The sequence below is a fragment of the Martes martes genome (genome assembly GCF_963455335.1).
Source record: "Martes martes genome assembly, chromosome: 3".
In the NCBI taxonomy this organism is placed as follows: domain Eukaryota; kingdom Metazoa; phylum Chordata; class Mammalia; order Carnivora; family Mustelidae; genus Martes; species Martes martes.
In genome coordinates, this window is record NC_137890.1 from 94071944 (window position 1) to 94203948 (window position 132005).

General features: G+C 48.1%; 2 protein-coding genes across 2 annotated transcripts; one reads left to right on the forward strand and one right to left on the reverse strand.

The window, feature by feature from the left end:
• Positions 1-13410: 13410 nt before the first annotated feature.
• SCTR (secretin receptor) lies at positions 13411-84802 on the forward strand. Its single transcript, XM_080799483.1, has 13 exons — positions 13411-13518; positions 34736-34856; positions 49953-50060; positions 56357-56460; positions 63108-63205; positions 64168-64300; positions 66408-66561; positions 73173-73233; positions 74465-74534; positions 77757-77848; positions 79056-79182; positions 83142-83183; positions 84296-84802. The coding sequence occupies exons 1-13, from the start codon at positions 13450-13452 to the stop codon at positions 84464-84466; spliced, it is 1350 nt and encodes a 449-aa protein (XP_080655609.1). The 5' UTR covers positions 13411-13449; the 3' UTR covers positions 84467-84802.
• Positions 84803-86663: 1861 nt separating this feature from the next.
• TMEM37 (transmembrane protein 37) lies at positions 86664-92724 on the reverse strand. Its single transcript, XM_080798810.1, has 2 exons — positions 92613-92724; positions 86664-87529 (listed from the first exon to the last, which is right to left on the reverse strand). Exons 1-2 carry the CDS (start codon positions 92631-92633, stop codon positions 86957-86959), a joined length of 594 nt encoding a protein of 197 aa, XP_080654936.1. The 5' UTR covers positions 92634-92724; the 3' UTR covers positions 86664-86956.
• Positions 92725-132005: the final 39281 nt, after the last annotated feature.

The window sequence follows — 132005 nt, forward strand, 5'->3', positions numbered from 1 at the left end:
CCTATATGTTGCTAAATTCTCTCTCTCTTTTTTTTTAAGATTTATTTATTTATTTTGAGAGAGAGAGAGTATGTGCACACATGGCAGCAGGGCTGAGGGGTGGAAGGAGAGAGAGAATATTGATCTCGTGACACTGAGATCATGACCTGAGCTGAAGCCAAAAGTTGGACTTTTAACGAGGAGCCCCTTGGGCACCCACCAGATTCGTATTTGTCTTTTAGTAGTACATTACACATACATAAGCCATTATGTGTATGCTTGCATTTATAAGAAGTTCACCCCCTGTTTAAAAGCCCAAATAAGGATGTCTGGGTGGTTCAGTCAGTTAAGTGTCTAACTCTTGATTTTAGCTCAGGTCATGATCTCAGGGTCATAAGACTGAGCCCCATGTTGGGCCCCATGCTCAGCAGGAAGTCTGCCTGAGATTCTCTCTCTCTCCCTCTGCCGCTCTCCCACCTTTGAAATAAGTAAATAATTCTTAAAAAATAAGTAAATAAAAATAAAAGCCCCAATAGCTCACCCTTCTTTCCTTTTTTCTTCCACTTAGAAATATATCTGGATAATCATTCCATATTTGTGCATGAAGTATCTCCTCATTCTTTTTTTTTTTTTAAAGATTTTGTTTTATTTTTTAAAGTAATCTCTACACCCAACATGGGGCTTGAACTTAACAACCTTGAGATCAAGAGTCACATGATCTACTGATTGAGCCAGCCAGGCACCCCCTTCCTCATTGTTTTTTTCTAGCTGCAGAAATTCTATAACTCTGTAATCAGTTTGCTATTATTGAATATTGAGGTTGTTCCTGATCTTCTGCTATATAAACAATGTTGTAATGATTTATATAAGTGCATGTGCCATTTCTATAAACTTGTACATACCTTCATTCATAGGCATGTCAGTATATCTATAGGAAAAGTCCCCAGAGTAGAAGTGTTAGGTCAGAGGGTCTGTGCATTTGTAATATTGATTAACTATTGAGGTTGCCCTCAATGGCCTTTGTCTTAATATTACTCCTACTTATAATGTATCAAAGGGTTGGTTTCCTTACGACCTCACTACCAGAATATATTATAAAACCTTTATGTTTTTGTCAGTCCAGTGGGTGAAAAGTAGTATTTCAGTATGGTTTTGTTTTGTAGCTCTCTAATGATAAGTAAAACTGAGTATGCTTTCATATGTTTACAAGACATTTATTTATTTATTTATTTATTTTTAAGATTTTATTTATTTTTTTGACAGAGATCACAAGCAGGCAGAGAGGCAGGCAGAGAGAGAGAGAGGAGGAAGCAGGCTCCCTGCTGAGCAGAGAGCCCGATGCGGGGCTCGATCCCAGGACCCTGAGATCATGACCTGAGCCGAAGGCAGAGGCTTAACCCACTGAGCCACCCAGGCGCCCCATTTACAAGACATTTATGTTGCCTATTCTGTAATTTCATGTCCTTTACTCATTTCCCATACGGTTCTTGATTTTTTTCTTATTGAATCACTGGAGCTCTTTGTATATTACAGACTTTCTATATTACAGTCTTTTGTTGCAAAAAGTTTCCCTAGCTTGTCATTTGACTTTTCTCTTAATGGTTTTTGTCTTTTAGGATTTTAAAGAAATTTTATGTTGTATTCATTGTGTATTGCTCCATAAAAAAGTACCTAAAACTTAGTGACTTAGAACTATAATCCTTTACTCTTTCATGGTTTTTGTGGGAAGGGAATTCAGACAGGGCACAGCAGAGACGGCTTGTAGACCCAAAAGCTGGGAGGTGGACTTGTCTGAAGGCATCATTTGGTGGTTGATGCTAAAGCTGTCCGCTGGGGACCTAGATGAGTCTCTAGGCCAAAATACACACACGTGGCCTGGACTTTCTCCCAAAATGGTCACTAGATCCAAAGACAAATGTTCCAGGAGAGAGTCAGGCATAAGCTAGCTTTATGACCTAGCCTTAAAAGTTGTGCAGGACCACTTCCAACCTCATTCTATTGGTTGAGGCCATTCACAGATCCACTCAGGTATGGACATCTGGGTTGCTCAATTGGTTAAGCATCCAACTCTTGATCTCAGCTCAGGTCTTGATCTCAGGGTTGGAGTGGCCTGCCCTTGGCCCCTGCATAGACTTGTAGGGGCAGACCACTCCAAGATGGACCACTCTGGCATGAAAATTATTTTGATTTAAAAAGCAGACAATCAATACCCAGCAGATCTAGGAAAAGCTCTTTATCTTTCCCCCTACTCCCTGAGAAGAATGTAGATAGAGGAACTGGTCCAGGAAGGGAGCTATCACCATAGAAAACTACATTATACTATGAACTAGGTATGGCACGCAGGGAGGGACCCAGCAAGGCCTGTTTGATCAAAGTCCTCTAGGTCCCCTTGTTTTTGAGGGGCCCCGCAAACATTTGTTTACCAAGCATTTACTCTTTTTCATCTTCCTGTGAATTGCTTTTTTTCCCTTTGAAGTCCCTGACCCCTACCCACCCTTCTGAGTTCAGAATGACATATATAACTTATTTCACCTGTTTTAGGAATTTCTTGTCTGTGTGGATTCCCCCAAATACATGATATTAAATTTGACTTTCTCCCGTTCATCTGTCTCGTGTCCACTAGATTCTTAGTCCAGATAGAAGGACTTCGACAGGCAGAGTAAATTCTTCCTCCCCAGCAGACTCCACCTCTCAATGGAGAAGTGTCAGTATCTTAAGGGAGTACCACATTCTCTGTTCTCTGGCACTGACTATGCATGGGAGGGGATAGAACTGCTGTAGCCATCTTGCTATCAGCCTGAGCTTATTCAACTCAAGGGAAGACTGCGTCAAGAGACCCACGTGCAAACAGAACCTGAACCACACAAGAGTCCACCTTGAACTATGCTGTCTCTGGACTCTCAGTCACGTGAGCCACTCTTCATCCCTATCACTACTTCAGCCAATTTGAGCTGGTTTGTCCGTTACCTGGAGCCAAATGCATCTGAAGTTGTATATACAGGCCATTTAATTGCACTGTTTTTTTTTTTCAACCTTGTGATAATGCTGAAAGATGAATATTATTTGCCCCATTACACAGAAGAGGGTATTAGCCCTGGAGGGCTTAGGTAACTGCCCAAGGTCGAATGGCAAATTGATGCCTAAGTCAGGATTTGAATCCAGGTTTGTTTGCTGCCAGCATTCTTTTCTGTATGCCAAGCCAAACTGCCTAATCAGGCAGAAATGTGGGGGCCTCTGGGAGATCGGGATACACCTGATCTTTCTTTGTTCCCTCCAGTGAAGATAAGGCCTTGGGAACACTGGCAACATTGTCTTTCAGGTATGGTTTTATTTGCTCTCCTTTATTTGATCTGTCTTAATGATAATATTTCATATAAATATTTAAAAGGATGCTGACAAATGGAGGAGGAAAATAAGAAAAGTAAAGGAAAAACTGCTTTCCTGAGAGAGACGGCCCACATTTCCAGAGTGTAAACAGTGAGCCTGGACCATGAAAACCTCATTAAAATGTCAGTGTTATACCTTTGTACTTCAGCACTGAATAGGAAATCATGCTTGCCCCATTATTTATGGCTCATCAATAATACATTAGCTGGGTTCCAGAAAAGCTCACATTCAAGAGAGGACAGACCTCTTTGTTTGGTTTATTGAGCAGCTGAAGGGGCAGAGCAAGTTCATTTCATTGGTGTGGTCATTTGGTGAAGGCCTTAAACCCGGAGACCCAGGGACAGCCAATTCCTTATTCCCAATGCTGTCCTCATCCCCTATCCCCAAATCAGTCCTTCTGCTCAAAAGTCACTTTCCCTGGAGAAGCCTTCCTTATGTGTATGCCAGGGGACATTGTTACAGGTGACAGAAATGGATTTAAGTGACAGAAACAGATTACAAGTGACAGAATGAATTCAAAAGTAAAAAAGTTAAAATTGTGTCTTTCTACCTACCTATCTTCTATCAAGGGAGGCTTCAGTCACAGCTGCATCCAGGTGCCAGAGATGGTGTTATGATCTTGTCTTTCTTAGTCTCTTGTTCTCCACTCCATGTTGGTTTCATTCTCAACCAGGACTCTTCATGATGTGGGAGGGCTGCCATCTTGCTGCTAGCTTAGTATAATGCTCATGCATAGGTTTTAGTGGTGCCACTCTTATTGGCATAGCATCAGTCATGTGCCCGTTCAGGGATGGGCACTGTGCTAGCTGGCAGTGAGGCCTCTCCTCGCCGTGGTCTGAGTCATGTGCTCACCCTGGGGTTGCTGTTGGTAAAAGCCTCACCCAAGCCACAAGTTCTGAGAGTAGGGGAGGGGAAGGGAGATCCTTGTACCAGAAGATGGGGGGAATGGAGGCTGGCCAGACACACCAACAGATGTCTATTAGATCGAAACTTATAAAATTATCGATATTGAAATATATTTTACCTATGAGAAGGGTGACCTCATACATTAACCCTCAAGTTTGGGTCTGGTCCCTCGGTACAGGATCCCATAGAATGTATCATAGTTTACAATCTCGTCCACCATACATTCCGTAGTTGCTCACTTCAGCCCGCCAAGTGGTCTGTTAACTATGGGGTTACATAAACTTCAGAAGCCTTGACCACCAGCCTCCATCATCTTGCTGGGCCTCCTGGAAGGAGTTGTAATTAAAGTACCCCAGGATTTGTGCAAGGGGCTGAGATCGCCACAGGCAATTGCCCTAGGCTTCCATCAATCTGGCAGGGCCACCAGAACAGAATAGGTACTCAATGAATATTCATTGAATGACTGTGCTTAATTAGTTCTCTAACAAGTGTTTATTGCTCCTGGAAAAATGCAAAAAACTGATTTCATGTTGGAGAAGTAATTTAAAATAAAATCTCTAGTCAAGCAGGTGAATCTTCGCCACCAAAGGAAGGAAAGAATGACTCGGTTTTATTATTAAACGTTAAACCAGCCTGAGATGTACATCATTGACAAACCACAAAAGAGATGGCAAAGACAAATAGAAATCTCACCATTTTATAGAGCCAGGCACACGCAATCCCTTACACACACAAGTTAATTGTCTTTACCCAAAGGGAAAATAAGACTTCTCCTATCTTTTTGACAAGCAGGAAATTACAATTTGGAGCCAAGTGTCTGTGCTAACCTCCCACAGTGACAGAGAACTGGGGCATCCTTGAGCCTTGGTATCTACTTTCACAGACAGAGATCCACTGCCTTCAAGAAAACCATTCCCAGATTCAAAACTGGTAATAGGTTCATTTCACTTTTAAAAACATTTACATACATCTCAAAGAGACGGAGGTGATTTCTAATTACCAGTTTTCTAAAGGCAATGCTAAAAAAGAAGGAAGAGGAGAAAAGATCTCTTTCCCTTCAGGCACCAGGGATTTTTCAAATTTAGCTTTTGTGGGATTGTATTGCAGGGGAAGAAAAATTTTTTACCCCTACCCTTCAGAGTTCAATGGCTGAAGCTTGAAAATCAATCTGATAGAAGACAGGTTAACAAAAGCGAAAGCAGTTGTAATGACCTGCTGATCCACTGGAATTTCACGAGGAAATGAAATTTGGGGAGGTGGTCGGATGATTGAAGTATAGATACTATTTTAAACAAACTATTTAAACAAAGGAACGGGAGGTTTGGGGGCTTCTGGGCTGGGGAAGAAAGTTATGGGAAGGGGAGGGGGAAAATGTATGATAAATAAGGTTTGTCTTGTTATGCGGGTGTCTCTCAGGTGATAGGCGTTGTCTTGGGGCATAACTCTTTTCCAGGTACAGACTTTTTTTTTAGCAAGTGAAAATTTCCTTTATAAATGTAAATTTTCTTTACAAAAAGGCATATTTATACTTTATCATTAGGCAATCGGAAAGTGGTTGGGGAAAGAGCTTTTCCTGTGACTGCTAGTTCTCAACAGCTTTTTGACTCAAAATAATCCTTACACCAAAATGGCATATTTGGGGTCACACGTTCTGGTACCCTTCAGAGTTCTGCCTTACTGGGATGATAAGAATATCTATATGAAACCAATGGAGAACAAGTTACCCTGGAACCAAATAGAGGATCTTCCATCCTCAGGGTAATTTCTAAATTATTGTCATGAAAAGGTGAACTTCTTGCGTTTGGGGTGTTCATAACTTAGGTTTGTATGTCCCACTCTACATGCAGGGGTAATGGGAGAAAAGGATTAGAATCAAGACCTAGATAGAAAGTCATCAAAATCAAAGAGATGGGGCACTCGAGTGGTTCAGTCGGTTAAGTGTCTGACTCTTGATTTCAGCTCAGGTCATTGTCTCAAGATCCTGGAATCGAGCCCTGGATTGGGCTCCACAATCACAGGGAGTCTGCTTGAGATTCTCTTGTTCCCTCTGTCCCCCACTCCCACTCCCTCTCTAACTGGTAAATAAATCTTTAAAAAAAGAGAGAGACAGAGAGATGGCCCCTCTCCATCACTCATGGGGGTTAAAATGAAGTTTAGAGAGTGTATACTTTGGTATTTCCCCCCAGTGGTCAAAATGATATTTATGGTTTCACACGCTCTTCCAGAATCTTTTCATTCTCTCATCAGGAGGTTGAGTCTATGCTGCCTTCCCTTGATCTGGGCAGGCTTTTGTGATTGTCTGGATGTCAGTGAACCCTCTTGCTCAACTATAGACCCCAACAGTTATAACCAGAAATAGTCAAGACCCCTTAACTCAGCTCTAACTTAAAACCATTGTGCTTATTTCTTATCGCACTTTCTTGAGGCATTGACAAGACATTTTGCAATAACTGGAATATTTCAACTACCAGAGCAAAAAAGCCCTCATAGCAATGGAATACTTAGAAGACCACATCCCACACTACCCCTTCCCCACCATGATTGTGGGTTGAACACATATCAACCCTCACCTATGACCACTGCTCTCTGCCAGCTCTGTTGCACACCCCCCCCCACCAAGCTCTCTCTGTTAGACTCTAGATGTCCATCTTGATGTGGAGAACAAAGGCAAAAGAATAGTAGATAAAATTAAATTTCCTTATAACCCGCAGCCCATGGACAAATACTTGAGACAGGCAGAGTAGGACCTTCCTCCAGAAACTCCCAACCGTCTTAATGTTAATACCTTGCTACAGGAAAACAACCTTAGCTTGACAATAGCCAGGCCTCCAGGATCCTGTAAAGTCTTCTTTCACATATGAAAGTCCTTTTGGAAACTTCCTTTGTCTCCCAACTTAAAAGCTTATAATCAGTTGCTCCTTAAAATCCCAGAGCAGCTCTTTCTGATCACGGGTTCTGTCCCTGTGCTATAATAAAACCACTTTTTTACACTGAAAACATCTCAAGGATTCTTTCTTGACAGTTTGCTCCCGTACTCAAACATCAAATTCCATCACATCTTGTGGGCTGGGAAGATCGGTTGTTAAGAATTAAGCAAGCCACCTCCCTGCGCTGCAGGCACTCAAAATAAATTTCTCCCTTTCTCTTTTCCAAACCCTCGTCTCTTGAGTTATTGGCTCCTCTTGCACATAAGTTTACCTTAGTTGGTTGAGCAGCAGTGTGGGCAAACTCAGCCAGGAGCTCTCTCCTTTCAATCAATTTGTCCATCCATCTTATGATCTCCCCTAGCCGCGTCAGCTCCCCCCACACCCTGACCCAACCAGTTGGCAGTGGAGCCTGCCAGGGATCACCAGTTCTTTTTCTGAGTTAGTGACTGTGATAGATTGGCAATGTAGGCAATACAAAGCAAGAGAAGCAGCCTGGGGGATTTCCAGGGCTGGGTCATCAATCACAACATCAATCACAACACAAGTTTCCTGCTCGATCTTGGGATGCACACCTTTGGAATCATGAGCCTCTAGGAAGCTGCCTGTCATTGAGACCAGGTGGAGAAAGCACACAGAGACAGCAGGGTACACCTGAGGAGCCCCCGCTGCTCCAGCCCCAGCCATGTGACCGAGTGCATCTCAAGGTAACTCTGGTCCTAGCCAGTCTGACTGTAACCTTGGGAGAGATTTAATTTTTTTTTTTTAAGATTTATTGATTTATTTGAGAGGGGATGAAGGAAGGGGCAGAGGCAGAGGGAGAGAGAGTCCTAAGGAGACTTCCCGCTGAGCACGCAGCCCTACTGGGGCTCAATCCCATGACCCTGAGATCTAAACCTGAGCCAGAATCAAGACTCACTAGGCTGCTTGCTGCTTTACCAACTGAGCCCCCCAGGTGCCCCTGGGAGACACTTTGAATAAGCACTGTCTGGCTGAGGGAAGTCAACCCCCAGAGCTGTGAAACGATAATAAATACTTGCTGTGGTTTTCCATCACTAAAGTTGGGGGTGATGCATGGGGGACAGAAACAATTCAGGGCTGGGGACTAGAAGACCGGAGTTCCGGTACCAGCAAGGCAACCTCCCAAATGTGGGATTTTGAGCTACAGCCTCATCATATCTCAGTGTCTTCATCTGTTCAATGGGTATAATATTTCCAAGTGGGGTTATTCTCCTTTTGCCTCCTCCCTCCCAAACCCATTTTCTCCCTTCTCCATCCGACAGGTAAACTGTTTGGATAGTTCCTCTCTCTCATCTCTCTGCCTTGTCTCTGACATTGGGTTGTGTTCAACCAATGAAAGACATAGCCAGGAGGTCAGTGGACAGGAGAAGGGAGGTGGGGGTATTTATGGTACCACCTGACCCCTCATCAGGGCCATAGCCTGGACAGTGGCTGCTTCCCTTTATGGTTAAGTTCCGACGGTGACTCCAGGAAAGCTCTTGACAACTTTTGGGACATTGCTTTCTCTCCTCGCCCCTTGTTAAGGAAAACATTATTCTGACACTTGCTAAAATGGTAAGGAAGACTTTATTCAAGACTGTTACTATGAGGGTATTGCAACAGTGAAGAAAAACCCAGCTCAGCTTGCAACACAACAAGGACAAGTGGAGATTTATGGCCAAGGAGCAGGGCGATGGGGACAGGGGACAGAAAATCATTAAGAGGAGACATCAAAGGGCACCTGGGTGGCTCAGTGAGTTAAGGCCTCTGCCTTCGACCCAGGTCATGATCTCAAGGTCCTGGGATCAAGCCCTGCATCAAGCTCTCTGCTCAGCGGGGAGCCTGCTTCCTCCTCTCTCTCTCTGTCTCTCTCTGCCTGCCTCTCTGTCTACTTGTGATCTGTCTGTCAAATAAATAAATAAAAATCTTTTAAAAATAAATAACTAAATAAAAAGAGGAGACATCAAGGGTGGGAGATTCTTGCTAGCAGGACTTAGCAGGATTCTTGCTGAAGGCAGGCCAGGATTGAGACACCAGAGGTGGGAGATGAGGAACTTAATCAGAAATCAAGGATGGTCATCTATCAAGAGATGGAAGGGGGAAAAAAAAATAGAGTTGGAGGGATTCTCACTAAGCTGAGGATGGTGGGACTCTTGCTGAGACTGGGCTGGGCAGGCCAGAGACAGAGGGGTCCTGGCCTAGAAGAGAAGAGGGCTCTGAGGAGTTGAGCTCAAGTTTTATCAAGGAAAGAGTTTTTGCCATCCTTTTCAGGTTCGTCATTGCTAGTCCCTGGCACCTCACTGTCCCTTGTTTGTTCCCTTAACCTTGCCCACACCACCGCACCTCAATGATTCTTTCATTAAACACTCTTCAGTGAAACCACTGTGCAAAGTGTTCTCCCTCTCCTGCCAGGCCATGGCTGCTGGTCCCGCCACCCCCATAGGGCTGTTTTAAGGGTCAAATAAGATGATGCGTACCAAAACACTTTGGAAGCCGGAGGGTAATAAAGTCATCTTCATAATGGAAAGGAACCCTAGTACAGTGCAAAAGATAAAGGCAGAGGCTTTGCACTCAGTCCTGGGTTCGAATCCTGCCCCTGCCCCCTTGTTAGCTGTGTTATTGGAGGGAGTACTTATCTTCCCTAAGCCGTGAGTTCCCATCTCATTGATCAAGGAAAGTAAACATCGCTCATACAGTCCTGGAGGACTAGCTATGGTAACACACTCTAAATGCCTAAAAGGTTCTCCAGCTAGCACCTGGCAGGTGCTAACTACCTTGTTAATTCCCTCCCTCTTTCCTTCCACCCCTGTTATGAAACTGTTTTCTCAGATAGATTTTCTAACGCCACTAACTGCATCGGTGGCTTGTAAATGGGCTTCTCATGAAGCACTTCAGACCCTTTTCTCAACGCTCTGAGAGGCAGAGCCTCCCATGTAAGGAAGAATGACTTGCCACAGGCCAGAATTTATTAAATTGTCCAGAACAAATGTGGTTCTGCTATTTCACCGGAGATCATGAGGCTCCGGTATAGAGCACAGATTCCATTTTTGTATTGTTTTCTTGACATTTCTCCCCATCAAAAAAGCAATACACACAGTGGTTACAGAAAATATTTGAGCAACATGAAGTCTATACAGTAAAAATGGCAAGTCCTCATGGCACGCGTTTCTGATGTACATTTAGGGAGCAACAACATTCTTTCCAGCCTGAGTCTTGAACCATTTAAGAAATAAGCTCAATGGGTTAAGCCCCTGCCTTCAGCTCAGGTCATGATCTCAGGGTCCTGGGATGGAGCCCCACATCAGGCTCTCTGCTCAGCAGGGAGCCTGCTTCCCCCACCCCCGCCTGCCTCTCTGCCTACTTGTGATCTCTGTCTGTCAAATAAATAAATAAAATCTTAAAAAAAAAAAAGAAATAAGCTTAAGACAGATGAGGTCAAATATCACTTTCATGAGCGATGAAGCTGATCTTGGAGTATGCGTTTATACCTGTGGGCAAGCGGGTTTTCTGAAATCGAACTGCAGAATTACTTAGACCACCTTGTCATTGGTGATACTGGATGAACATAGGCAGAGTCTTGACCAGCTGTGACAGCCTGGAGAGGACGATCCACCTATAGGCTTTCTGCAGGTGGGGGAGCTATCAAAGGAAGGGTCTGGGCAGGATGCAGAACCTCATGCCAGTTCTTACCCCAAATGCATGAGTCACATAGAGCTCTCCCCACCTCTGCACGTGTGTGTGTGTGTGTGATAGGGGGAGGCCCTGAATGAGGGGGTACAGAAACATCAGGAGGGTTATACTAATGGCTGCCCTCAGGGAGGAAGGAAACATCAAGGGTGGGGCAATGTGTTCCCCTTCCACACACATTATCTCCTATTCTCCACTACCATACTCGTGCTTCCACAAACAACCTTGCACATAGTGCCCTGAGTCTTTGGGTGAGTATTTCCGCAGCAGAAGTTCTTACAAAGGAGTTCATGTTCATATATACTTTAGGCTGATATATCCTGGGCATTGACTGTGGACTTGAGAGCTGAAAGCAATTTTCCCCCCTTCTATTTTTGCTACGATCTGCCAACTTTACCTTATCAATAGCCTCTTCAGGCAAGGAAGGCTGCTAAGGGCTAGAATATGTTGCTTTGAGAGTAAATTAGCTTTAAAAAATAATAATATTGGGGTGCCTGGGTGGCTCAGTGGGTTGAAGCCTCTGTCTTCGGCTCAGGTCATGGTTTCAGGGTCCTGGGATCGAGCCCCACATCAGGCTCTCTTCTTGGCGGGGAGCCTGCTTCTCTGCCTACTTGTGATCTCTCTCTCTCTCTCTGTGTCAAATAAATAAATAAAGTCTTTAAAAAATAATGATAGTATTAATAAAATAAAATAAAGGGCAGATTAGGCATCTGACCAAAGGTCAGGCAGAGAAAATCAGGGTATCAGGGTTAGCCAGGCTTTCCCATTTGACCTGAGTTCCGGGGACCCAGAAGCATCAGTGACCTTCCTGCACCCTCAGTGCCCTTCTCTGTCAAACAGGCATAATATCCCTAAGGGGCTTGGGGGGAACTCAAGTGGCTGATGTGTACTTAAAGTGTTGGGTCCCCAATGTTGGGTCCCCCAATAATGGGTCCATGATTAAAGGAGTGAGACTGATATAAAGCGAAGGTCAAGCAAAGCTTTATTTTGTGCCAAGCATCAAGAATCAAACCGAACGTTCGGGGCTGCACCTCTTACAAGAGAGGGCGACCTCTCTCTGGTTCACAGGCTAACTTTTATAGAGCAAAGGCCATGTGGTTGGGCCTGGCCACACACAGGTGGCCAATGAAATTGTAACACACAGAGAAAGCTGCACAGTCATGTTAGGTCACACATAAGTGACCGACTGAATTACAATTTACCCTATAGTAGACATTTGAACCAGCCTATCACCTTGGTCAGAATTGGCACCCAAAAGGTGCCCAAAGGGCGGGGCCCATATGCCTTGGTAGCTAGGAGACAGTATGAGGCCCCCACTGATTGAATACCTCCACCTGGCCTGACCCACCCTTGTATTTGGACTTTGTTACCTGGGACTGGATTCCCTGACTGGTTTTTAAGTAAGTTACCCTGGGGGAGGGGGGCAGGGTTAATTTAAGTTTTACAGCATAAACAACAAAATGGCAGTTCAACCAGGGTGGGGCCACTCTGGCTAAATAGGCCCTTACAAAAGTGTGGGGAGAAAGGTCAAGATGGAAGACCCAAGAGGAAAGGAATGGGCACAAAAACAGAAAAAGAAAAAATGGGGTCTGTAAGAGCCATTTAAGGGTACCTTGTACTGAAAGGCTAAAAGCCAGCCTCCAAGTCATCTGGCACTCAGAGTAGGGAGACCTGCCTGAGGACACCAGGAACACAAAGCCTCCAGGGGTTCATCTTCAGTGCAGCCCCCTAAAATGCCTGGGTGTCCCACAGGATCCGCCTGGGTCTCACCTGATCATTCACACCGCCTTGTGCGATGGCACGCATGGGAATGAAAATTTTCTAGAATGAGCGGTATGACTTTAATAATGAAACACAAAATGAAAATTGGAGATGGAGTGCCACGTCGCTGTGCCACCCGATAGATGCCAAGGCATTTACGGAGCACCCGCTATGTCTACAGGGCACTGGCACAACCTTCTTTTAACCCGAATGTGGGTATCAATGGATGCGAGACTCGAAAAGGTGTCATCCGTCGCTCATCCGCGGGCAGCCAGGGTGCGGCAGAGCTGCCCCGGAACTTAGCGCCCTTTCCGGACTCCGGGGTGTTGCAGCGTTGAAGCTAAGGCAGCGTGCCCTCTCCTGGTCCCCTCCGCCCCCGGGCTGAGCCTGCGGGAGCCGGCCGCGGCCCCCTGCGCCCGCCCTCCTCCTCCTCCTCCTCCTCCTCCTCCTCCTCCTCCTCCTCCTCCTCCTCCTCCTCCTCCTCCTCCTCCTCCTCCTCCTCCTCCTCCTCCTCCTCCCCTGCGCTCCTGGCGCGCCAGCCCCCTGCCAGTCGGGGCTGGGTGGAGGAGCGCCGGCAGCGCAGCGCGTCCTTATCGATGGGTTGGGCGGCTTAGCGCGCGGCCACCTCTTCCGAGGAGGAGTAGTCCTGGGGCTCACCGCGGGTCGGGTGACCCACCCATGGCTCCTCCGGACGCAGCGACCGGCCGGGGCGCGGGACCCCGCGGAGGGCGCTGAGCTCCAAGGCCGCTGGGTGCGCACAGGTGGGTGGCCGTCGAGGCGCCCCTCGGGGAGCACGCCGGGCATCATGCGTCCCCGCTTGCTGCTGTGGCCGCCGCCACCGCTGCTGCTACTGCTGGCCTGCGCTGCGCACACGGTGAGTACCTATCCCCTCCGCGGGTCCCACGCGAGGTGGGCGTGGGGGAGTCCCCAGATCTTCCGCCGAGCAGGGGGAACTCTTACACCCCGTTGCACCCCCAGGATCATCTCTATCAGCTCCTTGCCAGATAGCCTCGCCCCCAGAGTAAAAACAGCAAGTGCGTAGGGCAAAGGGAGCCCTAAGATAAACTTCTCTCCCTTCCACGCCATCCCTTCCTTCAGGCTGTGCCTCGAAGGGAACACTGGAGACGCCCCGGGCAGAGCCCATTGTGCGCTGGGCACTCTGCCTCAATTATTTCATGGAAACCTCCTGATCGGCTGTCCAGGTTGATATTGTCACCCCCTCTCTTTATGAACTAGGAAACAGAGACTCTAAGAGACCAAAAAATCTTGCCCTAGGGACAGTTGATTGGAACTCAGGTCTGTCGGTCCCAAAGCCTTGACATTTTCTTTCTCTCTCTCTCATACACACACACACACACACACACACACACACACACAGGCTCTGGCTGGAACATCTCGGGTCCGTTTGCAGCTCCCTCCCTCCCCTTTGGGATTTGGCTCCCTAATGTCTGAATGTCTGGGGGGTCCAGGGAGGAGCTGGAAAAGAAGGGAAAGGCAGTGGGGGTGGCTTGTTTTCCTTTCCCACTGGAACTCCTTGGAATCCAGGGCCTCTCCCACTGGGATTTGTGAATGAGTGGCTGCACCCAGACAGTCAGGATGGAAGGAATGGGGAGGGAGTGGTGGTGTGGGAAGTGTGTGTGTGGGGGGGATGCAGATTCCAGAACCACTTCTTCCCACCAGCATTCAAACTGGCCCTCAAGGCCTCTGTCCCAAGAACTCCCCAGGAAAAGTGCTTGGGGACCCAATTCAGAGTCTCCAATCTCTGTCCTGGGTGAGTCCTTCCTGGTGTCCAATGACCTTGCCTTCCTGTAGTCCTCTCCTGGTTGATTATAAGAAAAATGTTCCCTCCCAGAGCTAATGGGAGTGTTGACACTCACAGCTTGGTGACGTTCTAGCAGTCGTAGTTAGGAAAAATAGAATTTAGGACCCTTGTTCCCAGGTCCCTTGTAACCCTGGAGGCTCTTCTCATCAATGGCAGGGCCTAGTGGTTGGAAGGTGCTAGAACAATAGTACCCACTCACTAATCTGAACTCCCAGTGTGGGGAAATGCCACCCAGGACACTGGGGACAGTTCAAAGCCTCCGGGTATGTTGTTATTCAGTGCCCAGGGATGGGAGAGCTAATAGTTTCCTCCTTATCACCTTCCCCCCTCCTTCCTAATTAAGTATTTGCAGTAACCCTGAGGTTGTCAGAAGAAATCACCAGTTGGCTTGGCCTCAGGACTGATATTGTACCTACATTTTTAGTCTCAGGGGGGACCCCAGGTTATGTCAATAATAAGCAGGGGGGGGGCGCCTGGGTGGCTCAGTGGGTTAAAGCCTCTGCCTTCAGCTCAGGTCATGATCCCAGGGTCCTGGGATAGAGCCCCACATCGGGATCTCAGCTCTGCCGGGAGCCTGCTTCCTTCTTTCTCTGCCTGCCTCTCTGCCTACTTGTGATCTCTGTCTGTCCAATAAATAAAAAATAAATAAATAATATTAAAAAAATAATAATAAGCAGAGGCGGAAATGAGAGCTTTCACTTGGTGTGAGTCTTCAGTTTGCCTTGGAAGGCTGCTTCATGATCCTCTGGTTCAATTCCCTTGTTTTACAGATGAGCAGACTGAGACCCACAGAGAAAAGAGAGCTGCCCTGAACCAGCAAGTTAGCAGTGGAGCTGGGGCTAGAACCCAGATCTCTTGATCCTGGTCACCCAGGGCACTCTCCCTTACGTCCTTGGTCTTTACATGTCATTTTCATACACTCATGTCCTGCCTTGTATTATCACAAGATGGTTTTCCTGTGTCTAAGTCTCCGTCTTCTGGGTATTTTATGGGCTTATCCAGACCTGAGTTCTTATACTTCTTGGCAAGAACTCTTTTAATAAATAAGAATGGAACTGACCTACTTTGGTTGGAGTATTTCCCAGCCTTTGAAACCCTGCTTACCTTCTGTTTCTTTGACTCGAACATTTGATTTGGAGATTTAAGGACATTTGAACAATTTTTTATTCATTCGTTTCCCCCATTGAATGAGGTTATAGGCATCTTCCTAATGAGGCATCGTTAGGCCAAATTGCTTATTACTGCTACCCAGCCTACCCCCTTGCCTTTCCACACAGTGAAGTGTCAGGAAGGTCACTTGTAAATGGAAACCAGAAAGTGACTATGGCTGAAGGGGCCAGTTTTCTGAGCCCTCCATAGGTAATGTGGACCACACCTCCCTTTGCTATCCCACCCCCATGAATCTCATGAGGACCTTTAATTGGAACAAGATCAAGATTATTCACCAGCACGTCTGTCCCCCTCCTGCTCCCCAGTACACACACTTTGAGATGTTGTCTCATTCATCCTCTCTCCCTAGAGCCTGTCACAGTGTAAGGAGGAGCTCAGTGAGCGTGTGTTGGTTGAGTGAATGAAAGAAATGATGACATCCAAAAGGAGTGTCCTAAACTGGGGCACTTCCATATAGTGCCAAGTAATAAACAAGGACATCTTGAAGGCACGTTGCTTAGAAAATTGTACATAAGTGTATCAAGCCAATGCAAAACAGTCACTCAAGGTAGGGCTTTTTAAAATCCATGGTAGCTGGCAAACCACCAGCTTGATAACCTTAGTGAGTTAAATGGGGTGGAGAGGGCTGCCTTTTCCTTCAAGTGAGGTTTCTTAACTTTGACACGGTAACCCCGGATATTAAATCTGGGCTTTCAGCAAGGGGTGCCAGGAAGGGAGCTCGGCCCTCCCTCAGCATAGAGAAATCCATAGGGAAGAAATAATGGGGACACAGAAGAGAGAGGGGAATCACAGATTTCTTTGTCATGGGGGACTTTCCCATGAATTGTGTGCCATCTATCACCATCCCTGGTCTTTGCCCACTAGAAGCCAGGAGCACCTCTCCATGTTGTGCCCACAGAAAAATGTCTCTAAACGTTGCCTGATGTCATCTGGGGAGCAGAGAGGGCAGAACTCCCCTGGTCAAGAGCCACTGCCTTAGAGCTTGTCCTGTGTCAGGGGAAAGGCACAAGCAGAACTAACAATAGCGGTTTATTGCATGTGGGATTCAGGACCATGAGTTTGGTGACAGGGAATCGGAGCCAAGATACCCGATGAACACCCACTTGCAGACAAAATGGCTTGTGCAACAATGGGCTTGATCTTCTCCAGCCTCCTTCTCGCTCTGCCTCCTCTCTCTGTCCTCTCTCAGTGGGTGGCTCAGAGACAGAAAAAGTCCTGGCTTGGGGGAACAGCCCATGGTGCTCCTGCTTCCAGGGGCTGACAAGCTCTGTGACAACCGGAAGCAGAATTTCAGGAAGACCGGCAAGGGTCCCCTGAGGAACTGGCTATGGACAACTCTTCAGAGGAGGCTCTCTGGGATTTTTTAAAAAAGAATTTATTTATTTATTTGGCAGAGGTAGAGCGAGCACACAAACAGGGGGAACCGCAGGCAGAGGAAGAGGGAGAAGCAGGCTCCCCTCTGAGTGGAGAGCCTGACGCGGGTCTTGATCCCAGGACCCTGGGATCATGACCTGAGTCAAAAGCAGACACTTAACCCACTGAGCCACCCAGGCGCCCCTGGGATTTTTTATATCCCTGAAAAATCACCTTCTCTTTTTCTGGGAAAATATTTGTGGATTTCTTTTGGAATTGTTCCTATCTCTAAGATAAATGTGAATGATGAGGATGATGATAAGGACTTCCTTTATCCAGCACTCCCCTCACCAGATACTCAGCCAAGTCCTTGCCTGAAGCATCCGACTTTATTCTCATAACCCTCATTGTGCAGAAGAAGCAGCGGAGGCTCAGAGAAGTGAAGCCATTAGTCAGGGCCACCCGCCCAGACGCCCAGATGTGGTGTGAGGACCCAACTCTGGTGATTCCTAACCAGCACCGGCAACTCCCAGAAAGAGGCCTATGCTGGTTTCTGTCCCCAAGGGGCTGTCACAAAATTCTCTCCCAATTCACTCTCAAAGTGACATTCATCTCTGTTTAATTTATCAATTTATAAAACACAAAAATGAATTACACCAGCATTTTATTAAAGGGGCCAGAGATGAGCTTGGGGTCACAAAATCAATCAACCAGGTGGTACACTTCCCAGACTCTTTAGGGAGCTTCTTCTCTTAGCTTTGACATGATCTTTCAGTGGTCCCATGGAGCCCATCTCTCTCCACCTGGTCCCCATTATCCCCGCCCTATAGCTTCCTCTAGCCGGCTGCAGGGAGGAGGGGGGGTGGAGCTCTCTTCCTGGCACCCGTCTTTGAAAGCCCAGACTTCATAACCAGGGTGAGAGCAACACCACCACAGTGGCGCTCTCCAGTGTCCCCAGACTTGCTCCTCACTTCCCTGCCTTTATTTAGCAAGCCGAGGTTTCTCCCCACTGACCTTCACTCAGGCATTGGGACAACCTGCAGCCCAAGGTAAAACCCACAACACTCAGATCCTATCTACTTGCTTACATTACAAACAGGGCTGCTCAGCCTTCCTGTGGACTCCAGAAAATAATAATATCCTGAGGCCCAGTCAGCCTCAACATTCCGTGTCCAGAAGGTTCCAAGGGGCATTTGGGGAAGGGACATCTCTGCTTGCCTATGTCCTGAAGTCCCAGCTTCAGGATGCTGCCAGCATTCCCAAGTTTTCCCGTCTTTTCTAGAATCCCCTGGATGTCCGACATCAATCCCTCACTGGTGGGCTCTCCCTGATATCTATGTTCCTGACCTCACCAACTCCTCTTTCATTTTCAATAGACAAGCTTGTCTCTTATTTCCTGAGAGTCAGAGAATGAACTTCCTCCGACCAACAAACATCTGGCTCTTAAAGACGTGTCTAAATTGTACCCTCCTGGGACATCTGGGCTGCTCAGTCTTAACCTGTCTGCCTTCAGCTCAGATCATGATCCCAGGGTCCTGGGATCGAGCCCCGCATTGGGCTCTCTGCTCGGCAGGGAGCCTGTTTCTCCCCCTTCCTCTGCTGTTCCCCCTGCTTGTGCTCTCTTTCTCTAAAATAAATAAGTAAAATCTTAAAAAAAAAAGAAAAATTGTACCCTCCTGTTCCCTTCCTTCCCATCTGTGTCACTCAGCTCTGGCTACCGTAACAAAGTACCACAGACTAGGAGGCTCAAACAACAGACACTTATTTTCTCACAGTTGTAGAGGCTGGATGTCCCAGATCGAGGGCCGGCAGAGTTGGTTTTGGTGAGGGCTTTCTTCCTGTTTTGTCCTCACCTGACGTCTACTCTGAGCGGGTGCAGAGAGACAGAGTGTGTGCTCTCCTTTGTCTCTTCTTATAAGGACACTAATCCTGTCAGATCAGGGGCCCATTCTTATGACTCTGTTTAAACTTCCTTACCACCCTCCAGGCCCAATCTACAAATACAGCCACATGGGGGATAGGGTTTCAACATAGGAATTTGGGGAGTCGGGGTGGGGCACAGACATTCAGTCCCTAGCATCATCCGAGTGGAAGAGAGGCACTTCTCTGGCTAGTCTGGCCAGTCCCTGCACCTGTGCTCTCAATCCTTCCACCCCAATCCACAAGGATTCCTGTCCTGAGAGGACACAGCCAAGCCATTGTGCCCAATCTTTACCATTTTCCACTAACTGCCTTTCCCCACCAGCTGGTCAACTTGCCCAGGTCTGTCCAGCCCAGGTGGTGCACTCTGGGCCTCCCGGCCGCAGTTCCATCTCTGCCCCTGATGGCCAGCTTCTTGGAAGAAGCATCCATGATGCCTGCCTCCACCTCCTCTGATTTCTCAGCCCACCGCCACCCACCCCCACCCCACCACACCCTGAAATCCGTCTCCTGTGTGACTTTCATTTTGCTGTCTTCATTATACCCTTTTCTGCCCTGGTCCAACCTAAAGGGACCACACGATTTATGAGAGAGATGGGAGGTTGTAAGTCATGATGCCGAGACTGCAGGCATACACCTGACAGTCTTGGGCAAAGTGGGCACGAGACCCTGGCGTCTCGAGACATCTGGTGTGGGACCCTCCTTTCCACTCCTCACTCTCTTGGCTTCTGCTCTTTACGGGTTTGCAGTCGCCACTTGCACTCTGTCTTCTCGGTCCTGGAAGGATCTCCTGCCCAGGCTTGTCCTCGCTGTCCTCACTCTTACCGTGTGATCTCCCTCAGCAGTCCTACCCTGTCATAAATCCAGCCTTCCAGACTCATCTTACCCCAGCTTCCGAGACCTCTTCTCTTTTCCTTGTTTTTCCTGTTCTTGAAACTAGGGAGGCACCCAAACCAGCCTCATCACACTGTCCTCTGCCCTCCCCCTGACATTCAATCCACTGCCCACTGCTGGAGAATCTGCTTGCCCACTGTCACATCCAGGCCCTTTTCTTTATGGGATGTTCTGGTACTGCTGTTCTGGGTCAAGTGATTCTCACTTCTTCCCAAAGTGCTGGAGTCACCTCCTGGAGGGTTGGTCCCCTGCCTCCACTTTTGGTCCATTGCCATCTGGCCGCTGCCTTCCTTGTGTACTTCAATAGTTGGCCTCTCTGGACCCCTCAGGCCAGGAGCTTCAAGAGCAGGAACTATGTCCCATCTACCTTCATGTCCCCAGGGATGAATCAATTGCTGGGTATAGAGTAAGTGCTCAATAAATATTTGATGAAATTTTGCCTTTTGAGCTGGTTTTTTGACAATGTGTTTCCTCTTCTCGGTTCTCACTGTCTACACTAGCTAGTTATCACAGCTCCTTTTATTTCCCCCTGGAACAGTTTCTTTCCAGTCTAAGTTGGTAGGCAAGTAATTATATCATAAAGTGTGACTGGCAGAGTGACGTTGATTTTCTTCACCTTCTTCAGCATTCAAAAGATTTTTACTTTATCTCTTCCCAGATTTTACCTTTTCAGGTTCAAGAGTCCAGAGTTAAACTAGCAGAACTGTCTCTTGACATCTTTCTTTTCTCATTTTGCGTAATTATTCTCTTGTTCTGCAGTCTGAAGCTTTCTGAAGGGTAGAATATAGCTGCCCCATAGAGTACCTGCTTTAGGAATGGGAGAGATTGACCCTACTCCCCCTTACAATACCAAATATCCAAGAGAGGCGAGCACATTGTCCCAACCTGGTTTTTCTCCAAAGGTCTGATCATTGAGATGAGACCTCACAGCATACTTCAGGGCAAAGGGGTCTTCTCAGAGAGGAATTGTTGGCTAACAGGTTGAGCAGACACTTCAAAATATGTCTACCATCTGAAAAGAAAATCCCCCAAAGAAAGGGATGGTGGGCTAATCACAGAATTATGAAGCAACAGGTATGAACTTGGACACTGTAGGGACTACCTGTAGTGTAGTGTAATGAACTTGGTTGAGTGGACAGACGACCAGGGGACCAAGGTCAATGCTGAAGTATCAAAGAGTGATACTTGTACAGAGACACTACTAGATAACAGTCTTAGAAAGTTTACAACTTAAGTGCCTTACTTAAAAAGAATTACTGTAGGTTATGCTTAGCAAAGGCAAAACTGAGTCTAAAATATGGGATACAGGGGTATCTGGCTGGCTTGGGTCAGTAGAGCATGTCACTCTTGATCTGAGGGTTATAAGTTCAAGACCCACATTGGGTATGGAGTCTACTTAAAAAAATTATGATAAAATAAAATAAAATATGGGATACAAAAAAGTGGAATTTTTCCAGGATGGCCAGGAACAGTTCCACAGTTCTGAAACAGAGAGGTTTTAGTCCAAAAAGTCAAAGGACTCCTTGAAGTCAGTTCCAGAAAGCTCCTTGGCAGAGCTGCTCTATTCAGAACCGTGGAGTCCAACCATGCTCTGCAATTGATAAGGTGAAGGCCTATGAATTTTGTGATTAACAAGAAAGAAGAGAGCTAATTGAAAATTCCAGCAAAAGACAAAGGTATATGAAAAATTTCATGACGCGAGTATTCCTTTTAAAGTTTGACATGATTGCAGCAATATTTTTAAAACTCCAGATGTAAAGATGGCCAGGACTCAAAATTGGAAACTGAAGAGGAAAAGTCCTGTAATGTGTGTTTTTGTGTGGTTAATTACAATAATAAAGAAAAATACCATTTAGCCAAGTTCTTTTTTCTTACACTCCCTTAGGGAATTTAGGAGGAATACATATCTTTAAGTGTACTTTTGTCCGAGGTGCCTTTTTTAATACCAAGCAGCATCCTGTTCTTGGTACCAACGATTTTGGGACTTTCTGCTCAAAATATTTCACTTATGGTGCTACATATATGCAGTTTTTCCTCACATTGACAGCCAATTCTCCAACCCTGCAGACACTAGCTGAGTGTTCTAAAATTCAGTTCAGTTCTGGGGCACCTGGGTGGCTCAGTGGATCAAGCATTTGTCTTTGGCTCAGGTCATGATTCCACAGTCCCTGGGTTGAGTCCTGGCATGGCATCCCCAGATTGGGATTGAAGCCTGATGTTGGTGGGAAGTCTGCTTCTCCCTCTCCCTCTGTGCCTTCCCTAGCTCATGTGCTCTCTCTCTCAAATAAATAAATAAAGACTTTTTTAAAAAATCAAATTCAAGTTAGTTCTGACTCTACCCACCTGGAATCAGCAGAGACCCCGTGGGTTAAGGACACAGTCCACAAGACTGCTCCTACTTAAGACGCTGAATCACGAGCCTGGGTCACCCATACTTCTGGCTGATCAGCTGTACGTTGAGGGTTCCCATGACCTCCTCCTTCGGTAATTTGCTAGAAAGGCTCACAGAACTCAGGAAAGTATTTTATTTGCCATTACTGGTTTATTATAAAGGCCACAGCTCAGGGACAGCCAAGTGGAAGAGATGCAGAGGGTGGCGAAGGGGGAACATGGACTCTCCAAACCCTCTTGTGTAGGATATTTATGTAGGTTTCATGACAGGGGCATGATTGACGAAATCACTGACCATTGGTGACTTACTCAATCTTTGCCCTCTCTCCCATCTCCTGTGGTCAGAAGGGCAGCTGGAAGTTCCAATCTCTCACCACATGGTTGGTCTTTCTGGTAACCAGCCCCCATACTGCAGGTATCTAGGGCCCCCAGCCGCCAGTCATCTTATCAGCATATACAAAGTCACTCCTCACTTTGGAGATCTCAAGGGTCTTAGAGGCTCTTGTATTAGGAACTGAGGTGTAAGAGCCAATATTATAACAAAAGATGCTTCTCTCACCCCTAATGTTGAGGAAATTGCAAGGGTTTTAGGAGCACTATGCCAGGAACCAGAGATGAACACCAAATATACATTTCTATTATATTTGAGTGTTACATTAGGATGTGTAAATGTCATTAGGTCAGTTTCAAATGACAAATTAACCTCAGGTGTTTATCTACTCTGTCCCTGGGAGCATCCTCAATGTGCTAGTAAAGGAATCACAAAGGTATAAACCCACAAAGTCAAAGGGAACAAGACGAGACAACAATGAAGCAGAGATAAATCTTGGGGAATGTACAGCGAATGAAGTAGGGGTAGCAGTGATGGGGGGAAACACCAACCTGTATACATGCGGCGGGAAGAGGGGGATTGATGACCAGTGGTCCCATTGGCCTGCAGAGCCCTGGAAAGGCTCCAAGCATGGAGGAGAAATATAGATCCCAACTGTGGGGACCCGCTCAGCCTGATTATTTATTGTACAGCAAAGGCCACGAACTGTTCATGCTCACCGTGGTTCTAAGGATCCCATTAGTGCTTCAGTCTTAACTATGGCATTGAGCACAGCACAGGCACCATAGCCAGTGGGGTTGTGATGGTAGCTACACTGGAGGAGAGCTCAGCATTAATGTATAGATTTGTGGAATCCTTATGTTGTGCATCTGAAACTAATGTAGTGATGTGTGTCAACCATACTTCAATCATTTACATGCACACATATATGTTATATATATTATATACATATATATCACATACGATAATATGTGTGGGTATCTATGTATATATGTATATACATATGGCACTGAGGAAGTCCTCCAATGTGAAAGCAAATGGAAGGAAAAGAAGAAATATCCACCATGCAGAGAGGAGAAAAAGGTCACATGATTACAGTTAATGTCCTGAAATACAGTCCTTTAAAAAGGATGCCAGATCTAGGGGCACCGGGGTGGCTCAGGTGGTTAAGTGTCTGACTCTTGACTTCAGCTCAGGTCACGATCTTGGGGTCCTGGGATTCAGCCCCGCATCAGTCTCCACGCTCAGTAGGGAGTTTGCCTGAGTCTGTCTCCCTTTCTCTTTCTCCCTCCCCTTGCTCGTGCTCTCTCTCTCTTAAAAAAATAAATAAATCTAACTTTAACTAAAAAAAAAAAAAAAAAAAAAAAAGGATGCCGGATCTAAGAAGAAAGAATGTGGGAAAGAGGGTGTTAGAGAAAAGGAATCACCAGAGAATAAGAAAGGTTGTGTGGAAATTAAGTGTATGATGATAAAACATTTATTAGGAAACTCAACAGGTGATGTTAAGAAAGTACCTCAGAAAAAGAACATCTGACACAAGGGTAGAAGAGTAGAGAAAGGTGAAAAGATTAGACGGTCCATCTGGGTTGTCCACTATTCAAATAATATGAATTCTAGGAAGACGGAATAGAGACGATGAAGGGAGGAACTAATAAAATAAATCACATAACATTTTAAAAATTCCCAGACACGAAGAACACAAATCTTCAAATAGAAAAATGTCCCCTGAGTATCTAACCAATGAATAAAAAAAGAAGCATTTCCGCAAGGAATTTAAAAGCACCTAAAAACAAGAAAAATCCTGAGTATTTCTACAGAGAAAACAGAAGTCACGTACAAAAGGCTTTGAAGCCCAATTGGATTTCTTACCGATATTGGAAGAGAGAAAGAGAAATGCCTTCAAAACCTGGAAGGAAATTTCTTTTCAACTCAGAATTCTCTGCCAAATTTGATTAATTATCAGATTAATAAAAGCTTGTTCATTCCTGCCGAGATTTTGAAGTTTATCTCCCACACACGCTTTCGTAGGAAGTAACTAGAGACTGTGCTTCTGCAAAACAAGGAAGCAAAGCAAGGAAAAAGATGTGAAATCTATGAAAGTGAAGACTAGTTAGAAGAGCAGGGGAGGGCGCCTGGGTGGCTTAGCGGGTTAGGCCTCTGCCTTCGGCTCAGGTCATGATCTCAGGGTCGTGGGATGGAGCCCCGCATCGGGCTCTCTGCTTAGCGGGGAGCCTGCTTCCCCCTCTCTCTCTGCCTGCCTCTCTGCCTACTTGTGATCTCTCTCTCTCTCTGTGTCAAATAAATAAATAAAATCTTAAAAAAAAAAAAAAAAAGAAGAGTGGAGGAGAGGGTACCCTAAACCACAGCCAGGCATCAGGCCCAGATTGGAGCGAGAGGAACGAGGGCCGGCAGAGAGGTCCCTAGAGGTAAAACAAATACAACTCTTGATAGATGTCTCTTGAAGCAGTCAGAGCACTTGGAAAAATTAGCCATATGTACAGAGAACACTAATCAAATGAAAAAAACAAAGTAATTATTGACCTCAGGAAAAACAAAATGTACGAGAAGAGACATAATCATTTTACATGGCTAGACTTAGCGGTGAATGATATATCACAGTCAAAACAAGACATTATAAATATAGACCATTCCTTTAACTAAAAATTAAATCAAATATTAAAATTCAAATTAAATATACATATAAATATATATTAAAAACTAAATATATGGGGGACAGAAGTGTATGTGGGAAGATTTAAAAACATCTAAATCTTTGTCTTCCATAACAGAGAGTTTTAAATAGTGTCTCTGATGAACAAACCAAGAAGTAGCAGTCTAAGAATATAATTTTAAAATATGGAGGGTTCCTGGCTGGCTCAGTCAGAGAAGCATGCGACTCTTGATCTTGGGGTCATGAGTTTGAGCCCCATGCTGGGTGCAGAGATTACTTTAAGAAAATCTTAAAAACAATATGGAGATAAAAACCAAATGAACTGCTAAAAAGAGTTGAAAATGGTTGCCTCTGGAAAGTAGGTAAAGGTTAGGGAAGGAAACTGCTATTTTTCATGACAAACTCCTTGGCTCTAGTACAAGTAAAAGATAGAAAAAACACATATACACAAATCTGAACTTTTTAACTGTTTAAAGGTATCTTTTGAGGACTAGTAGCTCTTGTTTTGAGGACAATGTTAGCAGTTCTTTCATCTTCATTTGTTTCTCCCTGATTTCTATTTATTTATTTATAAAGATTTTGTTTCTTTATTTTAGAAAGGGACAGCGAGACCACGGAGGGGAAGGGCAGAGAGAGAGGGACAGAGCATGCCAAGCAGACTCCGTGCCCGACTTTGGGCTCCATCTCAGAACCCTGAGATCATGACCTGAGCCAAAACAAAGAGTTGGACACGTAAATGACTGAGCCACCCAGGTGCCCCTCTCCTGTGAATTTTAAGTAAAATTATGTTTAATAATCATATAGAAATATGCATATAAATACACATGCAGCTTCTCCTTCCCTTCTCTAGGTTAATTTAGATCATAAGGGGGCTTGTTTTCCATTTATTCTCCCTCCAGTGCCTCTACTGGGTGGTTGCTCCATTGAACACAGTCCTCTCAGCCTCTCCCAGCAACCCCAAAAAAAGACCCCTTTTCTCTTCTTTTTTTCTTTTTAAAAGATTTTATTTATTTATTTGTCAGAAAGAGAGAGAGCACAAGCAGACAGAGTGGCAGGCAGAGGCAGAGAGAAGCAGGCTTCCTGCTGAGCAAGGAGTCCGATGCGGGGCTTGATCCCAGGATCCTGGGATCATGATTGGAGCCAAAGGCAGCCGCTTAACTGACTGAGCCACCCAGGGGTTCCCCGAGGGCCCCTTTTCTTAACTGCAGTTCACCATCTGGAGCCATGGGCTCAGTCCTTTCAGCAGAATGCTGCTGCTGGCATGCCACTACAACACAGAATTATTTTGGTTTATTACATTTTAATGAAAGGATCGGGGTAAAAGAAATGTGGAATGAGTCACTTCACACCCACCAGGATGGCTGTTACTAAAACAAAATACAAAAATAGGGGCTCCTGTTTGGCTCAGTCGGTAGAACGTGTGACTCTTGATTTCAGGGTCCTGAGTTCGAGCCCCACATTGAGTGTAGAACCTACTTTAAAAACATATGAAATAAAACAGGGGTACCTGGGTGGCAGGGCTGGTTAAAACCTCTGACTCTTGATTTCAGTTCAGGTCATGATCTCAAGGTCATGAGACCAAGCTCCATGTTGGGCTCTGCAATCAGCGTGGAGTCTGCTTCAGATTCTTTCCCTTCCCTCTTCCTGTCCTTCTGCTCCTCCTCTCTCTCATTAAATAAATAAATAAATAAAGTCTTTTAAAAAATATAAAGTAAAACAAAAAAATAACAAGGATTGATGAGGATGTGGAGAAAACGGAACCCCTGTGTATTGCTAGTGGTAATGTAAAATGGTGCAGCTATTGTGGAAAACCCATTGGTGTTTCCTAAAAAAGTAAACATAGAATTGCCATGTGATCCAGCAGCTCTGTCTCTGGTTATCCACCCACAAGAATCAAAAGCAGGGACTCAGATATTTGCACACCCATGTTCATGGCAGCATTATTTACAATAGCCAAGAGGTGGAAGAGAAGTGAGTGTCCATCAGCAGAGGAATGGAAGAACAAGACATGGTGTATACACCCGATGGAATATTGTTCAGCCTGACAAAGGAATGCTATTCTGATAGATGCTACAACGTGGATGAATCTTGAAAACACAGTAAGGGAAGTCAACCAGACATGGAACACATACCATGATTCCACTTACATGAAATACCTTCAATAAACAAATTTGTAGAGTCAGAAAGTAGACCAGAGGTCATCATGGAAGGAGGGAAATGGGTAGTTATTGCTTAATGGGTACAGAGCTCCCGGTGCGATATTGAAAAAGTTCGGGAAATAGTGACGATGGTTGCACAACGTTGTCAATGTATTTAATGCCACTGAACTATACACTTAAATGCAGCTAAAGCACTAAATTTTAAGTTATGTATATTCTACTACAATTTAAAAAAAGGAAACATAGGGTAAGAAGAAAAAGTTTAACTGTCCTCTGATTATTATTTTTTCTGTAGTCCAAGGGGAAAACACCAAGGAAGCTGAACTTTTCTTGGAGAGATATTCCCAGCGCAGGTGTCCTCTCATTTCTAACCTTCCTCCATTTTTTCAAGAGTCCTCTCTGCAGGAGTGACTCTTTCTTGAATCCCACAGTGCAAATCGCCACCTCTTAGGGGGGAACTTCACTCCCTAAATGGCACACTTCACTCCCTAAATGCTGCCCTAGAATCTCTTTCCTACCCTGTGTCAGTCAGCTATGCTGCCTAACAATCACAAACATCTCAGTAGTATACAGCAATAGGTATTTATTTCCCTTTTTGTTTGCAAGGGAGCTAAGGTTTGATTGATCCAGCTGGCTTGGCTCCAGCCCCCAGGGTTAGGTTCAAGTCTGCTGCATGTGTATTATTCATTCTTCCAAGACCAGCAGGATACCCCAGGTGGCAGAAAGACAAGAGAGCAAGCATATCTGTGCAAACATATTTCAAGCTTCTCTTCATATCACATCTACCTAGCATGCTAGTTAGTGGCCAGTCACATGGCCAAGCCCACTCAAGGAAGTATACTCTATCTGCCATGAGGTCATACGTATAAACTCCCATAGGGAATTGAGACCAATGATTCTAATTAGGATAATGCCTCTTTCCTTGTCCTTGGCAGTAAATCTCCAAAGTCTATTATGAGTTATGTTGTCTGTATTAATACGAAAAGGATGCTGTGGCATGTGGAAGTTCACCAGTGCAGTCCAGGATGGATTTTGTCCTCTGAATCTGGCAGGGGAGTCAAGACTGAAGTGTTGCCCTCCTCCCCATGATTGAATATGGTTCATCACCGTATCCACACATGAAAGAGGGAAGCATGTTCCTTTCCTTTTAAGGGCGTAAGATAGCATTTGCACACGTGTCTTTTGCTCTAATCCATTGCTAGAACCTAGTCACGTGGGCACGCATTAGTTGCAGAGAAATTGGAAACTCTAGTCTCCAGATGGGCAACCATATGCCCAGTTAAATTCTGATTGCAGTGGAGGAAGGGAAGAATAATTATTAAGGAGACAAAGAGCAGTCTCTGCCAGAGAGGTTATAGCTGGAGGTAGGAATGGGAATGGAGACATGGAATGAAGTGTCTACCTTCCTCTATATTTACATATTGTTTTTAAAATTTCCTGTAATTTTCATAATACTTTCATGTATTCTCTTCAGGGTTTCCTCTGAAAATACGGTACATTGTATATCCTTACAATCATACTATGTATACAACTTTGTGTCATGCTCTTCTCGTTTAATATCTTGGTGTCAACATCAGTAGTCTATACTGCTGAATAGTCTTCTGAATTATCATGGCTGAAACTATCACATTGAATGTAATTTCAAGATTATAGTATTATAGGGGTGCCTGAGTGGCTCAGTTGGCTAAACGTCTGCCTTCAGCTCAAGTCATGATGTCAGGGTCCTGGGATTGAGCCCTGCATTGGGCTCTCTGCTCAGTGGGGAGTCTGTGTCTCCCTCTGCCTCTCTCCCTGGCTTATGCTCTCTCTCTCTTGCTCACTCTCTCTCTCTCTCCCAAATAAATAAAATCTTTAAAAAAAAGATTATAGTATTATATATCATGTTGAATGTTAGTTGAGTGTTCCCTTGGGTATTTAAATTGTCTCTTTTCAAGATTTATACTTTTAATTTTGAGATACTCATAGACCATAAGAAATAATAAGAAAGACTCCCCCCTCCATAGCCTTTGTCAATTTCTCCCAGTGACAAAATCTTACAAAACTACAGGTAGTATGGTATTACAACCCCAACATTGACACTGATACAGTCAAGGTACAGAACATTTCTATGACCCGAGGGATCTTTCACAGTGCCCTGTTACAGTCACAGCCACTTCCCTCCCACTCCTACCCATTCCTTAATTTTGATAACCGCTAATCTGCTGTTTATATAACTTTGTCATTTCAAGAGTTACATAGACAGAATCTTACAGTATGGTATGCAACCTTTTGGGATTGGCTTTTTTTCCCTTTTTTTTTTTTTTTAAAGATTTTATTTATTTATCTGACAGAGATCACAAGTAGGCAGAGAGGCAGGCAGAGAGAGAGGGGGAAGCAGGCTCCCTGCTGAGCAGAGAGCTCGATGCAGGGTTCAATCCCAGGACCCCAAGACGATGCCCTGAGCTGAAGGAAGAGGCCCAACCCACTGTGCCCCCTAGGTGCCCAAGGATTGGCTTTTTTCATTCAGCGTACTTCCTTGGAGATTCACCTAGGTTGGCCCATGTATCAATAGTTTGTTCCTTTTTATTGCTGAGTGGAGTTTCATACTATGGTTTCACCATCATTTGTTTAATTATTCACCACTGGAAGACATCTGGATTGTTTCAGTCTGGGGCTGTTATGAATAAAGCTGCTGTAAATAAATATTCATGTACAGATTTTTGCATGAATATAAGTTTTCATTTCCCTGGGATAAAGGCCTAGGAGTGCAATGGCTGGGTCATATAAAGGTTGCATATCTAGCTTTCATAAAAATACTGCCAACCTGTTTTCCAGAGTGGCTATATCATTTTACATTCCCATTAGCAATGTATGCATGATCTAATTTCTCTACAACCTCGCCAACATCTGTTGTTACTATTTTTTAAATTTTAGCTATTATGATAGATGTATAGTGATAACACATTGTGGTTTCAACTTGCGTTCACTTAATAGCTAATAATTTTGAAAACCATTTCATGTGCTTATTTACCATTTGTATGTTGTCTGTGAAATGTCTCTTCATGTCTTTTACCTATGTTCTAACTAGATTTTTTGTTTGTTTACTGTTGAGTTTTGAATGTTTTTATAAATTCTAGATACCTGTCCTTTCTTGAGTATGTGACTGCAAATATTTTCTCCCAGTCTGTAACTCGTCCTTTCATCCTCTTAATATGGTTTTTCATGAAGCAGAAGTGTTTTTAATTTTTAATGAAGTCCGGTTTATTCATTTTTCCTTTTATGGGATTGTGCTTCTGCTGTCCTGGATAACCCTGAAAGTCTGTTCGTTCTTTCTTTCTTTCTTTCTTTAAAAATTTTTTTAAATTTTACTTTTTACTGAAGCTCCAACATGGAGCTTGAACTCACAACCCTAAGATCAAAAGTCATATGCTCTGCCGACTGAGTCAGCCAGGTGCCTCGAAGTTTGTTCATTTTTATTTTTGGTTTATTCTCTGTGTTGTTCAGATGGAGAGATTTGTACTGTCCTGTCTTCTAGCTCAGTGACTCTTTCCTCTGTATGTCCCCCCATGCCACCACCATTCTGCTGAGCCCTTCCACTGAGCTTTTTACCTCAGTTATTGTCTTTTTCAGTTGTAATATTTACATTTGATTTTTTTATATCTTCTACTTCTTTGCTGAGACTTTCTCTTTGGCTGAGGTTTATATCTCTACATTTGTTTCAAGTATACTTCTAATGGCTCACTGAAGCATTTTTATGATGGCTGCTTTACCGTCTTCATTAAATTGTTTCAGATCCCTGTCACTTCAGTGTTGGCATCAGTGGATCACCTCTTTTCATTCAGTTTGACATTTTCCTGGTTCTTTTTTTTTTTTTTTTTTTGACAGAGATCACAAGTAGGCAGAGAGGCAGGCAGAGAGAGAGGCGGAAGCAGGCTCCCCACTGAGCAGAGAACCTGATGCGGGGCTCAATCCCAGGACCTTGGGATCATGACCTGAGCTGAAGGCAAAGGCTTTAACCCACTGAGCCACCCAGGCGCCCCTGACATTTTCCTTGTTCTTAATATGATGAGTGATCTTTGACTGAAAGCAGGACATTTTGTATTGCTGTTAGATTGCATCTTATTTAAACCTGTCTTAGTTGGTTTTTCCCGATGGGGGAAGGGGGTGGGTGCTGCCCCATTTCTGCCAGGTGTAAGTAGACTTCCAGCTTCCCCACTCTGCCTTACTGGACACTAGCAAGGAAGAGAGGATCTTCCCTTACTGCTGAGTGAGGGGTGGGAATATCAGCTCCCTACATGATCTTATAACACAGCAGTGGTTGGGGTCTCATCACCACTGGTGGTGGTGAAAATTGTGAGTGCCCACTAGGCCCCCCTCTGTGTTTAGAGAAACTTCTTTTAGCCATTCTTTTAGGGTAGGGTGCTGCAATGAATTCTTTTAGTTTTTCTTATCCTTTAAGAATGTCTTGATTTGGGACACCTGGGAGGCTCAGTCCTTAAGTGGCTGCCTTCTGCTCAGGTCATGATCTCGGAGTCCTGGGATTGAGCCCTGCATCGGGCTCCTTGCTCAGTGGGAAGCCTGCTTCTCCCTCTCCCACTCCTCCTGCTTTTGTTCCCTCTCTTGCTATGTTTATCTCTGTCCAACAAATAAAATCTTTTAAATTAAAAAAAAAAAAAGAATGTCTCGATTTCCCTTTCAATTTTGAAGATATCTTTTACTGATTATAAGATTCTGGGTTGACCATTCTTTTCGTTCAGCACCTGAGACAGCACCCCACTGGGGAGATGGAGGTGCACCTTATTACTTCTGGATTAGGGTGGAAGTCCAGTCTCTACTAACATCATGGGCTGGGGGGACCTTTGTTAGCACACAGCAGGGATGAATTTTCAGCTCCCTACTTGGCCATCTCTGCCACCACCTTGGCAGGGAGGTTGGGCACCGATGTCACAGCCCAGGGAAGGCAGAAGTCCTGGCTCCCCAGCTGACCACAGTTTTTTCTGTGGTGTTTGGCTGTTGTAGGGCAGTTGTTGTTTATATATTTTCTGTCTTGCTACCTTCCCTTTTTCCTGGTCCTTGGCTTGAGAGAGCAGGCTTTTACTGGGGGATTTTTTGGTCTGCCTCTGGCTGCATTTTCTTATTGCTAACTTATTCAGCTTTAGTAATGGGATATACAAAGAGAAAAGAAACTTCAGGGAACTCACCACTTCCTTGAGTCAGGAGGTCTTTAGCCACTTTGCGTTCTTTCCACCTTCCAGAATCTTTTTATGCTTGTTTTGTATATGATGTCCAGGATTTCTTGTTGTACTTAACGGGAGTAATAGGGAAAAGGTACATGTGCTACATCTTCCTGAAAGCTGAAGTTTATCTCTTTGTTTCCACTAAATGTAAAGCTGCAAGAGAATCCTTCTATATAAAGCTTTTCCCATAAGGGATGGGTTCCTAGAAGTAAAGTCAGTTGGCCAAAGGGTATGAACATTTTTGTGACACTTAATATATGATGACATTTAAAAGATTGTACCTGCTCACACTACCTCCAGCAGTCGCTCACATTTTTAAGGGTAATGTTAGTTTCAAAGTGGCACTGAACAGAATGTGTGCCTACTTGAGATCCTTGGTGAACTAAAGGCAGCCTGCCAACCTGTAGGTGGATTTTTCCACTGAAACTCTTTTATTGCCTCTGCCAAAAAGCCAGAGGCTACTGGTGATGATGAGCTTCAGCAAGGACTGGGCAGAGCCCCACAAGGGGACAAGAGCACGAGTATATGGAGCTGCCTGCTGGTTCTCCTAACAATGACTGTTTTTTTAGGGAAGCCACTTGTTTCAATGTAAGAGTCTCAATATAAGAGTCATCAAAGCAATGTGATGAAGTCATTTGCTATGTTGTCAGGTGTGAGATGGAAATGTAGGGGAGATGACTGGGGAAGGAATGAGCACAGTATGATTTTAATGCTGGGTGGGCACAGGTGTTCCTGTGATAGCTTTGTTGCAGATGATCACAGGCTCTGGGCCAGGGGATGTGATGTGTGTGTTTCATGAGCATCACAGACCCAGTCGCTTGGTATCAGGGAGTAGCTGGAGAAGAGCATTTGCTGACAGCTGATAGATACTTTTATTTATTTATTTTTTTCCTGAGAGAGAGTACCAAGAAGGGGTAGGGGATAGGGCAGAGGGGGTGAGAATCTGATGCAGATTCCAAGCTCAGCACAGATTCTGACAAAGGGCTCCATCTCATGACCCTGAGATCATGAACTGAGCCAAAATAAAAAGTTAGATGCTTAACCTACTGAGCCACCCAGGCACCCTGCAGATAGATACTTTCTGACTGCATTAGTGAAGAGTGTGGAAGACCCAAAATAAGAGATAATCAGATAATTTATGTTTGTCTTTGGAATCATTGGAAGACAGTGCTACCTTAGCTGCCCTTCTCTGGCCAGATCTTTTGTTGATTTGTGCCATTTTGGAGCATAGCCTTGTCCCCAGGGACTTCTCTCCCTGCTCCATTATGTTGACATTTCCATCTGCAAAGCATTGGTGCAAGGTCGACAGGAGCATATAAAAGCTGGCCCCTGACCTCTTGGAAGGCTGGTCTCTGAAATCAGGACCCCTAGGTGTCGGCCTTTGGTCACATGCCCTAACCATAATGGGTTTCAGTTGCCTTTCCTGGGTCTCTTTACAGAGTTATTTTGAGGATTAAATAAGGTAATAATGCATGTGAGAAGACTCCTATATTAAAATTCTATACTCTGTAGAAAGTAAAGTAGGAGTCTAATTCATTGATCTTTTCAGTTGGTCTTTTGTTCATTCATTCATTCATTTACCCAATCACTCACATATTTATCAAGTGTCAGGCATGAATAAAAGAAGCGAGCCATGCTCTGGAAATCTACTCTAGGAAGAGCTAGGAAGCCAGGACTGTGTGCTAACCTTTCCTGTCCAACTCCTCTGTCCATCGCTGTTTGCCTGGGGTGGCCATAGACGCTCTTCTAGGGAACTGGGAGATAGTCAAGCATAGCTTTCAAAGACCTTCAAACCAAAACCAAACTTGCCAAACCTGAGAAATAAACAGTGTTGGAACAAATGAAGTCCTACAGACTAATAATGGTAAGGTGCCCAGAAAGCAAGTAACTCACTGGGCTCAGGACTCTTGGGAAACCTAAGAGCAAGATTTGCAGTGGACAAGCTACATTGTGTTCGAGTGTCCTGGCTGTCCCAGTCCTGGTCTGAATTCTCTTCCAGGAGTGGCTGCCTCCACCTCGCTGTGAGGAGCTCCTTCCTGGCATGGATTTTGCTTTCCTCATTTTGAATCCCCACTGTTTGGCCCCATTCTCGTGCACAGAAAGTCTTTTTGTGGTACACAGTAGTTAGGGGCCCTGATGAGCAATCTGGGTTTTGGATTTGCAGGTGGGTGCCCTCCCTGGATTGTGTGATGTGATGCGGGTGCTGCAAGAGGAACAGGACCAGTGCCTACAGGAACTCTCTGAAGATAATCCAGGAGACCTGGGCACAGAGCAGCCAGCCCCAGGTATGTGACCCACATTAGTCCATGCTTGGACTAGACCCACTAATCCCACTAGGGTAAGGGAGACTGGGCTGGTTGGGGATGGAGGGAGCTAGACTAGCTGTATTCATTCAGATAATCACCTAAGGGGTTGGAGAGGGCCTGGAATGATCCCATTGAGCAGTTGACACATACCCAAAAAGCCAGATTATCACCATTCACTGTTCCTCGGGGCTCGTGGATATAGTCTGTGTTTTTAAGGCAGTGTACCTCTTATCCATTCTCTGGCCTCCTCTGCCAGTTTGATGAGTGAGGTAGTCACAGAGTCAACGAGGAGTCAGAAAAACCTGGGGTCCAATGTTGGCTTCCACTCACTGGCTGTGTAACCACGGACAAGTTATTTAACCTGCTGAGACTCGGGTTCTTGATCTACATAATGGAGGTGATAATATCTACTTTGGGATTATAATGATGAAATGATAAAGTGTGTTAAGTACTGTTTAATTCTTAAATATTATTTATTTAAACATTATTATTAATCATTTAAAATAACATTAATTTGATATTTAAATGTTAATTTTATTTCTATGCTGCTTTTTAACTTCCCCCACCTAAGGATAAGGAGGCATGTAACATGAAGAAAAGAATCCATTACAGGTATTCAAACAAAGACTTGTACACATGTATTCACAGTGCCCCTAGTCTCAATAGCCAAGAGGCAGAAACAACCCAAGTGTCCATCAGCTGATGAATGGGTAAGGAAATGTAGTCTATACACACAATGGAACATTACTCAGTCTTAAAAATAAATGAAGTACTGATACATGCTACAACATGGATAAATCTTGAAAACATGTTAAGTGATGAAAGCTAGTTACAAAAGGCCGTGAATGGTATGATTCCATTTATATGAGATGTCCAGAACAGGCAAATCCATACAGACAGAAATTAGGTGGGAAGCCCCCAGGGGGCAAGAGGAGAGGGAATGGGGAGTAATTCTTAGCAGTTCCCTTTTGGTGTGGTGAAAATATCTTAGATCCAGATAGAGGTGATGGTTGCATGATACTCTGTACCAAATTCCACTGAATCATACACTTCAGAATGGATAATGGCTAATTATATGTTATTTGAATTTTTAAATAGACTTTATTTTTTAGAACCATTTGCTGTAAAATGGAGCAGAAAGTGTAGAGTACCCATATACTCTCTCCTCCCTACCCAAACACGACTTCCCCCACGAACCTCCTCTAACAGAGTGATACACTTGTTATAATTGATGAACCTACATTGATCAACATTACCACTCAAAGTCATGGTTTACATTATGATTCGCTCTTGGTGTGCAGTCTGTGGGTTTTGACAAATGTATAATGACATGTGTCCACCATTATAGTATTGGACAGAGTAGTTTCTGTGCCCTAGAAATCCTCTGTGTGCTACCTATTCATCCCTCTCTCTCCCCAAACCCTGGGCAGTTGCAGGATTATATGGTAATTCTATTCTTAATTTTTAATTTTTTCAGGGTCTGGCGTACTGTTTTTTTCCAGAGTGATTTTCCTATTTTGCATTCTCACCAGCAGTGCATATGAGTTCCAATTTCTCCACATCTTCACCAACAGTTGCTATTTTATTGTTTGTTTGTTTGTTTGTTTTTTATAGTAGTCATCCAAATGAGTGTTAGGTGATAACTCATTGCGGTTTTGATTGCATTTCACTGATAATGAGTGACGTTGAGCATCTTTTCATGTACTTGTTGGTCATTTGTATGTCTTCTTTGGAGAAATGTCTATTGAAGTCTTTTGCCCATTTAAAAATAGGGTTGTTTGGGATTTTTCCTGTTGAATTTAGGAGTTCTTTGTATATTCTGGGTCTTACCCCCTTTTCACCTCTATGATTTGTAAATAATCCCTCCTCTTATATAGGTTGCTTTTTCATTCTGTTAATTGTTTCCTTTGATGAACAGAAGTTTCTGAGTTTGATAAAGTGCAATTCATCTATTTTTTACTTTTGTTTTCTGTGCTTTTGATGTCATCTCCAATAAATCATTGCTAAATTGAATCTCACAAAGCTCTTCCCATATATTTTATCCTAAGATTTTTATAATTTTAGCTCTTACATTTAGGTCCTTGGTCCATTTTGAATTCCTTTTTGTTTATGGTGTCCATCTTCATTTTTTCATATGTGGATATCCAGTTTTTTCAATACCACAGGTTGAAAACCTTTTTTCCATTGAATGATTTTGACACCTTTGTCAAAAATCATTTAACCATATATATGAGGGTTTATTTCTGAGTTCTCTATTCTATTCCATTGGGCTATATGCCTTTCTGCCAGCGCCACACTGTTTTGGTTACTGTAGTTTTGTAGTAAGTTTGAAATCAGAAAGCATGAGACTTCCTACTTTGTTCTTTCAAGACTGATTTGGCTATTTCCAGGTTTCTTGAGATTCCACATGAATTTTAGGAAGGATTTTTCCATTTCTGCAAATAATGCTATTGGGATTTTGATAAGGGTTGCATTGAATCTATAGGTTGCTTTGCATAGTATCAACATCTTAACAATATTAAGTCATCTGATCCATGAACACAACACGTCTTTCCTTTTATTTGTGTCTTTAATTTCTTTTAGCAACATTTTTTCATTTTTAGCATTCAAGTCTTTAACTTCATTGGTTGGGTCTGTTCCTGAGTGTTTTGTTTTCCTATGCTATTGTAAATTGATTCATTTCTCTTTTCTTTTTTCTTTTTTTAAAATTTAATTTATTTATTGGAGAGTGAGAGGGAGCACACAAGCAGGGGGAGTGGTAGAGGGAGAGGGAGAAGCAGGCTCCCTGTTGAGCAGAGAGCCAGACATGGGGCTTGATACCAGAACCCCAAGATCATGACCAGAGCCGAAGGCAGACTCCCAACCACCAAGCTACCCAGGCACTCCTTGATTCGTTTCTTAATTTCCTTTTCAGGTTGTTTCTCATTAGTGTAAAGGAATACAACTAATTTTTGTGTGTTGACTTTGTATCTATCCTGCAACTTTGCTGAGACCATGTATTAGCTCAACAGGTGGTTGGTTTTTTTTTTTTTAATATTTAGGATTTTCTACATATAAGAGTATGTTGTCTGTGAACAGAGATCATTTTACATCTTCCTTTCCGATTTGGATGCCTTTTGTTTCCTTTTTTTGTCTAATGGCTATGACTAGGACTTCCAGGACTACTTTGTACACACGTGGTGATAGCAGCCATCCTTGCCTTGTTCTTCATCTTACATGAAAACCTTTCTGTCTTTTACCAGAGAGTATAATATTCACTGTGGGCTTTTCACATATGGCTTTTATTATGTTGAGGTAGTTTCCTTCTATTCCTAGTTTGTTAGGTGTTTTTATCATGAGATGTACCGAACCTTGTCACATGCGTTTTCTTCGTCAGTTGAAATGATCATATGGTTTTTGTTCTCCGTTCCTGAATGTCGTATATTACACTGACTGATTTTCATATGTTGAGCCATCCTCACCTTGCAGGAATAGATTTCATTCTGTCATAGTGTATAGTCCTTTTAATGGATTATGCTGTTCAATTCAAATTTCCTGGTATTTTGTTTAAGATTTTTGCATTATTGTTCATCAGGAATATTGGTCTGTAGTTTTCTTATCTTGTCTTTGTCTGACTTCGGTAACAAGTTAATGAGAGCCTCCTGGAATGATTTTGAAGTTGTTCCCTTTTTTCTCCTTTTTGGAAGTGTTTGAGGAGGATTGGTGTTCATTCTTCTCTAAATGTTTGGCAGAATTCATCAGCAAAGCCATCTGGACTTTTCTTTGTTAGGAAATGGAAATTTTTTCATTACTGACTCAATCTCTTTACTGGCTAGAGGTCTGCTCAGATTTTCTAGCTGTTCCTGCTTGTCTCGGTAGGTTGTGTGTTTATAGGAACTTAACAATTTCATCTAGTTTATGCGGTTTACTGGGGTACAGGCCATACATACCTTTTTGCAAAAGTCTTCCCTCTACATCATGGCCTTTGTTCTTGAAATTCTTGATCTGTGGGTTATCCAATTTCCTTTTTTTTTTTTTTAAGATTTTTATTCATTTATTTGGGAGAGGGAACACAAGCAGGGGGAGTGGGAGAGGGAGAAGCAGGCTTCCCGCTGAGCAGGGAACCCAACGTGGGGCTTGATCCCAGGACCATGGCATCACGACCTGAGTCAAAGGCAGAGGCTCAACAACTGAGCCACCCAGGCATCCTGGTCATCCAGCTTCTCACAGTGCCTCATGGCCGGGTCGGGGACTCCTTCCCCTGTCCAGCACCAGGTGACACAGACACTCTCTAGAACTAGGCTGTGCCCCAGCAGCTCTGCCTGCTACACAATACTTTTTCCTTCCTCTCACCTCCTCTGCCTCAGCCTCCTTCTCCTCTCTCCGCCTTTCCCACGTCACCTTCACAGGGCACCTGACTACTGGTGGCAATGACTGTGGAATGTGCTGTGAACTGAAAGGGAAGGCAGCCTCCATCTCTGTTATGCGAATTTTACCTCAATGTTTAAAAAGAAAGAGGAAGAGGAGGGGAGAGGAGGAGAGGGGCCCAGGCAGACTGGGGATGCCTGGGTGACTCAATCACTTAAGCATCTGACTCTTGATTTTGGCTCAGGCCATGATCTCAGGGCTGTGAGATCAAGTCTCTCATTGAGCTATGTAAGGGCTCCATGCTTAGCAGAGGATCTGTTTAACATTCTCTCTTCCTCTCCCTCTGCACCTCCCCTCCTCCACCCTGCTTGCTCTCTCTGTCTCAAAATAAAATAAAAATAAGTAAATAAATTAGACAGACTGTGTGACCTTGAACAAGTTATTTAACGTCTCTGGGCCTCCATTTCCAAATGTTTTTTATAAAGTTGATGTGAAATTACAAGCGTTCATTCACAAAATATAGCACTTACTGTTATGAGGTGGGAATGATGAGAACAAAGGATACAATGGTGAGAAAAAAGGACCACAGACTCCTCTCTAATCACCGAGGGATGTATTTTTCCACATGCAGCAGAAGCTTGCTAGGCTAGCTTCATCAAATAGGAGTTGGGTTTTTTTTTGTTTTTTTTTGTTTTTTGTTTTTGTTTTTTTTGTTTTTTTTGCATGCTACAGAAACTCAGAACTGGTGCAAAGTTCCAGGGTGTCACCAGGTCCCAGATTCCTTCTGTCTTTCTGCTTAGTGTGTGCTGTTTGCCTCATGGTCATAAAAAGGCTGCCTTACCTTCAGGCGGGAGGGAAGAGTACCTGTTTCTGGCAGGAAGAAGAGTTACCAGAAGAAAGGGTGAGATGTACTGGGAAGTCTGGAAGGTGGGTTGGAGAAAGACGGAGGGACATTCTGAGATGCCCACTGGAAAGCTAGTGGTCCAGGCAATAGATAATGGTCATCTGGGCTCTTGGAAGCAGGAACTGGGAGGAGGATTCAAATGCAAGCAGCTAATTTGGCAGCTACCCCAGGAACCGCCAGTGGAGGACTGTGGGGAGCTGAGGCAGAGAAGGGAAGGAGGCCCCTAAACACGGCGTTATCACTATGCACAATGGTATTCTTTTCATTTAGTTCTCTATTTTTTGCATTCAGAACAGCTAGAACTTTAACAGATGCTTGGTAACCACTGCTCAAGTGAAGACGGTTTTCCATTGTTTCCCAAGGGGCTCAAGTTGGCAGCGTTTGCCACCCTGCTGGATACAGAGGGATGGGGAGAACAGGATAAAGAAGGGGTGTAATGCCTTCCAAACAGGGCAAGCGATTAGAAGCCTGTCGAATGGCGCTAGCCGGCCATTCACGCTGGGGCAGATGGGCTGCATTATTGCTTGTAGTCCCGTGGGGCCACGTTAGGAACCAGCTCAGGACACACGCCTGGGGGACAGGGGGGACAGAGGAACTGGGATATTTACCCACCAACTCCCCATCAGTCGGAACCTGGGCTGCTTCTGGGGGCGGGGAGCATTGATTCCCCTGCCCTCCCAGCCTGCTGTCCTTGGGGGGAAAGTGGGCTCCAGTGGCTGGAGAAAGCCTTCAGACAACGGGATTCAGGGGCTCACAATTTGCTCACAATTTGCAAATGAGGTTGAGGTGTGCAGAAAAGATAAAGACCAAGGAGATACGAGCAAGGTCTGCTCCTGAGGGTAAGTGGAGGTGGAGAGGAGTGGACACATGAAAGACAGGTCTGGATGGTAACACAGGCAAGAAGTGATGATGAACAGCCTTGGCAGCAGGGTGCGAGGGTGGGTGTCCAGAATGACTCCTGAGTGTCCCACCTGCGCCATCAGGAAGATGGGGCCAAGGAAGGCCAGGTATTCTGGGGGGAGGAGAGACAAAGATCAGGAGGTGAATGTCAGCCATGCAGAGCTGCGACTAAAGAGGAGAGCTCAGGGCTGGGGAACGCCTCTGTACAGGTGACAGAGGGGTCCAGGTCACACAAGGTGAGGGGGTGAGAGGGGAGAAGAGGTGGCCAGGCACCGGCCTCAAGGTCCCCAGCACACATAGTTAGGAGGAGCCAAAGGCAGGAGGAAAATCGGGGAGTGCTGGGCAGTGGGGACAAACAGTCGGATGTTGCAACGTGCTTTAGCTCATTCACTGATCTGTTGCACTAGGGGCAGGGACCAGATAACCTTCTCCCACAGTCAAGCATTTCCTTCCTCTCTGCTGGCTTTAAAGCTGCTCCTAGGAAGGCAGATTGTGGTCTTGCGGTGCTCACTGGGGGGCGCCATTGTGCCCGAGCCTCCTGCTTCCCCGAGCCCTCCTGCTACCCCAGACACTGTGTCTGGAACCGGAGAGAACAAGGTACCCACAAGGCCAGACCTTGGTGCTGCAGAGCTGGCAGCTGGCCTCTGCCTGCATGTCCCCCAAGAAATGCCTGAAATTCCAGTGACGGGCCATGGGTCTTTCATTCAGCCCTGAAAACTTCAGCTCTTACTAAAAAGAAAGGGACGCTTATTTTAGAAGAATGAGCATGTGGTGTGTTTGAAATGTCCCCGTGCTCTTCAGTGGTTCCAGGATGTAGTCCAGCGCCTGGCTTGGCCCTCATCCATGCCTTTATCTCAAACATTTCCCTTTGGCTCAACCACACTGTTTATAGTTTCCTGAAGATGGCACTTTCTCTGTGCCTCTAGGCCTTTGCACATGCTGATCCCTCTGTTACAACACCATTCCCTCTTCCTCACTCTGCCAAGCGTTCTGCTTTTTAGGCTCTTCTAGGAATGATTTCCTTAATGCCCACAGCTCTGGTACAGCTGACCGCTGCCATGGAAGGGTAGGCTCTGCTTGGGCCCTCCATCCGCCTACATGCTCAGCCGTGCCCCGGGAGACTCCTCAATCTATGAACTGCTAGCCAGGCGTCCTATGGATGCCGACCTCCCCTTCACAGGGCTTGGGGTGGTTGTGAGTGTGCCCAAGCCCAGGTTCTGGGCTGACTGATCTGGAGCCGGGGCTGGTCATCCTTTTTCCTTAAGGCTCCCACGTGGTCCTGATTGTGCACCCAGGTTTGAGAAAGCTCATGAGAGACTCTCACCCTGGTTCTGCCTCTAACCCCCATGGGAAGCCGTGGGGAAGGCCCTGAGCCCACCCCATCTTCCGGAGAGGGCCTGGGAGTTAGTATGGGAAGAGGGCTGTGCTGGGTTTGGAGTATTTAACAATGTTTGGCAAGGCCTGGGCAGGTGAGTGAGAAGGAGGCCAGGCTCCTCCCACACCCCCCCTACTTCTCCCCCTCCCGCCACTACACAGGGCTCAGCCTCTTGGATCTGTTTGGCACGTTGGCCTTCCACAATTTTCATTTAGGAAAGGGCATCTGTTGCTTTGAAAGCCTAATCTAAAAGCCCTAGAGGCAGATGTCCGAGTACCCAGCGGGCTGGAAAAGTCTTCAGGCGCGCTCTGCCGAGCGCTTGAAAACACAGAGCAGAGCATCCATCCCAGGGTTTGGAATGAATGTGTGCCCCAGGTCGAGGAACAACTTCCTCCGAGATGGAGGGAGAAGAGAAACAGTGAAGGGGGCAAGCTCTTGGAGCGGTTGTCCACATCAGAACCAGGCCGGCCAAGGGCTGGGGTTAGGCCGCCTGCAGGCTGGCCTGGGGCCCTGCTCTCGAGACTGCCCAGGTCCCTGGGCCACCCAGGCCTATGGGCCTACAGGACCTCTGGCCCTAACAAGGATCTATTCTGGCGCCTAAAGCGGGAGGGGCCAGTGGGACTCTTGGCTAGGGGCGCGGGGTTAATGGTTAAGCTGTCCAGTCCTCCCCGGGGGAGGAGGTTAATGTTTGATCCCCAGACGAGTCACAGGAAATGCCACTCTCAGAGCTGTCACCGAGCCCAGCACACTTATCACAAATAAAAAATTAACTCTTCAGCTATTCCGGGTTAGGTGGCCAAGGCCTTCCCAGCATTTTGTGGGAACATTTCAGGGTCACCCTAATAGCTGTGTGGACTGCTCTACCAGGCTATTTATTGCTCTGTTTACAGAAGCTGATTATCCCCCCCCACCCAAAGCTGCCTGGTGGAAGGGCTTTGGCTCTCTGTAGGGAAGAATATTCCAGAGAGTCGGTGTCAGGAAAGGTGTGGGCTCTGCAATCACAAAGACATGTGCATTCCTCTGTCTCTTAGGGGCTGTGTGACCTCGAGCAAGACACTAATCGTCTCTGGGCCGTAGTATCCTTGCATTCCACGCCCTTTCTCTTCTTGACTCTGCTAGCTGGTTGCCCAGTCCTGAAGAACATGGGCAGCAGGGAACAGGCTGATTTTTTTGACAGGAGGGCTGGGGGGAAAGGGGGAAGGGGTGAATGAGATGAAATTCACATAGTAACTTGACCATTGTAGAGAGAACAATTCAGTGTCATTCCGGACATTCACAGCCCTGTGCAGCCAGCACCCCTCCAGTTCCAAAACATTTTCATCACCCCAAAAGAAAACCCCATACCCAATAAGTAATCACTCCTCCTTGCCCCCCTCTCCTGCCCCGGCAACCACGATTCTGCTTTCTTTCTCTCTGGGTTCACTGACCCTGGATTTCTAAGCAGAATCTTACAGTAGGTGGCCTGTGTCTGCCCTCTTCCACTGGGCAGGTTTCCGAGGTTCATTTACGTCGTAGCCTGCACCAGTATTTCAGACATGCTGGCTTTTCACACAATGTTTTCTAAAATTTGTTTTAATTTTTTTTTAAGATTTTATTTATTGGACAGGGTCCTGGGATGGAGCCCTGCATCAGGCTCCCTGCCATGCAATGTTTTCTAGCAAACATTCCCAGCTCCCCCTTTTCTGGATTCCCTCTGGCTCCACCCCCAGCACCTGACACGCCCACCTTGCCCACAGCTCACCACCCCCCAGCTTCTTTCCTGGGCACAAGGGATCTTGGCTCATTTTTCAAAAACAAGTAACTTGGGGTGCCTGGGTGGCTCAGTGGGTTAAAGCCTCTGCCTTCGGCTCAGGTCATGATTCCAGGGTCCTGGGATCGGGATCTCTGCTCAGCAGAGAGCCTGCTTCCTCCTCTTTCTCTCTCTCTCTGCCTGCCTCTCTGCCTACTTGTGATCTCTGTCCATCAAATAAATAAATAAAATCTTAAAAAAAAACAAAACAAGTAATTTAGGTTTGTGTAACTTTTCAGGCTTTTGTTTGTTTCCAACTTGTATAGTAAGTACCATTATTTATTAAACCCATTTGACAGATGAGGAAAATAGAGGCTCCGAGAGACTCAGGATCTCCCAGAGCTGAAACAGGATTCTCAGCCCCCATCTTTTGACTCTAAATCCTAAGGATTTTGTAGTTTGCAACTCAGACTGAGTTGTGAGTGACTGATATTCTCACTCTCCCAAGGAGGGATTTAAGAATTAGAAATCAGAAAAGAAAAAAAAAAAAAGACTGTTGATGTCAATTAATCTTTTTTTTTAAAAGATTTTATTTATCTATTTGACAGAGAGAGAGGTAACATAAGCAGGGGGAGAGGGAGAAGCAAGCTTCCTGCTAAGCAGGGAGCCTGATGTGGGGCTCGATCCCAAGACCCTGGGATCACGACCTGAGCCGAAGGCAGATGCTTGAACAACTGAACCACCCAGGCATCCCAGTGTCAATTAATCTTTAATTAATGTAAGAGGTGGCATGAAATGAAGAGCTTCAGGCCAGGTGAAGAAGAGTTATCGGGGTGGATGGGGGGATTCTATGGGGCAGGGTACAGTGGCCCAGTGCCTGGGAGGGGAAGGGCTCAGCATATAGTGCTCAAGAGCTCGCCTCAAGGAAAGCAGCCTTCAGTCTCGGGCTTGAAGGGTCCTTCTTCTTATCTCCCGCAGCCTCCATGCAATGTCTGAAGTATTTATTTCCTAGTCTGCTAATCCTGTTCCTCTCTCTGCTTGCATACTTTTAGTGTTGGGGAACTCACTACTTCCAACACATTTTATCCCCTGAAACGGCTTGTGCTTCATGGTTTAAAAAGACAACCCCCCAACCCCAGACTGTTCAGCTCTTCCCCCCTGTGCTGGGCTTTGAAATGTCTTTGCCACCTGGGACTTCAGTCCCATTGATTCTGTCCTGACCACTTCCTTGTGTGGTCCAGCCACCACCAGGAGGGCAATACCTTTCTTGACTTAATGCTATATAGATCAGCTCATTAGCAAAGCCCAGAAAACCTCACCAGGTTGTCCCTTGGCTGGCCGGGGTAGCTGAGAAAGGCAAAGGGAGACAGGATGAGGCCAGGGAACAGGCAGCTGCAGGAGTCCCTGAACCACTGAGGGGTCTCGGGGAGGAGACAGGTGAACAGCGGTGAGCAGGGACGGGGGGACAGGAGGCACCTGGGAGATGGATATGGCAGCTCTAGGTAGGAGAAGAGGGTTAACACAGAAGTAGAAGCTAGGGAAGGACCGGAGGGGCAAGGCGTGGGGGAACTTGGGTTCCCTGGTGACCTCCATTAGCCGGCACAGTGAGCAGCGGGAGGTGTGCAGGGAGTTTGGAGGGATGGAGGACCCCCTGCCCACCCCAGCAGGGCCCTGGGGGGCCTGGCTTGGTCCTGGCCCCATGGCACTGCAGCCTGACACATAGCTCCGGAAATAGTCCCAGGTTATTGTCAGGTCATCTGAGCTCATTTATAAATAAATCAAGGACAGATGCTCCCCTCTGGGTGGACACAGGGCAGACATGCAGTTAGCAGAGGGCTGGCTGTATGCCAGGCACTGGGCTGGGTGGGGATGGAGAGATGCCCCAGGCCCGGTCTAAAGATCTAAACCCACCAGGAGCCCACAGCAATCCAAGTTCTGATCCCCCGGAGGAGCCCCAGAAGGGCTAGTGCCAGGACACCCCCCCCTCTCCCATCCCTGCCCCACCTGTGCTGGCCTCCCCCTACTCAGAGCAGGAGACTGGTGGGAAGTGGGAGCTGAGGCCCTCCACTCACACCCTCCACTCACACCCTAGTGCAAAGCAGGTCCCTGCAAGCAGCTAGGAACCACACAGTACCAGCCGGCTGCCCTGGCCACCCACAGTCCCTCCAGCCCAGCACACCACCTGTACTGCCTGCCTGAATGTTTTCTCTTTAAATCAAGTGACTTTGCTTTTCATCATGTCGTGCATTACATCTTAGGCTCATTCATCCTTCCTAACAGCAATTTCGTACCCTCTGGCCAACATCTCCCCGTCTCCCCCCGACCCCAGCCTCCTGGTGACCATTCTACTTTCTGCTCTGATGAGCTTGAATCTTTCACATCCCACATGGGAGTGAGATCACGCGGCATTTATCTTTCTGTGTCTGGCTTAGCTCATTTAGCGGTGTCCTCCACGTTTATCTGTGTTGTCACAAGGGGCAGGATGTCGTTCTTTAAGGCTGAGTAATATTGCACTGGGATCCTCCTTACCCATCATTGTTCGATGGACACATAGGCTGTTTGCACACCTTGGCAACTGAGAATGATGCTGCTGTGGACGTGGGAGTGCAGAGATCTCTTTGAGGTCCTGATTTCATTTCTTTGGGGTATATACCTAGAAGCAGGATGGCTGGATCACATTGTAGTTCTGTTTGTATTTTTTGAGGAGCCTCTGTGCTATTTTCCACGGCGGCTGCACCAGTTTGTGTTCCCCCAACAGTGTACGAGGGTTCTCTCCCCAAGTTTTTTAAATTAATTTTTTTTTCAAATACAGAGAAAGAGAATATGAGCAGTGAGGAGGGACAGAGGGAGAGGGAGAATCTCAAACCGACTCTGGGCTGAGTGCAGAGCCCAACATGGGGCTTGATCTCCAGACCCTGAGATCATGACCTGAGCCGAAATCAGGAGTCAGGAGCTTAACCAACTTCTTCAACTGACTAGTTTTTAACTTAGCCTCCTCTTATAATAATATATGTAATATATAATATGTAATATTATATATATTATATAATATATATTATAATATTAATGCTATTATAATATATAATATTAATAGCTATGAAATCACAGATGTGATATGCTCATCTTATGACTGCTTAATACATATTAAATTCTTTTTTAACAAATGTGCAACTGTCGTGGTGCCTGGGTGGCTCAGTTGGTTAAGCGTCTGCCTTTGGCTCAAGTCATGATCCCAGGTCCTGGGATCAAGCCCTGCATCGGGCTCCTTGCTCAGCAGGAAGCCTGCTTCTCCCTCTCTCTCCCTGTGTTTCCTCTCTTGCCGTCTCTCTCTGTGTCAAATAAGTAAATAAAATCTTAAAAAAAAAGTGTAACTATTAAAATGAAAAGCATTCAACCATGTACAAGCTAGAAGAGCACGCCACCGGGGATGGGCTCCTCGCACTGGGAGCACTAGGTCTGTTCCCAGCGCCGAGGCTGGGAGAGAACGTCGCCCCTATCACAGCATGCCACTGTGTTCAGGACACGAGCAATGTCATGTGGAGGCAGAAGCACCAGGTCTGCTGCCACCAAGGGTCAGCCCTGAGGGTGGGATACCAGCGCCACCGGTATCAGCTCTGTCCCCCTGCGCCTATGTCCCTTGGCCTCTTGGAGCCTGGGTTCCTGTCTCCATCACCTCTGCTGTGGGGCAGTGACCTTACCCCACCCCTGCAGGCTCCACAGTGTCCCATGCGCCTCCAGCCTTTTCTCTCTACAGGGCTGTTACGGAGGGCATGACAGTGAACCGGCTGTCAGGGGACCCCACTCACCTTGAGGAGAGCCTTCTCCCCCTTGCCACCAGCCCCTCTTCTGCCACCTTCTGTCAGCACCAAGGCAGTGTCCCTATGAGCCCAGCCTCACATGACCCAGGTCAGGAAGCCTGCCATCTGTCTGGCCAGCTGGATGGGGGCTATCTAGCCTCATGGGCAGGAGCCGTGGACCCCCATTCCCTGGCTGCCCTGGTGGGGCCAACCCTGAATTCATTGCTCCCAAAGTGACGAAAGAGGCGCCTGAATCCTTCCAACTGCTTCTCATACAAGACATGTGGCTCCTTATAAATGAGGCAGCCTGCTGTCACATGGAGACTTCTGCAGAATGAGCAAGGACAGCCTCATCCTCCAGGCTCCAGGAGCTAGAATAAGTCTAGTAGACAGACACAGTGGGTCACAGTAGGCTGGTGTTGCCGTCCCAGGAGCATCTGGGGAGGCCAGAGTCGCGGGGACCCTGCAAGCTGGGGCAGCCCCTGCTCAGGTCTGGGGAGCAGCATCCACGGCTGGAATGTGGACGACCAGTTGCCTGGATGGTGGCAGAACCCTGCCTGAGTGCTCTGGGGTGCGCTCAGACAGAGAGGTCCAGCTCCTCCTCTTTCAGGGCTCACTGTGAGAGTCGGGGTGAAGGTGCAGCGACATCCTAGGGGCTGCTCAACTCCCACGTTCCTCAAGGGACACAGACCCTGGTCCTCAGTCCCAAGATGCTTCCACTGTCCTGGGGGAGCCCCGTCCAAGCCCTGCCTCTGTGTGCAAGCTCTCTCCCATTCCATACCAGCAACCTAGCCCCGGAGCCGCAGTCTGTCTGTCACTCAGGGGCTGCCCTGCCTCCAGAGCTCTGCATCCTGACCTCACACTTCCTCTCTCTCCCCCCATCCCTCTGGGGGCCGTCCCCCTGCAAGAGGAGAGCCCCAGCCCGCCTTCAGCCCCTTTCTCTGCATCCTCCCTCTTGCCCTCCTGGACCAACCCCACCCCCTGGATCCCCGCCAGCTCCTGGCCCCTCTCCAGTTCCCCTAGCCTGGCTCCATGAGAAAGCTGGGGTTGGTGCCCCTAAGAGATAGGGCAGGTGGCTGAAGCCTGGGAGGTGGCACAGAGCAGGGTAGCTGGACAGCCACTTTCCAGCCCCTGCATTTCCCCACTGTGTGACTCCAGGAAAAGCTTCCCTTCTCTGTGTTACCACTTCATTCATAAAACAGGGACAGGGCCAGGTGCTGTGGGGCATTGCGGTGGCTTGAATGAGCTTACATATGTGAGAGCACAGGGTGACGGACTCCCACTAGCACCAAACCCCAGCTGGCAGGCAGAGGACTGGAAGGCCAGGACCTCAACAAGGAATCCAGAAGTCAGTGACCTGACCAAAGCCTGTTTCCAAGGAATGCATATGGGGAACGGCCCAGCCCCCTCCCAGCACCAGTTAAATCAGGATCCCTGGGTGCAGGACCCAGTTCTGAATGTTCTGATGCCTGGGTGGCAGCTCAGTCGGTTAAGCAAATGCCTTCAGCTTGGGTCATGATCCCAGGGTCTGGGATCGAGCTTCAGGTAGAGCTGTCTGCTCAGCGGGGGAGCCTGCTTCTCCCTCTGCCCTGCTGGTCCCCCCTGCTTGTATTCTCTGTGTGTGTGTCAAATAAATAAATCTTAAAAAGTAAAATAAAATAAAGCTCCCTAGATGGTTACCCTGTGAGGCCAGGCCAGAGCCCTGCTGTCAAGTCTAATGCAACCTGAGGCCAAGAGGTGTTCTGTCTTCTGTTTAGAGAAATCCAGAGCTGCCCTGGTGAGTGGTAAGGCTTATACGAGATAACGTGTGTTCTCTCCTTCCTTCGTGCCTTCAACATGGGTGATTACTGTGCAGATGCCAAAGATAAAAGGGCACATTAGACCCCACTGGTTCCTGATCTCAAAGAGTCAGTCCCTAACGGGAAAGGCTAGCAGGCTAGAGTGCTGGGGATGGTGACAGGAGGTGGGGGAGGCCCTTTGCCCATGCTGGCTCCCTGTCTAACACTGCTGCTCCTCTTGGCAGGTTGTAAGGGGCTGTGGGAAAACATGAGCTGCTGGCCGTCCTCTGCACTGGGACAGATCGTGGAAGTGGGATGTCCCCAGTTCCTCCGGATGCTCACCGGCAGAAACGGTAACCGCTTAGCCCGGGGGTCTTGGCTGCGAGGCAGTGGGTGACCCTCAGGCTGGGGCCTTGGCCTGGAGGCCAAGAACCTCTGGGGACAAGCGGTGAACGGAATGGTGAGAGGTGGTCCTTCCTGAGGACTGAAGGCCTGGCTTGGGGGTGTGGGGTGGGCTTGATTCAAAGGGTCCCAAGGAAGGGGGCCAGGAGGCAATGTGCTAGGAAATGATAGAGGAGACTGGGCTTGCTTCTCTCAAACCCACATCCCCATTTGGGCTCCCCTACTTCCTTCTATGTTTCTGCCCCCTTAGCAACCAGACCCCTTGCTCCAGCCCCCACATCTGGGTGCCACTGTGGCACAGCCTAGCTTTCCAGAACACTTCCTTTCTGTGTGTCCATTCTGCCAGGCCCACTGATAGACTGTGCCCTCTCTGAAAGCCCCTTGCCTCCTGGGTGATCTCTTGCCCGAGGAAAACTGCAGTTTACAAGGGTTTTCTTAATTTGAGGCAGGGAGAGAGGGAGACTGTCTCGGACAGGGGACGTTCGGAGACTGACTTGGGCTCACACCCCACCACCTGCCAGTTATTTTTATATACACGGGCTCACTGAACCATCACAAGTCCCCTGCCAATGACAGACCTTGTCTCCTCCTCTTGACCCAGGAAGGAGCGACAGTAACAGGGAGTTAAGAGGAGTTAACCTTAGCACATTGCCTAAGCTTCACAGCTAGAAGATGGAGAAACTAAGATTCAAACCCAGATTTCTCCAACTTCAAAACCAGTACCCTGTCCTCGATGCCACAGTCAAGGTGGGACTACAGCCTTGTGGTGGGGGGTGATGCCAGGTGGAGGCAAGGTAATTTCACGGCCTTTGGCCCCCGTCCTCCATGAGGTCATTTAAAGTCTAAAGCCTGCCACCCCCTCCCCCCATCTATGTGGGGCAGGAAATGCTGGCTAATGAAACCAGAAAAGAGGTCTTCACACTAAAACCCACGAGCATCTCAAAGCCAGGTAAGGAAAGGATGGGTGACCAGCGAGGAAATCAAGACCATGCAATGTGGGAGAGGAGTATAAATTGCTCGCTCCGTAATTCTCTAGTACGCATGTGCACACACATGTGCGCACACACACACTCAATCTGGGGAGCACACTGAGGTAGCTCCCTGTCCTGCTCAGTCTCATAGATGCACCAGGGAGACAGGTCTGAGTCCCCATTCTCCACTTACTGCTTGGATAATGCCCGCTTGCTGAAACAGACAGAGGTCCCAAATCTCAAAGCCTTCATACATACATACAATGTCTGCCCACCTGACATGCAAACCGGCTGCTCTTGATTAGCCCCAGGCCTGAATGAGCCTGCTTCTGCCCACATGGCTTCTGCCAGAACTCAGTCCTGGCGACACCAACCTGCAAGAGACGAGGGGAAGTGTGGTCCAGCCAGGTGTCAGTTTCCAAGGCCTGAGAGCCCAAGTTACCTCTCAGCCTTGATTTTCTCATCTGTAAAATGGGGAGCATAAACAGGACCAGTCTATAGGGCTGAGCTTGGAAATGAATTTTAAATATCTTCCTTCGTCCTTTCTCTTCCTCTCTTCTCCCTTCTTGCCTTCCCCCTCCCCACCTGCACACAGGTGCCAGCAAACTTACCAACAGTCTTTTTCTCCCACCGTGACCCTTCCATGTCGATGTCTGCAGTCCATGGAGCTCCCAACACATGAGATTAATCCGCACATGACTGACCCAAGGCAACATGTTGGTCAGGTTCGAGGACAGGACCAGATCCTGGACTCCCTGTCCAGTGCTCCTCCCTTGCTGACCGAGTTCTCCAGTTGGAGGGACTTGAAGCTCTCCTCCTTTCCCAGTCTTCCCTTCACAGCCCTCCCAGAGCCGAAGTGCCTCTGTATCCCCCCCCCATCAGCGTCCCTCCTACCTTTCTTCAGAGGAGCCAGCCAGAGCCTTGCTCCTAGCCAAATTCTCCCCAATCAACTGCTAGAACGCCTACCTGCCTCATTACCTAGTAGCCCACTGACTCCCTTTTGAGGACCCCCAGCGCTTTAACTGCTCAGACCCACGGTGTTCACCCAGGGGTGCAGTCCCACTTCCTGCTGTGGAGAAGGAAGTTGGGGTGGTCCGCCTGCCACTGCTGCAGTTTCTTCTTTCTGCCACACGGTGTCGCTGTGGAGCTTCGGAGGCTCCTGTCTGCCAGTCCACAGGGAGACCCGGCCTGCGGAGGGTTCTGAACTTACTGAGGGGCAGTGTCCCCGCCCCCCAACCCCTCCCGGGCCACTCTGTTCATACCCAGGCCCTCATCCCAGGGCACCAGCCAGCCCAGCAGCACGGGTCAGGACCAGTCCGGCCTCAGTTAGTCACCAAGAATCAGCTTTCTACCACCACCTTCCTTCCCCATAGATCCCAGACCCCTGGTCTCCTCTCTGGAAGGAGGGCTCCCCTAAGTGGTGTCCCACAGGACCCCAGGGCTCCCCAACCCAACCCAGGGAGGAGCTCCCTGTGAGGACAGTCTGGTGTTTTGGACCGACCCTTCCTTTTGAGAGAAGAAAATAATAATAATAAATTAATGATTTCCCAGGGTGCCCACTACGGGGCCCAGACAGAATGGCTGTCTAAGTGACTCCCAAAACTGCAGGCTGGAATCTGCCTCCAGATATTTTTCTGTGTGTGCCAAGGTCTAGAATGTTCCCTCCACGATGCATTCCTTTGATTCTTTACGGGGCACTGGTCTTCCAGAGTCCCTTGTTAGAAAACACGCTTCCCAGGCAGGGTCAGGCCTTCTTCTATCTTGGGATTGGAGCCTTACACACAGTGGAGGTCCCTAACCTGATTAGGGTCCTGGAGCCTTTTGAGAATTGGGTAAAATCTTCAGATGTACAGACGTATATGCACAAAATATTGATTGTACCTTCAGGGGCCCTTGAAGTGTACACTGCCCTGAGCCTGTGTAAGGAAGGGCCCCTGTTCTATTAGGAATGAAGCCCAGGGCAAGTGGGTGGGGTTGAAGGGACTCCAGAGAGAGCCCAACCCTCGTCTCCTCTGCAGTTCCGCCAAGAGCCTGGTCAGCAAAGGGCACTGCCTCGTTAGCCACACCGGGCGCCCGGCCTGGGTCACATGCAGCATCTGTCTGGAGAATCCCACTGGGTCAGTGAGGAGAAAGCCCCAAAATGGGCAGCCCAGCCCAGGCCAGCCTCTAGGGACACACGGATAACCGGTTCTGGGCTTTGGGGAGTTTGCGTTCTCTTAATTCAACTTCCCATCCAGCCAAGCTGAAATTGGACCCCCCTGCTTTCCCGTCTGACACCCTAGCTCCCTTGACTGAACTGTAGAAGTCTTGCACCCCGCCCCCTAAATTCCATGCCTCCAAGCCCCACCACCGAGGTCTATTTTGGAAAGGCTGAAAGGAGGAGGGAGTCACATTGTGGGGCTCACTGGGCCGGGCACCAGCCTGGGCACTTACTAGTGCTATCGGGTTCCCTGCTCAGTCCTGCAGTGTGGGTGACTATTGTCACTGGGCACAGAGAAGTGAGGCATCAAAGCTCACACCCAGGTGACCAAGGGTGGGGGGGGCTGAGTTTCCCACTCAGATCTGGCTACTTGGAAACCTGTACTCCAGGTCTCAGGGGCCTTTGGGGGCCAGGCAGACCCGGATCCAGAAGGTCAGAAAGTCAAGGTCTCCTGGTGCTAGAAGCTACCCCCAGGGGCCAGGGCCAGGTGGGAGGGAGGCACAGGGAAGAGTCACATCCTGGCTGGACTCTGTTGCCCAATTCTGGGCCTTGGTTTTCTTGTCTGGAAAATAAGCCAGCTGTGCCTCCCTCCCTGAGTGCTGGGAGGATTAGATCAAAATCTGGAAATGAGCATAGTGGCTGGTTCTAGAAATACCAGCCATCATTCTTGAGTTCAGTGGAACCGTGTGACCCTGAACCCTGTGAACCAGTGGTCCAGACCTGAGGCCTGTCAGAAAGGAGCATGCAAGGCCAAAGCAGGGTGGCTGAGGCCCCTGGAGAGGGTACGAATTCGAGCAGAGGGAGTGTCAGAGTTCCTATCTCCAGGGGTGTGACCAGTCCCCTGCCGGCCTGCCACACCACACCCGCAGCAGTCAGACAGGGCAGGGGGTGGGGGGGTGGTCCCAGAGCAGAGGATGCAGCTGGGCCCATCAGTCCATGGAGGGTGCCTCCTCCTGGTGGCTTCCTAAGACTTCTTGGCTGGCAGCCTCCCTTCCCCAGTCTTCGGGCTCCTGCTCTAAAAGCTCCTCCCTGGAGAACTTACCTATTCCCTTAGAGAAGAGTTTAGCGTGGGCTCCTCATCTCCACTGTGTTGCAATTCCAGCCCTCCAGCTAGTGGACAGAGGACCAAGGGCTTTGGGTGGGCACCCAGAGCCCTCGGGAGCTCATCAGGGACTAGGCGAGGCTGGGAAGCCAGCCATCACTGGGTGAGGGACTTGGCCTTGGCGGCGTGGTAGAAGAGAAGGGCAGCGATCTCTGCGGGAGGACCAAAGTGACCCTGTGATTTACAAGGCAGAGAAGTGCGGAGGTGTGGCTGGAGGACTGAGAACGCCTTCCTTCCTTTCCAGCCCCTGGAAGATCTACCTCAGTGCTGGTAGTCAGCTCCGTGGGTGGTTTTCAGGTGCTGGAGAGCAGGGTGTGAAGTGAGATTTGAAACAGAACTTCCTTGGTGCGAGAGCAGCACCCGGAGCCTGAGGACATTTCCCGACGGGCATGACCAGGTCCTTGCCAACCACGTCAGTTTCTCGGGAGAACCCGCCCATTAAAGGGTGGCATGACCTGGGATGGGATAAGCAGGAGGAAGAAAGGGGATCAGTACACAGTGTGCAGCTGAGAGTGAGGGTCCAAGACCCCAGGTTCAAATCCCACTTCCTCCATTTCCTGTGTTGTGGTCTTAGGCAGATTATTTAACAACGGCATGCCTCAAATTCCCCAACGGTAAGATGGCTGCACTACTTACATGTTATAATATGTTTTGCTATAAAAGTAACTGCCTGGTTCATAGTCTTGTTAGGGTTAAAGGAGTTCCTGCCTGTCACAGGCTTAGAATGGTGTCTGGCACATAGTATAATCACCATGCATCATTACAGTAGAGCACAGGATTTTATAATTGAGCAAGTACATAATCCTTAGAGAATGAGATCGGCGGGTTTTTTTTCAGTTGGGGATGTATAACCAAAGTCGCTTGGGACTGCTATCCTTGAGCACAACGCTTGGCCCCTTGCGTTTTATGGGACACTGTAATCCCTTTTGAGAGTACTGGTGTCCTACCCGAGGGAAGGTTTATATTTATCTCCTGTGAACACCCAAGACATCAGGGAGCAGCCCCTGTTTTGGGAAAACCTGGAAAAAGCCAGAAGTGGCCCCTCGGCTGGTGGGGTTGGAGGATGGGCAGGGGAAGGCCCCCCTGGAGCACTGAGGGAACTTGATCTGAGATTGGAGCCCGGGAAGGGTGGGTGAGGGGAGAGGGGAGAAGTGAACAGGCCCAGGGTAAAGCTGTAGTGCCCCAGGGCCTGAGAGACCCCTGGCTGGGGGCTGGGCCTGGGGGCAGCCAGCTGTGCTGGGGAAAAGTAAGGGGAAGCTCTGCAGGGGTGGGGACACAGAGTCCAGTGAAGGAGAGCTGCTGGGACCGGAGGGTACTGTGACATATGTCCTGCCCTCCCCCCTGTATGTGGAGCCCTGTGTCTGGCACGGAGGGACACGGGGGTGGGTGAGGCTATGGGACCCCGGGGGGAGGGCAAGTAGTGCTTGGAGGCTAACAGGGTATTTGTTCAGAGCTGGGCTGGTTTGTAAATAGAGGCCTCGGTGGTCTGCAGGTCTGTCTCTCTCTCACCTGTGCACACACGTCCGCACCTTTGCACTTTCTAGGACTATCTCCCTACTTTCCTTTTCCACCACTCTTTTTTTTTTTTTTTTAAGATTTTTATTTATTTATTTGAGAGAAAGCAAAAGAGAGATCACAAAGGGAAAGGGAGAAGCAGACTCTCTGCTGGATGGGGAGCCTGATGCAGAGCTTGATCCCAGGACCCTGAGATCATGACCTAAGCTGAAGGCAGAGGCTTAACTGACCAAGCCACCCAGGCATCCCTTTCCTGCCTCTTCTTACTGACCCTTACATAGTCTTCAAGGATCAGCTGAGCCGATTGGGAGTGGACTGTGTGGTTCAGAGAAAGGCAGCCAGAGCTGGGCGTTGGGGAAATGCCAGGCCACCCCTAAGGCATGGCTGAGGGTACCTGGGACCCCAGGCCATCTGTCCCGTGTCCCCAATGCTCACCTGCAGGATGCTTGGCTCCCACAGGTTCCATGTTTCGAAATTGCACACAGGACGGCTGGTCGGAAATCTTCCCCAGGCCTGACCTGGCCTGTGGGATTAATGTGAATGACTCATCCAACGAGAAGCGGGTAAGCCTGTCTGCAAGTGAGAAGATGGAGTGGAGCCAGCCCTGGGTCAAGATCAGGGGACCGGGAGCTGCTCTTGGTACCCACCCCACCCCGCTCATCATCCGGGGCTCCCTGGGCCTACCTCAGTGCCCTGGTGAGACAGCCCAGAGGTGGTTAATGAAGGCCCCGGGCGCGGGCTCAGTGAGAACTGCCCTGTGCCGCCACGAGACTGGGGGTGATTTAGTCATGAAACCGAAAGAAAAGCAACCTGCTGGTTAAACGCCTGGAGTCAGGCTGCTGAGTCTGAACCCTGACTGTGACTTTGGCGGGGGTTGGGAGGACTTAACTTCTCTGTGCCTCAGTTTTTCCATCAGGGAAATGGGCTGATCGTGGTTCTGACCTCACAGACTTGCCAAGGGAACCAAACGAGGTAATCCAGGAAAGTGCTGAGAAGGGTGCCCGGCCAGAAGAAGTGCTGAATAAATGTTGGCTCTCAGGGCTTCTCAGGCTCTGAGGGGAAGGAGCGAGCTGCATGCTGCTGGGCAGACCTGGTTAGACAGAGGACACTGAGCAGTGTGCTGAGCTTCTCTAGGTGCCTCCAGAGGCCTCCCCTAAAGTGGCCGTTAGTATCAGAGCCTCCTGACTTTCCCTGCCTCATTCGTAAATGTCCTTCAAGACTCCGCTCTAGCCCACTGACTCCAGAAAGCCCTTTCTTCCCACCTCCCCACTCCCAAGAAGGGCTCTCTCGATATGCTGTGTTGGTTTCCAAAATGTTACCTGCTTCGCTGAACGAAATCGTCATCATGTGCCATGGGCATCCATCTCTCTCACTAAAATGTGAGCTCTTCAAAGCCATGAACTCACTTAACAAATATGTATTAAGCACCTACTGTGAGCCAGGCATGGGTCTAGATTTAGAGATATCGCAGGGACAGATCAGAATCTTATTCATTTCCAGGTCCCCAGGCCCCAGCACAATGCCTGGCACTTAACTAGGTGCCCAGTGAATGTCTGTTGTTGTACTGAACACCTGCCATGTGCCGGTTCCTGGATACATGATGACACTAAATCGTCAGAAAGATTCATTGTAAGATCATTGTTTTTTTCATTTTGCAGATGAGGAGACTGAGGCTCAGAGCGGTGACAGAACACGCTCAGAGACTAGCAGAGGCAGGAGTCAAACCTAGGTTGTACCCAAAAGAACCTGAGTCCTTCTTCTAGTTCTTGCTGCCCCCCTGGTATGGTGCGTGTCCCCTGGGAGATGGGCTTTTGCAGCCCCATGGGCTAAACTCCCCAATGGGAATCCTGACAGGCTTGCTGGTCCCTTGGAGGATGGGGTGAGGGCATGTGAGAGAAGCATGGGGGGGGAGCAGCAGAGGGAGGGGAGGAAGGATGAGGTTGGGAGACAGACCGTACCCACTTCTGAATTCTTTTCTAGGACTTTCTCCAGCCAGTCAGTCCTGCTCTGTACGAGGAAGATTGGGCGGGGGACCAAGGTGGAGACTCAGGTTTCTTCCCTCCTGGGGTTTGTCATCCAGTTGGGGGACACACGTGAGGTCTTCAGGTCTGGTCAGAGCAGGGTACTTTCATAACGAGACCCAGCAAGGATTGCTCTGACCCCTGCAGATGACCATTTCCATCACTGGCTTACACAAGGACAGGAAGCTTATGTGATCACATTGGCAAAATCCATAAAATTAAGAGAGAATGTTCTAATGATGGATGGCAGCACCTAGGTTCAAAAGGATGCTCTGGGCTTCGAGAAACAGAAATAAACAGGTAATAAATAATAAATAAATAAACAGGTAATAAATAAACAGGTAATAAACAGATGTGGCTCATGTAACTGGGGGTGCAGAGAACAGACTTCAGAACTCTTTCGTCAGGCAGCACTCAGAAGCTGCCAAAGGACCGGGTTCTCGCCATTTCTCCTCCTGCTCTCCTGGTGGCTTCCTCTCAAGGCTGCCACCTCTCGATGTGGGATGACTGCCATTGGCGATGACAGCCACCTATTCCCCCATGTCTGCTTGTCCAGGTGGAGGGACAGCCTGACTTCCTATGGCTCCTTCCCAAGAGCAAGAAAGCTTCTTCACCCATACCCCAGCAAGCTTGTCCTCCCATCTCACTGGCCCAAAGTGACTTGAGCCTGCCCACCCCTGGACCACCCCTGGCAGAGGGATGGGACACAGGATTGGCCTCAGCCAGTGCTTCTCAAACCTTTTGGCCGTTGGACCCTTTTACGTTCTTAAGAATTATTGAGGACTCCAGAGAGCCTTTGTTTTTGTGAGCAATGTTTACTGAAACCACATCGGAGACTGTCAGCTTTAGACTCATCAGCTAGGGAACAAAACCCAAGGCCTTAACCATGATAGTCATCCAGGGCAGAAACTAAAATCCCAAAACAAGGACCTGAAATTTAACAAATGTAAATGCAAAGTTTGGACTTAATTCAGAATAGTTATTGGCCAAAAATAGTGGAAAGGAGAACTACCTTGGCTTCAGCTCACATAAAAAATTTTTAAAATGTTAAAAAAAAAAAATCCCTAAGATCAGAAAGGTTTTCAAGCCATGTAATTTACTGGTGCCTAGATGCTGGTCCACAAGCTTTGTCCTTCACTCAGAGATCTGAGTCATCCTGTCTCTTACTGTCGAAATGTCTTTTCTCTTCTGATCAAATGATGATGGAAATGAGCACTTGTTGGCTGTCTTTTCTTCAATTTCCTTACTTGGCACGTGCTGCTCTATTCACCAACAAAAGCCCACAACAGTGCACGCAGATTGGCAGAAAGGACCAGACTGCTGCTTGGGTAAATAAAATGGGGCTTGCTTACCTAGAGTGGAGGTTGGCATCCTGTGGCCCTTGAGCCAAATCCAGCCCACCACCTGCTTTTGTAAATAAAATTTTATTGAGACATGGCTATGGCCATTTACACCACAAGAGCAGAGCTGAATATTTGCAAAAGCCCAAATGGTACCCAAAGTCTAAGACGCATATTATTTGTCCCTTTACAAAAAATGTCTGCTGAGCCCTGATCTAGAGGATGTAGAGGAAAGGTGGCCTGGTCAGGAAAGACAGCAGAGAGATGGGCAATGTGATCCAGGACAGACAGCCGTGAGGCTCCTGGCCCCCAAGCCCTCCTGGGGGGAGTCCCTGTTGCAGATGTGGAGGGCAGGCGCACTAAGGGCACATCAGGCCTCCTGGGAGCAGGGCTCCTTCTGGATCAGAACTTATACACATAATGCAGGGACAAGTGCAGCTGGCTGGTGTCCTGAGGGTTCCCTGGCAGGCAGTCAACCCAGCCACAGGACAATGCGGAGCATTCAGCCAGAACACCCCAGACTGTCACCCCGTGCCTCCTCATGCTGTCACAGACTGGCCCAAATCTGCTTCTGAACTGAGAGTGGCAAAACCAGGGGGTCCTAGGAGTGAGCTCGTGCCCTCGGGGCTGGGGCTCCTCCTGCTCGTGCAAGATTACAAGCCAACGCATCATGGACCCTCTTATTTCTCAGCATTTGACTGCCCTTTCAGGTCCCAAAGTCAAGCCACCATGAATCTAGGGCAACCTACTGTCCTCTTGGCTCTCTTCTTCATTCCTAAGAGGTGGCTCCTGGCTTCTGGGATCGCAGTCACACCAGTGGGGAAGCTCAATGTCACATGGCAGCCATCCCATCAAAGGTTGCCTCTTGCTCTCAGAAAATCTTTGGTCACTCTGAGTCAGACTCTTTTTGGTAGCTCCCTCCCCTTGGAGCCTACACAGTGGGTCGTAGGCCTCTGCTTGTCAATCGTTCTAATACTTTTCTGGCCTAAGTTTGTTCATTTATTTCCTCGGGGTGTAATGAACCCAGTTTTTTCATGCACTCTTCCCTCCTCCAGAAATGTTCCAGTTTATTCCTGTGCCTCTTAAAATAGCACACCCAGAACTGGACGAAACACTCCAAACGTTCCCATGTTGCCTGCTGTCCTACAGCACTCCATTATCGTAACTGAGAATAGGTCTAAATTTCTTTTTAAGCTGCTCCTTTATAACTCATACTTTGTACCACGATCTTGGACCCGTGACTCATGTTGAAGGGTGGGTGATGGGGCTGGGGGATGGAGGTGGGAAAAAATCAACATCTTCTGAGTGTCTTGTCAGTGCCAGCCATTGTCTAGATACTCTACCTCATACTTTATTTGTTCTTCCAACAAGCCTGCAAGGTAGATATTATCCCCATTTTGCAGATGAGGAATCTGAGGCTCAGAGAAGTTAAGTAATTTGCCCAAGGTCACACAGCTGGTGAGTAACAGTCCTGGATTTGGAAACTCTGTCTCTTGGCTCTGAAGCCTGCATTCTTTCCCTGCAGTAAACTTCTTAACACCATGGAGCTTGGGCCATTTGAACCTCAAGTCATTCTCATAGGAACAGCAGTCAGCAAGGTTTCCCCAATACTATTCTTGTGCCCCCCTTTTTAAAAATTAATTACCTTTTTCTTCTGGTTATAAAATAGTACTTATCCACTGGAAAGAAATGAAAAGTATAGAAGAAATACAAATAAAAATAACAACTCTCTCCACAGACTTATCATCCAAAGTTAACCATTATTAACATCTAACACATCTTTTTAAAATCTTGTGGTCTGTGTGTGTATGTGATTGAACCACACAAAATGGCTGGTATTCAATCATTTGACCTACAAAAAAAGGCAATTTCGCATAATTCAACCTAGTATTTTTTTTTAAACAGATAGCAGGAATCACACTGTATCTAGAAAATTTGTATTCCGCCTTTTCGCTTAACGTTATATTCTTAGCACGAGCTAACATCTGTTAAAACTCTTGGTAAACACCATTTTAATGGTGGCATACATCAAAATAATGATTTAAAATAATTCAGTTAATTGTTCTATTGTTGGACATTTGAGTGTTTTTCATCACACATCGTTCTGAACATCTTGATGTATAAATATGCTTTTCCTTTTGTGCTTATTTCTTTGTGTGTGTGTGTGTGTGTGCATGCTAACTTCTTAGAATTCCCAGAGGTAAAAGGGAGGTCAACAGGAATGCGTATTTCAAAGGTTCTTGATACATGCTACTTTTTATTTTTAAAGATTTTAAAAATTTATTTGTTTGACAGAAAGAGAGATCGTAAGTAGGCAGAGAGGCAGGGAGAGGGCGGGGGAAGCAGGCTCCCTGCTGAGCAGAGAGCCCCATGCGGGGCTCCATCCCAGGACCCTGAGATCATGACCTAAGCCCAAGGCAGAGGCTTTAACCCACTGAGCCACCCAGGTGCCCCAGATACATGCTACTTTCAGGAGAGACTGAAACAATGTTTGCTCCCGCTCTACCCTCAGCTGCATAGAATAATATTGCCTTTAAATATTTGTTCATTTGGTTGGGAACAGATGGTATAGCATTATTGGTTTAATTTTTATTTCTTTGATTCTTCTTCAGGCTGTCATGCAATTTATTTTTTGCACCCAAATGACGCAGGTTTTACATTTCTCTTTATATGTGGTCTTCTCCCATCCCATTGAGATTCTTTCCAAATCAAAGATGAGTCAGTAATGTGAAGACTCATTAATATGAGTCCAGTGTAGAGGAGAGGGAAGGCGATGGTCTCACTCTTCTCCTTCCTGGTCAGAGAATATACTGGAGCTTTCCAGCCTTCAGTTCTGGGGGTCTTATTTAGGAAGGCCGTTGCCAACAGAGCATATTAATTGAGCAGGAGGGTGAAGGATCGTGGAAAGAGATTGAAGACACAGAAAGAAAATGTAATGCTGAGACTGTATGTGAGAGACAAGTGGGCAGAAGAGCTGTATTAAGAAGGGACAGATCTGGGGTGCCTGGGTTGCTCAGTGGGTTAAGCCACTGCCTTTGGCTTAAGTCATGGTCTCAGGATCCTGGGATTGAGCCCCACATCGGGCTCTCTGCTCAGCAGAGAGCCTGCTTCCCCCCTTTCTCTGCCTACTTGTGATCTCTCTCTGTCAAATAAATAAGTAAAATCTTTAAAAATATATATCTTTAAAAAAAGGACAGATCTCTCTGTATGATATTTGCAGCCCTTCTAGAACTCTGAAACCATTCCAAAATGAAAGTTTATTTAAGAAAAAAAAAAAAAAAACAACAACTCTAAGCATTCAATTTATTTCAAGCGGCTCCAGAAGTGGATATGGAGAAAGAACCAATAGGGTGCAATTTTAAAGTCATAGATTTTAGACCCTTTTGTAGTTCATAAGCGTGGTGATTGGGTGTTCACGCTCCTGCGTGACATGTGCCACCCTCAAACCTTGTTATGACCTTGGCACATTACCCATCTGGTATGAAAAAAAAAAGTCATAGATTTTAGCTTCACATGAGAAAAATTATCTGATAGTTTGCACCCTTGTATACCAGATAACTTCCTCAAAAGGCAGTTAGCCTACATCCCTGGAGGGATTCAAGCGAAGGCTTGGATTCAGAGTGATGGTAAGGGGCGCTATACACGGGGTAGAAGTTTGAGTTGGCATCAGATGATCCCCGAGATCTTCTCCAAAGCCAGGGTGTTCCTAGTCTATGAATTGAGGTCCAAGGAGTCTGATCAGCATAGCCGGCGGCATTGAAAGGTTCATTGAAAAGTTCGAGCTGCCTAAGCAGGCTCAAGAATCCCAGCCGCTGGGTGGGCGGGGCTAACACACGCCTCTCTCGGCAGCACCAGTATCTGATGAAGCTGAAGGTCATGTACACCGTGGGCTACAGCTCCTCCCTGGTGATGCTCCTGGTCGCCCTCAGCATCCTCTGTGCTTTCCGGTGAGAACACATTGCCAGCTCTCTGTCTCCCCAGCCTTCCCCAGGCACAGAATTTGGGTCTCTTTAAATTACTCAGGCCAGAGAAAGGAAGGTTGGCAGTGGGGGGGGGGGGGGTGCCGCGGGGCACTTAGTGACCTCTTGATCTAGACCTTACTCGAGACAAAACACTGATGTTCCTATGACTTTGTTCATGTTTTTATTCATTCACAGTTACTGAGCATAAGGAGGAACTCACTGCAGACGTACTAGTTGTCATTTTCACACAATGCTATAAGATAGGTATCGTTACCCCCATTTTACCAGTGTGTTAGCCAGACTTCTGGTTGCAAGAAACAGAAATCCCCATAAAACAGTTTAAGAAAACCAAGGTATCCTGACCCACATAACTGACAAGGTCAGGGGTGTCTGTCTCTAAGAATGGCTGGATCTAGGTGCTCAAACGTATCAGCAGAAGTAGGTCTGTCTCCCTCCCTCTCTCCACTCTCCATTGGCCTCATCCTTAGGCAGACTCTCCTCAGGGGTGGCAGAGACATCCACCAGCAGCTGTAGGGGTACACTCCACCGGCTCAGCCACCAGGACAAAGAGAGCCTCTTCCCCGTTAGTTGCAGTCAAAGTCCTGGGGTGGGGGTGGGGAGTTTTCTATACGCCCTGCTTGAGTCACAGTTGCAACCTGAATGTCACTGCAGCCAGGGGTGGAGTACTCCGATTGGTTGGGTCTATCAACAGGGTGGGAGGATGGAGTCACCCCAATCCCAGAGCTGGAATAGGTTCCCCGTAAGAAAGCCTGCTTCTGGCACCAGCAGCTGGGGAATGGGTAACGGACCTCTGATCCCTCCCACAGAGGAGGAGACTCGGGTTCTGGGAAGGTGTAAAGGCTTGCTCGAGGTCAAGGTCATCTGGCTAAGAAGTGGCCAAGCGCCTGTGGCTCTGGCCCCCAAGGCCTTGCATTCTCTCCCTCCAGGAGGCTCCACTGCACCCGCAACTACATCCACATGCACCTTTTTGTGTCCTTCATCTTGCGTGCCCTGTCCAACTTCATCAAGGACGCGGTGCTCTTCTCCTCGGAAGATGTCGCTCAGTGTGATGCCCACAGGGTAACATGCCTGCGTGCCCCAGAGTGTGGCCAGGCTGCTCGCCTTCCCCAGCCCAACTCGGGAGAGGGTGGTGGTCCCGTTGCTCTTTCTCCAAGTCCCACCCGAGGCTGAACTTAATGCCTAGAGTACAGGGACCAGTGCTGGGGCTGGGCCAGGGCATCCAGGGAGAGTCCCATGTCACCATGTGCACAGTCGGGGTCATGTATGAGAACAGCTTGTCGGGAAGCCCCTGGGGGCTGCCCTTCAACTCCCAGCCACTCTGGCAACTAGATACATATGGAGAGTCATCTTTTCCCTCCACCTGCCAAGTCCCAGCTGTGGGCAGATGGCCAGCTCTGAAGAGGGTTGAGAGTGTGGTGCAGAAAGAAAAGTGGGAGCATATATGTCTGTGTCTGCAAACATAGGTCTGTAGTAAAGCAATCGTTTAGTTAAATGTAAGCGCTTTCCTCCTTCTGAATGCTCAAATGACTCTTAGTTCTTTGCAATATTGCTCTGTGTATCCGTTGAGGATCTGTTTTGCTGCATATACCAGAAAACCACACATCAGTGGCTCAGATGGAGTTTGTTTCCCACATAAGCAGTCCACAGATGGGCAATCCAGAGGTGGCACAGTGGCTCCGTGATGCCATGGTGGACACAATCCTTTTCCCTCTTTCTGCTCTGCTGTGCTTGTTGCCATACTTTATACCGCTTTTTACATTATGGCTGCTGCACCCCCAGGCTTCACATCCCTGTTCCAGTCAAGAAAGAGAGTCAGGATTAAACAGTTTTTGTCTTTGGGTAGCTTTGCCTTTTTAGGGTGGGAAAGAATGCCTGCCCTCAAGACGCCTATCTACATCTCATTGCCTAGAACCTTGTCATGGGACCACACCTTACTCTAAAGGAAGCTGGAGGATCGAGGTTTTTTGGCATCATAGTCACCATAGCAGAGGCAAACAAGGGAGAAAAAGATGGCAGATTGAGATGGGTTTGGTCAACCTGCCTGTCACTTCCCACCACTCCCATCTGTAATCCCCTACAGATCTGTTGTTTGTGTTGTTTATAGGGGTGTGTGTGTGTGTGTGTGTGTGTGTGTGTGTTTTCTGACTCAGACTGAATCTCCCTTAGGGAGATTGGCAGGACAAAGTAAGAGTAGCAGAGTGAGAGTCAGAAGACGTAAATTCAGGGCCCACACCTCACTGACCAGTACTGGAGAAGTCCAGCAGTCCCCCACGGGGAACCTTCTTGGGTTCCGGTAAATATCAGACTCCTGAGTCAACCACAGGCTCCGCCCAGAATCTGAGTCTGTGGGCGACCATAAAGCAGGAACTGCAGCCCACCAGCAGGGCAGCACTGGGTTACCTGCAAGTGACCTCCACGCAGCCCATGTAGCAGCCCTCGGCCCATCCCAGAAGCTGTCCTTTCCCCGGGGACAGCTCAGAGAAAGGAAAGGGGACCTTGTCATGTAGGAATGGTTGCCTTGCTGGCATAGAAGCCTCATGCCCCACGAGTCCCCAGGCACAGCTTCTGGTGATCCCTGCTAGAGACATGCCTCTAACAAGTCACTGAGTCAGGCAAGGCCAGCACTGGCATCCCCATCCGGTAGTCAGAAGTCTCCAGAACAGAGGCGGTGTACCAATCAGGGGCCATTTTCACTATAATCAATGGTGCCCTCCTAACATAATTGGTATGTCCCTTCGTCTGTTTCCGGGGAAATAGCTTGGAAGGGATCTTGTTAATCCTTTGCTCGGAAATCCCTTTCCTTCTGTCCAGCCGTGTGCTCATCTGCAAAGGAGGAACTTGGGAGCTGGGCCCTATCTGACATAGCTTCACCGGTGGCAGCCAAGTCCCGGGTTTGAATGCACTTCCTGCTTCTCTGATGGCCCGTTAGCCTTCTTGCCTGAGCCTGCTGCCATATGGGCCTCCACCTTCTAGAGAACTCTGTGGGCCTGGGCTTCTGAGAGTGGAAGGCCACAGGGGATGGCCAGGAGCCCATAGAGACTTGCTCTGCCACCTGACCACTACCAAGCCCTGTCGCTTCGTTTGGGGTGGGGGGGTGGCGGGGGCGGCTGGCAGAGAGGAGCTCACTGTTGCCCAGCCTGGGGCTCACCTGCCTCTCTCTGTTCAGGTGGGCTGTAAGCTGGTCATGGCTTTCTTCCAGTACTGCATCATGGCCAACTATGCCTGGTTGCTGGTGGAAGGCCTCTACCTTCACACGCTCCTCGTCATCTCCTTCTTCTCGGAAAGGAAGTGCCTCCAGGGATTTGTTGCCCTCGGATGGGGTACGTTTCTCCGTGGGTGTAATGGCTGGGGAATGTGGGGAAAGGCACTGAGCCAGAGGACTTGGTTTCTAGTTGCAGCCCCACGCTCAGTTAGTTAGCTAACTTGTGGAATCTTAGGCAAGTTGCTTCTTGTTTAACCCCCGGCTTTGGTTTATTTGTACATCAAGTAAGAATTCACAGTTAAAATGTAGCCCCAATTTTGGCCATCCAAAATCTCTTGCCATTTGACACCACCCAACTTACCATTTGATACTATGTTTGTGGTTTCATCTTCCTTAGACATTCCATTCATATATTTTCATTCTTGCTTCCTTTCTCTATTAGTTAGGGTACTTTTGACTGTAGCTGTCAGAAAATCTGGCTTAGATCAGCTTTAAACATAAAAGAAAGCAACTGGGTCATATATCTGAAAAGTCCAGGGATTGCCAACTTCAGGTGAGGTTGGATCCAGCAGCTCAACAATGTTTCTTTGTGCCTTTCCACTTCACCTTCTGTAACATCAGCTCTATCATTATGCTGGTGTTCCCAGTGTAATTGCCAGCAGCTTCTGGGGTACCAGCTTCCTTGGTATTTCTAATGAGAGAAAAAGGCCATGTCCCAGCATTCCCACCAAATACTGTGAGGTTCACTCTTGGTAGGACCAGCTTATCTCAGACACATCCCTGAACCAATCACAGAGATCTGAGTGAATGGAATACATTGATTGGCCTAAGGTGCTCAAACCTCATGGCTTCCCAAAGGAATTTCAGGGTTCATTTGTAGGAAGGAGGGGAAAAGTAGCCAACTGCAGGCCCCATTCCATTTCTTCCCCCTGTCCCTTCTGATCAATGAAGATGATAACTCCATTTCTTGAGCACTTACTATGAGCAGAGCATTTACATGCATTTTTAATTGCCATCACAATTTCCAGAGGCCTTTCAAAGAAACATGCTCAAAGATGGGATGTAATATGTTCACACTGTAGACAAGGGCAGACCCAGGATTCAAACCAAGGCTTGTCTGTTTCCAAAGGTCCCTTAACTCTTATTCTGCTATTAACAAACATCCGTCCATCCATCCATCCATCCACCCATGTATCCATCCATCCATCCATGTACCCATCTATGTACATCCATCTGTGTACCCATCTGTCTGTCCATCCATCCATCCATCCATCCATCCATTGTTCATTTGATAAACATATATCAGTTACCCACTAGGTTCTAAAAAAATAGCCACATTCCTGAGTGACTCATATGCTTACATGGATAGTTATGTGTACTAGCCATTAAGTTCATTTGCTTTCTTCTTAGTGCCTTTAATTACGAAGTGCCCCTGCCAGGAAAGCCCTGTCTGTTCTCCTTGTCTAAATCCTTCCGTGCAAGGGCCCTATCGACTCACATCAGGGAAGTCGCCAGAGCTGCCAGAGCACACCGAGCCCTCCCGTAGACTTTGGCAGCCTAATTAGCAGATGACCTTTGGCCAGCAGGAGCTGTGGAGCTCTGCGGAGGACAGTAGTTCCAAGAGTACTGGGGGACCAGGGACTTGCTTTATGCAGTTGACTCCCCAATAAATACCCACTTTGGAACCTGTTTATTGACCTTGACTCTGAGATCTACCAGGATCTCATCGTATAAACATAGGCAGTTTCTTCATCTGTAATATCAGGATCACAATTTATTCTACTTTCTTTAAGTGTTTCTTTGTGCTTGGAGGGGCTTCTAGAGATTACAGAAACAAAAATAGTTCCATCATTCAAAGATGTCATAGTCTAGTGGGGAGACAAATCGCATTGTGACATCTCCATCATAGATTTTTAGGAGAGCTTATTTTGTTTTATTATTTTATATATTTTTTATTTTAAAAAGATTATATTTATTCATTTGAGAGAAGAGAGAGCACAAGCTGGTGGGGAGGAGCAGAGGGAAAAGCAGGCTCTCCACTGAGCAGGGAGCCCACACTAGGCCAATCCCAGGACCCTGAGATCATGACCTGAGCCAAAGGCAGATGCTTAACTGACTGAGCCACCCAGGCACCCTTCAGATTGTTAGGAAGGTTTTAAGTGAGATCATGAGAGCCTTCCTTTCTTCCTCAAATGTTTATTGAGCATCTGCTATATGCCAGGCCCTGGGGACAGAACAGCACATGAAACAGCAGTTCCTCCCCTCCTGGCCTCTCTACCTATACAGCCCCTAGGGGACCTTGAAGGGACTCAGGAAGGCCCAGAGTTTTCTGTCTGGGAGAAGCCTTTCTCTTACAAAAGCAGGGGCCCCTCCTCAGTTCGTACGCAACTTGTTTCCCCAGAGACAGATTGCTTAAATGAGTACACACTCACTGTAAGACTGAAAAAAAAATAAAAATTAAATAGAAAAAAATTATCCTGGTCTCATCTAACAAACATTTTTGGGGATTTCCTTCCAAACTATTTTTCCTACTCAGTTTTTCTCCACAGTGTTGTGGTCATTCTTTTTTTTTTTTTTCTTTTTTTTTTAAGATTGTATTTATTTATTTGTCAGAGAGCACATGCACAAGCAGGGGGAGCTACAAGCTCTCTGCTGAGCAAGCACCCCAAGGCGGGACTTGACCCGGGGGGCCTGGGATCATGACCCCAACCGAAGGCAAACACTTAACTGACTGAGCCACCCAGGCGCCCCTGCTGTGGTCATTCTATATGTAGAGTTCTGAATCTTGTTTCTTTCCGTTAACACACAAGTGTGCTCTGTATTCTTCCACCTCTGCCATAAACATTTTTTAACTATTCTATAGACGTATTTAACCAAATACCTTTGATACGGACATTTAGGTTGTTTCTAATTTTCCACTATTATAAATAACACAGTGATAAATGCTTTTATGAACGAAGCTTATTCCCATGTGTAATATGGAATCCTAGAATTGGGATCACTGAATCAGAAGGAGTGGACACTTTGAAGGTCTTCAAATTTATTTATTTATTTATTTTTAGGTGATATTTTTGTTGTTGTTTGTTTTTTTAGATTTTTTTTTAAGATTTTATTTATTTGACAGAGAGAGAGAGAGGGAGAGATCACAAGTAGGCAGAGAGGCAGGCGGGGGGGGGGGGGAAGCAGGCTCCCTGCCGAGCAGAGAGCTTGATGCGGGGCTCCATCCCAGGACCTTAGATCATGACCTGAGCCGAAGGCAGAGGCTTAACCCACTGAGCCACCCAGGCGCCCCTGTTTTTTTTAGATTTTAATGTGTTTATTTGACAGAGAGAGACACAGTGAAAGAGGGAACACAAGCAGGGGGAATGGGAAAGGGAGAACCAGGCTTCCTGCCGAGCAGGGAGCCCGATGCAAGACTTGATCCCGGGACCCTGGGATCATGACCCGAGCTGAAGGCAGACACTTAACAACTGAACCACCCAGGTGTCCCAACTTTGAAGGTTTTTAATACTTACCCAGCACTTTTACTTTTTCAAGGATGTTGGGGTGTCAGTGTGTACCCTAAAAGGGTGACACCCCTGGCTCTTCTGGGGATGAACCAAGGTCCCACTCACTAAGTTGGTGGCTCTCCAACTGGAGCCAGCGTCAGAGTCACATGGAGGGTATGTCGAGCCCAGCTGGCTGGACCCCATGCCCTGTGCCTCTGAGCCAGTTGGCCTTGGGTGTAGCCAAAGACTCTTCATGTCTAACAAGGCCCCACGTGACGCTGATGCTGATAGTCTGGGGACCACACTAAGAAACCCCAACTCGAGCCATTATTGGTTTTCCCACTTTCCACCAAGTCTGTTAAAGATGGAAGACCATAGGCAGCCCTACTTAAGAGCCCATGTTCTTTGCCCAAAGCACCCAAAATTGAGGCAGGGATTTAAAAAAAAGAAAAGATATATAATTTAAAGTCATGTACATACTTGGTTTAAATAATTAAATAGGAGGGGCACCTGGGTGGCTTAGTCGGTTAAGCAGCTGTTGTTGGCTCAGGTCATGATGTCAGGGGCCTGGGATCGAGTCCCACATGTGCCCTCTGCGCTAAGGGGAGACTGCTTCTCCCTCTCCCTCTGCCTGCCGCTCCCGCTGCTTGTGCTCGCTCTCTCTCTCTCTCTCTGTCAAATGAATAAGTAAAATCTAAAAAAAAAAAAAAAAAAAAGCTTACTGCTGAGCCACATGGTGTACAACGATTTTACTTTCAATAGTTAATCTTTTGTTTTTTATGGAGTCGCTTTTAATTGACTTATTTGTTTTATGTTACTGTCCTTAATTCTCCCCAGCTCTCCCATGGAACTGGAAAACCCTCCAGTGCTGTTTCCCAAATCACCCCACGCCAACAGGAAATCTATTAGTTCCTATCTGTTTGGTTTCTTCCCACTCTATCTGTTTCCTATGGGCTGCCGTAAACAAGTTGCCACAAACTCCGAGGCTTAAAACAATAGAGGTTTTTTTTCTCTCACTGTTCTGGTGGCCAGAAGTTCAAAATCAAGGTTCTGGCAGGGCTGATTCCTTCTGAAATGCTCCACGCCTCTGTCTCTTCCAGCTTCTGGCCGTTGCTGGCAGTCCTTGGCAGTTTTTGGCTTGTGGTTGCATCCTTGTGATTTCTCTCTCTGCCTGGACGTGGCCTCCTGCCCTCTCTGTGTGTCCTTTCGCTCTGTGTCTCTCACAGCCTTCTCATGAGGGTGCCAGTCATATTGGATCAAGGCCCCCATATGACTGGCTTCCTTGTAAGTATGACCTCTTCTTAACTAATTACACCTGCTAAGACCTTATTTCCAGAGAAGGTCACACTCTAAGATTCTGAGTAGGTACGAATTTAGGGAGGATGCTTTTCAATTCGAAAGAGCCACCAATGGTCTTTCTAGAGCCTTCTGACTTCTTGCAATGTTTGGGTTGGTTGTTCTCTAGACTTGCTAAATTTCCTTATCCTTCATGCTGAGAATTTCCTTCATTTCCCTCTATAAGTCTATTCTTTTTTTTTTCTTTTTGTTCTTATTTTAAAGATTCTATTTATTTATTTGAGAGGGAGCACAAACAGGGGGAGGGGCAGAGGGAAAAGCAGGCTTCCCTCTGAGCAGGGAGCCCGACGTGGGACTCAATCCCAAGACTCCAGGATCAGGACAAGAGCAGACGCTTAACCAAGTGCACCACCCAAGTGCCCCTGCAGTGTTATTCTTCTTCCCCGAGCATTTTGACTCATCTCCTTTTACATAAGCTGTAGCATCTTCTCTCTGTCCCCTGAGTTTTGAAATGCCCTAGGGAGGCGCCCCCATGCAAGCTGATTTCATTCTTTTTACTGACATCCGGTGGTCCTTTCATCTGGAAACTCACATCCTTCATTTCTTGGACCATGTTCTTGTATCACCTGTTTGATTTCTTTCCCTTTGGTTTTTATCTTCTCTTTCTGAAACTTAATCAGATGGAGCGCATCCTGGAATTGCCCTTTGATTTTTTTCGTTGTCTTTTCTCCTCTTTTTCATCCCACTCTTTGTGTCCTGCTTTCCGTGCGATGCCTGGTCTTTATCTTCCAACCTTCTATGGAGTCTTTTATCTTGGTTATCATATATTCCATTTCTAAACTCTCTTCCTTGTTCTCGGACTGCTCCCTATTTTCGGCATCCTGTTTGGGTCTTGCAGATGTAATCTTTCCTCTTATGTCTCGGATGATATTCCTTAGAGTTGTTTTGTCCGAGTTCCTCCTGCAGCCTGCATGGTCTGTTTCCTTTGAGTTCCTTCTCTCTGATTGTTTTGGTCCTTGTCTTTTATGTAATCAGCTTTCCTCAGATGTCCGTGACCTTGACTGTCTGTTCATGTTTAAGAATGAGTCACTTCAGAGCGGACCGAAGTCCCCGTGTATGGGGGTTGAGGGGGTGTGTGTGCGCACGGCATGTCTCTCAAGGGAGACTGCGCTGGAAGTGGCCACTGTGTTGGGGGGTCCCCAGCATTGCCATCTATAGGCCCTTTGTCTGGGGCTGTTGGATTCTGCCAGAGAAAAATCCTTTAATCTCCTGCGTGGGTGTAAACCCAGCTGCTGGAGGTCTGAAACCTGAGCAGCCTTGGGACAGGGTTACCATTCAGGTACGGATGATCATGTCCTCTAGGAACAGAATGAGCCACATATATATCCTAAAATCTTCTAGTAGCTACAGTAAACACAATAAAAAGAAGCAGGTAAAATTAATCCCAATAATCTATTTTATTTAACCCGGTATAAAAATATTGTTGTGTCAACATATACTTAAATATAAAAATTAGCAGATTTCACACTCTCTGATTCCTACTAAGTCTTCAAGAATTGGGTGTCTTGCATGTACAGCACATCTCCAGTGGGACCAGCCACAAATATCAAGTACTCCATAACCAGCTACGTGGGGTGAGTGGCCACTGCCCAGGACAGCACAGGTGTAGACCATCACTTCTTCCCTGCAGAGTTTCTCCCCCCAGTCTGCCCCAGGCTCCCAGGACAGTCCGAGACCCTCAAGGCATTCAAGAACCATTTGATTCTGCCTCAGTTCCCGGGGCAGGCTGGGTACCCTAGAAACAGTTTGCACAAGATTTACAAGGGGGTTTCCGTGGTACCTGCTCACTTCTAGGCTAGGCAAACTGCCCCCGTTCCCATGGGGGGGGGGCTATTGAAATTGAGTCCCCCCCTCCCCTCTCCCTCCCTTTATTTTTACTCTACAGGTTCCCCGGCCATTTTTGTTGCTTCATGGGCTATCAGCAGGCACTTTCTGGAAGATGTCGGGTAAGCCGTTTGAAGGAGAGGTAACAGGAGTGTGTTTCATAATGTCCAGTTCTTCAAGCAGGGTGGAGCTATCTAGGAGAGGCCTGTTTTTCAAACTGGGGGGGACACAGGCGAGTACTCTGGAATGCTGGGCTGGTGTGAGCTTGCAGATCAGTGGGGGGGTGGCCTTCATCACACCCACACCCTCCTGGGCCTGCCCATGCCATCAGCTCTGTGGCAAGAGCAGGGGCTGGGCAGAAGTTGTGATGCTCCAGGCAGGTGCCACTCAGGGAGGCAGTGCAGGGCCAGCCCAGCTTTCCAACTTTTCTTTCCTCCTGGGATCTCCCTCCTCTACTCCTCCCTGCCTGCCCCCCCCCCCCGACCTGGGGCTTTGAGACTCCAGCTGAGGTGGGCACAGGAGAGGGGCAGCCACATTCCCAGGGACTCCTAATGGGAACAGAGAGATCTAGTCTTGTTCTCTAAAGCTGCCAGGTGCTGGGGATGGAGGTAAGCCCAGGGGTGCCTGCTGGGAAGTAGGCTCGTGGAAAGAAGCCGGGGAGGAAGTGAGGCAGCAGCGGGACAGAGCAGAAGTGGTTTCTCATCAGCAAACTGACATGACCAGGCCAGGATGTGGATGAGGTCCAAGGAGGTGTGCCAGTGTCCTGTGGTCTGTCTTTGGCCCCAGATAATAATTTCAAAATAATTATTTTAATTGGGCGAATTTGATGTTGTGTGAAATCTGGATTTTTAGCTCCTCTGGAGAGCGTGGGAAGTTCTACCAACATCTCTCAGTGTCCCTTGTGGCAAAAATCAGCCGGAGCCGAGTTGTGGCTGCCTTGGGCCAGGCACGTGCTCTCTAGCTTGCCTGGTAACCCTCCTGTGCAGGATGTCCCAGGGTCCTGAGGCCACATATCAGTCACTCAGCCCCTTCACTGACTGATGTCACCTGCCTGGCCATTGTTGGCAGTTGAGTTTGTCACTGTGTCCGCTTTGGGATTCTGGGATCTTCTGGTGGTCAGGTGCCACACAGGTGTGCACACAGAGCATGCACAGAGATGGGGGTGCGGCTCCAGTGGCCTCAGAAGTGCTCCCCGGCATCAGGGAAGGGTCCATTCTAACAGTGTTGGGCCCCCAGCCCCAGAGCTCGGGGCCACCAGCATGGGCCCCTCATCTGAAGAGCGCTTGAGGATTTAGTCGTTCCTCGTCCCCCTCAGTTCTCCACTCCTAATGAGGCCTGGCTGTCCCCCCATAGGTGCTGGGACATCAACACCAATGCGTCCATCTGGTGGGTCATTCGGGGGCCCGTGATCCTCTCCATCCTGGTGAGTGGCCGTCTTGCCGGGTTGGGCCCCAGTGGGAGAGATGGAAAGAGTGACTGGCCTGGACTGAAGGCCAAGGGAAAGCGCTAGCATGGCCCCCTCCAGGAGCCAGGAGGGAGGGATAAACCAGGGAGCTTCCAGAGGTTGGCCAGCGCCAGGAGGATCTAGATGGTGGATGGGAGAATGGGGGATGGGGGATGGGGGATGGGAGTGGGATGAGGCGCACTCAGGAGACAAAAGTTTACAGAACTCTCTTAGGTCCGTGAGCAGCCACTAAAATGTGGCGAGCCGAGCTCTTTGCCCTGAACTGCCGGCTTCTGTGCCGGCCTGAAATTCCCCTGTTCTGATCTTTGGGTCCTTATCTTTTTTTCTAGATGTTCCTCTTGTTAAATGGAGAAGAATCACTGAGCTGCGTTCATAGGCTGGGGGCTGGGGAAAGCTCAGTGAGGCTTAGGGTGCTATTGGTGGGGGTTGCAGCCCTGCAGGGGTGGCCCCCAGGGAGAAGATACAGGACTCTCATGGAGAGGGAGCTCGGAGCATCTTTCCATTGGGCTGCCCTTCAGAATCACCTGGGGGTTATTTCTTTAATTAATTTATTTTTTTAAAGATTTTATTCATTAGAGAGAGAGAGTGTGTGTGTGTGAGCACATAAGCAGGGGAAGAGGCAGAAGCAGACTCCCCACTGAGCAGGGAGCTGGACCTGGGGCTCAATTCCAGGACTTGAGCCCAAGGCAGACATTCAATGCCTGTGTACCCAGCGGGAGTTGGGGGGGTTGAGTTCTCTGGGTTCGGAGGCCTGGAGCTGAGCCTGTGGGTACAGACAGGAAATAGGAGGACAGAGGGCGGGGAACCTACCAGGGTTGTCTCCTGGGCTGCAGAAAACTTTGACAGGAAGTGCCCTTCCTGGGCTCGCTGGAGAGGGAGAGGGGGCAGCCCAGGGCAGCAGCCCCAGCCCCCACCTTTCAGTGGCTGGTTGGTGACCTTGGTGGTGGTGGTGGTGGGGATTGGGAGAAGGAGGCCGTTCCAGGACCTCCTTCTTTTTAATTTTCTTCTTCTTTTTTTCCCCCAAATAGTAGAATGCATGTTAAAAAAAAAAAAAAAAAGTTGGAAGATACAAAATGTGTTTTCCAAAAGGGAAAAAAAAAATCACACATACTTTCAGCACGGAGACACACATTGGGAATACACATATGCTTTTCCTTCCTATCTTTTTTTAAAAAGATTTTATTTATTTATTGACAGAGAGAGAGAGAGAGGGAGGTTACAAGTAGGCAAGAGGCAGGCAGGGGGGCGGGGAAGCAGGATCCCCGCTGAACGGAGAGCCCAATGAGGGGCTTGACCTGAGCCAAAGGCAGAGACTTAACCCACAGAGGCTCCCCACCTTCCTATCTTTTTTTTGAGCACATATACTTTTTTTCAAAATGCCTAATGTAATTTTGTATACTTGCTTGTGTTTCTCACTTAGCAGTAGATGTGAGCTGTCCTGTGGCCTTTGAAATGATTTGATCTACCTATGTGCTCTGGCTGCATAGTATTCCCAGGGTCTTTCCTTATTTAGTTAGGACAGTTTCCTTGCTGTCATTCTGGGGATCTGAAGGCCCAGTCCGGGGGAACCCAGGCAGAGAGACGATGGGCCCCAGGGTCCTGGTGGATTTCACCGGACTGTGATCTCCCTAGTGCTGTTTGGTGGACACTCCTGATGCAAAATATCTCCCAATAGGGGCCCCTGGCTGGCTGAATCGGAAGAGCATGCACTCTTGATCTTAGGGTCGTGATGTCTTAAATAAATAAGGACTTAAAAACATCTCCCATGTAGCTCATGGGGCCTAGAATTCCACCATTTAGGACTTTAAGCTCTTGAGATTTCTTTTCTTTTGCCCTCAGGTGCTCCCTATAAAATTAAATGTAATTCTAAGGCCTAAAAATAGATGAAAGTAAAATAACCTTTATTCATTTACACCATGCATAGCCAGCTCCGAGCAAGATGCATAAACAAAGAAGAAGCTGAGAAGCAATTTTCCCCAAGAGGCGACTGGGCTGGGAGTCCTGGACGGACCACTAATCTTTGTCTTTTGGCCAGCATTCCCAGGCCCCAGACTGGTTGTGTGAACAATGAGGGTACCTGGCAGGGCGATTCCACTGATTCTGATTTCCCTAAATGGTGCTGGAGCTGGTAGATGGGTGAGAGAGGAGGACGTGAGCACCTTTATAAAGTCCTGGCACTGGGCTTGGGGGAGAGAACACCGAAAGAAATAATGAGAGGACATTCCTGTCCTTTAGTAAGTTATGATTGAATTGGCAGATAGACACACAAGTTTGACAGATGCCTACGTTTGGTTTGGTCTCTTTCAAATATTTCACGTGTTTACCCAATAACATGATCCCTAACTGCCATTTATCAGGAAAGAGAGGTAATCAAGGGCGGCTTCCTGGAGTTGGTGATTCAACTGCAAAGTGACTCTATAAGCCTTTGAAGCAGTGGTCCTCGAAATGTGTCCCCCAACCAGCAGCTTCAGCATCACCTGCAAGCTTGTTAAAAATGCAAATTTGGGGGACCCCTCCCCAGATTTACTGACCTGGAACCTCTGGGGGAGGGAGCCCCCTAATCCGCACCCAAAACTTTAAGAACCTCTGCAGGAAGAAATCCTTGTCACTCAAAGTAGCCAAGGACCAGCTTGTGCATTATCTGGAGCTTGATAGAAATGCAGACTCGGATGCCTGGGTGGCTCAGCTGGTTAAGTGTCCAGGGTCTTGGGGTCAAGTCCCACATGGGGCTCCTTGCTCAGCAAGACTTGCTCCCTCTCCCTCTGCCTGCCACTCCACCTGCTTGTGCTCTCTTTGGCAAATAAATAAATGAAATCTTAAAAAAAAAAAAAAAAAGAAGAAGAAGAAGAAGAAGAATGCAGACTCTCAGGTCAGTGGTGATCTGCCTTTTAACAAGACCCCTGGAGGATGCCAATGCATTCCAGTGTGAGTGACCCCTGCCACAGCTTAGTAGCCCTTAGAGCTCCTGCAGCCCGGGATAGGTGCAGGTGCTGGGTCAGACATCACCTCCAGACAGCCTGTTCCCCCAGGACTCTCTGGGGCCATGCGGAGGGCAGAGTGGCTCAGCAATGTGCAATCCCGGGTGTGGTCTGCAATGACTTCTCTGGCCTCAGGGCCAGGGGTCAAGGCCAGGAGAGGTGGCAGTCACCTTCAGCCCCTCCTCCCTCTTGTGTTTTACAGATTAACTTCATCCTTTTTATAAACATTCTAAGAATCCTGATGAGAAAACTGAGAACCCAAGAAACCAGAGGAAATGAAGTGAACCATTATAAGTAAGTGAAGGGCAAAGTCGGAGGCCTGCTCAGTCAATCAGCAGGTATTTACGAGTGCCTATGGTTTACAAAACTGGCCCTGGTTCCAAGGAGGTTATGATCTAATTGGGAATGAGGGTGGGGAGGAGTGGGTCCCACGGGAAAGCCTTAGACACTGCCCCCGTGGCTGGAAGGATCCCAGGGAGCAGAGATCTGTGTTTGGGGCAATGCTAGGGAGTCTGACAATGGGCTTTGGGGACCCAAAATCAGAGAAACATGTATAGATCTGTGTGTTTTTCAGGGGAGAAAGGCGCTAACTTTCATCAGATTGTCAAGATGTGTGATCCAAAAATACTTTAAAACCTTTAAGATGTTAAAGGGAGATGCAGTATTAGTTCGGTAGGGCCCCAGAGCAAAAGAACCACGACACACGGGATGGCATGAAGAAGAGAAATTTATTTACTCAGAGTTCTGGAACCTGAGGTCCTGCAGGTAGAGCTTCAGTGGGTGAATTTGGGTGGGGGAGACGTAATTTAGAACTGTTAAAGGCCAGTCGGTGTCCGGTGAAGACTTTCTCTGTGATGTTCTGAGCTTTGAGAATCTGGCAGCGACCTGGACCGCCTGGTGACAGGTTCTCCAGAACCTCTTTAGGGCAGTGGGCTCCACAGTACGGTGGAGCTGGGCATCCAGGATCAAGTTAAGTTGCAGGATAAAATAGAGGAAGCCCAGCTCAGTTTGAATTTGGGACAAACAACAAATGGTGTTTGTCAAAATATTTCTCAAAAAATATTATCCGTTGTTTATCTGAAATTCAAATTGAACTGGGCATCCTGTATTTTTATTTGCTAAATTTAGCAATCCTAATCTGGGATCTGGGAAGAAAATGAAAGAACGTCTCCTTATGGATATGTATTATCAAAAAAAAAAAAAGAATGCTGGTTTTGTGAATAATAGGTTCAATGACACATGCACGTAATTTACAAATAATAAAGTTGTTTGGGTGGATACGTGTTCACATTTTTTTTTTCCTGGTGGGGTGCGTGATCAGAAAGTGTAGGGGGCTGGCCCTGGGTGATGAGTGTGTGGGGGTTGGAAATTCTCCAGAATAAAAGATAAAACCCCAAAGGTTTGGGGCACCGCTGCTAGCCTCTGCAGTGGGGCAGGTGGGGGCTCTCGGAACTGTGCCCATGGGGAGGGGCAGGACACCACAGCGGGTCTGTGTCTGCAGGCGCCTGGCCAAGTCCACCCTCCTGCTGATCCCCCTCTTCGGAGTCCACTACATCGTCTTCGCCTTCTCCCCGGAGGATGCCATCGAGGTCCAGTGGTTCTTTGAATTGGCCCTTGGCTCGTTCCAGGTAAGCTTTGGGGACTGTGACCCTCAGGAGTTCTCTCTTTCCTTCAAGAGAAACAGGAGCCATAGAGACAGCAAGCCAGGTCTCCCCAGAAGGGTCCAGCCTCATTGGGCACCCACGCAGGAGGAGGTGGGCAGGACTTCACTGTGCTGTGGGACCCCAAGTGGGACCCAAGTCCCCCACCAGTCAGCTAGGGGGTGGGAGGTAAAACTAAAGAGAGAGAGGCTGACTCCAGGGAAGACAAAAAGGGTGTGTAGGGAATCAAAATGACATCACCAGAGGTCTATGGCTGAGCCATCAAAAAGCAGGGCAGGAAGATGAGCATTGTGGGAATGGGGGAGGGAGGGCATCTGAAAGAGGATAAGGTCCTCCTCTTCATTCTGGGAAGTCCGTGAAAGGGCCCCAAACTGAAAAATCCAGAAGGAGCGGCATCAGCATATTATTCAGAAGCAGCGAAGAATTCCACATAGCTGCCTCTGAGGCACAGGAAATGGGGGCAGGGCTGTTCCGAGGCGGCTCTCCTTTCCTGAGGAGAATCACTGGACTCTTTGAAACTATGGGCACACACAACGTGTCAAAGATGAAAACCAACTTTAAAAAAAAAAAGGAGAGTGAGGGCAGAAATCACCGACTTCCTGATTCAATAAGATGTTGTGAGACTTCAAAAACAACGAGTAAAAACAACCACCACCACCACAAAAATAGTAAACACGTTTGGACAGAAGTCTTCACATGAATCCCAAACTTCACAATGTTATTTGTTTACACTCTCATAGCTGTCTCCTTCCAAAGATAATACGATGTAGCTTTCAGGAAGACCATACAAAGGACAAAAAAAAAAAAAAAAGATGAAGGATCAGTGAAAAATAAAAGTCAAAATTGAGTTCAGAGAAGCAAATTCAATAGAGTACTATGAAGGTAGGAGAGATGGGTCATACATTTGGTTTGGAGCTTCCCAGTAGCCAAAGCAAAGACAGAAATGCAATCCATTCCAAGATTTACAATATTTGTAAACGGGAACAGCTAATTCTTGGGGAAAGCCTAGATATGATAGGCTTTGGGGCCTGAGAGAAATTTCTCTCTGGGGAATTTTCCTCGAGAAGCCAGCCTGTCCTCAACAACACTGATTATCCTGCAAAGTCCTCCTCAGGGGGTAGGCTTTGGTCTCAGGATGGGGCTCAGAGTCCCTGAGTTCGGTTCGGGGTCAGGGAGTCCAGTCAGGGTCACCCTCCTGTCACTTTCAGATTCCAGAAAGGACCCATCACTGGGAGCACATTCTTGAATGGAGTCCAGTCTTGTCCTAATCCTGCCTTCAGACCCCACTCCAGGGCTGTCCCCTCTGCCCTCACTGGGCATCTCCTGTGCATAGCACTCCCTGCCAGGGCTTCAGGCCTCCAGAGAACCCAGCCTCTTGTGTAATCTTTGTTTCTGGACCAAGGAACTTTTCAGGCCCACCTGCTCTTGTACCGTGTGGTGAGGCTGGACTCACACAATGGCCCATTTAGTAGGGGTGGGGGTTCCAGGTCCACAGGAATGGAAGACCTCGATCTGGCTTCCAGAAATGGGTAGTAAGCTCACTGAGAGCACGGAGACTCAGGTCTGCCTCCTCACATAGAAAGGGCACTTCCTGTCCCCTGGAGCTGGGGCTGGTGGTTGGGGCCCAGGCCTGCCAGCAAAAGCCATTTGGCTTCTACGGAAATGACTTGTCAAGAGAAAACCAAAAGTGCTTTCCCAATGTTCCCATAGAAATGTTTACACAGGAAACGGATCTTTGACATTTTTTAACCTTTGTTCACATACAAACATATATACCATTTTATTAAATATTATACATGAATATTTTATATTTTATATATATTTAAAAAATATATATTTTATAATTATATTTGTAATATATTTATATAATATATAAAATAAAAATATATTTTATATATACTATATAAAATATTTATAATATATATTTTATATATATTTAAAATCCTGTATTATAGAAAATGTTTCCCATATATTAAAGCAAAGAGAGTAGTCATGAACCCCATGGGACCACTGCCCACTCCAGGCCTGGCTGGTTCCATCTCTGTCTCCATCTGCTCCCTTCACACCATCCCCCACCATTTGAAGCACATCAAAGGGATGGTTTTACTCAAATGTAAATATTCTAATATGCATCTCTAGAAGACAGGGGCTTAAAGAACAACACACACAGAACCACCATATGTTATCACTGTCACAGGCTTCCGGAAACTTCCAGAAAGTTGATCTCCTTTTTCTGACTGTAGAAATAATACTTACTTTAGAAAATCTGAAAAATAAGGGATAGTTAAAAAAGGAAAGAAAAAATCATCCGTAATCTCATGACCCCAGAAATAACCGGTTAAAGTAATGGTGGGTTCATGTCTAAGCTCTAAGTCTCTTTCCTACCCAGGAAGACACACACACAAGGACACAGCCCATTTAACTGAGGCCGTGTTGTGTGTGGTTTTTTGTCTTGCTTGTTCTAATTCTCTGTCTAACCTGTTGTGAACATTTCTCCACTTCATTAAAGTTCTCCCAAGACTTCATTTTTAAACAATTGTATAAAAATTGGAATTTCTTAAACTTGCTGGACTATGGATACTTGGGGCACAACTAACTTTCCCACCCTCGGGGCTCCTACCCTCACCTGAACTGTGCAAATGTGTCCCAGCATCTCGGAGGCCCGGGTACCACTGGGCCTAGTGAGAGGTGGCCCCCGCAGCCAGCAGCCAGACCACCAGCTCTGGGCCGAGCACATACAGCACCTGTCCTGCTGAAACCCCTGTGACTCAGTTTCTTCCCACATGAGACAGGGGTCTTCCCTGTTAGGACTTCGGCAAGGATTAAATGAAGCACCTGGAACCCAGAACCCCCAAAGTATGCAGGCCAGGCCGCATCTCAAAGCCTCTCACAACCTCCAGACAGTGATTTCCACCTGGGAATGCCCATTAGAACCATCTAGGAGTTTTCAAAGCTGGTGTACCTACATTATCCCCAGACATTTGGACTCAGGGCCTGGATAGGACTCGGAAGGGGGTGTTAGGGCCTCCTGAGGTCAGATCTAGGCCACCCAGGCCTCTGGCGGGGGGGGGTGCTCACCAGCTGGGGAACCCTCAGAGCAGAAGGAAGGGCAGGGGGGTTGGAGGAGGGTCCCTGAGGAAGCGAGCAGGACCAACACTGCAGAGACCCTGCCCATGGCTTATGGTCCCCAGCAGGCCTCTGGGCCTCCAATCCTGCATCTCAAGACTGGAGTCCCTGCCCTGGCAGAGCTCCATGCTAGGACTGGGGGACAGGGGAAGGCACGCCTGGGAAAACAGGAGCTCAGGTACTAGGGAGGGAGGGTCCTAACAGGCACTGACCCCTACCCCATAAAGTGTATACAGCCTCAGGGTCCCTAGCCAAGGTGATGTAAGCAGAGAAGTCACAGCCCACTCCTCGCTGGCCAGAATCTACACTTGGGCTTGGTCCCAACATCACGCTCACACATCCGTGTTTCATTCTGAACTGTTGCCCGTGTCCCAACTTCCAGCTTATCTGGAAAGTAAGTCCACCCACAGGGGGCACAGGGTGTCCCATGGGCTGGCCCCACCCCCTACCTGAGGGACAGGTGCACATCGGGGGCCGCCACTCCCTGTTTCTCCCAGATGGCCCACCTTACTAATTCAGGTGACTTACCCAGTCCCCACGGGCCCAAGTTAGCAGCTTCTCCTCTGAAATCCCACGTGTGCAAGGCCGCCAGGCCAGACCCAAGCCCCACCCCAAAGAGCTGAGCCCAGTGAAGCCAGCACAGCCGGGGGCACCATGGGGTGAGAGGTGTGGGAAGGTTCTGGAGCGCTGGAAGCAAGCCTGGGGCTGGCAACTGAAGGACATGGGGAGGAGGTTGGAGGGAGGAGGCCGGGTGCTGGAGGGCCTCCCCTGACCCCCCGCTGCCTCTGACCCCTCTCCAGGGCCTGGTGGTGGCGGTCCTCTACTGTTTCCTCAACGGGGAGGTGAGTGAGCTTGGCTGCCTGGAAGGAGGAGCTCCCTAGCCACAGGATTCCTGCTCAGAAGCTCCCTGGAAGGGGTGGTGGGGAGAGATGGATGTGTGGCTGGGGGAGGCCTGGGTCTCCGGAGCTTACTTCCTAGGAGCCCTGAAGCACGAGGAGGCCCAGTTAAAACAATTTCTGGGCCCTACTCCTCCCCCACCCCGCCCCTATTTCCAATTCAGCAAAAGAAGGATTCTGTATGTCTGGGTTGGAGCCTGAAAATGTTTAACAAGCATTCCAGGCGATTCTTATCCTTGAGCAAGTCCATGAACTAGAGACAAGTGCAGGCACCCCAACAAAAACCCAGGCTCCTGACTGCTCTGCTGCTTGCCTGATGGGGGATCCTGCTCACTGTCCTTCTCTGGACCTCAGTCTTCCCATCTGTTAAATGAGAGACTCAACAATGCCATCTCTGACACTCAGTTGCTCACTGAACCCCACAAGAGTGTTGACTCCCTGAGAGGGCTGCACACTTAACCTTAAGGTCTCTGCCCCTACCCAGAGCATTTGGATGGGGACACACACAAGCCACGTAACCCACATTAGTCAAATAGTGCCTCACTCAAGGCAGGCTTTCCTGTAACAGCTGACCATTTATCTGGTTCGCCACACTTGGATGGGAAGAACCTCTTGTTTTCCAAAAAGTCTAGTCTGAAGCCTGGCTTCAAAGGTTTGGGCTGTTACATTTGGGAACTGTGAAGGAAAGTTCCAGAGAGCAACTCCAGGGTCCCCAGATAAGGTCTGAGCTAGGGTGGCTGTATGAGAATGGGTCCCATTGTCCTGGATGATGATCTGGACATTGGGAGTGCTGGAATTTGTGAGAACACCCCAAAGCCCCTTCGTCGGGACACACGTTGTAAGGTGACAGATGGAGGAAGTGTCCAGATGAGAGAGGGCCCTTGATCCCTACTGGACATTGGAGCTGGAAATGGCCCATCTGAGTGGCCTGTGGGAGAGGGGAAGGCAGGACCCCCTGGGCAGGAGAGGCAGGGCCTGTCCCAAGGACCTGGGTGAGCGAACGGGCCTATGGGCCCTGGGTGCCTGTCTCCATGGCTGACGGCTGGTCTCTGGGGCAGGTGCAGCTGGAGGTTCAGAAAAAGTGGCACCAGTGGCACCTTCGCGAGTCCCTACTGCGCCCCATGGCCCTCAGCTCCTCCTTCAGCAACGGCTCCAGCGGCCTTACCCACAGCACCAAGGCCAGCACCTCAGAGCAGAGCCGGGCCACCTGCAGGAACAGTGTCATCTGAGTCTGGAGCAGGGCCATCCATGGGACAGATGCCAAGGCGGGTCATGAGGCGGCCAGACACTGCTGAGGGACGGTCCCGGACCCGTCTTCTCAGCAGACATCACCTGCTTTCTCCTGTGACTAACGATCCGCCTCCCCTGAGCCTTGGGATGCGGAGGGGGCTCTGCTGATAAGGATCCTTAGAACTGAAAGGAGTGAGGGCACCATGGGGCAGGAAGAGCGCCCGAGTCAGGGGCTTCAGAAGAGGACAGGGAAATAAATGGTAGCTGGGACAGGTTTGGTCTGTAACTGCCCACTCTTTTGGCCCTTGAGACAAAAAGTGAAGGACGACACTCCCACTCACTTTCCTACTCCTTCCTGGAGTTTCCAGGGTAAGTTTGAAGCGCAGGAAACAGGAGAAATGGGAGACTCTTAGCCCTAGGTGGACCCTCCCTATAACTCACCTGTCTAGTAGCTCCGACCCTACAACCTCAAGGCAACTAAGTTCATCTGACCAAGTCAGCGAGCCCAAGAGAGCCCCAAGACCCCCAGCTTCCTTAGTAACCCTAGCATGGTACAAGGCACCCCTCTCCTCCTCCTGCTTTCAGTTATCTACAGCCCTGGGGGCAGAATAGCTGGGAATGGGTCATGATTCCATGGGACAGAAAAGAGAAACAGGTTCACCAAGGTCCCATGACTTGCCTGAGATACTCAGCAGGAAGGGGCTGCAGTTCAGTCCAGCGCCTTTGGTTTCAAATCCCTGCTCCGAGGCTCCATCTGTCTCCTCACTCTTGGGCGGGGTACAGGCGCCTGCCTCCCTGTCTTATGGAGATCTGTCTCCCCTTTATTCTCTGGATCTCAGTTCTTTTGACTGTGAGTACTCCCTCCCCACCAACCATGTTAAGGATGAAAGTGAACTGAACATTTGAATCCTTTTATAAAACAAAGCCTCCCAGTGTTCCGCGGGGAAAGCATTCTGGACAGAAGCCTCAACATAGAAAAGGCATCTTGCTGGCGGGTGACCATGGACAAGTGCCGTCCCGCTCAGGGGCCTGGCTTCCCACCTCTGCACCTCCCCACCGCAGAGACAAGAAGTTCACTCCTTTGCGCTTGGTGAACACTCCTGGAAGGAAAGGTCTGGTGCTTATTTCCCAGTGCTGAGAACCCAGCCTGTCTGGTTGATGAGTTCCGCTCTCTGAAAAACAGGTTGGCCCATGACACATTTCTACAGTGATCTCCATGGACTCCATATACATTTAGGAATCAAAGTTTTTTTTAAAAACCCACAAGAGACAGACTGGAGCACCCATCCCAGGAAGGGGAATCTGCAGTGACCAGGGCGGGGCAGAGACTAAAGATCCGTGCCAGGAGCAGCCGCCAGAGCAGATCCAGTGCAGAGGGAAGGCACTAGTGTGGAATGAAATGGCTGAGGGCAGAAACCTCAGCTCCAGGGGCAGAAACAAGACACCGGAAAGGGGGCAACTGGTTACCCGGAAATGCACATCTGAGGGCGAGGATGGAAATCTCCACTGGTCCCTGGTCCCCTTCACCTGCACTCATCCCCAGGATGGCTGTTAATCATTACTCAAGGCCTGCCAAGGCCCCTTGACCCCCTGGGGTTTGGCAGGTCCAGATATGTGCTCTTTGGAAATGTGCTCTGGAATCAAAAATGGTACCCGATGCCATCTTGGCCCTTATCAAAGCCAGACACGCACACACCCTTGCCTCGGGAGGAGGCTACGAGAAGTATTGGAAGGCTAGAGGGCCGTCCTGGGAAGCTTGCTGGAAGGGTTCGGGCAGGATTCCCAGACGGGATAGCTGGCTGCTGGAAGTTCAAGGATTATGCACCCCCCTCACCAGAAGGGCAGGGTTCAAATCGTATCAGATGGTTTGAAAACCCAGCATATGCAAGAAATCGAGGGAATCCAGAATTCTGTGTCCCTGGCATAACCAAAGCTACAGCAGGGAAATGTGCCCATAAGGCCCTTTGAGCTGGTGGAAGAAAAGTCTGAGGCACCGCCTAGATATGCTTCGCTGGAGGAATGATCCACTCTGGGCAACCCCAGGAGACCCCAGAGCCTGTATCCTGGCACAGAGTCAACAAAACAAGTGGGGGCCGCACTTAGCTCTGCAGCCAGCCCAGGTACCGGTTCCCATGCTGCTTGCAAATCTATTCCCATCCTGGGAAGAAGGATTCAAGAAAAGGGTTTTTTAAAACATGTTACTTCTTCTAAAACCAACATCCTACTAACTTGGCTAAGCCCAGGCAGTCGGGGGCACTGAAGCACGGTCCTGGCCTCTGGCCCCCGCAGGCCAGCTGCAAAGGCCGCTGGGTTGATTCTGGCCAACCACCCGAAAGGTTATTGGCTGAGAGACAGCAGTTGCAAGGTCATTGCCCCACCCTCCCGCCCCCCCCACCCACCCCACCCCCACCGGAGGTCTCATGTTGGAAAAGTCCCATCTTGACCACACTTTCTTGCAGAAACCAAAGTCCTCGGATTTAGGAGGGGGCCTAAAATTTCCTTGGTTGGCCCCAGGGGTGGGTGATGCTGCTTAAGTGCAGGCCACTGATGGCATTCAGAAAGAAGAGGAAGGAGGCCGTGAACTCGCACCAGAACATCAGGGTGAAGCCAGTGAGTGTGACATGGTTCCAGAGGAGGATCACGAAACTCAGGAGCCCCCCGGAGGAGAGGATGAAGGAGATGAGGAGGACGACAGAGCCCATGGCCCACTTGCGCCGTGAGTGGAGGTCTTCACACACCTGGGACACCATGAGGAGCTCTAGGCCCAAAATAGCAGCCACCACAGCCAAGGCGCCCACACTGCGGGCCAGGACCATGCCCACGGCCAGCCCGGGCACATGCGCCCGACTCAGGTCTCTGAGACAGTGTGTCCCGGTCTGGTTGGAGGAAGTGCAGAAGTGCCAGAGCCCGAAGAGGCGGTCTTCATCCAGCAGCCAGTGGCCATCGCAGATGGAGACGGAGGAGAGGACCAAGGCCAGGGCAGCGCAGACAATGATGAGGGCCCGGATGAAGGATTCCAAGAAGGGCCGCTGGGGCCTCCTCTGGGCCAGCAGCCTCTGGGCCTGGAAGACACCATGGAGGGCATGTTAGGGAGAGGGCCCTGCAACCTCTTCAGGAAAACCCCACTCCTCCAACCTCTTCAGGAAAAACCCTCGTCCATGCCCCCAAGCTTCCCAAAGCCTTAATTTCTGCTGTAGTCGCCTTCAAGGCCCAGAATGCCAACCTTTGCAAGTAGCTTCTGTCCCCCCTCCTCCTTATCTTTCAGCACAGACCCACCTCCTTGGGGAGACTTTCCCCCATTCCACCTGCTCCCTGGCCTCCATTCAAGACCTAGAAGCACCGAATGTCCCAACTATTCATCAGGCATGAAAAGTTCCCGACCTTTCTTTAATGATCTCCACAAATAAGAGACCCAAATTCCATTGACTAGCAGGTTGGCAGATCCTAGTCAGTTCTGAATTCAGTAAACTTGTCAGGCCAGGCTAGTGTGACCTTGAATTTGCAGTACCCCCTGGGTTTCTTTGTACACAAAGCAAGAATCTGAGCACCGGATTATTAGTATTTTTTTTTAATTAGCATGCTAATACAAGCTACATTCCCACTCTCCCAGGACTTCCCAGGACACTTCAGTTTTACCCTAATCTCCACCCAGCTGGTTCTGCACGTACCAGACTCCGTGTTATTACCTTGTTTTCCTCAGTACTGAGAATGATGTTTGCACTTTGCCCTTCAGTCTTGTTCAGCCTGAACCTGAACCCCACCCAGAGTTTGTCAATCAGTATGTCTGTCTAGTAGCTTCTGGGCGTGGAGAGGCCGCTGAGGCTCTTTCCAGCCCTGAAGGGTGCACCTGCCCCTCCCTTCTGGCAAACTGGGCCAGGCATCCAGTGAGGTGTCCCTTATCTCACAGCCCTGGGACACCACCAGGTATGGGTTCCATCCCCAAGCAGAAAGCATAAGAAGAAAAATACTGCAAAGAGTCAAACTCCTTACCACTGCCCACAAGCCCTGCTCCTTCTGCCCTGCCTCCCTCTCCCACTTCTCCCCCCAGCACACTCTTCCTGGCCCCTTTGCTCAGACGTAGCAGACCCGAAGACAGACCCAAAGACCCAGACCGAAAGACAAAGCCTAGAACTTTGTTCCTCAGACCTACTGGCCCCCCCCACCTAAAAGGTTCCAGGCTACTTCCTTTTCTCCAGTCTTCGCATCTCTGTGGAAATGTGCCTTACTCACAGAGAGCTTTCCTGCCTCCCCAACCCCACCCAAACCAGGTCTCTTCCTGTCAGGGGCTCTGTCTTCTTCACTGTTCTGACCACCAGTCATCCGCTCCCTTCTGACTTGTACTGATTATATATTGCCTGTTGCATGCAGACACTGTGCTCTCCAAGAGGGCAGGGCCCCCCAATTAGGCATCTTTGGTCCGTGGCGCAGAGCCCAACCTGGGCATTCAGTGAGCGTTTGAGTGGAGCCGCAGGATGAATGAACAGTCATTGCCCCCACTGTCCCTGCCATCCGAAGCTCCCTCTCAATGAGTCTCCTGCCCAGTCATAAGTTACCCCCCTTTACAGCGTATATGGAAGCAACCCAGGCGACAGCCCAGTCTGGGAGGCAAGCAAAGCGGGGAGTCACGTGCATCTGTCACTGCGGGGAAACCAGACAGGGACTACGTACAGTGTGCTCCCTATACCATGTGCGAAGGGAGGCTTCCAGAAGCAATCGGTGGTAACAGAAAGCAAAGCCATGCTCCAAGGAGACTCCTGCTGTCACAGCCCCAGCAGGAACATCAGGTGGGTGGCTAACCTGCCCACCCAAGCAAGAGTCACTGCTAAATTTCAGCCCGAGGGATAAAAGAATAAGGACCTGGTTTGCTTTCATCACTTCTACCAAAGCAGGGCCCTATTTTACTCAAACCTGTGAGACTGGTTGAGTAGGGAGCTCCACCGGGGGTGTGTAAGGAGGGAAACTATGTCACGCAGAGGTCAGATGCCCTCCCCAACATCACTCACCTAAATCACAGTAAAAAAACTGTTATGGCTGCCTGCAAAACTGGGCGTGGGATGTGTCCGGCCAACACATAGTGACCCAACACACAGTGATGGGGGCCTTTGTGTTAGCGGCTCAGTACGACTGGTGAGGAAGAGGAGTGGACAGTGCAGAGGGATGCCCAAAGCAGGGTCAGGGCCCCAACTCGCACCCCCAGACAAAGGTAGTCTGGGATGTTATAAAGAACACTCCAGTGGAGTTGGCTGTGGTTCTCAAACGAGGACCCCTTGCTTCCTAAGCGGCTTCCAGGGGGCTGAAACGGGGGCGGAGGATGCTGCGTGGGCCAGCTAGGAATGCTTCCCCACCTCAACCACAACAGGCCCGTCTTACCTGCTGGAGACACTGGGAGCCTAGGAGTCTGTGTTGGATTTCATCAGAAAACAACAACAAAACCAAACCAAATGGCTTTTCTGCTAAGAAACAGACTAAGGAAATCTTGAAACTTCTGTGTCTACAAACCATTAAAGGTGTTTGTCCTTGGGTTTGTCCATAGTGTTTCTCTGAGCCTCTCTGGCCCTCGGGTCTCATCTACAAAATGGAGTTGGCGACCCCTGCAGGAGACCAAGTGCCAGGAAGTTACCTGGCCGGGTTAGGAAAGGCCCCTAGAAAGTCGGTTGGTAAGGTCGGGAGATGGGAAAGCCCCAGATGCAAGACCCCAATCAAGTCACGAAACACAGGACCCAGGACCCAGAGAACAGGTATATTCTGTGCCCTGCTCAGCCCCACCTGCCTTGGGCACAGACTGGACTTTAGTCTCCAACCCTTCAGACACCACACTGGGATCAAAGAGAAAACAGCTCAGGTCATTTCATTTCTTTCCCCTCCCACCTCAGTGCAGGCCTTCTTGTAAACTCTCTGATCACCAAGAAAACTCCCAAGGATTAAATGAGATCACGTATGTAAAGGTACTTGGGGACCTCTGATAATATGAGCAATAAGAAGAATGCATTCTGGAGTTTTCATTCCGTCCTGCCCCACTCGCAGCTCTTCAGACTTGCAGTGACCCAGGGCCTGAAACCTCCTCCCTGAGGGCAGCTCGCAGCAGTGTGCTCAGCTGAGGGCCAATGGACAAAAGGGAATCAAGGCTGTCTAGAGCTGCCCCTGCCCTGCCGGCCTCCAGCTGTGGGACGTTGGCCAAGGCACTTAAATCTCTTTTCCTCTGCGAAAAAATGTGTTTCTCTTTTCCATCTCTAAACCCAAATGATTCTATGTTCAGGACAGGGTCACTCGATATTCCTGCACCACCGAGTCCGATGGCAAGGTCTTCTTTTCCTCTATACCCCAGGACCCCACCGGCTCCCCTCAACCCCAGAGGCCCTGCTCACATCCCCAACAACCTCTCCCCCCACCCCCTTACATGCCCACTCTGCACAGGCCCAGGTCAAGCCCCCATCATTATTAACCAGAAACTTCTTAGCCAGCTTCCTAAAGACTTGGCCTGCAGAACCCCATCGAGCCTGCTTTTTGCTGTCTGTGCTCTGGCATGCATGCATCCCCTCTCTCGGGGGTTTTCTTACCATAAAGGAAGATACAGCGGTCTTCCTCAGGGTAGGGCAGGAAGAAATTATCACAAGAGCTAAAAACAGCCCCTGGCACAGCTTTAAGGGGCTCGGAAAAGAGCAGCCACAATCAGCGACTGCAAGGGACAGCACCCAGTGCGCCCACCCTGCAGGGCAGCCTGGGCTGCGCGCCACCCTACCCGTGGCCCTCCCTGTCTCTCCAAGCGCTACGGAGGTCCCTCACCTGCTACCAGTCTTCTGGCCCCGAGGGGCCCAGCACACAAAGCCCCACCCTGTTAATCCAGCCAGCCCATTCTGCACCTCTTAATTTAGCACTCACTTCCTCACAGGTCTTCTAAATCCTTGTTTACAAGTCTCTGTCCGCAGTGGACCGCGGGGCTTCCGGAGGGAAGAAACCACACCCGGTCCCACCCTTCGCTGCGGGTCCCCTTCTCCCCAGGCCCTGTCCCAGACGCTCCCCCTGAAGACTCAAGGTTCTGATCCAGAACAAAGAGGAAGCACAGGCTGCTGTGTCCTGGCTAGATGGGGTTTGGGGGTGGGGGGTGTGACTGGTGGGTAGGGTTTCTCCTGCTAGTAAAAAGCAGAAAGGGCAAGTAGGATTCGGAGCCAAGAAGTCCTGCTTTGAATCTCGATTATGTCGCTTAGCCGGCTGCAGTGGGCTGGCTACTTCACCTCTGAGCCTCAGTTATTTTGTCTATAAACTGGGCAGAACAGCATCTACTAGAGTCAATGTTGGGGTGCGGGGCTTTGGGCATCTGCATGCAAAGTCAACGAGCCTCTCCCATCGTTAGGATTGTCCGCCTGAAGACTCGGGACGGGGCGAGCTGGTGAAATGCCTCGGCGGAGAAGTTCGCTCTCAGGGTAGCCTAGCGGTCCCGCCACTGAGTTGCCTTTGGACAGCAGCGCGCCCGAGGAAGGGGGCAGGAACGGGTAGGTTCTCAGTCAACAAAGCCATCTTTCATCAGCCTGAGAAATCAAACCTTCCGGGATGCAGGTACCTCCCCTCGCTACAGCCTTCTCTATTAATAAAGTATCCGCGCGCACCAAAGAGTGCGTCCCCGCGCCAGCACCCGAGACGCGTCTGGGAGGTGGGCTTTCTGGCCCCTCCCCAAGAAAGTTCCCGCTTCTCCGGAGACGCATCCTCACGTTACACAAGACATGCCTCACTTTGCAAGCGGACTGTGCCCATTCCTCCACCCCAGACGCACCCCTCCCTTTTAAAAAGGCTCTGGTGAGCCTCACCACGGTTACTGGTGACCCCAAAGAGAAGCAGAAAAATCCACTCCAAGAAGCTTGGGAGCCACGGGGGCTTGCGGGACCGCAGGAGACCTCGCGCAGGAGTAGCACTGGGCTGGGGCATCGGGGGGCAGGGCGGGGGCCCCAGGTTGCTTCCGGCCCACCTTCCTCCGAGCCCCGCAAGCTCGCAACAGAGCGCTGGCACGACGGGGCACTCCCGGCAACCCCGTCTTCCCGCGGGGCTGGGTCTGGTGCTCCGCGCAAAGTCTCGTCCGGCCTCCCGGTGGAGCAGAGCCCCGGGGCGCTCGGGGGCAGCCGGCTCAGCGCCCCGCCAGGTCCCCGGGGTTACCTGCACGGCGATGGCAGTCATGCTGCGCCGGGCTCGGTCGCGCGCTCCTCCTCGCGCCCTCCAGCCGCTCCGCGGCCGCTGCAGCTTTGGGTCTGGACCTCTCCCCGGGGGCGGAGCGGGGAGGCTGGAGGGCGGGGGAGAGGGACGGGGCAATCAAAGCGTAGCACTGGAGCCCGGGGCGGGCGCGTCTGGCCCCGCCGCCCTTTGCGGCTCGGTTTACGCTGAGTCAGCGCCGGCGGCCCGGAGGAGCCCCCGGGCAGGGGCAGGGGCAGGGGCCGGGAGGGAGGGCTCCGGACTAGGGGGCGCGGACCAGGCCTGAGCCGGCTAGGGTCCCCCACCCCCACCCCCCACAGTCTGAGGGAGGAGGATCCGGCACTTGCGGGAGAGCTGACCCGGCTGACTTCGACGCCGGGAGTTAACTTCCTTGCTGCTGAACCTAGGGGGGCGACTACTCCTGGGGCTCTGATTCCTCAAGGAAGGGCCAAGCGGGCGCCACAAGTGTGGGTTCCAGTCCCAGCTTGTCCGGAGGGGGCGGTAAGGTCCAGAGAGGCGAGGTCCGCGCCCGGGCTCTGCTGCCTTCGTCACCCACTGTGTGGCCTTGGGCTACTTGTGTAACGTCTCTGAGCCAGGGTCAATAAATAAAATATCTGTGAAAGGTCGGGGTCTTCCGAGGCCCGCAGTAAGTATAAACGTAGTGGAACTTTCTGGGGGCAGTCCTTGCATCGGTTTTGTCTCCCCCAAAGGGGGATATACAAACTGGCTACTTCCTGGCTCCAGGGACCACTGAAAAGGCAAACAGGACACAACAAAAGTCACTCAAAGCCTCGCAGGTTGAAGTCCAGCAGAGAGCCAGGACTGGACATAATTGCCCATCCCAGTCCAGATTTCTCCTCTTCCCACACTGATACACCAAAATCACTGGTTGGGGTGGGGGGGAGTGCTTATTAAAACTCAGATTGCTGGGCCCCACTCCCAAATTTCTGATGGAGTAGGTGGAGGGCAAGACCCCACCCTGTGTGTGTGTGTGTTTCCAGCAGGGGGCTGTGGCTCCCCCTGGTCTGGGAGCCATGAAAGGAGAACCATTGAGCTAAGCAAAGGGCAGCTGGCCAGGCCCAGCCAGGAAGGCCCCTCTCTGCTGGAGGGGAGGCCTTCCTTCCGTGGCTCTCACCTGCCTTCTCCTCCACTTGCAGCCCCCAGAAGCCAGGCTCTCCTTCCTCCAGAGCCCTAGGCTCTAGAGGAGGGCCTCACACAGGACCTGGCCCTGTTGGGGTTCCCTTTCCAGAGCCCTAGGATGCTCTGTGGGAGGGACTTTCTGGGGTTTCTGGGGCTCGAAGAATTTCACTTGACCTAGAGGGGAGTGCCTGGACTCAAAATCAGGAAGAACTGTCAGGATGGCTGACCCGTCCCCTACCGTGTGGGTTCACATGCCTTCTAAGATTCCATGTGTGGTCAGGCATGTTTGGGAATACATTGCCTGTTATGCTTCCTTGGTAAGAACAGAAAGTCTTGAATCAGTGGAATTTAGAATATGTCTCATCAGCAAGATTGCTAGAGAAGAGAAACGGCTTAGAAATCATAAGGAGGAAGTGACTGTCATTTTACTGTCATAGGAAGGCTGGGGCACAGCCAGGAGTCTGGGTGGAGTTTGTGCTGAGAACCAGGCATCAAGTCTGGGAGCTGGTCACCTGGGCCGGTCCTTTGCATTCTAGAATCCTGGAGTTTACTAGATACTTCCTTGGTGCCCAGGGCTTGGGGCCGAGTGGGCGCACAGCACCCCCTTGAGGTACCCTTAATCCCTGCTGAGATGGTGAGAGAGGCAAATAACTCTCCAGGAGATGATCATCTGGAGGGGCAAGGAGCTCCCCATGCCATTGGGGGCTATAGCAGGGGCAGAGATGAGGGGTGGGGTGATGGGGTGGGCCCCCCAGGAATTAAAAGCAGAAATAGCATGGGGACAGCACAGAAAGAGCCCTGTTCCTTGACTTTCTCTGCCTTTCCTCCAGGCAGTGTGACAGCTTCAATACCTGTTCCTTCCACTTCTCTGCTTTAGGCTGGGCCGGTGTTGGAAAAAGAGGGATGGCATAAGGAAAGGAAGGAAGTGACTCCCATTCCACCCTTCCGATCACTCTTGTTTGGTGAAAAAGACCAAGGCATTGTTCTCAGAGACTTCCAAGGCAGAGACACAGGTACTGATTAATAAATCAACAAGTAACAGATCTACTGGTCAGTCAACAAGCACTCCCCCACCTCTGGGCCTTTGTACTTGTTGCTTTCTGTCTGAAATGTACTTCGTGGGGTGCCTGGGTGGCTCAGTCCTTGAGCGTCTGCCTTGGGCTCAGGTCATGTTCCCAGGGTCCTGGGATCAAGCCCTGCATCAGGCTCCCTGCTCAGTGGGAAGCCAGCCTCTCCTTCTCCCACTCCCCCTGCTTGTGTTCCTTCTCTCGCTGTCCCTGTCAAATAAATAAAATCATTTTTAAAAAATTCGTTTGAAATGTACTTCCTCAAAATAAACACCTGTAAGGCTCCCTGCCTCACCACTCTTTTGAGGTCTGGGCTTAGAGATGACCTTGTCAGGGAAGCTTACCATGATCACCACATCTAAAACCTCTAGTCACCAATCTCACACACACACAAACACACACACACACACACACACGTCCCCTTTCCCTCTATAGCATAAGCTCCAAGGGGCCAAGGACTTGGCATGCTCACTGGTATATCCCTGGTGCCTAGGACAGAGCCAGGCATATAGTAAGTGCTCAATATTCGCTGAGTACATGGATGAGTTGGTTGAATACCTACCATGTACCCACCACTATCCTGGCCAATGAGGGACAAGGGAGAAAAAGACAAAGTCTCTGTCAGTGGTAAAATGCTTGGGTTTAGGGTCAAATTCTGCTTGCCCTTTTTTTTCTGCTCCCTCCCTGGCATCCCCAATTCAGGCCACATTGTCCATCCCCATAGTCCCACACCTTGGATCCAATCCATCCTCCCTACCATGGGCCCCATCATCTCTGAGCCCGTGATGTCTGTGGACCAGCCTCTGGCTTGGTCTCCCTGCCCCACTCCCCACCTCCTCTATTCCCTCTTGCAGCTTCCTAGCCCCTTTTCCCAAAGCCCATAAGGCTGGAGTTATCTGATCCCTGCCTACTTCCCTTGCCTTGCCTGGTCTCAGGGCTTCCCTGCTCACTGGGTTCTCTCTGTGCGGGAGGCCCTCCCACTTCCTTGCTTCTAGGGTGTCTACTGGGCAGGGACATCAGCTGGGCCCAGGCCTCACTTGACTTCCCAGCCTAAGTAGCAGCCTCCCACCCCCCACATGCTTGCCCCTCTCAACGACCTTTGTATGCTCTTTGTCATTAGCTCAATTTCTCTATTTGCTTCTTGGATTTTCTGTCTTCCCCTCTAAAATACCAGAAGCCCCCTGAGACCCGGGACTGTCTCTCACTGCTGCATGCCAGTCCTAAAAACAGGGACCCTCAGTAAAGCTCAGAGTGCACTGAGCGTGGACCAGGCTTCAGATGCCTTCTGGGCCGATTACTTCTCCTCTGGAAGCCCCTCTTTGATGTCAGATGGGGAAACTACCCCTCCTGGTGTCATGAGGGTCACAGGAGGCAACTGTTGTGAAGTGCCCTAAAGACTGTTTGGCAAACCAGTGCCCGAGGTCCTGTGGTCTAGACCACCCAGTGTCCCCGGCCCCAGGGACCAGGGATGCTTAGAGGGGAGACAGGGCTCCAGCCCTGCTGTTTGGGAGTGTCAGCCTGCAGAAGGAGATCTCTGCCCTGGAGTTGTCTCCCTTGAGGGGCTGGGGCTGGGGTCTAAGGGGCAAGAGAGGCAGACCCTCCAGAGACCCGGAAGGCACTCAGGGAGTCAGCCCTGAGCTCCGCGGTTCACTGAGCAGCTTGAAAGCTGATGACTAACCCAGTCTGCCCCTCGCCTTGTACTTGGACCTCTCCAGCTCTTGCCTGCTTTCTGGCCTTGGAGACAGAACAGCATCACCTTCTGCCTCTCCCCTCTCCCTTCTCCCTTCTCCCCTCCGTGCCTCCTCCCCAGGGTCCTGCTTTCACCCACGGGGTCTTCCTCTTCTCCCACCTCCCTTCCTCTGGGCCAGGCCTCCTCCTGCCCTTTGCCTCCTAGGCTCTGCACTCCAGCCCTGCATTCTGACCTCCCTGTCGCAGGCCCCATGATTGCGACACACAGACCTTGTTTACCGCATTCTAGTGTGGCCGGGGGCCAAGGGGCTTGCCTCTGTCCCTCCTTCCTCCCAGGCAGGCTGCAGGTGTAAGGAATGAAGCAGGAACCGCACACACACACACACAGAGGCACATACATGTTGAAGGTGGCAGGGACTGATGTCAATGTGACCTCTGAGGATGACCTTTCTTTTTTTTTTTATTTCAAGGAAAATTTATAAGTTTATGCTGATATTTTCAATTCAACATTAAGATTCCAGAGGGTTACTTAACTTCTTTGATTTTTAAAATGTCCTCTTAGGCTAAAAATCTTGTCTCCTAACCACTTTAACAGAATCGTTTGCTTTATCCTATAATATACCTATAATGTCTCAAAATAACCATACAAATAAGGAGCTCAGATTTAAATTTCCCTGAGGCATTTTTGTCCTTAGAACATTCTATAAAGAATATATACCCAAAAGTGTGTTTTAAAGTCCGTTGAGCCAACAGTTTTCTCCACGTTGTGATGCCACTGGTCTGTGAAGGTGACCTTTCTGAGGGGGTCTCTGCTTTCTAAAGCAAGTCCTTCCTTGAGATGGGAGGCCCCCAGGGCACAGGGACCCAAAGATTTCCAGGCAGACTTCATACCTGTGCTGGAGACACTTCTAGCACCCTCTTTTCAGACGGTGACACTGGACTTGTTGGGATACTCTGAGGGAGCTGGTCTCTTGGGGATGGTCCCTATTAGCCTAGTACATTCAGAAGTCGCATAGAGCAGCCTGCCAGCCCAGCCCTGAGAAGAAGGCGGGGTTCTTCCCTAATCAGGGCACCCCATCGAGATCAAAGTGTTCAGAAATCAAGATTAGACTGCAGGAATGGAAGGGAAATTAAGTAGTGTAGACAGGGCTTTGCCTAAGCTCTGGGGAAGCCCGGGAAACACCCCTCCGCCCAGGTTATTAGATTTGATGTTTACAAGAAAAACTGGCTGGGTCAAAGGATCTGGAAGGAGTGATAAGGGAGACAAAAATCTCTAGGGAATTCATCGGGGAGGGTCGTCTCCCCAGGAGAGGGGCAGTGGCCTCTGTGTGCTCAGTTTACCATCCTCCATCCATGGACACGTTTTGTCCAGTGTTTCCTAAATAAAAGCAAAAAAATCGTCAATCCAAAAATTGGAAGGCTGTCTACTAAATCCTTGATTTCCAGCTTTTCTGAAAACGCAACACTTTGGAACCCTGAGGGTCCTTTTCCTGGCCACTTTGGGTGAATGCTCTTTGGGCAGACTGGGCTCTGTGGGCCCCACTGATCTTACCCTGGGCTCTGTCCCCTGCCTGGCCCTTGTAAGAATTCAGTGTGTAAGCCCAGCTCTGTGTTGTGCTCCTGAAGTAACCCAGCGGTGTTTTCAGTGTCTGCATATTTCTACCTCCTCCCGCCCCCACCACGGCCTTCTCTTCCTTGGTCTTGGTTTTGGTTCCCCATAACTGTGGCCTGCCTGAGGCCCACTCCAGTCTCTCCTGCCCAAATTCATGACTGTCCTGCAGCGGCTCTCACTCCTCTGGTAGTGATATCTCCCTTCCATGTTCAGGGTCTGGAGACAGAGTCCCCTTAGTCCTGGAGAGCCAAGTTGGTCAGCTTATTACTATTATTTTTTAAGATTTTATTTATTTATATGACACAGAGGGAGAAAGCACACAAGCAGGGGAAGAGGCAGAGGGAGAGGGAGAAGCAGGTTCCTCACTGAGCAGGGAGCCCCATGTAAGACTTGATCCCAGGACCCTGAGATCATGGCCTGAGCCGAAGGCAGACACTTCAGCAACTGAGCCACCCAGGTGCCCCCCCCCCATTCATTTTAAAGGGAACCTAACAGCCTAGTGCTGATTACTCTGGGGCTAGGGCCCACCCAGTCCAGAAAATCTGTGACCAAGAGCTGGGGACAGGGTCACCTGGTATGAGACACGGCCCCTGGGCAGCAGAGGCTGTGGGCAAGGAAGGGATGGGAGCAAGGCAGGTATATATACTGACCAATCATGACTCGATGCTCCTCTGTGCAAGGTTCCAAGCCCACCACCTCCTTTACAGAGGGCATCTCCTTGTCGATGGTGAAAGGACGCTTCTACCTCGCTTCCAAGTTTGCCCTGGTTGATATTTTGTCTCTGACCCTGATAAACTGATTTTATTAATGCATTTCAAGAATTCTAAATGTGGCATTCTCCAGATGCTATGTATTTCTAGAGGTTTATGTGATTCTCCAACTTTTCAGCCAAGAGAAGGACTCCCACCCCAGCTCTGTTTTGTTGGATCCCGGTTGAGGGCATAGTCAACCATTCTGTTCCGGGCCTGGCACAGTGACATGATCCTTGCACTCAAGATCTGCCTGACGTTTACCTTCTTTTTGTTCATACCCCTGTTGGCACCCCCTTTAATGTGTTCACTATGTTTCCTTAACTGTGGGCGGATCCGCATGTGTGTGCGCACAGACATGTGCCTTTGACATTCCCGAAGTGGCATTGGGCTATAAATCTTCTGTTTCCTACCCTTTCCTTTCCTTTTTTTTTTTTTTAAAAGATTTTATTTATTTATTTGAGAGAGAGAGAGCACAAGAAGGGGGAGTGGCAGAGGGAGAGGAACAAGCAGACTCGAGTTCTGCATCAGGCTCCTGGCTCAGTAGGGGAGTCTGCTTCTCCCTCTCCCTCTGTCTGCCGCTCTGCCTCCTTGTGCTCTCTCTCTAACTCTCTGTCAAATACATAAATAAAATCTTTAAAAGAAATATGTTTGCTGGGTTAACTGGGTATTCATATCATTTGTCTTCTCTCTCTATCTCTCTGACATTAGCCTTTTCTACTGAAGGCGAATTAAACCAGCAGGGGTTGAGGTTTGAGTAAGGGGCCCAGAAGACAGAAGGTGCCCTGGGGCAAACACACACTCTTGCTCTATTAGGGTCAAAGGAATAGTGGGCCAGACCCAGCTCTAACTCACCAAGAGTCTGGCGAACAGCCCTGGGCTTTCTCTGGCAGAGGACCCCGGGGGGCAGAATGGGTCAGCAGTGGGAAGCCCCATCAAGATCATGAGTATCAGATGCCTTGTATGCTTTGTGTATTTCCAGTTTCATAAACAGTCTGTGCCCCCGGGGAAATGTAACATACCGGGAATAGTTCCCATCTTCTGCTCCTTCAACCCTTTTCTGTCTATATTCCCGGTACCATCTTCTGGTCTGTCTGTTACGTCCTATCCATTTGTACTCAACGCCTTCTGAATTTCATCCTTCCCATTTTTCTGGCAGAACTGAATGTTCTCGAACAATTTAGCAAATGCCTGTGACCTATTCCCAAGATGCCGGGTCACGACGCCCATGTATGTACTTGAATATGCCGAATGTGCCTGTCGCTCCCCAGAATGAGTCCTCGGTGCACACCAGCACCCACAGCTGTGTCAGCTGCGTCTCCCCACATCCTTGTCGACGTCTGATTTTATCCTCTTTGTTAAAATTTGCTATTTTGATGGGTATAAGCCAGAGCATGTTTATAACTCCAAAAATTTTTCAGAGTCCTACGTGATAGTTTCTTGATTGGGAAAAATTCACGTTTGCGTGTGGACTCCTAGACATGCACTGCGAAAGGCTCTTCCAGTTCTGCCTCCCATGGTGATTGGTGACCACTGGTCCAAACTATTGACTGTATCGAAGACCTGCTGTTCTCAATTTTTATCAGTCTGAAGACCTGCTGATGTGCTCTGTGGGGGTGGTGGGGAGTCGAGTACATGGTAAGGACTGAGAAGGTCCCCAAACTCCAACTTCCTAATGGACTATAATTTATGATAGAGGTATATATTACACATTTACATATTTATTTGTAGGTGTAAAAAGGTTTTCCTAACCATGGTGGTAGTAGGTTCCAAACTTTCTCCCCTTTTGTTTTCCAAACTTTTTGGGGGAGGAGACGGGGGAGCAGAGGGTAGTTTCCTGCTTTGACTTGGTTGTGTCCCTCCTAGAAGCTGGTTATCCATGGTGGCAAGGTGAACAGGCCTGGTCCATTAGAGCTGTCTAATGGCCCCAGGGCTCCCATCTTGGAGAACTGGGGAATACGAGAGAAAAAAGAAATTTCTTATCATTTTGCCAGGACAAAAGCCCAGGTCTCACAGAGGTTAAGGGTTTCATGTTGAAGTGATCCAGAATTCACCACTGAGACATCAAAACCTTTTGGGGCTCAAGTTGTTTGAGAATAGGTTGTTGTGTTTGTATGTTTCTTTGTTTTTCTGATCTGCCTTATCCACCTAAAAGCAGAGCCTCAAAAGAACTTGAAGGGAAGGAAACACTGTTTTTCCTCTACCCATCTTTGGGTCATTGTCTGGGGCCCTGTTAACTGGACTGACAAAAGATGGATACACAAGAGAAAAACAAGTAAAAGTTTGTTAGTGGGAGTATCACCCACGGACACTGAGTTGGGTTGGGGGGGGAAGCAGGCACTCAGTGATTAGCAACTCAAAGAAGTGGGTTAGAACTTGGCCTCGCAGCATTTTAATAAAAGAATATTACACTTATTTTATAATTTTTATTTATTATTGAAATATAAGTGACAATGTTAGATTAGTTTGGGGTATACAATTTAGAGACTGGAGAGTTCCATGCACTGCTCGTTGCTCACGGTAAGTGTATCCCTCTGTCACCGTACAACATTATTACAGTATTTTTGACTCTATCTATCCCCTCAGCTGTGCTTTCCACCTTTGTGATTTAGCTCACTACTGGAAGCTGGTACCTCTTAATCCCCTTTCCCTATGCCATTCATTTCCCCTCCCCCAACCACCAGTTTGTTCTCTGTATTTCGGTCCCTTTTTTTGTGGTTATTCTTTTTTTTTTCTTTTTAGATTCCACATACAAGTGAAAAAAAATGGCAAGACAAAGGAAAAAGGCTGAGTTTCCAGGGCAGTGAGTCTTGGGGAGGCAAATCCATGGAGGAGATTAGTGGAAGGTAAGGGCCAGTCAGTAAGTGTGTGAAGTGGCTTCCTCTGGGGCCATGTCTGGGCTGGTAGGGGTCTACAGTTGTCCCCTGTGATGAAGTTTTGTCCTTCCTGGTAGAGAGGGGAGGATGGACACCTTGGTAAGTTTATGTTCTGCTTTTAGGGAAATAGGGGATGGACAGAGAACTTCTCTTGTCTCTGCTTTTTCTCAGTTGCCTTCAGCTCAAAATAATCCTTATGACAAAGTGGCATATTGTGGGATGGCATCTTCTGCTACGGTTCTAACCCAATCGTCATCAATCTGCTCCCTGGGAGCAACAATGGAAGATGGACTCTTATCGCTAGAGACTAAAAGTCAGCATCCCACCTAAACAGACGTTGTCACCATATCACGTCTCCCATCTGCTCTCCTGAGAGCCTGTTGGTCTTTCCCCAGAGTCATTTGTTTTCCCATAAGTGCCCTTTCTCTCCTACTTCCCCTGTTAAGAAGTCATTTGTTTTTTTTTCAAGAGTATCTTCTTCCCCTCTCCTTTCTCTATTTAGTGGCATAGAAGCACCAAATTCCAGCTCCTCTCTCAGTCATGTTTTGTGTGTGTGTGTGTGTGTGTGTGTGTGTGTGTGTACTCCTTTTTGTATGTGATTAAACTCCATCTTTGTTCTTGCTAAGCTGTCATTTGCCTCTTTAATTCACAGGGCCTCATGACCTAACGTAAGAGGGTGGGGGAAAACTTTCTGTTTCCCAACAGTATCTTCTTTCATTACCAGTCTGCTTCCTGGTGACTTTCTCCCCATAAACCAGTGGTCCCCAACTGGTTTACTATGGCTGCTCAGCTGATGAAAGTTTAGATTTAATGATCTGGGCTGCTCAGTTAAAAACATTGTCCTAGACTCTAGAATTATGGCTGGGGCACACCCTGCCCAGGTCCCCTCCCTAACGTTCTCTACTCCCCTTTCCCCAGCTTCCTTCCTTCATTGACCTGGAACTCAACTGGGTGTGAGGAACCATTAACGTTAAGTGGGTAAATGGTCAATTTACTTCCCTCAAGGAAGTAAACTTTTAACATGCAGATACTGGTATACCAAGACAGATCCCTAATTTGAATACTACCAGGCCTTGTAGAAAAGTGGGATTACAGAGAGTTTTTAGGCTGACGCTAGACCCTAAACCAGGATTTTCAACCCAACCTGCACACTAGTATCACCTGGGGAACTTGTAAAAAGACACCCAAGACCAACATCCACCCCAGACCAATCAACTCAGTGTCTCTGTGGGACTGTGGATGGACATTTTTTCTTAAGGCTCCCCAGATGAATTTTTTTTTTAAAGATTTTATTTATTTATCCGACAGAGAGAGAGAGAGAGAGGCGAGAGAGCACAAGAGGGGGGAGTGGCAGGCAGAGGGAGAGGGAGAAGCAGGCTATCACGGAGCAGGGGAAGCCTGATATGGGACTCAATCCCAGAACTCCAGGATCATGACCTGAGCAGAAGGCAGTGGCTTAACCAACTGAGCCACCCAGATGCCCCAGAAGATTTTAATATGCAGCTGAGATTGAAAATCTCTGTCCTAAGGCCTTTTTGCTTTCCTTAGTTTCTCGCCTACCTTCTTCTCTTCTGGTTTCTTGAGAGATTTTTTTTTTTTTAAGATTTTATTTATTTATTTGACAGAGAGAGACACAGTGAGAGATCCCTCTCACACAAGCAGGGTGAGTGGGAGAGAGAGAAGCAGGCTTCCTTTGGGGCAGGGAGCCTGATGCAGGGCTCGATCCCACAACGCTGGGACCATGACCTGAACTGAAGGCAGATGCTCAATGACTGAGTCACTCAGGTGCCCCCAGAAGATGTTTTTGATGAAGGATAATTGGATGGAAGGCAGGCAGGCAGGGACAAGGGAACCCCGCCCTAAGAGGAAACCACCCCCCCCCTTTTATTTTCAATTTATTCATTTGAGAGAGAGAGAGAAATAGAGTGAGAGAGGGAAAGAGAGAATTAGCACCAGCAAGGGGGAGGAGGGAGAAACAGACAGCCACAGGGCCAGGAGCCCAATCTGGGGCTCGATCCCAGGAATGAGAGATCAGCACCTGAGCTGAAGGTAGATGCTTAACCACCTGAGCCACCCAGGCACCCACAACAGAAAACTAACCTTAAAAAAGGATTTTACCCCTACCCCCTACTGCCCTGCCCTGCAAGGATCCCTCCCTCCTGTTCCATGTGACAAAAACCTGATTAGATGACAGGCACAAGGAGGGTTAATCACATTAAAACAGCCTGCTAAGAAGCCCCTAAAAGCCCCTAAACTTAGAAACTCCCGCGGCAACCCTTTCAGGTACCCTCCCTCCTCAGGAAGCTTTGTACCATCCCTTAGCTCTTGCTCAATACACTTTGCTTTGCTGCCCATCCCTCTGGTCTACCTCTTCATTCTTTGAAGTGTTGTGACCAAGAACCACAGGCAGCCACGGAGGAAAAAAAAGTCTTATAACATTTTCATCTTAGAGTTTTGCTTGTGTGTCTGCTTCACACCACTTACAGAGCAAGGTGGTTTCCGAAGGGCAGGGTGGGCGTTGGCTCTTCGTTTCAGTAAATGTTTTAAGTCAGAGACCACGCATGTGTAGGCATGTACGGTGTGGATCTACACGGCGACACCTGTTTGCACATCTCTCTGGAGACGCAAAAGTCCTTGCTTATCCATTTACTCAGCAGTGTCTCACGTCTCAAACACAAGCGAGAACCAGGAAATCAGTCCTCCAAAAACTCCCCAACAGTCAGAGTCCGGGGGGTTAGTACTGAATTCAATTCTTACACTGCTCCACGTTCCTATGTCCTCAGGTCAATGGGAAAAGTTTAAGAGGACAAGGAGCCCATGAGGGACTTAAGAGACTTAAAGTCACCTGTGCCTGACAGGACTAGCTGCAAATATTTGGAAATCTGATTTATGCACCCTCAGATAAAAAAGGTATTCGTGTGTGGTTTGTGTTAGAGGTGCAATAATATAGTAATATTTGCCGAGCACTTATGTCCTAGGTTCCATGCCAAGCATGCTAGAGTGAATTGTTTGATTTATTCCTCATCTCCCCCTTTTAAGGCAGGCACTATGATTATATCCATTTGGAGGGAGGAAACAAGCTCAGAGAGGTTAATCAACAGACCCAGGCACACACAGATGGTAATGGATACCATTTTGGGGGTTAAACCCAGGCCTCTTTGCAAGGTCAGCACTCTGAACCTCAGCATGTCACCCTCAACCCAGACTCACTGCTCACATCCTGGGTGCTTGGAAAAGAGCGCTTATTTAAAGAGTCTTCTAAGTCTACCATAGTATTTTCTAGAGCTTTCCAAAATGTTCTAGATGGTGAGCAGAGATGGCAAGTGGAGAACCTGGAAATGCCTCCCTCTGGGCAAAATGTCTTTGGAAAGTGGACCAGGCAGGAGGACTGTGTGTCTGTGGCTCTCAGTCTGCCCGCCCCACACCCTCCTGGGCGGGGGTGGGGTGACTGGGCTGAACTGTTCTGCCACTTATTCCAGGTCACACCACTCTGGGGGTTTAGAAGGAGTCACCCCAAGATGTACCACTTTGCCTTACAAATTATTTCAAGCTGAAAATGATCAAGGCCCAGAAGACTTAGGAAGACTTAACTGCCTAGAAGTATGTAGGTAATGGACGCAACTGTTCCAGGAAGGGAGCTATGACCCTAGAGAACCACAGTATGATTATGAACTGGGGCTAGTGGACGGGGAGGAATTCAGCAACGTCTGTTTGTTACAATGTGTCTCTGTCTCATTGTTCCTGAGAGGACCCAGCAAATATTTGTTTACCAAATATTTACTCTTTTTCATCTTCCTGTGAGTTGTCTTCCTCCTCTTTGAAGCCCCAGACCCCTAGTCACATCTCCTTAGTTCAGGATGACGTGTATTCCTCATTCCGTGTTTGGAATCTTGTGTTTATGTAGACTCCCCACAGGTCCATAATTATATTTGATTTTCTCCTGTTAATCTGTCAGTCTAATTCTTGGACCACTAGAACCTTGAAGGGTAGATGGAAATGTTTCCTCACTAATACCACCAACAGATTCGTCCCAGCCGGGCACAGAGTTGGCTTTCCAAGTCCTGTCTCTGGGCCCCCGGACTCCACAAATTCCAGAAAAATCACAACATCTCCCTCTGCTGGCCTCTGCCTGAGATTACAGTCAACGGATCGATGTATTATTCCCCCGCCAAAACATGGCGCCCAACTGCCTTCCGTATACACACAGACCTCCCGGTTACAGGCCTCTGGGCTGGGCCGGTGGGGACCGGCTCTGTCCCACTGTCCATGTCTCTCCATTCCAACAGAGCCACAAATCACAGAATCCCGAGGCAGTGACAGCAATGTGCCTGATGGGTGGACCCATAACCCAAACAGGGCAGTCCTGGGTGGGGCCTTAAAGGTGTACGCTGTGAAAGACCCCTTTTCCTGGGGTCTCCCGGGGACGAGCTGAGAGCCTGGTCTCCCTGTGGGCTTGGCTCTCCTCCCACAGAATAAGGAAGCCAGGCCACTCGCTGTAAGGCCAGTGCCCAGAGAAACCCATTGCGGACAGAGCAGGAGGCTCATAGGAGTTTCTAGACCCAGAGAGGCCTGGTTCCTTAACGGAATGCAGGCTTCACTGTGTGAATTGGAACCAGTGGAGGTAAAGGCCCCCCGAAGGAGGAAGTTAGGGGTTCCTTGGAGGGTTTCCCATCTTCAGACTTCCCTGGGATGTGGCTGAACCAACTGGCCATGTGTTTCTGGGAGAACGCTCAGTCAGGGAGCACGCTGCTCGTTAGCATTCATTGAATTGGTGCTTTTCAAACATTTCTTATGTGTGTCCTTTTGTGTACCCCTCAGTGAAAATGCCAAGTTCTTTCACGCTCTCCTGAGCTGGTGAAGACGCTTTCCTTGCATCCAGGGGTTCTGGTCCTGTGTGTTTGAACTGGGAAGGCCTCAAGTGAAGCCTCAGTTTACGCAGTGATGTGGCTTGGGGCCCTAGGTCAGGGGCACCTCTCCTCTCCTCATGTCCGCACAGCTGCCTGCTGTGACGTGGGACCCACAGAGGCAGGGTGTCCCACAAAGGGCAGAGATTTGACTTTCCTCGCCCTCAAGCTCGTGTCCCAGACGCAGCAAGGCCAAACAAAAGAGTGTGGATTCTATCTAAAGCCTGCATCATTTCTGCATTCTGGGATGGTGGCAAAAGTCTTTCACAGGAAAAGATTTCTTTCTTTCCTCCCTCTCCCTCCCTCTCTCCCTTCTTTCTTCCTCCCTTCCTTTCCTCCCTCCCTCTTCCCTCCCTTCCTTTTCTCTTTCTTTCTTTTCTTTCTTTCTTTTCCTTCCTCCTTTCTTCCTTCCTTCCTTCCCTCATCCTCCCTCCTTCTTTTCTTTCTTTCTTTCTTTCATTCTGTTTCTTTCCTCCTCCCTCCCTCCCTCCCTCCTTCCTTCCTTCCTTCCTTTCTTTCTCCTTAAAAATAAATTATCTTTTATCACAGAGGTTGAGCCAATGATCAATCACTGAATTTCTGGAAATCCATCTAATGTTAACCTTCTTGTTTTTCTCTCCTACTCTTCACCGAAAGGTTTGGAACAAGGGTTGTTGTGGCAAGACATATCAGGGCAGGACCACAATGGAACCTCCCCTTGGTGGGCCCAACAGCAATTTCTACAATGGAAAGTAGAAATACGGTGTGGGTTTTTGTTTTTTTTTTTCCCTTCCTTCCTTCCTTCTCCCTCTTCCACGTTCCCTTCCCGTCCTTCTTCCCCTTCTTCTTCTGCTTCTTTTTCTTCATCAGAAACCAACTTTTTTCTCACATGTCAAAAGAGCTGGCATGAGGGCCTCCAAGTTTGACGCAGCAACTCCACATGCCACCGTGGGGCTCAGATGCCATCTTCCTGCTTGGCCAGCTTTAGCAAGTGTGTTTGGGTCTCAGACTTGTCTCTTTGTGGGCCCGCAGTAGCCGCTCCACCTTCAACGTGGTGTTTCCATTCTGGGCAGAAAGAGAGGGCAGAGCTAAGAACAAAAGACACACACCAGCCCTTTTTCAAAGGATTTTCTCAGCTGCCTCATCTCACAACCTTGGCATTTCCATATTCAGAACTGGCCATTTCTAGCTGCAGATGGGACTGGAATTTGTAGTTTTTCACTGTACCCTGCTTCCCCATGGCAAGAAGGAAAAGGGGCGTGGATATCAGGTGGGTGATAAGGGCACTGTCTGCCACGGGACCACATTTGGTTGGTGCTGGAATGCTCTGAGATACGCATGGCTCCTGGAGTCTCCACTTAATGGCTCCTCCTAGTATTAGCATTTATTTCCATACTCTGTGCTGGTCCCAAATACAGACAGATTTTATGCAGGTGGCTGGATGGCATGACTGAACTGAGTAACTTATGTATGGGAGACACAGGCACAAGCTGGTCCTCCGGATCTCACACCCCTTAGGTGGGCTGCTATCAAAAAGGCAGATAGCAAGGAGTGTTGGTGAGGATGTGGAGAAATTGCAGCCCTCACACATTGGTACTGGGAACATCAAAGGGTGTGGCCGCCATCGAAAACAGTATGGTGGCTCTTCAAACAATTAAAAATAGAATTACCATATGATCCAGCGATCCCACTTCTGGGTATGCACCCCAAACAATTGAAAGCAGGGTCTCAAAGAGTTATCTGCACCCCCATATTCACAGAAGCATTATTCACAACCATGAAAAGGTAGAAGCAGCACAAGTGACCACCAAGAGATGAGTGGGTAAAGAAAATGAAGGGTATACCTACCATGGCAGATTGCTCAGTCTTTAAAAGGAGGGACATTCTGATACACACCGCAACATGGATGAAACTTGAGGACATTAGGCTACGTGAAATATGTTTGTCATAGAAAGACAAATACTGCATGATTTCACTTATAGGAGGTATCTAAAATAGTAAAATTCTGCGATGCCTGAGTGGCTTAGTCAGTTAAGCGTCTGCCTTCGGCTCAGGTCATGATCCCAGGGGTCCTGGGATGGAGCCCACATCATGCTTCCTGCTCAATGGGGAGCCTGCTTCTCCCTCTCCCACTCCCCTTGCTTGTGTTCCCTCTCCCGCTGTCTCTCTCTCTGTCAAATAAAGAAATAAAATCTTATAAAAAGTATAAAGTAGTAAAATTCCAAGAATCAAAGAGTGGAATTGTGGTTGTTTAGGGGAGGGGGTTGGGGGGAGGTGGGGGGGAGGGGGATGGTGAAGTGGGAAGTTAGTGTTTAATGGGTATAATTTTGCAAGATGAAAAGTTCCAGAGATGGACCGTGGTGACGGTTGCAAAGTGCTGGGAATATACTGACACAGAACTGTATAGTTAAACATGATCAAGATGATAAATTTCAAATCATGTATATCTTACTACAATTGATCTGATTTGGGGAAATGTCCGTAGTGTTCAGGAGTGCCTCGGCCACTGATTATTCCTGAATGTGTGTCCCTGGTACTCCAGCCACCATGGGAATGCCCAAATGGGGTGGAACTCCAGGGAAAAAAGATCAATTCCTTTGCTTACTATGCTCAGACACCATGTCAGTGATTTGATTGAGGACAGGAACTAATCATCCACCGTTCCTGGGTAAGAGCTATCTAGTCAAAACATTGTATCAGGGCACCTGGGTAGCTCAGTCAGTTAGGTGTCTTCTTTTGGCTCAGGTCATGATCCCAGGGTCCTGGAATGGAGACCCGAATTGGGCTCTCTGCTCTGCAGGGATCCCTCTTTTCCCTCCTCCCGCTCTCTTTCACTATCTCTGTCTGTTTCTTACTCTCTCTCTCTCTCAAATAAATAAATAAAATCTTTAAAAACAAACAAAAAACCCCAAAATGTACTGAATGTTTGTCAAAGCCAAGGTTCTGTTCCGTTGAGAGAACATTTTGGGACCAGTTACTCAGCAGCCTGCTCCTTGAGCCCTTCTGGGGGTGAATGAATTAATCTGCTTTAGGATTCTTGGAAGAGTCTGTCTTTCCAGGTGTATTCCATCCCCAGTCACCCACACCACGGCATCTGTACCGCTGTCACCAGTGTGCCACAAAGAGGGGGCACACAAGAGCTGTGTCTTTCCACAATGTCAGCTTGATCCATTCAAGGTTAATGTAATTGCAAAGCAGATCCAAGATTCCAAAGTCAATGACATTTCACTACCCATTTAACTTGGCTTCATACAGGACACACAAAGCAAGCACAAGACAAAGTCACACGACAAACGAGATACGATAAGGGGTAAGACGTTAATGATTCAAACCTGCAGCGAGTCCCTGAGTGTGGCATGGTGGGGGTGAAGCCCAGATCAGGAGCAGTTGGGCTCAGCTCTTGGAGGCACCCGGGGTGGGGGTGGGGAGGACGGGATGGACACAGAGGGTGGAGGAACTCTGTTCTGTTCAGAGGTCAGTGGAGAAGTGTCAGCATCTGGAGAGTCCCACAGCTGGCTGCCAAAGTGCTCCCTTTTTCAAGGAGTTCAGTCAGTCTTGGACCTTTGCAGACCTCCTCTGGTTATGATGGTTACTGCAACGCCCTTGGCAGTTGCATGACTCACTCCTTGACATGACTCACTCCTTGACTCCATCTTGCTCTCTACAATCATCTTCAAGGAATCTTCTCTGAGGCTCTGGGGGCTTCAGCAACTGGCTTGAAATGGGTTCCTGAATATTCCTTCAAACCCCAGAAATATGTTAAAAGAACCTCCAGCCTAGGAGAAAACTGTGAGTGTTTGGGAGGTTTTAAGGAGCTGGCAAGATTTGAGTAACTCAAGAATGTCCAATCTTGATCTCTTTCGCAAATCAGAGCCCTCTGAGAATCTCAAGAAATCCGTCGTGACGTTTTGATTTATAATAGGAAATATATATTTGATCTTTGTTCCCATTCTGGCACAGAGCTCCTAACACCCTTGAATTCCCTAAGGGATAAGAGTGATAATGGTATCTTTTGTTAGATTAATAAGTGAATTTAAGATGCAACTATGGATGGGGGCTGGTTGTGGGGGGGTGCCCAACTGTGTGATTGGAGGATTGGAACTTTCAGTCACACCCCCAGCCTCTTGCCTGGGGCGGGGAGGGGAGAGGGGCTGGAGGTTGAACCAGTTACCAACGGCCAATGAGTTAATCAAGCATGCCTATGTAATGAAGCTCCGGAAAAACCCAAAAAGACGGATGGGAGAACTACGGTGTTGGTACACAGAGGGAGGTGTTGGGAGAGAGCATACTGGAGAGAACATGAAGCCCCCTGCCTTTTCCCTAAGTTACCCCACACATCTCCAACATCTGGCTGTTGCTGACTTACATCCTTTCATGAATGATATGGTGGTGGTCTGTTAAGTAACACATGTCTCTGAGTTCTGCAAGCAGCATTAATTGAACCTGAGGAGGAGGTTGTGGGAATATCAGATATACAGGCAGGGATCAGGAGCCCAGGGGACAGTCTGGCTGAGACTGGCGTCTGAAGCGGGGGGTAGTGGGGGACAGTCTTGTGGGATGGAGCCCTGTGGAATCTGATGCTGTCTCTGGGTAGATAGTGTCAGAATTGAGTTGAACTGTAGGACCCCCAGCTGGTGTCAGAGATTACTTTGAATGTGAACCTCCTCCATCCTTACACACATTGGAATTGGATGCAGAGCACAAAATACCCGTGTACGCTCTAGTCAGATTAAGACCCAAGTGCGCTGGTTGTCCATCTTAATGTGCTCTTCTGGGGGGTGGGGTGGGTCCTAGCTCCAGTTAAGCCCAGGTTAAGGGCCTAGGCTCCAACTTCTAAACAAGTGTTGCACAGACGGAAAGTGTGTCTGTTTCTCCTCTGTATCAGGCAGGCGAAGTTAAGGAAGACAAGCAGAGTGCTCTCTATCAGGAAAGGGTGAGCAAGAGATTGGGGGAGTGGGGAAGGGGATCCTGCCATGACTGGCTGTGCTGCTGGCCCTCCAAGACCTCTAATCCTTAAAGCTAGGGTCACTATGTGCTCTTCCTAGGACCAGCCTTGTCTCACCCATGAGGATCAGGAGCCAGAGCCTGCCATGTTCCTGTGGCCACGTGTCATAGGAATGTGTTCGAGGCCGGCCCCCCACCGCTGCGGCTCCTGGAGAGACCTAGTGCTCTTAGTCAAGTGTCACTCTGGACCCCTCCCCCTCCAGCTCGCATTCTGCCTTTGAGGGACTGGAATATCACAGTCGAAAGATGCCCAGTGATACAAAGGAAGCCAAAGGTCCAAATGGTGTCACTTAGGCCAATGTTATCACATCCAGCTAATACTTAACCTAAACACAGATTCAACCTCTCCCAAAAATGTAAATCTTAAGTTGCCGATCAGGAATTTTCTGATAAGCATGCCAGGAGGTAATCTGTCACTTGGTCCCTCCCCATCCCCCTGATGGAAGGTGAAATAATCCACAGAAGGTGAGATAATCCACAGAAGGTGAGATAATCCACGGAAGATGAGATAATCCACGGAAGACCCCCCTTGCCTGTTCCCCTAAGATGCGCAGTGCCTGGCATTTTTGCAAACACCAATTTTAAGCTTGTCTTCCTCCTGCCTTATAAATTATAGGTCATAAGGTTTGTGGTTCATTCAAATCCAGGATTGGTCTAGAGAAGGGAGTGGGGAACCACCTCCGGCCCACTTCTGGGACAAAGCAGAAGGCACCAGAGAAGCCCACAGCAGCTTAAAGAGGGGCTATAAGGATCAGAGAAGGTGAAATCTCTCCCCTGAGCCCCAGGAGAACACAGGGCTGTGTTCGAGTCCTATGCTTGGTGTAAGCCAACTGTGATTTCTGGCCTGGGCCTGGGTACCTGCTAGCGAGCACGGAGTAAGGAATGGCTTTTAACTTGGCCACTGTCCACATCAACCACAAGGCCTCCACAGGCAGAGCATCCTGTCCTCCAGGCACCCTGAGGGCTCAAGGTACCAGGAGCCTCCACACAACACAGGGAGTGCTCATAGGTGCCATCTCGCGCTTCACCTGAGCAACCAGTTTCTGTCAGGTACCACAGGACGGGAGCTGGCCCATGCAGTTACAAATCACCCCATCCTCAGAGACCCATACTTGTTTCCGTGCTGTGTTGTTACCACCTTGAAAAAAATTTTTTAAAAAAGATTTATTTATTTGACAGAGAAAGAGAGAGCGCGCGAGCACAAGCAGGGAGAGTGGAAGAGGGAGAAGCAGGCTTCTCACAGAGCAGGGAGCCCAATGCAGGACTCGATTCCAGGACCCCAAGATCATGACCTGAGCCTACGGAGCCACCCAGGCACCCCACCACCTTGAAATTCTTAATAGTGTCTGAACAAGGGGCTTCGCATTTCCATTTGGCTCTGGGCCCGTAGCCTAGGCAGCCCATCCTGCTCAGGTAGGAGGGGTGGGTAAAAGGGCAGAGCAGCACCCAGAACCAGGATGGGGGAGCCGGGGAGTCCAAATCTGCCCTACCCCTCCATTTTGCAGAGGAGAACACAGAGGCTCTTAGGGAAAGAGATGGTGGGGAGTTTGGTCAGGCACAAAAGCAAGGCTCTTCATTTCCACACCAGACTCCTCGTGGCGGGCTGAAAGAACTGCACTGGGGTTGTGGGGAGCAATTGATTTTAGACTTTGGGGTTGGGGGAGGTAAGGAAAAAGGGAGGTTTTCAAAAGAACTTTCATATGCTAAAGAGGACCTACTGGATACAGGAGGCTTTGCCATTGTCAGGTTAAGGTTCTCTTTTTCCCTCTAGCAAGGCATTAACATTAAGATAGTTGGGAGCTTTGGGGCGCCTGGGTGGCTCAGTGGGTTAAGCCTCTGCCTTCAGCTCAGGTCATGATCTCAGGGTCCTGGGATTGAGCCCCACATGGGGCTCTCTGCTTGGCAGGGAGCCTGCTTCACCCTGCCCTCTCTGCCTGCCTCTCTGCCTACTTGTGATCTCTTTCTCTCTGTCAAATAAAAAATCTTGAAAAAAAATTAAAAGATAGTTGGGAGCTTCCTGGAAGAATGTCACACGTGTCCCACTCAGGAATGGGGGTAGAGGAGGTTGCTGGGTGTCAGCTTCTGCTCTCTCTTCAGCTAGCCTTCTGCTCATTCATCACAGGGACTCTGTGAGGGCTGGAAGGGGCTGATCACACCCTATAAGCCGTTTTGTAAGTGTTAGTTCACCTTGCTCATTCCTCCTCCTGGGGACAAGCTGCTGTGTAGAGCCTGGATGGCTGCCGGACCCAAAACATTCAGTGGGACTCTGGGACTCTCAGCATCTGGGCTGGGTGGCCTCCTGGAGCTAGCTGGGTCCCTGTGCTGTAAAGTCTACTTGCTTGTGTCTTCCCCCAACACCTCCTGTCCAGCAACTGGGACAGGTGTACAGAAGCGGGCATGGTGGAGCTGGGCCCTGGAGGTTCCTCACTGGGCTGGCCTTTACCCTTCATCACTGGCTGTTGAGGACGCTTCAGAAGGGAGGCTGTAGGGGCAGGGGCCAAGGTACCACTAAGGGGATGGAGGAAGCTTCCATTTATGGGCTTGTATTAATAGGAAGAGCTGAATGAATGAATGCATGAATGAAGAACTGAATAATGCCTGGAAGGAGGAAAAACACATTCCAAATGCTTTCAGGCTGTGGTCTGGGGGTTTGGGGTTTAGGTCCATATTTCAAATGCTGAGCAGAAATTCCTTTGAGGCCCTGTATGGAGTGGCGTGGAGCTGGAGGGGTCAGGAACGAGGAACCTTTGCCCAGCCTTTGTGGGTGTTCTCCAGACTCCGGCAAAGTCGGCTACCTATAGTGCTTAGGAAAGCATTAGCTTATCAAATCCTGCCCGCTTTGCCCCTTGGCACCAGGGAATTCCCGCCCCAAGCTGGCTTGGTTTCTTCCTTCCTACTGGGCAGTTGCTGCAGGATGAGTCAGAAAGAGGCAGTGGGGTATAGAGCAGAAAGTCTCAAACTAGTTCTCTGTAATCTGGCTCCAGGAGGTAAAGATCTAGATGAATATATGAAGGGGCCACAAGTCCATGAAGCCCACATGGAAAAATGGACCGTTAAGCTCATGTTCATCATGATTTTCTCAGGTTTCCATTAATACTAATTTTTTCATTTATTTTTTATTGGTTGCCACGAAGAAAAAGTACATGGGCAAAGCCCTTTACATTGAGAACATTCGGTGCGCCTGGGTGGCTCAGTTGTTAAGCATCTGCCTTCTGCTCAGGTCATGATCCCAGGGTCCTGGGATTGAATCCGATGATCCCAAGATTCTGGGATCAAGCCTGGCTGACATCGGGCTCCCTGCTCAGCGGGAAGCCCGCTTCTCCCTCTCCCACTTCCCCTGCTTCTGTTCCCTCTCTCGCTGTGTCTCTCTCTGTCAAATCAATAAAATCTTTAAAAACAAAACTGAAAAACATTGAGAACATTCTACTCATCAACTTGGGAGAGCCGTGTTACGTGGTGGAAAGACTATGGGCCCCTCAGGACTAGGCTCAGGGTGACCAACCGTCCAGGTTTGCCCAGAGCTGAGGAGAGTTTGTTTCTCAGGACAGGGGACTCTCAGTGCTAAAACCAGGACAGTTCTGAGCCAACTGGATCAATGGCTGGCCCCTACACGCTGCTTCTGTCCTCCAAGCCGGTTGTGCTCACCTGCTGAATTGCTGGGCGTGTTACGCGAACACAGGTAAGTGGGGGACACTCAGCCAGGGCTCACTGTTAGCAACTGGGGGGCAGCACATGGGTTTGGCTGCCCAGGCCTTGTCACTGTTCTCAGTGTAGTCAAGGAATGACTTGGTTACTTACAGAATTCGGGAATTCTGGCTCCTCAGGAAGTCAGGGAGTAAGCTCAGGGTGTTAGGAGACACAGAAGCTCCTGGCTTCCCCGAGAGCTGCAGGAATTCAGGGAAGACTCAATTCCTGATGGTGGGAGAGGCCTGGTTCCACAGATGGAGGCATTCACGCCTGAGGGCTGGGCTACAGATAGGGTCATTGATTCTTAAAGATTATTTATTTATTTATTTATTTACTTACTTACTTATTTATTTGACAGACAGAGACCACAAGTAGGCAGAGAGGCAGGCAGAGAGAGAGGAGGAAGCAGGCTCCCTGCTGAGCAGAGAGCCCGATGCGGGGCTCGATCCCAGGACCCTGGGATCATGACCCCAGCAGAAGGCAGAGGCTTTAACCCACTGAGCCACCCAGGTGCCCAGGGTCATTGATTACTTCTATTTTACATGGTAGTTTTGGAATTTTCTACACAGAGGCAGAGATAAAACCCCACGTACCCATCACCTCCCTTCTGCAACTATGAACTCATGGTCACTCTTGTCTTATCTCATTGACTACCTACTTTCCTTCCCCAGTGATTTTTTTTTTATTATTAAGATTATTTATTTATTTATTTATTTGATGGACAGAGATCATAAGCAGGCAGAGAGGCAGGCAGGGCGGGGGGGGGGGGGAAGAAGGCTCTCTGCTGAGCAGAAATCCTAACTAGGGGCTTGATCCCAGGACCCTGAGATCATGATCTGAGCTGAAGGCAGAGGCTTAACCCACTGAGCCACCCAGGTGTTCTTTCCCCAGTGATTTTTAAGTGACTACATCATATTTCATATATATTACTTCTGTGTGTCTTGTTAAATGTAAACATAAGAGTTATTACAGTAAAAAAGCATAATCCACTATCATTATCACACTGTCACCAAAATAGTAGTTTCCTAGTATCATCCAATGTCCATCAGTATTCATATTTCCTAATTATCTCATCACTTTTTTTTTAAGATCTTATTTATTTATTTGAGAGAGAGAAAGAGCACAAGCAGGAGGGAGGGCGGAGGGAGAGGGAGAAGCAGACTCATCACTGAGCAAGTAGCCTGATGTGGGGCATGACCTGAGCTGAAGGCAGACACTTAATCAACCACCCCAGCACCGCACATCACTTTTTTTTTTTTTTTTTAAAGACTTACTGTGTTCTCATCAGGATCCACACACAGTCCACGCATGGCACTTGGTCGATTTGTCTCATAGGGGTCCTCCCTCCCTCCCTCATTTGGTCCTACCAGGCATGGTTTGGACAGAGCTGGATTTCCACCCGGTAGCATTTGTCCATCTAGATTGTGCTGGTTGCCTCCCTCTGGAGAGGTTTACTGGGCTTCTCCTCAGTCTCCTGCACTGCTTGTAAGCTGATACTCCATCTGGAGTCTTGGTGAGATGGGAGGGGAGATGGCTGGTAAGAAGAACCCGAGGTGGAACAGTGGTTCCACGGCAGTGTCCTCTGGTGACTGGGGACTCTGGAAAAGAGGGGCAAGTCGGATTTAGCGGTGTGAGGCAGGATCTCTGCCCACCTCTGTGTCCAAAGACCTGGCCTTAGCCCATGCCCCTCACAAGGCGAGGGCCTGACCTCCCTTGTTTTAGGCCCCTGTGCCCATCACGGCCAAGGGCACTCGAATACCCTCTCCTGGTCAATGTGATGCTTGAGTGGGCTCCAGGGCAGCTCTTTCCCAGACCATCCCTGCCCCCAGGACAGACTGAGATGGGGACAGGAGGCCTTGTAGAGGCATCATTTCTATCTCGCCCCGGGGAGGAGGCCAGGTGGAGTATTAGGGGCAGGGCTCTGGGGCCAGACACCTGGATCACAACCACTCCGCCCCTTATACAACTTACTGAACTTTCCGGATCCCAGTTTCTGAACCTGTCACGTGGGGATACTAGTATCTCCTCGTGGAAAGGCTCAGGGTAGCCTTCCCAGGACACAGCTGCTAAATGCTTCCAAGGTTGGCGATCTGTCTCGTGATCAGCTCTTCCATCTGTTTGAACACCCAGGTGAACCCCTCCGTTGGTGCAGGTGGGAGAGAGCCAGTGAGAGCTAGGCCGGGTGGGGCCCTGGGAAGGTGAGTGACATCACCCAGACACAGCTTCCAGGGCTCTCTGATGCTTGCACAAGTGAGGAGTGAATCCCCTCTTGGAGTTGAACATTGCTTTTGTTCCTCATTTCTCCTTTTGAAAAGCAAGCGTTCCTAGACAGCATTAAATCCCAAGTAATTTCTGGAGAAAGGCGGAGCGGAGGGGGAAAAGCCCAGAAAATGGAGACAGGACAGGGAGTTCCCCTCCCATGCTTGGGGCAGTAGCTCACAGGCCGGACGCTCAGGGCGGACAGCGCTCAGAAGTAAATGGGGCTGTCCCACACTGTCTTGGAGAATGGCCACGTAGGGGAACAGGCCTTCCAGAGTCACTCTCCGAAGGCCTGTGTGTATGCAGGGTTATGAAAGTCTACAGGGTGGGATGGGACACGAGGATTTGGAAACTATATCGGATTATAATTTAGGTCTGAAAGAGGGAAAAAGCCCTACAGAACTGCAGCAGAGCATGCAAAAGTAAGGGAGTATTCCGTGAAGCTGGGGTAAGCTGGTAAGAATGAGGAATACTTCGGAGGCCTGGGGGGGGGGGCGGTGCAGGGCGAGGCGGGGGAGGGCTAGGGTTGAGGGAGGCGGGGGTGGGGGGTGGGGGGGGTGGGGGGGGTGGGGGGTGGGGGGGGTGGGGGGTGGGGTGGGGAGGGGCGGGCCGCGAGCTGGAACGCAGGTTTCTTGAAGGCTGGAAAAAATGTTTGGCTGGCCGGGCGAGTGGAGGTGTCGGCGCGCCCTCTAGAGGCCAGGTGCCTAAAGTACAGCGCGAGCCCCAGTCCTAGCGCCCGCCGCCCTCTGCTCCCCTCGGATCAAACCGGGAGGAAAGACTTACACACAAGACAAGGTCCCGGGGGACGAGGCATTGGTCCAGGCAGATGTTCCCCTTGCCTAACCTTGCTGTGCCCCCAGCACACTGAGCGTGGGAACTGAGGTGGTAACTCGCAGGTTAAAGGTACCGGGTCTCCCCTGGTTTACAAGATTTGCAAAAAGTTTTCAGATTTAAGACTCCGCATCGGACCTCCTCTCTGAAGGCGTCTTCCCTTCCACCCTTCCTAAAGAGGTCATAGGCAGACGGTGGGCTCTGGCCTGGGGCTGCGTTGGGGGGCACCCCTGAGTCCCTTACTGATGCAGGGGTGGACGCCTTCTGCCCCAAGCTCAGGACTCTTGGGTCCCTATGCTCGCTTGCCCTCACCTCGTGCTTGCTGGCCTGACCATCCTTGAGACCTGGTGGCCTGGTTTACAAGTCCCACCTGTGTCCCTCTTCCTCAGACTCCCTTTGCGCCTTACTGAGGGAATCAGCACCTGGGTTATCCTCCTGGGACCATGGGCACGTCTGGGTCCTGGAGCTGTCCTGTCCTGCCCCGAAACATGGGCACACTGTTTTCCTTGGCAGAGGCCTTCAAACCTTCCCCAGATCTCCCCACAGGTGCCTGGAAGCAGGGGGAGCTACCTGTTTGATGTGTCAATGCCCCCAAACACCATAATATTTTACTCTTAGGATACTTGATATCCCTCCTCCATCTTCAGGCACAAAAGGGAAAGGAGAAGAGAAGATTCTCAGGACTCACCTCTTGCCCTCTCTCCCTTGCTCCTACCAGCTGTCTTCTCCGTTCCCCCCAGACCTACTTAGAGGCTCCCCCTGCTCCAAGGAAGTGCAAATACCCCACACTTAGGTCAGATTCTACATCCTCTTTATATTGTAGCTTATTTTAATGGTATATTCTCTGTCATCTAGGCTTTGCTTTCAATAAGTGAGGGAAAACTTTTGGAAATCAGAAAACCTCTTCTCTCCATAATGTCAAGTTTTCAAGATTGCTGTTTTTCCAGGGGTGCCTGAGTGGCTTAGTCGGTTAAGCGTCTCCTTTCATCTCAGGTCATGATCCCAGGGTCCTGGGATTGAGCCCCATGTTGGGCTCTCTGTTTAGCACGGAACCTGCTTCTCCCTCTCCCTCTGCCTGCCCGCTCCACCTGCTTGTGCTCGCTCTGTCAAATAAATAAATAAAACCTTAAAAAAAAAAAAAGATTGCTGTCTTTCCAGCATAAAAAAAAATAATAATTTGAAAGGTGAGCAATGAAACATTCAAAAGACACCTTCTAGGTCTCTAACTTCAAATATGAAGATTATGATTTTGCTTCATTTGTAAGTTGCCAGGTTTGGATTTTAATATAATTCTGCGCTAAAGGGAATCAGGACTCCATTAGAAGGTAATGAAGTCCATATCCAGGAAAGAGAAAAAGATAGGAATGGGCCTCAACTATCCGGCTGTTGGCCTCCAGGAATGGAAGGTTGCGTAAATGTGGGGGTGGAGGCCAGGGGTGTGGGGAGGGGCAGGTCTTGTTAACAGAACAAAGGGTCTGCTTGGCCAGACTGTGACAGTTGGCAACCACTTAGCACAATTGGAGTGTCAAAGTTGAATAACAATTGTAGTTGTGAAGAGCAGGTATGGCCTAAGAAGACCATAAGAGTAGTTGGAAATGTTTATATAAATACAAAAAGACAGCATTTTAAATGTATTTCAATAGTAAGAAGAATGTTATGGGGGCGCCTGGGTAGCTTAGTCTGTTGGGCGTCTGCCTTCGGCTCAGGTCATGATCTCTGGATCCTGGGATCGAGCCCTGCATCCGGCTCCCCTCTGCCTCTTCTACCTGCTCAACCTGCCACTCCCCCTGCTTGGGCCCTCTCTCTCTGACAAATAAACAAATAAAATCTTAAAAAAAAAATCATTCTCCCAATGTGGTTTATTAAAATTGTGTTGTTTAATAAAAGCATGGATTCCTATATAATTGATGGGAAGTGTTCCTCTCTCCTCAAAAAAGTTCTTCTGATCCTGTAATTTTCCACTCATGTAAATGACAGAATCTAAATTCCTGCATCTTTCCGTTAGTAAAAGAATTCCCAATAGGGTGCTGTGGCAGAGACTGGCTGGCTACTAAGTAAGCCCATTTCCTCTTCTTTCTGAGTACGCACAACCAGACTCCATTTCCCCACCCCCACCATTAGGGTACCATGTGACTGAATTCTAGTCAATGGAATATCAGTACAAGCGATGCATGTCAGTTTCAGAGCCGACCTGCAAAAGCCTCCATCTCTTTTCTTCTTTCTTTCTTTCTGTTTTTTAAAGATTCTATTTATTTATTTGACAGAGAGAGTACAAGCAGGGGGAGCAGCAGGGAGAGGGAGAAGCAGGCTCCCCACTGAGCAGGGAGCCCCGCGTGGGGCTTGATCCCAGGACCCCGGGATCGTGACCCGCGTGGAAGTCAGATGCTTAATGACTGAGCCACCCAGGCGCCCCCTCCATCTCTTTTCCAGTCCACACACTGACTATGGACAACTCTAAGGCTGGGGAAGGGAGGGCAGAGCCAGAATCTGGGGGGCACCATCCACTGAGTGGGAAATCTGCTTTGGGCTTCCCATGAGTGAGCAATAAAATTCTGTTGTATTGAGCCACTGAGATTTTTGGCTTAGCTGTCACAGCCAGTAATGTTACCTTCATTATGGTAATGGTGGATAGCAGTGGGGATTTATTGATTTATTTTGGAGTATCTTTGAAGGGGGGAGGGTGGAGGAAGGAAAGAAGATGGAATTTTTACAACTATCCGTCCGTTCATTCAACAAGTATTCATTGAGGATTTACGTGGCTAAGCTCCAAGGATATAGAGACAGAGAAGACACCAGGACCTTCCAGGACCTCATCCAGGAACAAATAGTTGTAATACAGTACTTACAGCATCCTGTGATGGAAGTACATCCATGTGATCGGGTGGGATAGAGGAGGGAGTTCCATTTAGGGAGAAGGAGGGAACAGCCTGAGGCCCCCTGCATCTGTAGTTGGGGGGGGGAGGGTAAGGATGGCAGGAGTACCAGGAGTTGGTCTAGAGAAGCAGACATCCCTCAGGTTCCACTAGGCAGCTGGCAAGAGGAAGGTGTTGGGGTCTAGGCTTGAACTCTGCATGAAAACCTCAGGATTCAGCAGAGATCCACTCTCACAGTGCTACCATACGGAGAGGCCACCCAGTGAGCTGAGTGATGGGCTTGAGGAAGCTCCAGGGGGGACTCTGGGAAGTATGATAGGCACTGTCATAGTTCTTCCCTTGGCCTCCAGAGGGCGCACCAGTGCTTCCCATAAATGTCCACTCTTGACTACAGTAGTCTCCACTTAGACACAGCTTTCCGGTGGTTTCAGTTACCCGAAGTCAACCGCTCTGTGGAAGCAGATGAGCCTCTTTCCAACGTATAATCGGAAGGTCGGTAGTAGTCTGCTGCTACGTTACTGTGGCTGCATCATTCCCCTCAATTCATCTCATCATCTAGGCATTTTATCATCTCGAAGCATCACAATAAGGGTGAGTACAGGACAATAAGGTGTCTTGAGAGGGAGAGACAACATTCACATAACTTTTATTACAGTATATTGTTCTAAATCTTCTATTTTACTATTAGTTATTGCTGTCAATCTCCTACTGTGCCTACCTGATAAATTACACTTTATCATGGGTATCAATGTACTGATGGACTGTCTCCATCCCTACCCCGCTTTCCTATGAGATAGTGGGTAGATCTGGCCAGCCTTTGCTTGGGATCCTAGGCAATCAGGTCTCCTGACAGCCCTGCCTTCTCCTCCTGCAGGAGTATCATGGCCATGGTCACCTGCATAGCTTCAAGCTTGGGTTTGCTCCCCGCTCCAATGTCGTCTTCTGCTCCTCACACAGATTCTACTCAATGTAATGTCTGCCTCAAATTCTGCCTTCTCCAGGGTGATAATTTGCTGGCCCACGAGGATCCCTGCCTATTATCTTTGTTTCTTTTCTTTTTTTTTTTTTTTAAAGATTTTATTTATTTATTTGACAGACAGAGACCACAAGTAGGCACAGAGGCAGGCAGAGAGAGAGGAGGAAGCAGGCTCCCTGCTGAGCAGAGAGCCGGATGATGCGGGGCTTGATCCCAGGACTGTGAGATCATGACCCTAGCCGAAGGCAGAGGCTTTACCCCACTGAGCCACCCAGGCGCCTCTATTATCTTTGTTTCTGAAACACTAATTAAATCTATTTAGCACACGTTGCCCCAAGACAGGCCTCTCCTATGATAATTTATATTAGTATAGTTATCATATATGTGATAGCCTTTCCTACTATAGAAAGATTGGAAGTGTATCCAAATTTTATTTTATTTTATTTTTAAAATAATTTTTATTTATTTATTTGACAGAGGGATTGAGAGCACAAGCAGGCAGAGTAGCAGGTAGCGGAAGAGGGAGAAGCAGGCTCCTCGCTGAGCAAGGAGACCAATGTGGGGCTTCATACCAGGACCCGGGAATCATGACCTGAGCTGAAGGCAGTTGCTAACTGACTAAGCCACCCAGGCGCCCCTGTATCCAGATTTTAATAGGCTTAAAATATAAAATGTAATTAAAGTACAACTTTATATTTGCCTCCAATGCACATTTTTGTTACTATAAAAATTAATTTTTTAAAGGTATACTTTAATACTACAAAATGCTCCCATTTTAAATGCATATTTTGATGAATTTTGACAAATGTATATAACCATGTTCGACTACCATCATCAAGATAAAGCACATTTATATCATCCAAAAGAGTTTCCATGTGTCTCTTCTCAGTCAATGCTTCCCAGCTTACATCTTGGCCCAAGGCAATCACTGATCTGCCTTCTGACTCTACAGATTAGATTTGTCTTCTCTAGAGTTTTATATAAGTGAAATATAAAGTATGTACTCTTGTGTCTGTGACTTCTCTCAGTCATGATATATTTGATATTCATCCTTGGACCAGTATTTCCATATTATTGTTCAAGAGTAGTTTCAATGTATTAATACACCACAGTTCGCTTTTCCATTCTCCCTTATGGACAGTAGAGTTCTTTTTTTGGTCATTGAGAATAAAATTGCTATGAACATTTGTGTACTAAGTTTTGTATGGACATATGTTTTCATTTGTTCTTTAGTCTATACCAAAGAGAATTGCTCACTCATCTGGCAAGGTTTCGTTTAACTTCATAAGAAACTACTAAATTATTAAGTGGTTGCACCATTTTACGTTCCCATTAGCAATGTATGAGAATTCCAGCAATTCCACGTCTTCAACACTTAGTACTATTAATCTTTTTTTTTTTTGAAGATTTTATTTATTTATTTGACAGACAGAGATCAAAGTAGGCAGAGAGGCAGGCAGAGAGAGAGGAAGGGAAGCAGGCTCCCCGCTGAGTAGAGAGCCCGATGTAGGGCTCGACCCCAGCACCCTGGGAACATGACCTGAGCCGAAGGCAGAGGCTTTAACCCACTGAGCCACCCAGGCGCCCCAGTACAGTTAATCTTTCTTTTATAACCTGAGCCATTCTAGTGGATATGTAATGTTATCTACTTGTCGGTTTAACTAACTCTGATGACCAAGTAAAAGTACAAGTACTTTTCTTGTACTTACTGACCTTTTGCACATTTTCTTTTGTGAAGTGACTATTCCAATCTGCCCATTTTTAGAAATTGGGTTGTTTGTCTTCTTTTTAATGTAAGAACTTGAACTTGTTTTTAGTAAGAACTTTTTTTTTTTTTTTTAGAGAGAGAGGAGTGGTGGTTTTTTTAGCCATTCTGACTGGTATAAGGTGGTATCTCATTGTGGTTTTGATTTGTATTTCCCTGATGCTGAGTGATGTTGAGCATTTTTTCATGTGTCTGTTGGCCATTTGGATTTCTTCTTTACAGAAATGTGTGTTCATGTCCTCTGCCCATTTCTTGATTGGATTATTTGTTCTTTGGGTGTTGAGTTTGATATGTTCTTTATAGATTTTATTTAATATGTCATTTGAAAATATCTTCTCCCATTCTGTCAGTTGTCTTTTGGTTTTGTTGACTGTTTCCTTTGCTGTGCAAAAGCTTTTTATCTTGATGAAGTCCCAATAGTTCATTTTTGCCCTTGTTTCCCTTGCCTTTGGCGATGTTTCTAGGAAGAAGTTGCTGTGACTGAGGTCGAAGAGGTTGCTGCCTGTGTTCTCCTCAAGGATTTTGATGGATTCCTGTCTCACACTGAAGTCTTTCATCCATTTTGAGTCTATTTTTGTGTGTGGTGTAAGGAAATGGTCCAATTTCTTTCTTCTGCATGTGGCTGCCCAGTTTTCCCAACACCATTTGTTGAAGACACTGTCTTTTTTCCATTGGACATTCTTTCCTGCTTTGTCAAAGATTAGCTGACCATGGAGTTGAGGGTCCATTTCTTGGCTCTCTACTCTGTTCCACTGATCTGTGTGTCTGTTTTTGTGATAGCACCATGCTGTCTTGGTGATTACAGCTTTGTAACAGAGCTTGAAGTCCACAATGTGAGGCCACCTGTCTTGGTTTTCCTTTTCAACATTCTTTTGGATATTCAAAGTCTTTTCTGGTTCCATACAAATTTTAGGATTATTTGTTTCAGCTCTGTGAAAGAAGTTGATAGTATTTTGATAGGGATTGCATTGGATGTGTAGATTGCTCTAGGTAGCATAGGCATTTTAACAATATTTGTTCTTCCAATCCATGAGCAAGGAACATTTTTTATTTCTTTGTGTCCTCCTCAATTTCTTTCATGAGGGTCCTTCCCCACATTAAGGACGTTCTCCACTATAATTTGCTCCAATATACCTTCTGCTGCCCTCTCTCTTTCCTCTTCTTCTGGGACCCCAATTCTAATGTTGTTTTGCTTTATGGTGTCATTCATCTCTCGAATTCTCTTCCACCATCCAGTAGTTACCTCTTTTTCTCAGCTTCTTTATTGTCCATCATATTGTCTTCTATATCACTAATTCTCTTTTCGGCCTCACTTATTCTAGCAGTTAGAGCCTCTACTTTTTAGAGCCTCCGTTTTTTATTGCATCTCATTAATAGCCTTTTTTTATATCGACTTGATTAGATTTTAGTTATTGTATTTCTCCAGGAAGGGATCCTCTAATGTCTTCCATGCTTTTTTCAAGGCCAGCTAGTATCTTTATAATTGTTATTCTGAACTCTAGTTCTGACACCCGACTTATATCCATACTGATTAGTCCCTTGCAGTCAGTACTGCCTCTTGTTCTTTTTTTTGAGGTGAGTTTTTCTGTCTCATCATTCTGTCAGGAGAAGTATAGATGAACAGAGAACAAAATAATAAAATGGCAACAACAACCCCAGAGAAATACACACTAAACAAAATCAAAGAAACCCAAAACCAAAAAAATAATGTTAAAAAATAGAATATAGGGGTACCTGGGTGGCTCAGTCGGTTAAGTGTCTGCTTTGACTCAGGTCATGATTCCAGGGTCCTGGAATCAAGCCCCATGTTGGGTACCCTGCTCAGTGTGGGGGGGGGTCGTCTTCTCCCTCTAACCTTCCCCCCATTTGCGATCTCTCTCACTCACTCAAACAAATAAATAAAATCTTAAAAAAAAGAGAGAATATAATCAGGTGAACAGAATAGAGCAATGCACTGGATCCTGTGTGTATTTTGGTCCGTTTCTTAGAAAATTAGATCCCAAAGTTGTAAAGAAAGAAAAACTTACATGTGTACAAAAATAAAATTAAATACAATGAAGAGATAGACCGTAACTGTGAAAATGAAAATTAAAAGACAAAAAAAAGGGGAAAGAAATGAAGGAGTATAAACAGACAGTTGTACAGAACAGAACAATATACTATATCCTGAGTGTATTTTTGTCAGTTTGTTAGAAGAAACGACATCTCAAAATTATAAAGAAAAGCTTACATATATACAAAAATAAAATTAACATTGAAAGAATAGAATGTAACTGTAAAGATGAAAATTAAGAGACTTTAACAAAACAAAACAAAAAACAAAAAAGAAGAAAAGAAGAAGAAAGAGAGGGGAAAAAACCCAAGAGAACATGATCTGATGGGTGAAAAGAAAAGAGCCATACTCTAGATTCTGAATGTATTTTGGTCTATTAAGAGAAATGTATCCCAGAATTGTGAAGAAAGAAAGAAAGAAAGAAAAAAAATATATATATAACAACGAAAGGACAGTGTAATTGTGAAAATAAGAGTTAAAAAATATTTTTAAAAGTTGATAAAAATTGGTTGAAAAAGAAAAGAGAAAAAAATTAAAATTGAAAGATTAAAGAATTGTGGGGAAAAACCCATCAATTCTATATCCTGTATTCCCCTGGTGCTGGAGTTTTGCAGTTCTCATTGGTCAGTAAAGTTGGTCTTGGCTGGATGTTCTTGCTGATCTTCTGGGGGAGGGGCCTGTTGCATTGATTTTCAAGTGCCTTTTCCTCAAGTTGAATTGCACTGCCCTTGCCAGGGGCCAGGCTAAGTAATCTGCTCCAGTTTGCTCTATGTGGCTTTTGTTCTCTGAAGGCTTTCCATCCAGCTTTAGAGGATGAGAATGAAAATGGCAGCTTCCCAATCTCTGGCCCCAGAGCTGACTCCTCAGTGCCCCCTCAGGGAAAAGTAGTCAGTCACTCCTCTCTGCACTCCATGCTCACCTGGCCTGAGACAGAGCATTTCTATCTCTGGCATGTGACCCCGTTTTGAGTCTCCAAACCCTGCAGACTCCTGCAGCACACTCCCATGCTCCTACTGGGGGAGGAAGGGGGATGGGGGGGGTCTCGCTGGTTCCGCAGCTTGCTGTGCCTCTCCTTGGAGAGCAGTTGCCTGACCATGTTGAGGTTCAGGGTTTATGGCAACCCTGAGCTGAGACCCCACTCCTGGGCTCACCGATTACAGCTGGCTTCCTTGCTCCAATACCTGGGAGCTCTGCCACACTCAGGCACTCCCAGTCTTCCTGTGACCCCAAGGATCCTGAGATCAGACTGTCCCACCTAGGGTTCCCACCCGATTTGCCACCTGAACACCTTTCAGGTGGGGATGGCTCTCACTGGAGCTGACTTCTAAAGATCTGATTTGTGCTCTGCTGCTATTATCACTTTCCAGTAGCCGGCTGATGGAGGCTTCCACCCCCACAGTTTATCTTCCCATATTTTGCCTTGGATTCACTTCTCTGCACCTCCTACCTTGCAGAAAGTAATCGCTTTTCTATTTTTAGAGTTGCAGCTATTCTTTTCTTAGGTCTCTGGTTGAGTTCACAGGTGTTCAGGATGAATTTGATAACTATCTAGCTGAATTCTTAGGACCAGATGAAACTAAGGTCTCCTACTCCTCCACCATCTACAAATCTCTTTCCCTGATCCATTAGTATTGTATACCTCTTTATTGAGTTTTCTTTAATTTCACCCACAATGCTTTGATGTTTTCATGGTACAAGTTTGGCAAATATTTTGTTAAATTCATCCCTAATTATTTCATGTTTTTGGATGCTACTGTAAAGGTTTTTTTTTTTAAATTTAATTTGATTTTCAGTTGTTCATTGCCAATCCATAGAAATAGAATTGATTTTTTAATATTGACCTTGTATCCTATGATATTGCTCCTTCTCTTTCTAATCTAGATGCCTCTTATTTCTTTTTCCTTACCACATGGTCTAAAGCAGAGCTGGACCCAAGAAAGAGCCTCAAACTGCAAGACACCATGTTTTACCCTCTAAAGTATAAAAACAAACCAATTTTTAAAATGATAATACTTAGTGCTGGCAAGGATATGGTGATGACAGGGCACTTGGGTACATAACCAGTAACAGCTTTTTTTATGGAGATAATTTACATATGTATAAAAAGATTCTTGTGTTTTGAATCCATAAGTTATATCTAAGGATTAATTTCTAAGTGAAAAATCAAAACATTTTCAAAGATCTAAATATGAAGATATTTTATGTTATCATAATAATAGCAAAAATTGGATATTGCCTATCAGGATACTCATTCAACTGGCAGTTCAGCAATGTGATACAGAAATTACCCAGATGTTTTTCGTGGTATACTTTTAGGGGGGAGAAATGAGGTTATAGAACTTTATACATAATGTGATCCCTATGCTCTGCTAAAGGACTATGTGAGATTATTTGTTCTCCTTTTTATAGTTTCTGGTATTTTCCAAATTAGCTGTTATACATGCACATTGGTTTTCAAATTAGAAAAAAATTTTCATGATATGGAGAGGTCTACTGGGGATTCACGATATGATGCATTTAAAGAGACAGTACCTTGAAAAAGTTTGTTGAAAAACTCTTAAAATCAGTTTGCAAAATCTTTTGCTTATAATATGAAGACAGTGCAGGTCCCTGTTTAGGATCAGATTGATGCAAATATTAAGTCAGTGGGTAGAAGGAAGGAGGACTCCCGCTGAAGAACAGAACTTTGTCTACACTGGGCTAGAGCAAATGCATTACAAAATTCCCAGGAGTATGACTGCAAGCAGGGTGAGTGAACCGTCCATTGTGGTAAAGGTTGCTGTTACTGTTGTCTTGCAACATAGATGGTGTTAGCTGCCAGTTCCCACCATCCACAGGGAAGTGAAGGGTCACTGGAAGGGAAGGAACAAGGGGAAGGGAACAGCTTTCACTTAGGGAGTCCCTAGAGTTTGCACTGTGGTGTGAAGTTCGAAGGCATTATCAATCATCTTCTCCTGAGAGAAGCCCCATGAGACGTGCATTATAACGTAGTAACCAGGAAGTGATGGAAACCTGCATCAGATGAGCTCAAGCAAAAAGGGGATGTAATGGTTCAGTTATCTAGAAAGGACGGCTTGATGGAAGCCTCCTGTGATAAGGTCATGAATCTCTGAGAGATTACTACCACACCCCCACACCCCACACACATGCAAATGGGTGCACCAGTGTCTCCCATCCCACAGGCCTTTCCAATGATGGGACTTCGACATTTCTCCTATTAAGCCAGGGGGCCTGTGTCCTCTGTCCTTGAATTTGGGTGAGCTTATAATGATGGCAGACTTGAGGCTATGTGGCTTGGGAGGCAAGGTGATACAGATTCTGCCTGGGTCTCTTGAGACACTCATTCTGGGAACTCATGCCATTAGGAAGCTTCCCCCACATGGAGAGCCCTGTATAGGGGTCCTGGCTGACAGCAGGGTCAACCGCCAGGCACCAGCATGAGTGATGAGGCTCTGAGAAGACTCCATCCCTTTCATCATCTAGCGGCAGCCATGTGAGCCATTCTGAACAATGACCATCCGGCAGAGACCAGTCTAGTCCAGAACCATGAGAATGATAATGGAATTATTGTTGTTCTTCTAAGCCACTAATTTTGAGGGTGACTTGTTACACAGCAACAGATAACTTTTTTCTTCCAGCGTCCAAATAAAATCTGAGGTAAGAGCTAGTCTGTTGAGTCATGACCATGCTGGGTCATCACTGCGGCCCAAGGAATGGGGTTTTGTGACCTAGGTTGCTACCAGTATACTCTCCTTTTCCCCTGTTAATGAGATCCTAGTTCTTTTTTTTTTTTTTTTAAGATTTTAAAAAATTTATTCATTTGAGAGAGAGAGAAATAGAGAAAGTACAAGCAGGAGGAAGACTGAGGAAGAGGGAGAAGCAGACTCCCCACTAAGCTAGGAACCTGATGTGAGGCCTGAACCCAGGACCTGGAGATCATGACCTGAGCCGAAGGCAGACAGCCAACCATCTGAGCCACCCAGGCGCCCCAACATCTTAGTTCTTTTTGGGTTGACAAGGTGCCCAGTCTGTCTTATAGCTAAGCGTGTGGTTAAATTCTGGCCAATGAGACACAAGCAGAAATGTATGTGGTTCTACAAATTATTACAAGTTTAGTAGATTAAAACAACATAGATTTATTGCCTTACAGTTCTGGAGATCAGAAGTCTGACCCAGACCTCACTAGGCTAAAGTCAGGGTGTTAGGAGGGCTGTATTCCTTCTGGAGGCTGTAGGGGAGTCTCTCTTTCCTTGTCTTTTTTCAGTTTCTAGAGGCCTCTACATGCCCTGGCTCATGACCCCTTCCATCTTCAAAGCCAGCAATCACAGTGTGATCACAAAACCAGAGTCACATCACACTGATATTGACTGTTCTACGGACCCTTGTGATTATATTGGGCCTAGCTGGATAATGCAGGATCATCTCTCTATTTTAAGGTCAGGCAATTAACAACCTTACTTCCATCTGCACCTTTAATTGCCTTTTACCATGTAATCTAACATATTCAGAAGTTCTGAGGATCAGAACATGGACATTCTTGGGGCATCATTATTCTGTCTACCAGAGATCCTCAGATGGGAGGGGGTGTCTTTTTGTCCTTTCCTCCTCCTTCCCCCGTCTTTGTTTTTTAGACTTATTTATTTATTTAAGAGAGAGAGAACACAGGGGGAGGGGCAGAGGGAGTGGGAGAGAGAGAATCTCAAACAGACTTCCCACTGAGCATGGAGCCCAGTGCAGGGCTTGATCTCCTGGCACTGAGATCATGACCTGAGCTGAAATCAAGAGTCGGAAGCTCAACTAACTGAGCCACCCAGGCACTGTATTCCTACTGTTTTGAATGGACTCAGATATGTCCACTTCTGGGATGAGGTACTGTGGTTGGCAGCCTGCCAGAACCACCTCTTGAAAGATGTTCAAATCAGAGAGTGGGGGTGGGGATGCTGGACAGACGAAAGCATCCAATGTCCTCTAGGAACATCTGCTACAGAAATGCTGCATAACCAACAACCCCCAAGACTGAGGACCTTCCAGCAACATTTATCATCACCATGTAGGGTCTTCAGTTGATGGTGGCTCTGCCAGGCTTCTCTGAGACCAACTGGACTTAACTTTAGGCTGTGGGTTAGATTTAGGTGTGCTCCACCTGCCTCTCACATCTACCCGGGACTGCTGCTCCTCAGGAATATTCTTCTCATGGCAGATGGCAAAGTATATGAGGGCAAAAGAAGCCATGGAAGCATGTTCACAGCTCTTGCTTGCATCACGTCTGATCACATCTCATTGGCCAAAGCAAATCACAGGACCATACCTAGTGTCAATGGAGTGGAAATTAAAATTCTGCCCATTCTAGTGGGAGGGTCTTCAGAGCGATGCCCAAAGTTGCATAAATATATAATTCTGTTACGTGAAGGTTGTAAAGGGTTGGGAGCCATCATCCACTTTGTCACAATGATGTAAACCAAATAATTTCTCTCACCAATGGGGGCATTTTGGAGGGATTTTTCTTTATGCCCACTTGACCTGGAGGAGTACTAAAGTGATTTTCTTTTCTTCCCACTCTAAAAAAATACTTAAAACATATAGAAAAGTATAGAGACGAATACATCACATACTGAAATATGTACTCATAATCCAAATTTAAGAAATCTTTCTTACTTAAAAGAACCCCCTAGATTCATATTCTATTCTTCATATATGTAATTAAGTATATGTATTTTATATATATTATTTATAAATTTTATATATCTGTATATATATTTATAAGATTTCATTTATTTATTTGACAGAGAGAGAGAGAGAGAGACAGCAAGAGAGGGAACACAAGCAGAGAAGTGGGAGAGGGAGAAGCAGGCTTCTCACAGAGCAGGGAGCCCAATGTGGGGCTCGATCCCAGGAC

Coding starts and splice junctions, on each gene's coding strand:
- TMEM37 (XM_080798810.1), bottom strand. CDS start 92,633: ATGACTGCCATCGCCGTGCAG. Junction 87,530..92,612: donor TGACTGCCATCGCCGTGCAG/GTAACCCCGGGG, acceptor GGTGTCTTCCAG/GCCCAGAGGCTGCTGGCCCA.
- SCTR (XM_080799483.1), top strand. CDS start 13,450: ATGCGTCCCCGCTTGCTGCTGTGGCCGCCGCCACCGCTGCTGCTACTG. Junction 34,857..49,952: donor CACAGAGCAGCCAGCCCCAG/GTATGTGACCCA, acceptor TCCTCTTGGCAG/GTTGTAAGGGGCTGTGGGAA. Junction 63,206..64,167: donor AGCATCCTCTGTGCTTTCCG/GTGAGAACACAT, acceptor CTCTCCCTCCAG/GAGGCTCCACTGCACCCGCA.